The sequence below is a fragment of the Pygocentrus nattereri genome, chromosome 26, assembly GCF_015220715.1.
Source record: "Pygocentrus nattereri isolate fPygNat1 chromosome 26, fPygNat1.pri, whole genome shotgun sequence".
NCBI lineage: Eukaryota > Metazoa > Chordata > Actinopteri > Characiformes > Serrasalmidae > Pygocentrus > Pygocentrus nattereri.
In genome coordinates, this window is record NC_051236.1 from 7634372 (window position 1) to 7778550 (window position 144179).

General features: G+C 39.9%; 7 protein-coding genes across 11 annotated transcripts in view; 3 read left to right on the top strand and 4 right to left on the bottom strand.

Annotated features, from left to right (window-relative positions):
• rbm5 (RNA binding motif protein 5) overlaps positions 1–10324 on the bottom strand; it is an 11792-nt gene extending 1468 nt beyond the window's left edge. Inside the window, exons 1-22 of one of the 2 annotated variants that reach the window (XM_017708419.2) lie at positions 10179–10324; positions 7413–7452; positions 7125–7314; positions 6815–6970; positions 6646–6715; positions 5933–6006; positions 4952–5035; positions 4517–4577; positions 4161–4226; positions 3868–4028; positions 2671–2768; positions 2484–2571; positions 2321–2389; positions 2128–2200; positions 1734–1834; positions 1495–1636; positions 1315–1406; positions 971–1144; positions 653–793; positions 488–556; positions 205–378; positions 52–126 (exon numbers count right to left, since the gene is read on the bottom strand). In XM_017708419.2, the coding sequence (XP_017563908.1) occupies positions 52–126; positions 205–378; positions 488–556; positions 653–793; positions 971–1144; positions 1315–1406; positions 1495–1636; positions 1734–1834; positions 2128–2200; positions 2321–2389; positions 2484–2571; positions 2671–2768; positions 3868–4028; positions 4161–4226; positions 4517–4577; positions 4952–5035; positions 5933–6006; positions 6646–6715; positions 6815–6970; positions 7125–7314; positions 7413–7429 (2175 nt within the window). In that variant the 5' untranslated portion in view covers positions 7430–7452; positions 10179–10324. Of the gene's footprint in view, positions 1–51; positions 127–204; positions 379–487; positions 560–652; positions 794–970; positions 1145–1314; positions 1407–1494; positions 1637–1733; positions 1835–2127; positions 2201–2320; positions 2390–2483; positions 2572–2670; positions 2769–3867; positions 4029–4160; positions 4227–4516; positions 4578–4951; positions 5036–5932; positions 6007–6645; positions 6716–6814; positions 6971–7124; positions 7315–7412; positions 7453–10178 lie in introns of both variants that reach the window. The other variant, XM_017708418.2, reaches the window with a different exon arrangement.
• Positions 10325–34863: 24539 nt separating this feature from the next.
• Positions 34864–49048, top strand: cysltr3 (cysteinyl leukotriene receptor 3). Its single transcript, XM_017708384.2, has 2 exons — positions 34864–35071; positions 43968–49048. The coding sequence occupies exons 1-2, from the start codon at positions 35065–35067 to the stop codon at positions 45059–45061; spliced, it is 1101 nt and encodes a 366-aa protein (XP_017563873.1). The 5' UTR covers positions 34864–35064; the 3' UTR covers positions 45062–49048.
• A 9939-nt stretch (positions 49049–58987) lies between these two features.
• gnb1b (guanine nucleotide binding protein (G protein), beta polypeptide 1b) lies at positions 58988–84490 on the bottom strand. The gene is made up of 11 exons (XM_037535163.1): positions 84093–84490; positions 73424–73531; positions 68010–68048; positions 67780–67886; positions 66263–66326; positions 65969–66131; positions 64856–64922; positions 63903–64104; positions 63224–63440; positions 62706–62835; positions 58988–59222 (listed from the first exon to the last, which is right to left on the bottom strand). The coding sequence occupies exons 2-10, from the start codon at positions 73478–73480 to the stop codon at positions 62729–62731; spliced, it is 1023 nt and encodes a 340-aa protein (XP_037391060.1). The 5' UTR covers positions 73481–73531; positions 84093–84490; the 3' UTR covers positions 58988–59222; positions 62706–62728.
• LOC108433658 (calglandulin) lies at positions 84449–99174 on the top strand. The gene is made up of 5 exons (XM_037534750.1): positions 84449–84550; positions 91711–91885; positions 96103–96247; positions 96803–96903; positions 99105–99174. Exons 1-5 carry the CDS (start codon positions 84449–84451, stop codon positions 99146–99148), a joined length of 567 nt encoding a protein of 188 aa, XP_037390647.1. The 3' UTR covers positions 99149–99174.
• Positions 99175–99680: 506 nt separating this feature from the next.
• On the top strand, positions 99681–120495 carry si:ch211-161c3.5 (uncharacterized protein C3orf18). Of its 2 annotated transcripts, XM_017708417.2 has the most exons (6): positions 99681–100066; positions 112688–113129; positions 115616–115641; positions 116128–116254; positions 117805–117838; positions 118801–120495. In XM_017708417.2, the coding sequence occupies exons 2-5, from the start codon at positions 112833–112835 to the stop codon at positions 117808–117810; spliced, it is 456 nt and encodes a 151-aa protein (XP_017563906.1). In that variant the 5' UTR covers positions 99681–100066; positions 112688–112832; the 3' UTR covers positions 117811–117838; positions 118801–120495. The 2 variants fall into 2 exon arrangements, with proteins under 2 accessions (XP_017563906.1, XP_017563905.1); XM_017708416.2 differs by lacking the exon at positions 117805–117838 and having other exon boundaries at positions 99682–100066.
• A 7473-nt stretch (positions 120496–127968) lies between these two features.
• Positions 127969–135814, bottom strand: si:ch211-161c3.6 (high mobility group AT-hook 2b). Its single transcript, XM_017708383.1, has 6 exons — positions 135751–135814; positions 133539–133694; positions 131981–132061; positions 131829–131876; positions 131614–131646; positions 127969–128428 (listed from the first exon to the last, which is right to left on the bottom strand). The coding sequence occupies exons 2-6, from the start codon at positions 133644–133646 to the stop codon at positions 128345–128347; spliced, it is 354 nt and encodes a 117-aa protein (XP_017563872.1). The 5' UTR covers positions 133647–133694; positions 135751–135814; the 3' UTR covers positions 127969–128344.
• Positions 135815–139521: 3707 nt separating this feature from the next.
• mst1 (macrophage stimulating 1) overlaps positions 139522–144179 on the bottom strand; it is a 31144-nt gene continuing 26486 nt past the window's right edge. For all 3 annotated transcript variants that reach the window (XM_017708414.2, XM_017708413.2, XM_017708415.2), the window contains exons 16-18: positions 144149–144179; positions 143885–144024; positions 139522–140515 (exon numbers count right to left, since the gene is read on the bottom strand). The exon at positions 144149–144179 is cut by the window's right edge and continues 76 nt beyond it. In XM_017708414.2, the coding sequence (XP_017563903.1) occupies positions 140354–140515; positions 143885–144024; positions 144149–144179 (333 nt within the window). In that variant the 3' untranslated portion in view covers positions 139522–140353. The remainder of the gene's footprint in view (positions 140516–143884; positions 144025–144148) is intronic.

The following is a 144179-nucleotide window of genomic DNA, read 5'->3' on the forward strand; positions in this document are numbered from 1 at the left end:
GCATGCGTGACAGTGAGAAGAGTTATAGGCATATACAGTTAAACTGCAAACCTCAGTCTCCTTTCTCTCCAGCTCCTCTAGTTCTGCTTCAGTCAACTTGGATCTTCTGTGAACTTCCAGGTTTTGCTGAAAAACATGAGTCACATGAGCCACGTGTTCCTTGCTTGGGAGCTATAACCTGAAACCAAAATGAATAAACAGTACCTTGTGCAGGTCAGACAACTGCTGATGGCGGATCAGGGCTTCTTTGTTAGGGAACTGCCTCCTGCAGAGCAGGCAGGCCATCTTCTTCCAATCGGTTAGCTTGTCCTCTCTCTCCTCACCTTCAGGGCCTTCCTCAGGCTCACTATCGCCACTGTAGGCTGCCACCAGACCCACCTGCAAGAAAACAGAAGTAATTGACATGGGCTGGGGTTTAAAATGAAGCAGTTACATGTATACTGTTTTTATATGTAGATGTTAAACAAAAAAAGCTGCAGCAGCAAACCTTTGAGGACAAGCTTTCCTCTTCTGTTGCCTTTGCTGCCTCAGATACAAGTCTCTCCAAACCACTTGCCTGCTAAATAAATTAAAAAAAAATTAAATGCACATATGCAAACAAACAAGTAGCGTTGATTTCTCATCACATACTCACAACTAATCTGGAAGGTACCTTTTTCTCAAACAGAATGTAGCCAGCATCTGCTGCTGCAGCCTCTTTCCTCTCTTCCTGGCTGATGGGCTGGAAGCTGCTTTTGAAGTTCTCCTTCTGCTTGTTCAGGCTCTTTGCCCAGCGCTCCATGTCCTTGGCAATCTGACACAAAAATACGTCTTATTTAACGGGACCTTTACCTATACACATATACCCCCTACCCTGCATGTCCTTACTAAACAAAAACTATGTTTTTTTTTCTGGGCCAAAAAACTCTTGACATACCTCATCACACACCAATTCCACTCTAAATAAAACAGATAAAACACAAAGTCTAACCTGTTGGGCAGTTTTGCTCTTGGGCTTTTCCTTTTTTTCTTTGCCTTCTTTGGTTGGGGTGGAGGTAGAGCCTGACGCCATCTGTGCTCCGTTGCTGGAGTCAGCTGCAGGTACATATGCCTGCTTTTCACTGTCCCAATACAAGTACTGCTGTGTGTACGAGTTGTAGTAATACTGCAACACACAAAAACAAAGTTATTACTACAGCAAATCCACATCGACTGGGGTTTATTGGACATGCAGAAGCTCCATAATAAGTTATCTATATTTTTTTAATCATACTGCTTATCTAAATTTTTTTTTTTTAAACAGCTTTGAATAAGGCTGGCTCACTGGTGACCTACTTGTGTGTTGGGGTCGTAATAGAGACCAGTTTGAGGATCATAGTAGTAGCCAGAGGCCTCATCATACTGGTAGGTAGAGGTGTCTGGGACAGCTAGTGAGAAAAGAAAAAGACTGTCAAAAGAAGCCTTATATTGATTATTACACTCTTTGGCCTCAAGCACCGAGTATTTATCTCTTACCAGCTTTAGCGCCCTCAGAGGGAACTGCTGTGGAAGCTGCATCACTGGCTGTTTTTGGGGCTGCTGTGATGACTGCAGAGGTCGCTGGGGCGGAGATGGTGGCAGCTGCTGTGATGGTTGGAGTTGGTACTGTCTGCAAAGTCTTAAAAAGGATGCATGTTAAAAAAAACCAAGAGCACAAAAAAATAAATAAATAAATAAAATGAAAAAGGAGCCGGGTGATACTGAGGACCTCTCACCTGTGTGGCTGGCTGGCTGGCGATATGTGGCTGATAAACCTGAGCACCCTGAGAGATGACCACACCTGCAGCAGTGGGGAGCACCTTCATCCCTGGAGCAGCTATACACAAGCAGACAGAATTAGGCTCGACACTGGAATGGTGACTAGACACAATGCAAACTTGCACAAAGGAGAAAGGAGCAATACTTATTACTAGAATCCCCTGCCTAGCCTCAAAGTTTCTGGACGACCATTAATGATATTTGTGTGTTACCAAACTTACAACCTATAACAACTGGGCGAGACTTGGGCGAGTGTATGTTTAAGCATTGCAAATCATTAATGCCTCTTTAAAGAGGTCATTTAATTTTCACTCATTTTTATGACCACTGCAGATATAAACATTCTATTACCTCCAAGTATGCCGTTGGCCTGGGATGGATCAGCTGCTCCAGCCTGCAGCTGCTGATAATGGGTCTGATATTCCTACACCACAGGAGGGGGGGGGGGGGTGGGGGGGGGGGGGGGGGGTCAATTGGCTTTTGATCTCATTCTTGTCAATATAAATAATCTCTATCAGACAAAACTGAGGTGTGACCTGCTAACCTGCGAAAAAGGCACAAAGCCTTGCTGTACACAGCTGTATTCAGACGCAGGTTCCACACTTTGCAGCGGCTATCAAGACAGTGTTAACATGGGTATCAGGACATTAAGGTACAACAAAGTGAGCGAGTTGTGAAAAACATCATGTAACAAGTTGAATAGTAACCTGGCTAGAGGACCACTGAGCAGCAGCAATTGCAGTACTGGCCACTGAGAAAGCACTGATGCGGTTCCCATCTGGCAAAAGCAGGTCCCTGAGGAAAGTAGGAAAACATTATTCTGAAACCTCTTCAGTCAATATGAAATAACCGACCCTGTGAACTTCCATAATAGCTGTGTGAGAGAGCACGTACTTTCGAGCACTCTTGGCATAGTCAACTCCAATGGTCTTTCCATCCAGCTTGAGCGGAGGCTGAAGACCCTGGAGGATGGTCAGGAGCTGAGAAGCCTCCTACAAAATCAACAGCAAGTGTCATTGCATGCCTGGGGACATTAATCATTCCTTTATACAACATTTCCAAACGGTTATTTAGATCCACCAGGAATTTGGGATGTTCAGATCACAAGAACGCAAAAACCAATATTTGCCAGAGCTTACACTGCTTGTGTTATTCTGGCACTAAACACATGAATCTAAAGTGGGTTCAAAATGAAGTATGCAGCTTCTATACTGCAAACATGGAAATTGTTTCAGACGCTCCACCCACAACTAGAGAGCATCTGATATCTAAGCTATGCTGGCCTTAACTATTGTGACCTTATTAGCTACATTCTGTCTATCTGGATGTCGCCATGAATGTCTTCTGTCTTTTGCAAGCATCTACCTGCTCTCTGTGCTGTGACAGGCTTTCACAGAAATACAGATGGAAGGATGCTTTTACCATTTGTTAACAGATGAACAGCTGCTGGTTCATATTAGTTCAGAGAACACATTCAGCTGACAGAGCATCTATGTGAATTATCAGTTGTCAGTTCTTTATTATTGTAGCCAAATTTCATGACAATTTTGACGTAAAACTGACTAACAGTGTTCTCTTAATCTTTAGCATTTTCTTAGTGCTCTCAAGGACAGTTTCCTGCTTGTTTGGACAGAAAACTAACTTCATTAAAACCAATAAAATACCGGAATAAATGTTCACAAATTTCTGTCCCCACCTGCCCAGAAAAACAAATATGGCCATGAAATCCTGGTGCTCTTAGTACCTAAAACTAGCTTGTTGATTTATCAAGCACATAAATGAACCTTTGAGATGGTAACTGTAGAACTGTCAGTCTAAAGCGCGACCAAATTTGTGACACCAATTGTCATTTCACATTAAAAGAAAATACGAAAGTGGACAGTGTTCCTGATGATCTAACCATTTTTTGACAAACGTCCATCAATGAAAACTAAACATTAAAAGTCAATAGACACAGAAAATTAAACTGTTGCTTGTTTTGGGATAGAGTTCAAATGTATTGCTGTCTGCTAAATAATGCAGTGCTAAGGATCTCTGCAGACTACGGTAATCTGCTGCATGAAAGAGAGAGATAAAGTAATGATTATGTACCAGTGGAGAGGAGAGCTGAACGAAGGCAAAACCTCTGTTCTGGCCAGTCTGTTTGTCTTTGATGAGACGGATGTTTCCAGCCGACAGGTTAGCATAGGGTGCCAAGGCTATCATTATGCCCTCAACAGTGGAGAGGGGGGCAATGTTCCTCAGAATGATTGCTGTGACCAATATGCACATCAATTAACTGCTGAAGATTCTCACAGACACATTGTCATACAGCTGTATCCACAGTACACAATAACATCCCCATTTATGGTTTCAGCATTATATGAAGCATGACGAATCCTTACTGTCTCCGTAGTAATCTCCACTGGGCTGGATGTCTGTACCTCCAGTAATGCTGGTAGTTTCTGAATCTGTAGACAAACAGAGTGTCCCATCAGCCTCCTGAAGCACATCAATGGAAAAGATATATACAGTCCCTAGGACGAAGCTGAACTGACATAGTAGCTCTGGGAAACAGTCCAACCCCCACCACCTCCACACATCCTCCCAGATGACAAGACTAAACGACTGCTATTACACAGAACTACCACCAGTATTGTTTGGGACTAGATACAATGGTTTCCATCCCTGCATCTGATGAAAAAGTTGCCTGACTACAAACGGGTGCAGGCTGCAGCTTTCAGTTTGAGGAGCTACTTACCTGCTTTGGCTGCGCCACATCTGAAACACTTCAGCCTCCTCCGGAAATTGTACAGGCCGCACTGCAAGCAACCGGTCACAGCGTTTTTAATTTAAACCTCTACAGTAGGACATCAAGTGACAAGAACACTTGGTGCTTGGTGAAAAGACTACAAGCCAAACAGGACTTCAGTCAATTTTACATACTAAAGAACTACATAAACAGCCTTAATTTTTTTTCAGCCTACAAGTTCTTGTGCATCTTGAAATGAAAAGACTGCTAGAGCTGTGGCATCTTCCTTTCACACAGGTGGAAAAAAAAAAAAAAATACAATTTTAACTCCAAGAGTCACATCTTGACTGAACACTTCAGCACCTTTAAATGTTCACAGAAGTGATTTGTGATTTGAAAGTTCAAACATTTGACTTTTGAATGAGGGACTACTTTATAACATACCGAGTTGCAGAGCCAGTCTTCAAACTTGTGCCGGGTGTTGCTGTAGTGCATAGCAACACTCTTGCCCTGGATGACGAGCAGCTTCTGCAAAAGGAACACAAATCTCGGGTTATTTCAGCCTCTCCATATAATTAATGACCTCAGCCCATGAACAACCACTATAGCCACGACGGTTTGGGGGAGGATCGCCCAGGAGGACTCAAAATGTACGTGTGTCAGTGGGTGGGTGGGTGTGTTCGTGCTGTTTGGGACCCGAGCATCCGGATGGGGCCGGAGCAGAGTGTAAAAAGTAGAGAGCTTCAGGGCCTTGGGACGAGGTACAGACTCCACACAACGCATTGTAAATGCTCAAAGTCTTTCAGCATAAGGGAACTTAAAATTCCTCCTAATTCAATAATCAAAATGCTAAAACATTCCCTTTAGTCCAAGAATTGGTTTGGGTGTTAGGTAAAACTTTTGTTTATTCCTCTAGAAATACTGTATTACTGCCTGCTTTTTAATGTTTTTTGTAAACATCTACGACTACAATATTCCTAAATTTTTTAAAACTACGTTACACTGAAATCTATTTGTGCGAACTATTACTGTTTTAAATAAATGTAAAGTTCTGCTCTTTTGTTGCAAATCTATGCAAAGGTATCACTCCGCTTCAGCATTACAAAACATTTAACTTTACTACAGTCATTCATTTATGGACATTTTGAAGTATTTTACATATATACACTAACAGTTTCTACATTCAAGTACAGACAAAATTGTCAAACAATAACCCTATTTCCCAAACTTATCTTGTTTAAAAGTCCATAAAATGCCCCTCTTTTTTTTTTTTTTTTTTTAAAATCACACCATGCCTTCGAAAAATGGAGGGGAATGGTCCAATAATGTCCATTTTGTTTTCTGGGGTCGCAATTTTTGTTCTTTTTCTAGTCAAATTGCATAATTCCCCAGGGTAAACACTAGACTTGGTGATTAGGAAGCAACCTGATTGGTCTCCATCCATCGGGTAGCATCTTGCAAGTGATAAAACTCCACGAAGGCGAAACCTCGGCTTATACCTAGAGAGGCATTCAGATATACAGACGGGAGGCGTGTTAGTCTTTATGGTTCAGTGGTATAACATTCAAACTCTGTCACAAACTGCTTCGTGACCCCCCAGAAACCGAGAGCGGTCAAATGATTGGGAGGGTGCCAGAAAAATCTTTTGCCATAGCAAGAAAAATCTGAAAATCACATTTAAAGCTTTAAAATAGAATCCAGAACTGACTGCAACAATAATTTAAGCAAACACTGGCACAAACATCGGCATTAATTTAATTCTAGATCTTCTATGCATCTTAACACAAACAGGAATTAATCAAAACGTTTATTTAATCTGACTTGCTTCTTGCCAGCAGTGAGCCTACTTGTAACATATTTCTATCTTTAGCAACATGTTGGCAACTGGTGTTATGCAACTTATCGTGCCTGTACTTGGACCATGTAAATTCTGAGGCAACACCATGTACACAAACTTACCTCAGTACTTCCTTATGATGTGCAAAACAATCTGCTTAAATCAACTGAATGAAACTCACACAGGGCTCTGAGAAAGCCTGGTTAAAATATTGCTATGGCAAAAGTCATTTGAGCAGAAGCAGGTTGGCCCAGTGGTCACAGGTTTGGGAGAGGAAGGATCCATGGTACACCAGTCTCACCTGTTCTCTTTTTCATCAGCCGCACATCCATCGGCTGCGGCCCCTCCAACTGGTCGATCGCTGCTCGAATCTGAGAAGACCAGAAGGATCATAAGGTTTAAAACCTAATGATACACATAAGGTCAACCAAGATTTACTTCACAGGCACAGAGAATGTTATGGTACTCACATCTGCCTCTGTGGTGTTGACAGGAAGACCCCGAAGCATGATGGTTTTGCTCTCCTTCTCATCAGCTGGGTCACCTCTGTAGTCATGCTCAGAGTAATCACCATCCGAGTGGTGCCCTTCATCAGAGCCATCACTACTACGGCGTTTCCTTCCTCTCTGTTAAATATGAGTCGGGAACAATGGAATGAAACCCAATAAGCTTCTCAGAAAGCACTTTACGTAATGCTGAAGCTTGTAGACAGTTGTCATGAATGTAAATATTAATATTAAAAGTAAAGCAAACTTCACAAAAACATGTATACACACACACCTCAGGACTGTCGCGACTCCAGTACCGATCGCCACGATCCCCTCTGTCTCCATCATAGCGGTCGCTACGCCGGTCATCACTCCAGCGATGAGAGTCATATCCACGATCATCTCGATCTCGTCTGTCTCTACGGTCGTCATCACGAGACTGCTCCGAGCCATACCTGCCACTGCGCTCTGTACGGCTAACCCTGATAAAAATAAAACACAGATCAGTCACTAAAATCGTGACATTTAAGTTCAAGTGTGCTGTGTAAATGGCTGAGCAAGACACAAAGAACTCACTCACCGCTTATCGGCACCCATTTCTGCCTCGCCTACTAAGAAGCCTGGTGATAAAACAGAGGTGAGCAAATAAGTTACACACCAACTCTAAGGGGCCAGGCTCCTTTGGTTTTGTGCATACAACTGCAGCACACCTTACAGTACAGCACAACCTAGAGCACATTAATGCACTATTTTCTTTTCCTATCACAGCAATGAGGTACAGGTCACAATCTTATCCACAAAGAGATGCTGTGGCTGCAGGATTTTTGTTATTATTACGATCGGACAGAAGCACACCTGTTCCCATTAGTTTAATCTATTGGTCTCAGCACTCATACAACTTATTATTTATATGAAACTATTTACATAAAAACCCACTGCCACACCAAGACTTCGTGGGTAAGACTAGAGACTCATGGTCTCTACTGGCACTTACATCAGTTTATAATAATGAGTTTCTAAAGTTGCAACTAAACATTCAACATCAGATAATACGACAACTAGTACTTCAAATTTGAAACCAGTCTAGACTTCAAATCCTGTTACCTGTCCTAGATTTTATCATCAACTGTAGTTAAACGAACTGTTTATGCAACTCATTAGCCATCTAGAGTCGTATCTTCCAGTAACTAAAAAAAATCCAGGACCGGAAACTGGACTTGGCACATTTCTTTCTTGCCAAATCAACACGAAGCAAGAACATGTACTTCAGTGAAAGTATCCTAGGCAGCTCCATTATCCATCAGGCAGGTACTCCATTATCAGTGACCATCGAATCTGTTTAGAAGAAAGCTCTGAGCTTTACTGACTTTGACAAGTATTTTTAGTGACAGGAATGCATGCACACAGGTTTAAAGCCTTTCTGACTACAGAGACTGGCACCATAAAAACTGCAGCAAAACAAACAATACTACGCCCCTCTTGACACTGCAGCCAACAGGACATCCTGACAAAATGACATTCATCTTTTACCACTGGGGGAAAGGAACTAAGTGAATGAACTCACATCTCAGTTCAGTTTTACTCTGGTCCATTAATTCTGTGCTAAAGTCGCTCTTAACTCTAGCTGCACACTTGGCTTGGCCCCCCCATAACACACTAGATTTAAGATTTTTCTACCAAAATGAGGTTTTTGGTCAGTCATGTTCTGCCTACATGACCAGACTGTAGAATTGTCCGACACCTCTACTGCACCATCTTCTGTAAAATCGAGAAGTCTGAATTGGGGTTAATTACACATATGTAGAGTAAACTGCTGTGGGCACAACGCAACACCCTTTGCGAAGACAATCCTAATTTTCTTTGACTAACCAGGTTAAAGACAAATTCCACAGATTTCTCAAACAGGCACAGTTCAACTTTTGATATGCAAGACAAAGCCATTCAGCACGGTCTGGTGTAAAATGGTCCACTGAAGAGAAACTTCACAACTCCCAATTCTTTAAAGAGGTGGTGGATGAAACCAGCTGTTGTGATGTCGACGACACAAGTGTAGTCACTTCATTTATTATGCAAAACCATCAGTGAACTTACATAATAATAATAATAATAATAATAGTATATTTAACTTAAAAACATGTGTTTTGGGGCTTTCAGAGGCATCTGAGATGTCTAGTTCCTATTGCCACTATGAACAACTACAAACAAATAACATCTTAACCATTTAAATATGCAGAAATGTTAACAAACTGGTTGAGTTTATCATAGCTTATCAAAGCTATAAAACTTAACAGGTGGTGTAATACAGTTTCACCCATATCATCTCTACCTGCCTGCCAACTAGATGAGATTTAGAAGGGCAACACCACCAAATTTCTCCAAATTCATGCAAACGTAGAGTTACTCAGAGACTCAGACGCGTGTAGGTTCACTGGTGGTCTTGGATAGTAAATAAAACGGCTATATTCGCGTTGTCTTGCTGAAGGCCTGGTTTCTATCACCATCGATGTAAAAAACTGAGCCTCTACAGCGAACCATGTCACCTCAAACCACTCTGAATGATTTTATTTAACCCTTAATAATTGAAATCGGTGGATTTATCCTTTCACATCAGAGTCTATATGAATGCAGCCAATAGAGAGATAACTAACTAGGTTAACCGTTACAGCTAGTGAGCCAAATTAGGTGGCTAAGCAAATAAAAAGCGGCCAATTCGCTATCGTTAATGGCTTTTATGGTAACAGGACTGTGCAAGACTATTTGACTTTAATAGTTTGGAGACAGTCGACCTCGTATTCACAGTCTCTAGAGACTGGCGCCTATGCGTTAACCTAACCTAACTTAGTTAGCTAACCTAGCTACGTGATTCAGGTTAACTGCTGTCGTGGCGACGCTGTCACCGCTACGGTTTAATCGTTTTAATCTTCTGCTATGTTCATAACTCGGCACCACTTTAAAACAAGAGCTCGCCCTTAGCTTAAAGTAGTTTCAATGTCGTTAGAAGACTCGGGTGCAAAGCCAGCGAAGCTTAAATGAGCTTCTTAGTCGAATTTCCTGTTCCACCTTAAAACGGTGCAGCGGTTAACCTACATTCCGGCTCCTAAAGCCAACTTCAGCAGAAAGACAACAGAGATGGAAACTCGGTTTCTTCACGTTAGATAAACCACTTTCGGCAAGATTAGAACAGACAGCTAACGTTATCCGCGGTTTCCTTCGTGGTCGCAGGCGAACATATTGGCGGCATCAAAATGGGAGACGGCGCCGGGAGCCCGTTGTTTGAAGGTGACGCGAGAAAAATAAAGACGTACCAGCAAAAGCAAAACGCAGAAAGAAAACTAGATCAACTCACCAGCTGAAAAGTGCAACCTACTGCCGAATTCACCCTGAAGAACGAAAAGCGAGCAGCTAAATGAAACGCTGACTTTCCACGTCTTCCGTCGACAACATCAGGAGATAAAATGGCCTCCTGCAGCCTTCTCTTTCCCACAGTGCTTTGAGGAAACAATCCTGCGCGCAGGATTGTGGTTATTGGAGTCCATCAGCTCTGACAGTGAGGCGGCTAAATACAGCGGACATATTTGTAGTTATACTCTTAAAAGACTGTTCTTCGAGGGTTCTCAAATACTGAAGACTGACTGCCCTATAGAACTGCAGTGGAACTTCTGGCTACACCCAACATGTATCAGCATAGGAACTGAGGAGCGACTAGAGCTGCCCCAGTCAACTGTAACTGCTGTTATATTGTGAAAATGTCCGGGAGTAGAAACAGCAGCTCATTTGTAAGGCAGTGTTGTACTATCAACATTTGATAAGTACTATCAAAAATTGTCAAAGCAGTGTTTGTTATTCAACGTTTGGCATCCTGTGTTGCACTAAATTCAGTTTAACAGGACTGATTCTGATCTCTTTATAATGGGACACGCAGTTGTTGTATATGGTTTTATATGGAACCTTCTATTCTAATAAGCTTGACATCACAAACAATTGTAGAAGCCTTTCTGGTGCTATGAAGAACCACTTTTAAATGGTTCTACACAGCCATAAACAACACATTCTTAATCAATGTTAAGAACCATTTAAGCATGCAAAGGAAAACTTAAGCATCTAAATTCAGCACAACTCCAAGAAAGATAACATCAGAAAAGAAATAAGCATATCGACTTACCAAGTGGAGTAATATTGCAGGATTTTATCACAGGAGGTTGCAAACCTCCAAGGCTTGCCCTGCATGAACATATTCACTATGAATGGATTTCAGAATACATTTCTGGCCAAAAGCTTATCTCTCAGCTATGTGTAACCATTTCATGCAAGAACTTTTGAGGCAGGTTTTAGTGGTATTAAATAGTTTGGCCAAAAATCAGTTTAACATGATTTGTAGCTCAGCCCAGGTACAGTCGATCAGCCAACACATCGTGACGTGGGCTTCTTTAGTTTTCAGTGGGAGATGCTTGGCTAATGTTGTTAACCTGGACTGTCACCAAACTCATTTTTGTAAATACTGTACATGCCGAAATATGAAGTTATTTATTTCAAAAAGCAGTGTTTGTTAGCAACGTTAGCCTGGTATCTCCCCTTATAGACTAAAGTAGCACAGATATCAGACAGTTCCCTGAACTGTTCCTTTAAACCCTTTGGACAGCCTGTTCCTACAACCACAGCTGTGAACAATTCTAATTATTAGTTAGAATAAAAATTAAAAATTATTCTAATTATATTATTAATTCTAATCTTTTAAAAATGAAATATTAATCAAATTCTTGGTGTCAGTCGTCTTGTACATCAATAAATCCCTTACTAATTTTATTTTCCAGCAGTTCACACAGAGAACATTGCGATCTAGAATTAGCACAGGACTGCAAATGTCTTGTCAAATGCAATAATTAAATGAAATTGTCAGGACCAAAGGCTGTCCCCTTCGACCCCAGGCCTCCAACGTAACATTATGAATAAAAAAGAAATCTTTTAAAACCGGCTCAACACTTTCACTAATAACTGTTTAAGTCTAAGTTCTTAAAAGACGTCAAAAGGCGAAGAGTCTTCAGGCGCTGAGTTTGTGGAAGAGGGAAAAAGCATCAGGTGGCTCAGGGTCTCGAGAGACCCCGACTGCGTATATACAGTGTTCCAAACAACAGTTTATACACCATTTATCTAGGGTAGTTTGATATCCCCCCACCTCACTTCTCAAATTTTGATATTAGCTCATTCTCTAATGGGTGCATCTCTTCGTCCACCAAGTTGGCCATTGCATGATGGGCTCACTACTAAAAACTGGTTTCAAGCGGTTTTTACCAGTTGGCTTTACCTTTCAAGGTCAACTTGCCCCTCTCTTCACTGGGTCGGTAGGTACACACAGGCCTCTCTGTGAACCCAGGGGCCTTCCAGTGTCTAGAATCTCCTTTGCAGACAGACTAAAGCCCACCCTTTTTGTGAGATTTAATATTCTTTGTTAGCCAATATTACCGATGTGGTTATTGATTACAATATCGAATCTATTTGATTACTGCTTAAGGGAATATCTGTCAAAATTGACAAAAAAAACAAAACACAAAAATACATAAATAAAATAAAATTAAAATTGTACTCTACTTAAAGTCAGTGTGAATTGAAACATGGTATTATTGGTTAATATTATTTTTCCACAATTGCTGGTGCACAATGATGTCATCGAAAATCAGAACACAGTTTAGAGGTGGGCTAATGTCATTATACTTAGATGGAAGATTATGAGAAGGCAAGAATTTTGTCTTTTAAGTAATAATGTGGTAAAAAAATGTCCTTTTTGATTTCAGGTTAATCAAAGTTTCACAGTAATTTTCAATATCAAATTACTAACCACTGTTCACATCAGACTGGATGCCTAATCCCAATAGGCTCGACTGGCTACGTAACTAATGCAACAGTGACATTAATTTGTTAATAATCGCTTTGTTTACTAACGCAGATGAACAAAGATACGCACATTATAATAAATCTATGTCAAGTAAACAGAGATTCCGGACAAATTTACCAGGAATTAGACATCAGAGTAAACAGTGTGGGATTTCATGTTTAGGAATCAGTTTAGGAGCCAATCATTGTAGGAGCTCAACACCGAAGACGTTATGTAATACAACACTGTTTATCCTGGACACACAACTTTCCCACAGCTTCCTTTTCTGCTCGAGCTTTTTGATAAAGGTCAGTCTGTTCTTGCTAAGAATGAAGTACATCCCATGCCAGGAAACAACAGCTCAATCACCCTTACATGATATAGTGCAGGTGGTTTACAGCAAAATCACTGATTTCTTGTATAATTATTTCCCGAGTGATTTAATTATACTTAATGATTTTAGAATTTCCTTTACAGCTTCCCTGACTGGACAGCCTCCACCAAAGCCAACCCTCTATATACAAACCTGCAGATGATCAAAGTGACTTCAGGAGTTAGAACAGAACTGGGATGAGTGCCATCAGCTAGAAAGAAACTGATATTAGGATGAGGCTTGCTTAGAGAGTAAAGCAAACCTCTATTCAATACAATACGAAACCTCCTGGCTTTAAATAATGCTGTTTTTGATAAAGGTAACTTTCCCCCAGACTGTATTCAACCGTCATTGTTCTAAATAGGAGCCTTTTTGGCTGCATTTTGTATATTATTATATATAATGTGTAATATATAATGCATTTCTACACCTTTACTTTCTTTTTTTCATTCCCCTGACCAAAAAAAAAAAAAAGACAAAAACCACTCACCCTTGCAAAATGACCATTCCCCCCTTTCTGTCTCCTTTGGATCTATTAATTTGTCTATTATCGATATTTTCAGTGTAGCCATGTGTGTACATGGTTCAGGAGTTTCGCCTTTCACTGGTTATGCTGTGGAGCGTTTGGTACAGCACTTGCAGCCACTGCCAGGGTTGCCAGGGTTGCCAGGTTTGCATTTTTCCCACCAAATTTGGGATATTTGGGATAATACAGTTGTGCCGCAACGTTTTTGAGTTTCAGCTTCTGATGGACATTTTTAAGCAAATATTGAGCTGGAGGTGTTTGCTGGATCTGGCAACTCTGCCTACCATAGAGAACAATAGAAATAGAGTAAGATTTGTAGAGTATCTTTAAAAAAGAAAAACAGGTTTGATAACTGGTGCTAACAGAAGTGAAAATTAGAGCGTATAATCTTCAGGTATTATTTAATTAAATAAAAAGTAAACCTAACAAAAAAGACAAAACACACATAACATATAGAACATATACTTTGGTCTATATAAAGATATGGCTGGCTATTCACAACACAAAATGTCACACCTGAAAAGGCTCCCAGCAATTTCCACCGACCCCGTGAACCTACCACTTGAATTTTTGCAAATGGTAAACAGTATTGGTAAACAGCAAATGGTAAACAGCATCAACATGTAAACATAACCAAAAACAGTAAAGACAAAATGCTTAACAGAAAAAAGGAAATGTTTCCTTTGTTTGGTGGTGTGTGGTGTCGTGACTAATCAGACGTACCAGTCCTCACACAAAATGTAGTTATGTTATCACTGCAGTTTGGGGGGGTGGAACATACCTGAAACCCCTCCTTCTTCAAATCTTACGCCCTGAAAATTCACATCCTCACCTTCCGTTCCTCTGATGAAGTGTTCTCAATCCCCACCACCCCATCACCTCCCTGTTCCGCAGTCTTGCATCAGTCCTACTACAGTTATGAGGAGGTCTGGCCTTCTAGCTACAGGCAGAAGCTGCCCAGAACTCCAGCCCGGGTTCTTAGAATTCTCCCCCTTCTCCCACAATCAGTCCTCCCCCATACTACCACCACCATGTTGAAGGCATGGTGTCAACTCACAGAGATAAATCATTAGTTTCATTTTGCATTAATAAGAATTTGGTTGAATGTTTTAATGAAAATAATACATTTTAAATGTGCAGGAAACCTGATTACAAAGAAAAAGAGAGAAATCTGAGATCTGTAATGTGTACTTGAAAGGTCTAAATGAAAATGTAAGGAGGAAAAAGTATTTTATCTCTTCAGAACATAATTGAGTAAAAGAAAAACTATTCGGTTCTAGTAATGCTTCAGAAAATACAAATTGTCCTATCTTCCAAAATAATATTTAAGTATAGAACTGAAGTACAGTTTCTTTCAACTCCTGCCACCAGGGCCCTTAAAATCCAGACATTATTTACAAAGTTTTGTCACATACACTGTGGAAGATGTCAGCCCTGCTACTGTTATGCTATTATTTCAGTGCTATTTCAATTTACATTACATGGCAAAAAGTATGTTAACGCCTGCACTTCACATCAGTATGTGTTTGTTGAACACCGTTTTAAAAGCATGGGCATCAATATAGCGTTAATGTGCTTTACATATTCCAGCTGTGTTTGAAATCCAGTCCATACCGTTCCCACTGAACAGTTTTTTGTGCTGATGTTGCCTCCAGAAGCGGTTTATATGTCAGTACTGAGTTTTGCAACAGAGGACAGATTTTCACACTTGGTCGGCCCATTTTGTGAACTTGTGTCTCTTACAAATGAGCTGCTGTCTCTACTCCTGGACATTTTCACTATATAACAGCACTTACAGTTGACTGGGGCATCTCTAGGCGCTCCTCAGTTCCTATGCTGATACATGCGGGGTGTAGCCAGAAGTTCCACTGCAGTTCTACAGGGAAGTCATTCCTCAGTATTTGTGGTTTTAGGCAAGTCTAATTGCTTCTGGATTAGCCCTTATCTGATGTTATAGGAGTGCTATTAATATATTGTGAAAAGGAACAAGAAAAACAAGAAGTGTTCACATAACCCCAGAGTGATTCGTTGCAGCCACCAACTAGTGGACGCCCAGAATAATCTGTGAAACTGTTAATTGGCATGAATTCAAGAGGAACCTCATGCTATTTTGTGCGCTGATGCCTATAGATATGTGGACACCGATGTCTCACTCTCCATCTCAGCTTCTTATTGTCTGCAGAGTAGAAATGGTTTATCATAACCTAAAATAAGAGCTTGTGGGGAATATTTTCTTAGTGTCTCTAAGGGCTCCTGTAGAGGCCATCCCCATAAAACAGAACCTTTTCTGAAACTGATGGGAAACAACATTCTGTAGTCAAAAATAAATACAGTTTCTGCCTAATTCTGAGGTCTTTCAGTTGAATTGTGCATTTTTTATGATGTATTTCCTTGGAAGTGTGTAAGATCTACAAAACTGGAAATGGACCAGGTTGCTTAGGTATTTGTTTAAGTTTCGGCACAAAGTCTTTACTTAACACTAGTTCATTTCTATCCTTTTACTAAATTTGGTTTTGCCGCAAATCTGTAAGTCATCCCTTAACTAGTAACTATTAACTAATGCCTACGTTTCTTTAACATGATGATCACATTCAGAACGATAATGATAACATCAGTAAACCTGCTGCCATGGAAACACATAACTTTTCAATGGAAAATGTATCCAGCATAGAAGAGAATGATGTGTACAAGTTAAACTGAATAAAACCAATTATCTACAGCCACTGTCTGTTTATTCTTTAATATTTCCCTGTATAAAATTTGTTAACGCCAGTTGCTGGATAACCGACACAACAGCAGATCAGTTTAGCTGCTTGGGCTGCTGAGTCTCACTGAGCTGGAGCTGAGGGTGTTTAGCTTCACACGCAGAGTTTAAACCTCTTTAGAGCTGTAAGTAAAATCACAGTGTAGAGTGTTTAGAAATTTTAACTTAGTTAACCAAGTTTTTTGTGCTTTCAGCATGGTTTCTGGTGGTTTCCCCAACAAGTACACCTGCTCAGGGGGAGGTGTAAATGTTTAGTAACTACTAAGATCAACGTTAAAACTAGTTTGTCGTGCAGCTCATTCTGATTTAGTAATGCATAACCATGAACCATAAACACTTACATTACAACGAGTCTGCGTTTGAACTTAAGCACAGCTCGTGCAACCAGGCACTGGATATTTGGCTTTGTGGGTGAGCAAGTAAAGTGTTTTTAACAAACTAAAAAACTCATTAAACTCATAGCATAAACTCATAAACCAGAATGATTGACAAGAGACAAGAGAAAAAAAAAATAACCAAAAAAATAAGAAGAAAGGAGAAGGGCATGAATCAAACTTCTTAAGATATTCCCAGACAGAGGACCAGATTCGCCAGAACTTGGGTGTTTGTTGACGCAGGTCAAAGTCAGCTTCTCTAGAGGGAGCCAGGATGAAAGCTGAGAAAACCACATCCTCTTTGAAGGGGCCTGATGAGAGGACCAAAGCAGCAAAAAACACACCTCTTTGCCACTGAAACCAGCAAAATAAAAGCCCGTCTCTTCCAAATGTCTCCTCAAGCTGACCGTTCAACAGATACAACAAGGGAGACATAGTAAACTGAATATCAAAAATGTCCTCCATAACAGAAGTACTGCCCTCCAAAATGAATGAATTCGGTCACAGGTCCAAAAACAATGTATAAACGTGCCTTTTTGCGCCTGGCATTTGAAACACAGGTCCGACCTATCCGGAAATATCCTGTGCAGACGTACTGGTGCCAGGTAAATGCTATGAATGAACTTAAAATTAAGGTCATGCACACTAATTGAGGTACAATTAGGAAACAGACCTGAACAAACAGAAGCCCATAAATCTTGATCAAACTCCAGTTCCATGTCCCTCTCCCAAATACCCTTTAGGTTTATCAGGGAAGATATAGACTCGCTGGACAACATAGTGTAAATCTTTGAAATGAACCCTTTTGAGTCGTACTGTTTAGTGCATAGCAGTTCCATCTCTGTCAGACCCATCCAACTGCAGTCGGAAGTTGCAAACGGAGGCTAACGACTTGACAGTTGTTCGGCGCCTACCTCATCATTCTGACGCAGGGGCATCCCAGCTTGTCTGAAGCTCCATATACTGGGGAGATCATTGCACATTGTTTTGCTCAGACTGCTTCCACCCTAGACAGAGTTATTACAGAATATTCAGAACCTCTTTCGAGTGAATCTCCCTGTATTTTTTTTCTAGTGGATCTCTAGAAAGTGGCTACACTTTAAATGTCATCTGTTTTTACCTGGATGGGTCAGGAACACTGAGTCAGTTTGTCAAACAGGACAAACATAACTTCTTCTAAGTAAAGATCCTCATTAATACCCTTTTGCCAGATCTGTGCCACTTGACTAACAGCACTACATCAGGTCGTTCTTCGCACACAGAATCAAACGTGTGATAGCATTAGCATAGATCCATCTGCTTTAATTACAAATAAAGCAACAGGGCAACTCAGGATCTCATTCTCCCCACAATATGGTATCTTTTTCTGAAAAATCATCTTGCCTCCTGCCAACATTTTAGGTGAGCTTGACCACTGAGTGGCGCCAGAGGAGGTTCAGCATCCATGGTCTGCCAGCCACATTGTTTTCTATCCATGCACACCTGAACCAGGAAATCTGTGTGCAATAACCAGCTGAAATGTGATCACCCAGGATATTTGAACCAAAATGCATGGTGCATATTCAAACTGAAGCATTTAACCCGTAGCATGTGTTGGTAAAGGGGTCCATTTCACTTATTGAAGACTGAATAGGACAAAATTGCTGTTTCTGAAGTCTGAGAATGTGTGTTAGACAGTAACCTACAGGCCTTCTTATCTATGAAAATACCATTGCTTTTAGAACAAAACTGTCTATCTCAATTTTTATCATTTGAAAACACCAGCTTACATAACATCATCACATTACGTCAAAATGTCTTGATTAAACATGGTCCAAAATGACTTGGAATACATCCATCCATTTTCTAAGCCGCTTCTCCGTCAGGGTCGCGGGGGGATGCTGGAGCCTATCCCAGCAGTCTTCGGGCAGAAGGCAGGATCCACCCTGGACAGGTCGCCAGTCCATCGCAGGGCAGACAGACAGACACAGACAGTCACTCACACACTCACACCTAGGGGCAATGTAGCATGTCCAATTGGCCTGACTGTCTGTGCATGTCTTTGGACTGTGGGAGGAAACCGGAGAACCCGGAGGAAACCCACGCAGACACGGGGAGAACATGCAAACTCCACACAGAGAGGACCCTGGTCACCCGGCCGGGGAACCGAACCCAGGTCCCCCTTGCTGCGAGGCGACAGCGCTACCCACCACGCCACCGTGCTGCCCGACTTGGAATACAGTCTCACTATAATAACTGAGTAACGTTTAAGAATGTTTTTGCCCTCTCCGGTAAAGTTACCATTTCAGAGACACAAGCTTTTTTGTTTGGACAGCAAAGACGTATAAAATGGTCATAGTGCTCTTATTGCTGCTGCCTCACTTCCCGTCAGTGACAGCATGGGTGCAGTAAAAAGGAAAACCCTGGTGGTCTTTTTTAAAACATTGTAAGGTGTTTGATGCAGTCAGTCACTGTTTGCTATTATAGAGATTAAAGCCTTCTACAAAGAGTAAGAAAATGAAGCATCACATGAGTTCAGCAGATAACATTAAAAGGAAAATGAGCTCAAGTCCCTTGTGAAATGTGGTGGTGAATCAGTGATGCTTTTTTTGCTGCCAGGGGTCTCAAAACTATGCTGAATTTAAACAACTACTGGGACATTGTGGCCTAAAAACGGACTCTGCCAAGATTCTGGCACCTGACTGTAAAGCTTCAAGCAAAACTGCATTTTGCCCTATCAGATGACGTTTCAATGAACTAATAGACTCTTGTGAGAAGTTTATGTCATGTACTTGATGCTACAAGAGAAATGTAGCCTTTTGCTGCCTAAGTAAGCCCAGTTTAGGACTGGCACAGCCTCAGCAGTGGAGTGGTGCCACCTGGGGCAGTGAAGTGAAGTCAAACTTTGTTTATATGGTGCTTTTTACAACAAGTGCTGTCACAAAGCAGCTTCACAGTAAAATCTGGGTTTGAGCCCTAATGAGTGGCGCCAGTGGTGACAGTGGCAGAGAAAAACTCCCCAAGAGCAAGAGGGAGGAACCTTGAGAGGAACCCAGACTCAAAAGGGGAACCCATCCTCCTCTGGTCGACACCAGATAGCAAACAATAAGACAAGACCAACATAAGCAGAGAATTAGGTTTGACCGTTAGTATAGGATACAGAAAAGAGGAAAGGCACAATAAGCAGTGTCTTTGATTAAATAGTTCAAGTGCAGCAGTATCGTCAGGAGGGTCAGTTCATTCAGGTCAGGTTTGCACAGCATCACACAGCAGGAAGCTCCAATGGTCATCAGTGGGAGTGCCTTGCCTCGTTCAAGGTCACAACCCAATATGTGCAGTCAATCCAGGGATTTGAACCCACAACCTTCTGACTGTTTGCTCACCCAGCCTACTACTAGGACACTGGCCACCCCAAACTCAACATAGCCTCTATTCAATTTCCAGAACTGCCCCAAGGGTGCTGACTGTTGTAAAGAAATCCACAAGAACTCATCAATTTGAGCAATTGTGACTTTTTAAAAAGACAGAGAATTAATTTGGGATTGAAAGTTAACAGACTGTCTCACCACTGTGGAGCTGGATGGCAGCTTCAAATGGATTGTTGTAGAAAAAAAAGAAAGACGAAATAGTTCATTGCGTCTGGCTTGGCTTCCACAGACTGCCTCGACGTAATAGTGTTGAAACATGGAAGTCAGATATTACACTGTGTTGCTAATTATTTCTTTAAAAGTTCTTCATGTAGATAACAACACATTCAAAAACCAATGAAGGGACTGAAGCAGCTCATGTATTAATAACCCCATGTTAGCAATGTGTTTGTCCATCTAATGCAGTTCAAAGATTTCCAACTAGAAGCTGATGTATGTTCAAAAGGCCTTATCAATATCAACAAATAAATGCTGTTGAGAATTAGTGGACATGTACGAGGAGACCAAACTTCATTTATTTGATTAACATTCCTAATTTAAGACTAGGAATGTTGTGAAATTTCAAAAAACATCTTTAAAAGGTGAGGAAATTGTACTTGAATATAAAAAGATCATCCAGGAAAGGCCAAGTACTTTATATGCAACAGTGGATCGAGGCTCGCCACAGTTTAATGTTCCTCAACCAGAGACTGCAAGAATTTTAAACATTTCACCCTCTAAAGTGCATAATATCATCAGAAGAAATTCGCAGATATTTTTGTGCATAAAAGAAAAGGCAATGTGCATTGTGTTCATACAACATTTCAGATTACTTATTGAAACAATGAATGTCCTGTTCTCTGGGCCAGAGAAAAGAAGAGCCATTCCAACTGTTACCAGCATAAAGTTCAAAAGCTATAATCTGTCATAGCATGGGGGTATTACTGGCTGACCTGCACATCTGTGAAAGCATCAATAATGCTGACCACATTTTGGAGCAACATATACTGCCTTTTAATCACATTCTACATGGTTAAAACAGGGTGGCTGCATAATCAGTGAGTGTGGGAGCTAGACTGCCAGATCTCCCACTGAAAATGTGTGTTTTATTAAGTTCAGAATGTGACAACAAAGGACCTGTATGGATGAACAGCTGAAGACTTGCAAGACAGAAGAATGGCAAGAAATTACACCTTCACAACTGGTTAAGTTTGTTTCTTCAGTCCCCAAACTATTATTTAGTTTCTGTTTTCTTGTATGTGTTGCAGGCATCAAATTTGGAATGAGTGTATATTTACAAAAAAACAATGAGGTTCATAAGGTAAAACAAAGTATTGTTTTGTGCCAATTTTCAATTATATAAAGGAGTTTCCTAATCACTGCATACTGTTTTTATTAACATTTTACATACTGTCCCAACTTTTCTGGAATTGGGGTTGTACAAAGAAAATGGGATTCCCAACAGCTAAATAAACAGCTGTTTATAAACAGATAAACAGCACCTAAAGTTTTCATCTTTGAGGGAGAGGAGAAAATCAAGCTGCTTCAGATCTGAAAACATCTTCAGGTGTTTCTGTCCATCTTTCCACTGTGAGAGGATGACTCAATGCTGTGGATCTGAAAGGATGTGTAGGTGTTCAAGAAGAACCTCACTGAGAAAAGGAGACGGACACATCAAACAAAGAAGATGAACAATGACCACCCCAGAGCCCAGACCTAAACATTACCGAATGTCTTTGGGATTAATTGGATCACAAAACAAAATACAACCAATTTCTAAGACTGAACTTTGGAGGTGTGGCTGCAGATTTCTTTGAAAAGCTGAAAGTGAGTCTCCTGAAAAGAATGGAAGCTGGAATAAAGGCAAAACATTGCACACAGTGAATGCTGAAAAATCTGATATTGGTCCAATCCCATTTCACCTCTTGCCCCTACCACTTAGCCCTTAGCCCTCTGCTTTGCATGTTCATGTAAAGGGGTTAGGGTGTCCTGATTTTTGTTGAGATGGAGGGGTAAGGCAATGGAAATGTCTTGGATGGAGGGGTAGTGTTATCCAAATGGAGTGTTATCAGAAAAAAGAAAAAGCGGCAAGATGGCTGCGTGAGCGACCAAAGAAACCCACAAATGTGAGAATTTTCTCAGTTAAAAAATTACAACAGCTATCATATTATCTTAGTTTAATGTGGTTTCCATGTACTGTGGCCGTTTTCTTCATTACAATCATAAAAAATCGCTAATAGCATGCTAATGTTTCAGTAACTAGCTAGCTAACATTCCCATTCCACCTTAAATAGTCCAGGAGTATTGACACCTGAAGTGCCAGAATGTAACTGCTGCGCCATTTAAGGTGGAACGGGAAAATTCGAACAAGAAGCTGAAAATTCGAACATGAAACTGACCTTAGTTTCATATCACCAAAGAATTAGTGGTGGGTGTTAATAGATAATTGTCTTATATCCCCTCTTTGACAGCATATGATGCCCTAAATGAAACTAAAGCCCAGCAGTGAAGAGCTGAACTTTACCCTCCTTTGCTGTCACTGAAGAAGGGCACCGCTAGTAACCTGTTAATGAAGCAATGTTTTATTTTGAGGGTCCCATTTTGTAGGGCAAGATTTCAACCGTTACCCCTTGTAATTCAGTTCAAAGGGGTTTGGGTGACACTCAAAAACAAGGGGCAGGGGTAAAAAGAAGAAATGGGATTGGGCCATTATGTTTAGTTGTTGAGACTTCAACAACTGAGTAACTTGCATTTACTTGACAATATGAAATTAAGTAAAAAAAGTTGGTCTCTGACTTTTGCATGGTACTGTACATAATAACAGTATTAAGCTTTCCTTTAGTTTCTTTCTTACATTTAACCTAAATTAACTCTGAGCCTTTAAATCTTGCTGGAAAGACTCGTCTGTGTTAAATCAGACAACCTAGGTTTTCCAAAGAGGCTGCCATATCTGACGCAACCAAATTCTGGCTCCAGGTTGTACTACGTCAGTTCACTGGTGTATGAAGTTATAAATACGTATGTAAATAATCCACATTCAAATAAATTAAATAATACAAACACCTGTGATTTCCAAGGAAGCCGGTTTAGTCAGTAAGGCTGACATGTTTCTGGTTTAAGAGGCGAAAGTGTTTACATTTCATTATTTGTGCTCAGGCAGTTCTGTTAGATGAAATAAGCACAGCAGAGACAACAGACTTCTCTAATTCTATAATTCTCGACAATTTTTATTTGTACTTTCTTTTATTATTCACACATTTGGAGACGTTTAACTTTCCCCTACCTGTATAAGTTGTTTACATAAGAACTACAGCATGGAGTCAGAGACCACCATTCATTTAGTTTTAGATTTAGTTATTTAGTTTTTTCATTTAGTAAGATTTCCAGTTAAAACAGTCATCATGCATATGTTATTCATTTTTCAGCAACAGGAAAAAAACAAAAAAACACATTTATTTGTTACAGCTTTTTTTAAAATCTATATGTCAAAGGTTCGTAGAAGTGGGTTCATTTTCTGCTTCTCACAATCCAAATAATCCAAAGACATTTAGTGGTCAGTCCATCGTTCAGCTTCTTTGTTTGATGTGTCCGTCTCCTTTTCTCAGTGAGGTTCTTCTTGACAGCTACACATCCTTTCAGACCCTTAGCGCTGAGTGGTCTTACAGTGGAAGGATGGACAGAAACACCTGTGGATGTTTTCAGATCTGAAGCAGCTTGGTTTTCTCCTCTCTCTCAAAGATGAGAGCTTTAAGTGCTGTTTATCTGATGGGGGCAGTTTTGATGTCTGCCAGGTCTTGCATGGTTGTTAGGAGTCCCGTTTTCTGTATATTTTGATCATGTTTCAAGTCTAGTTTTGACAACTCTTGTTTTTTTCACTTACTTTCTCCACCCTTATACAAATTATCCCTTGAAAGTGAATAACTAAGGGCCGTTTTGACTGGAAATCGAATAAATGAAGGATGGGCTATAACTGTCTAACACCTTGCTGCTTTATTCAGCCTATAATTTGTACACACCTGATATCCGAGTGAGAATTTTAGAAGTAAAGATCCAAGTTTGCTGATAAATCCTTATATTAGACACAGTGAGATCAGTTTTACATGTATTCACAGACATCATGGTGTGTATGTATATTGTATATGATGTCAATGTCACAAAATGTTTACTAATTCTAAATTTGTCATATTTGAAAAAAATATGTATTGTAGGTTATTAACTATCACTTTTAATACTTGGTACTTTTTTTATACTTATTACTTTTAATACTTAATACTTAGTACTCAAGATCAAGGAATTTTGATGCTAGACTTCCACTATTTTACAACCCCAATTCCAATGAAGTTGGGACGTTGTGTAAAACATAAATGAAAACAGAATACGATGATTTGCAAATCCTTTTCAACCTATATTCAATTGAATACACTACAAAGACAAGATATTTAATGTTCAAATGGATAAACTTTATGGTTTTTTGCAAATATTCACTCATTTTGAATTTGATGCCTGCAACACGTTCCAAACAAGTTGGGACAGGGGCAAGACTGGGAAAGTTGAGGAATGCTCAAAAAACACCTGTTTGGAACATTCCACAGGTGAACAGGTTAATTGGAAACATTTGAGTGTCATGATTGGGTATAAAGGGAGCATCCCTGAAAGGCTCAGTCGTTCACAAGCATGGACGTGGCGAGGTTCACCACTTTGTGAACAACTGCGTGAGCAAATAGTCCAACAGTTTAAGAACAACATTTCTCAATGTGCAATTGCAAGGAATTTAGGGATTTCATCATCTACAGTCCATAATATCATCAAAAGATTCAGAGAATCTGGAGAAATCTCTGCAAGTAAGCAGCAAGGCAGAAAACCAACATTGAATGCCCGTGACCTTTGATCCCTCAGGCGGCACTGCATTAAAAACCGACATCATTCTGTAACGGATATTCCCACATGGGCTCAGGAACACTTCAGAAAACCACTGTCAGTGAACTCAGTTCGTCGCTCCATCTACAAGTGCAAGTTAAAACTCTGCCATGCAAAGCGAAGCCACATATCAACACCACCCAGAAACGCCGCCGGCTTCTCTGGGCCCGAGCTCATCTGAGATGGACTGACACAAAGTGGAAAAGTGTCCTGTGGTCTGACGAGTCCACATTTCAAATTGTTTATGGAAATCATGGACATCGTGTCCTCCAGGCCAAAGAGGAAAAGGACTGTCTGGATTGTTATCAGCGCAAAGTTCAAAAGCCAGCATCTCTGATGGTGTGGGGGGGGGTGTGTTAGTGCCCATGGCAGGGGTAAATTGCACATCTGTGAAGGCTCCATTAATGCTGAAAGGTACATGCAGGTTTTGGAGCAACATCTGCTGCCATCCAAGCAATGTCTTTTTCAGGGACGTCCTGCTTATTTCAGCAAGACAATGCCAAGCCACATTCCCATATGCCCCTGTCCCAACTTCTTTGGAACGTGTTGCAGGCATCAAATTCAAAATGAGTGAATATTTGCAAAAAACAATAAAGTTTATCCATTTAACATTAAATGTCTTTGTAGTGTATTCAGTTGAATATAGGTTGAAAAGGATTTGCAAATCATCGTATTCTGTTTTTATTTATGTTTTACACAACGTCCCAACTTCATTGGAATTGGGGTTGTACATGAAATTGCTTCTGTTTCCTGTTTATTGAACTTGATTGATTAGACAAAAGGAGGAAAAGAGGGAGTCCCCGGTTAAAAAGTTCACATCTTTCATGTTTTGGGTTCTTCCAGTGTTTTGTTTGAATGTTGACAAGATTATAATTACATTTAGTGTAAGATTTACAGTCCTCCTCGTTTTCTCATGATCATCCCTTTTTCCAGCCAATTTCAGCTCTGTTTTCTGTTTCTGCATCATTTCAGGAAGAAGTCTCCGTTGGGAGAGCAACTTGGCTGACCGCATCTGTGTTTTGTTGAGCGACCGGCTCCTTCACTTGGACAGTGGTCTTGAATTCAAGGTGCCAAAGTTGCCTGCACCAGCAAGAAATATGTTCTTTCATTTGAGGAGGGGAAGCATGCATGAACAGTTTAATTTAGGTGGTCGTCTTGATGCAATATGATGCAATAGAATATGTCACTGTATGCTTCGTCTCCAAATACGATGCCAGTAAATCTGACTGAGCCACTTTCAAAGGCTGTCATCTCTAAGTTATGGCAGTGATCCCATCATAATTTACATGTAGGAAAGTATGCATCTGACTGTATGAGATATTTTCCATCGTGTAACCTTTCTGTTATGCTGGTAGATCATTGTCAGCAGTTGGTAAAAGTTTGTTCCAGAACTTTGCAGGCAGAGTATAATGTGAGCATTTGATTATGAATATATACTATCATACCATAAATCTTACCACATATGATGTACTATATGTAATATACCTTAAATCTTACCATATATGATGTACCATATGTACCATACTGTAAATCTAACCACATATGATGTAACATATGTACTATAATGTAAATCTTACCACATATGATGTACTATATGTACCGTACCATAAATCTTACCACATATGACGTACCATATGTACCATACCGTAAATCTAACCATATGTGATGTACTGTATGTACCACACCATAAATCTTACGATATATGATGTACCACACCGTAAATCTTACGATATATGATGTACCACACCATAAATCTTATCATATATGATGTACCATACATACCATACTGTAAATCTTACCATATATGGCCCTGTTGTTTGTGTCCTCTGTGAACTGCACCATGGCTGGCATGTTCTGGAAGTTGCAATGGCAGTTATTTCACATTTCTTCTCTAGAACTCATTTTTCTTTAGTTCATTTCTTTCTCTTGGCTGCTGTTAGGTTCTCCAGTTGACCTATTTGCTGCAGACTGGCACACAAACCATGATGTGCTTTTAAGATACACTAGATTGTTGATTTTGTTCTGCTAAATGCTTACTGCGCGATGGTTATGATTTTTGGTGCTCAGTTTTCTTGCTTTTCTTTATGTTGGCGTACACATTCAGACTCTAAAACGCACTAAATTCATAAGAATGATGGTATTGTGTTTATCACTGTTTACTGCAGTAACTTTTATGCCACATATGCCACATTGCCACATGAACAAACACATCCACAGAGAAATGCAACCTCAAATTATGTATTTCTATCTCAGTGACAAACAGAAATCATACTTCATTTATTTAATTTGGAGTCAAAATGGCCATTTAGTACAATGTATTCATTTCCAGGAGATATTTCTGAGGATTTGGACCCAAAAGAAAAACATTTGCAAATCAAACGAAGCTGCTGATGTTCTCAGAACAATGGAATGACCACGCTCCAGTACAGACCTCAACATTGCTGAATGTGTGAGATTACTAGCCACGAAGTGCCAGATAGACCACACAAACTGTGGGGTTGCGAGTGCTAAGGCGCAGTGCCTATTCTCTGTTGAATCACTCAGTAAACAGTTCCAAACTGCCTCTGGAAGCAACATCAGCAAAAGAACTGCACATTAGAAGCCTTATGAAATGGGTTTCCATAGCCAAGCAGCTGCACACAAGCCTAAGATCAAAATCTCAATATACACAATACAAGCATCTGATGGAGTAATGTAAACACGCCACCACTGGACTCTGGAGCAGTGGAAAGACCAGTGGTAGACCACTCTGTCAGTCTGATGAGTTTAGGTTTGGCGAATGCCAGTAGGATGTTACCTGCCTGACTGCATTGTGCCAACTGTAAAGTTTGGTAGAGGAGGGATAATGATATGGGGTTGTTTTCAGGAGTTGGCCTAGATCCCTTAGTTCCAGTGAAGGGAAATCTTAATGCTTCAGCAGACCAAGACATTTTGGACTATTCTATGCTTCCAACTTTGTGGGAACAGTTTGGGGAAGAACCTTTTGTGTTCCAGCATGACTGAGCCCAAGTACACAAAGCAAGGTCCATAAAGGCCTGGCTGGGTGTGTTTGGTGTGGAAGAACCTGACTGGCCTGCACAGAGCCCTCCATGTTGACTAGAAACTAAATAAATGAAATGAATTGCACAGTACAGTATGTCTCTGTATATTTAAGCCTAACTGGCGATTTAACTTAAACTTACACTTGGATGATACTGTAAATTGTTTTTCACAGAGAAAACATTGTAATTATTGACATGAGATAAACTATATATTTATAAAAGTTGCAACTATTTATTTTCTGTTTATATATTATCTTTATATACACACTGGGTGCACACGTCTGTTTATGTTCCTCTACTTATGTCTGCATCTCTGCATACATATTGTAAATATCTATGCATGCATGATGTATGTTTTGTGTGCATCTGTATACACAGACTATGCCTATGTACACACATGCTGCACCATCTATTAATGTATGCATGCACTTATACTGTATGCAATCATTGGCATGCATATGCAGTCGTGGGCTGGAGGTTAGGGAACCAGCCTTGTAACCGGAAGGTCACTGGTTCGATCGCCTGAGCTGACAGGATGTAACTGAGGTGCCCTTGAGCAAGACACCTAACCCCCAACTGCTCCCCAGGTACTGCAGATAAGGCTGCTTTGGGCAAGTGTGCTCACTGCCCCCTAGTGTGTGTCTTAACTAGTGTGTATGTGGTGTTTCACTGCTTGGATGGGTTAGATTGCAGGGGTGAGGTTTAATGGTAAAATGTATCTCCTGTTTGGATCCATGTATATGTACTTTTGCTTATGCAATCAGCATCTATCATGTACATAAGCAAATTGCCTGCATCTACTGTAAATGTGCAAAAACGTCCTGTATGCATTTGTTTATCTGAGCATCTGTAACTGTATAAACACCCAACTAAAGGTGCCCTGTAATCAGGCTTATGAAAAAGGCCATTGAAGCCTGACATGCCATGTGCACCAGGATCATCAGTCAATTGTACATCAGTGGTGGCACAAGCAGTTAAAGATTACCAGACATCATTGAAAACATAAACACCTTTCAGTTACTCTCAGAGTTTGGATTCATAATGAGCAAGTGTGTAAATATTATATATTGTTTGTATATGTATAGTCAGAGGTGAGTAGTAACTATTTCCAACTTAGTCATTAACATTTAGAGACTAATTCCTTATTTATGTTGAATTTTATCATGTTATGTCAGACAGATGCTGGGTGTATTAAGACATTCCACTGCAGCTCCATAGAAAGCTACTTAAAGAGGAGCTCGACTGATTTTTCAAAAGTAAAAGTAACAGTCACTCAGAGAATAAACAAAGTGGATGTAAACAGTGTCATTCAGAGTGATTTAATGTCAAATGGTTCATTGTAGAAAAACGCACTTGCTCAGATTTATTTACAGTGGTGGTGATAGGACCCAGGAGTCACAATATCAACAATTTTCACATTTTATTTATTACCCAAAACCACCAGTGAATCTAAACATGGATGTAATATTGATGAAAGGAAAATAATGGGAAATCTTTTAAAAAATATAATTTTTGGGGACGAGTTTGCCTCACAATGCCCCCATCATCGTTAAACAATGTTTCAGATATCAGGCAGCATATGCAGAATGCGCTGCAAAAACGATCTCTTGGCAAGTAAAATGATCTCAAGTGTAGCTAATATACACTATATGGACAAAAGTATTGGGATACCTACACATCATACCTACAGGACCTTTATGTCATCTTATTATAAATCCATAGGCATTAATATGGAGTTGATCCCCTATTTGCAGCTATGACAGCTTCCCCTCTTCTGGGAAGCTTTCTACAAGATTTTGGAGAGTGTCTGTGGAATATTTGCCCATTCATCCAGAAGAGCATTTGTGAGGTCAGACACTGATGTTGGACGAGAAGGCCTGGCTCGCAGTCTCCACTCTAGTTCCTCCTAAAGGTGTTCAATGGCGTTGAGGTCAGGGCTCCATGAGGGCCAGTCAAGTTTTTCCACACCAAACTCATCCAGCCAGGCCTTTATGGACCTTGCTTTGTGTACTGGGACTCAGTCATGCTGGAACAGAAAAGGGTCTTCTCCAAATTTCCCACAACGTTGAATACATACAATTGTCCAAAATGTTGAATCAGGTCTGTTGAATCATTAACGTTAAGAGCTCCCTTCACTGAAACTAGGCCAGCCCCTGAAAACAACTCCATAGCATCATCCCTCCTCCACCAAACTTTATAGTGGCCACAGTCCAGTCAGGCAGGTAATGTCCTGGCATTTGCCAAACCCAGACTCGTCCATCAGACTGACAGATAAAGGCGTGATTCATCACTCCACAGAATACATTTACACTGCTCCAGAGTCCAGTGACAGCACTTTACACCACTCCATCTGATACTTGGCATTGTGCTTGTTGATGTAAGGCTTGCATGCAGCTGCTCGGCTATGGAAACCCTGCCATGAAGCTCCTGATGCTCAGTTTTTGTGCTGATGTTAATGCCAGAGGAGGCTTGAACTCAGTTATTGATCAGCGTTTGTGTCTTTTATGCTCTATGCTCCTCAGCATGCGTTGACCTGCTTTGTAACTTGTAACCTGGTCTGACACTTCATGGCTGAATTACTGTGGTTCCTAAACGCTTTGACTTTTCAATAATACCACTCACAGTTGATTGTGGAATATCCAGCGATGGCATCCTATTACAGCACCACACTCGATGTGGCAATGACACTGAATTAAACACCTGAATTCAATAATTAAGATGTGTGCCCCAATACTTTTGTCTATATATTGTATCTAATAATTGGATAGTTTTTCCTATTTCAAGCACATTTCCTACAACAAGCATAGTTATCTGCCAATAAAGTGGGATAGTTTTACTTAGAAGACATGAAAAATGTCTAGATATAGGGCAAATAATCTGCATGTAACGATCTCAAAATAACAAATATTGGAATTATTGACTAGGTTTAACATAATTTCACTTGCCAATATGCCATTTTTTGCAGTATGATCTGGACATCTGTCTATGACTATTACTGTGAATGATTCTGGTTAAGTAGGTTTCACAGGAACAAAGCATTTCACATCAAAGCACTGAATGACTTTCTTTGCATCTTAATAATTGGTTTATGCAGAAATATTGTGAAATCATTCCCTTTTAAGTAGTTCTTTGCCTTGCTACTTTCATACTTCTACTCAAGCTGTTACTTGCCCCAATAGAAAAGCCAGCATTAACCAGCATGTCTGCTCACCAGCAGCAGAAACGATGGAAGGTGTTATGCTGGTCAGCAAAACATGTTGTGTTTTGGAAGCTGGTAAGCTGGCCAACCAGATTGCAGGGGTGAGGTTTAATGGTAAAATGTATCTCCTGTTTGGATCCATGTATATGTACTTTTGCTTATGCAATCAGCATCTATCATGTACATAAGCAAATTGCCTGCATCTACTGTATATGTGCAAAAACGTCCTGTATGCATTTGTTTATCTGAGCATCTGTAGCTGTATAAACACCCAACTAAAGGTGCCCTGTAATCAGGCTTATGAAAAAGGCCATTGAAGCATGACATGCCATGTGCACCAGGATCATCAGTCAATTGTACATCAGTGGTGGCACAAGCAGTTAAAGATTACCAGACATCATTGAAAACATAAACACCTTTCAGTTACTCTCAGAGTTTGGATTCATAATGAGCAAGTGTGTAAATATTATATATTGTTTGTATATGTATAGTCAGAGGTGAGTAGTAACTATTTCCAACTTAGTCATTAACATTTAGAGACTAATTCCTTATTTATGTTGAATTTTATCATGTTATGTCAGACAGATGCTGGGTGTATTAAGACATTCCACTGCAGCTCCATAGAAAGCTACTTAAAGAGGAGCTCGACTGATTTTTCAAAAGTAAAAGTAACAGTCACTCAGAGAATAAACAAAGTGGATGTAAACAGTGTCATTCAGAGTGATTTAATGTCAAATGGTTCATTGTAGAAAAACGCACTTGCTCAGATTTATTTACAGTGGTGGTGATAGGACCCAGGAGTCACAATATCAACAATTTTCACATTTTATTTATTACCCAAAACCACCAGTGAATCTAAACATGGATGTAATATTGATGAAAGGAAAATAATGGGAAATCTTTTAAAAAATATAATTTTTGGGGACGAGTTTGCCTCACAATGCCCCCATCATCGTTAAACAATGTTTCAGATATCAGGCAGCATATGCAGAATGCGCTGCAAAAACGATCTCTTGGCAAGTAAAATGATCTGTTACTTGCCCCAATAGAAAAGCCAGCATTAACCAGCATGTCTGCTCACCAGCAGCAGAAACGATGGAAGGTGTTATGCTGGTCAGCAAAACATGTTGTGTTTTGGAAGCTGGTAAGCTGGCCAACCAGCATGACCACACTGGGTGACCAGCTAAACCAGCACCAAACCTGCCAACACTCTGCTAAAAAAAGTCATCAAAAACATTTAAAATATCCTGGTGCTGGTCAGTGCTCAGTAATGCTGTTTTGTGTTTTCCTAAAGGTGTTGATATCACAGTGTGACTCGGGGGACTCCAGATACATTTGATGGGTTTCTAATAAGATCTAAAGGTGTCAGGTAAGTAACTGTTCACTAAAGGTAAAGGGGAGAGCTTTCTCATACAAAGCCCCCCAGCTTTGGAATAATCTTCCTGTTAATATTTGGGACTCAGACACAGCCTCAGTCTTTAAGTCTAGGCTAAAAACTTACTTGTACAGTCAAGCCTTTGGTGATTAGTCTTCCCTGTCAGATCTAGACCTGCTGGAGTCTCTGCTGCTCTGTTATACTGTAATCTGTGGTCAGCCACTCTTTACAGAACTGACTCTGTGAATAGCTGAATAGCTGCCCATCTTGTGCGTCTGATGCTGTCAGCTGTCTGCATAATCATAAACTAATCAAATTAACCAGTGCCCACCTGTTTTTCCCGCTTTGTACTATAATACTTTATACTAACAATGTTTGCTGTCCGGTGTTGACCAGAGGAGGATGGGTTCCTCTTCTGAGTCTTGGTTCCTCTCAAAGTTTCATCCTGTTTTAGGGAGTTTTCCTTGCCACTGTCGCCAGTGGCTTGTTCATGGGGGCTCGGACCCGGATTTTTCTTTCTCCTTCTGTAATACTGATTGTTCTGTCAAGCTGCTTTGTGACATCACTTGTTGTAAACAGCACTATATAAATACATTTTGCTTGCTTGCATTAAGCCCATTCCCATTAGAGCAGCCCTAGACCAGCTGTGCTGTTTTTTCAGCAGGTTGGAAAGATACTTTTACTTTTTTCTTGCGTCTGTATTTCACTAAAGTAACAATACTTTCACTGGTGTATGAGTTTGGGCTAAAAATAATAAAATAAAGAGTAAAATGTGACTGAGTAAAAGGAACATTACCTTCCAAATTACAGTTGCAAGTATATTAAGTAACAGAATCATCACTGAAAATACTCAGAAATCAGACAAAACACTGTGCAGCCAGTACAAATGAGGTATTGGTGAGTTCATGTACATTATACCCCAACCAGGCAGTGGACCTACATGTCTTCTGAGTTTGTATATCACTGCTGTTGGAACAAAACCTCATGTCTCCATTTTTACCGTTTTTCAGTTTATGACATCATTTGAAAATGCCTGATGCTCTTTCCATTGTGTGTGAATTTCATAATGAATGGACCAAAAGAAATGGCCCAAAATTACTTGGACAAAAAGCCTGGTTCCATTGACTTACATTAAAAGTAAAGTATGTTTATTCCTTCTCGTGTAAAATGATCATTTTGGAGATACAAGGTTTTGCTCCTAATATGTATATATGGTGAAATAGTCTTAAAGCGGAAAGAAGTACGTTTTATTTGTTCTATTTTGCCTTAGAACGCCCTTCATGTATCCCTCCACCATGAACACGTTAAAATAAACGGATTAAAATATGTTTTAGGCCAGGTCATGAACTTAAATAACTTTCTGTGAGGAAGCTTTAGAGGTGGACGTCTGGTTCCCATCCCCACCACAGTGGTGAATGATTCAGACCCAGTGAATTTCTCAAGCCTGTTTACATCTCAAACATGCACTTATGCAGAAACTTTGAATAATCGGTGGCATTCCCCTTTAAAACTTTAAAAGGCTTGACCCTGTGGGCTGTTTGGGCTGCGGTGCTGAATGCAGTGCTTCATGCCTTTTCGCCAAAGAAAGGGGAGGAAAAGGGAGGAAAGGGAGGAAAGGGAAGGAAAGGAAAGGAAAGGAAAGGGGAGGAAAGGAAAGGAAAGGAAAGGGGGAAAGTGGAGGAAAGAAAAGGAAAGTGGAGGAAAGGAAAGGAAAGGAAAGGGGAGGAAAGGGGAGGAAACGAAAGGAAAGGAAAGGAAAGGAAAGGGAGGAAAGGGGAGGAAAGGGGAGGAAAGGAAAGGAAAGGGAGGAAAGGGGAGGAAAGGGGAGGAAAGGAAAGGAAAGGAAAGGAAAGGGGAGGAAAGGAAAGGAAAGGGAGGAAAGGGGAGGAAAGGAAAGGAAAGGGGAGGAAAGGAAAGGAAAGGAAAGGGGAGGGAAGGGGAGGAAAGGGGCGGGAAGGGGAGGAAAGGAAACGAAAGGAAAGATGAGGAAAGGGGAGGGAAGGGGAGGGAAGGGGAGGAAAGGGGCGGGAAGGGGAGGAAAGGAAACGAAAGGAAAGGGGAGGGAAGGGGAGGAAAGGGGCGGGAAGGGGAGGAAAGGAAACGAAAGGAAAGATGAGGAAAGGGGAGGGAAGGGGAGGGAAGGGGCGGGCCGCTGGTAAAATACCGCGCTTCCAGCGAAGAGTCTGAGAACCGGTCCGTCACTGTTCGTGACAGCTGCTCGCGCTGAGGAGCTTCCCCCTCACCGGTGATGGAGGAGCCGCACGCGCTCGCCTCTTTCGAGAAGGAAATGACCACTTGTGTTTTTGACGCCCTGGATATCCAGGGTCACTGACCGGTCACTGTCAGGCTGCGTAAGGTGCTTGCTTTCCGCGTGAACGTGCGTGCTGCTGTGAAGAGACCCGGAGAGGATGAGCGGTGAGTGAGACTCTCGTGATTATGTAGCACCTATAAATTCACTAGTGAAAGTCAGAAGTGGTGAAATTTCGCCTTCATTCTAGGAACGAGCACGTTTTGCGTGTTTTGAATGTCACAACTGGTCCTTATTTGCTTATTGGCAGCTATTTGAATGCATTTCGACCCCACTGTTTACAGAAGAGCAGCGCTGAAAACTCAGATTTCCATACGATTTGCATTCGAGGGCGAAGAGGAACACAAACACAGACTTTCAGCCTAATCTAACCGTCACTCTCACTGCAGAGCCGAGAATAGAGACTCTGTGCTCAGGTACTAAAGCCAAGCAGTGAAAAGGCAACTCCACCGAATTTCCAAAATTTCTGGACAGTGTAAACTTAAATGAGTCGACTACTGAAAAATAAGCATGCAAACTCTTTGCCTTGAAAAAAAAAAGATAACCAAGGCTGGTTCAAGCTTAAATAGTTTTAGATTTAAATTATAGTCAGAGGTGTAGCCAAGGGTTGGCCACCCTGGAATGAGGCATGGTCACCCTTCATCACCCTTCCATCATCAGTCACCTGCCATTAATGAAGCATCAGTTATGCTTTATGGTGAAAATCTACCAACAGTGTAGTTACCAGTCAGTTATAAGAGTCTGAAGTCGCTGCTTTTTGCATGTCTTGCTTGATGAAGGCTAACAGGTGAGTGAATGTGCTCTGGCTGCCCTCAGCAGTGCTGCTCTGTAAGCTACATTATGAAATAGGCTGTTTGCTGGCAAAATCCATAGATGACTTAATTAATCCCAGATTAAGATTAAGAGACCCTTATTAGTCATACAATGGGGAAACGTCTCCTCCACATTTAACCCATCCATGCAGTGACACACCACATACACTAGGGGCAGTGCGGAGCGGTGGGCAGCCCTATCCGCAGCACCCAGGGAGCATTTGAGGGTTAGGTGCTGTGCTCAGGGGCACGTACTGTCGACCTTCCAGTCACAGGGCTGGTTCCCTAACCTCCAGCCCATGACTGCCCCCAAAAGCCACGATCCCAACATGGAGCTCGAACCCACAACCCTGAGATTAAGCGTCTCATGCGCTACCGACTGAGCTTGGTGGTTGGTACAGCAGCACAAAGTTAAGAGCAAAACGAGCAAAAGTATTGCCGCGTGCTAGTATACAGTAGAAGTAAAGATATGTAATAAAGTATATTAAAACTACCATAAATAAATGCATTGACATGTGTTAAGTATCAAGAAATTGGTCAGTTCTAATAGTTTATCATGCTTATACATTTCTTTTTAGTTTAATTCAAGCGTGCGTTGTAGGTTCCCTTGTTCGTTGCTGTCTGGTGAACTCTCTCGTCATTAGACTCATGTAGAACTGTAGTGAATGCAGCCTGTATGAATGAGCCTCCGTGGCCTGTGTGTGTGTGAAGTGTTGTTTCTGTTAAAGTCAATGTTGTTGGCATTTATTTGGTTCGAATACTTCACCTCATCATGAATGACTAAAATATGTCACATCACCACAGTTTTGTCTGTTGGTTTACACACACATTACCTAAGCCGTTTCTCCTGCTGGGCTGGAAGGGTGGAGGGGGTTGGGGAAGCTGGAGCCTATCCCAGGCACTCATTGATGGGAAGGCAGGAAAAACACAGGACAGGCTGCCAGTCCAGCTCAGTGCAGACACACTGGCATATACATTTACCCACACATTCACACCTAGGGGCAAATTAGTACCTCCAATCAGCTTGACTGCATGTCTATGGAAGCCAGAGCACCCACACAGACACGGGGTGAACATGCAAACTCCACACAGAAAGAACCCTGGTTGCCCAGCCTTTCAGTTTACTTATGTTTTAATGTTTATTCATGTGGAAATGATTGACAGATTTACTTGTGTAGACAATATTTTATGTCATATTAATACAGCAGCACTTACTCTCACACACACACACACACACACACACACATTTTCTAAGCCGCTTCTCCCTCAGGGTCGCGGGGGGGTGCTGGAGCTTATTCCAGCGGTCATCGGGCGGAAGGCAGGATAAACCCTGGACAGGTCGCCAGTCCATCGCAGGGGACTGACTTACTGACTTACTTATTTTATTTTATTTATTTAGTTAGTTAGTTAGTTAGTTAGTTTGTTTATTTGTTTGTTTGTTCGTTCATTCATTCATTCATTCGGGGTGGCCGTTAGCCTAGCGCTAGGAGAAGCGAGCCGTCAACCAAAAGGATGCAGGTTTAAATCCCACGACTGACTTGGTATACCTGGTCGTGCCCCTGGGTGAGGCACCTAACCCACTGCCTCAGGCTCCGCTGCTCTGCTGGTGATGCTGTGCTGTTCCCAGATTGGGCATAGTAAGGCAGCAAAATGACACATTTTCCTTGTAGGACCAATAAAGTGCATAACATTTAATGTTTTCTTCAGTGTGTCGCCCCCAGTCCCCAATTAAATATCTAGGTCTTACCTGGCCAGCCCACTCTAAAAGTTCTTGCTACACCCCTTGGTGTAATTACTGTCTAATTTTTTTAGTGAGTCACACTTCTTCAGCAAGTAAGGCTGACTCAGACAGCCCAATGATTATAAATAGTTTGTCAAGCTGGCAGTGCTCTACTTTTTCAAGTCCTGCTTACCCTTGATTTAGTTAACCTGAATCAAATATCTTGTAATGTATTAGCATCAATTAAAACATTATTATTTATTGTTTATCTATTATGTTAAATGGACTGTTTATGACAGTAACTAGTAAATGGCTTAGAAAAGACTAGTCACCCTTTTCGGAAGACTCTAATAGCATATTTGCCACTCTGTTAGCTGTCATTGTGATGGGCTGAACTGATAAACCTGAACATAAACACCACCATGGTGAAAAGCTTGAGAGTTTGCTATGACACAAAAATAACATTTTGCAGGTAGAGTTGTATTTATAAATTGGAAAAAGTTAAGTAACCAACAAAACGCCTAAAAATGCTGGGAAGCTGGTTGGACGAAAGACTGTTCAGTCTATAGGACTTCACATTAACTGACCTTAACTAGATTAATCCCAGAACCTAAGACATCCATCCATCCATCCATTTTCTAAGCCGCTTCTCCGTCAGGGTCGCGGGGGGGAGCTGGAGCCTATCCCAGCAGTCTTCGGGCGGAAGGCAGGATACACCCTGGACAGGTCGCCAGTCCATCGCAGGGCAGACACACAGACACAGACAGTCACTCACACCTAGGCAATTTAGCACGTCCAGTTGGCCTGACTGCATGTCTTTGGACTGTGGGAGGAAACCAGAGAACCCGGAGGAAACCCACGCAGACACGGGGAGAACATGCAAACTCCACACAGAGAGGACCCTGGTCACCCGGCCGGGGAATCGAACCCAGGCCCTCCTTGCTGTGAGGCGACAGCGCTACCCACCACGCCACCGTGCCGCCCAACCTAAGACATTACAAAAGAAATAGTGTTACTAGACTTTGTATTAGTGGTTTTAGCAAATGAGGACCGCCAAAAAACGTTGGTGCATTCGTAATGTTTTACAGTGGAGAGTTCGTTTTTTAAGATGTAAATGTAGTCATTCAAAGTGGTTTGGTGTGAAATGCTCCGTTCTAGAGAAACTCACAGTCAGAGCTGCTCACAGTGGTGGTGATAGGAACCAGACATCTGTAGAGCTTAATGCCTCTAAAAGCTCCTGCACAGGAGGTTATTATACGAAATGGGTACACATATGCTGCCTGTTGTCTGAGACATTGTTTTACAATAGATATGGGATGAAGCCTTGGCCTAAAAATATTAGCCAGAAGTACCCAAAGAACGTTTTTTAGATTTACAGCTGTTGTACCATTCTCAACATTACATATCGCTGCTGTCAGAAGAAAACATTGTATCCTCATTTTTTTGTCGTTTTTCAGTTTTGTTTGTAATTTGAAAAGGCCCATTGTCCTTTACATTGCATGTAAATATCATGATGAATGGACCAAAAGAAACAGCCCAAAATTACTTGGAAAAACCACCTGGTTCCATTGACTTACACTAAAAGCAAAGAATGTTTTTTCCTTCTCCTGTAAAGTTCCCATTTTGCACGAGGTTTTGTTCTGACAGCAGCGATATAAAGCATCAGAAGACGTGTGTAGGTTCACTGATAGCTTAGCAAATGGAGTAGTGAATAAAATGCCTGTTTTTGTGATATTGAGAATAGACATGTGATATTGAGACCCCTGGTTCCAAAACCATTGGTACGGTTCTCTGCAAGTGAACCGTTTCACAGCAAACGGCTTGGTTCAATGATCTCAGTCTTCGAATCATGCAGAAATGTTGAAAAATCCTATTTAAAACTGTATTAAATCACCCATATCTTACATTTTCAGACTACATTTCTTTCCCCAACGTGGCTTTATGATTATTTTTAAAACGACCGTTTTCTAACCTCTAAAGAGGCTGTTTTTTTGTTACTGAGCCTTTGAAACTGATGTATGAGCTCTGTTCTGATTGGCTGCTATGTATAGGTGGAATAGATGGAGCTAACTGCTGTAGGCTGAATAGACAGATAAATGTAGGCTAAATGTGTGACATCACAAAAACAATGATTTTAAAAACATGCCAATTTTGTAGCATCCATACATGAACTGTGTGAACTAGGATGTGAAAAGTGTGCTGTGAAACTGTGTTTCCGTAATATATCCAGATCTCTTATTTCAAAAAAGCTTGTTTTTCCATGACACGGATCCTTTAACTGAATCGTGAAACAGTGTCAAGCCAAGCGGCATTCATTTTAAACAGACCGTTTCGAGACCTTTCGAAAAGCAGCTGGTGTGTTTCAGATCGTCATCATATGAGCAGCTTTTTTTGCATGCGTCTGCAGGTTTGCATCCAAATAGGCCTTTGTGTACGTCTAAACTCATGATCCAACACCAACACAAGCTCAGCTACTGCAGCATAAGAAAAACAGCTCTGACACATGTCATTTTATTAAACATTTTAAGACGTGACTGTTACGTCTCCTAGGGGTAAGACGCACAAAGAAGAAACAAGACTGTCCACCTGGACGCCAGACCGAAACAAAACTTAACAAAAAAAATACTAAGAACACATCAAATACAGGTTTGACAGTTTATTCGATGCTTTGCATTTTCCTTGTCATTGAACTTCTTCTCAACAAGCCTCTGAAACAAAAAACAAAACAAAGGAAACATAACTTCAGGGAGACCCAAGGCCCAAAACAACAAACAAAGAGCCTAATAAAAATAAAATAAAATACTAATTTACTTGAACGACTATAAAAATGATGTTTGGATTATGCTTAAATTTAAACATCCACTAAAAATAAATAAGTAATTATAGTTTGGTTCCTGCATGTATCAGAGAAAGAAGCATGTTCCTTTTACCTCAAATATGACCTACACTCTCAGAAAAACAGGTACAAAACAAAATCATGTGCAGGTGTACAGCTAGACACTATAGCCTGTATATGTGCTAGTCATCTTCAAGCCCTTCATCAGTGCCCAGTTGCTGACCACAGAGCCCTGATTAACTGGACTTTATTTTGGCGATGGACCACTCTCAAACTAGCAGTGTCACAGTGTCAACAGCCGTCTTGTGATCAGTAACTAAACGACGAATGGGGTGGGGGCTGATAAACTGTGCAGCAATAGATGAGTTACAGGCTGTAATTGTACACCAGTATAGTGGAGCTATAAGGTAGACAGAGCTCACAAAGGGGTCAGTGAGGGTAAGCGCAAGGTAGATGTTTGTAATAATACAAATGCTGACTCAGTCGAAGTATTACTGGTCCAACCACTGACACCCACAACACCAGTTTAGTAAGCTGGCTTGTCAAAGTGAACTTATTCTTGTTGTTTTTCTTTGGAATGTCTTAGAGCGCTGTTGTTGCAGAGTGTGAGTCAAAAGAACCAAATTCGTTCAAATTTAGTCTTGTTATGAAGATTCAACTACCAAGATTATTATATGCCAAGAAGTATCCAGACTTTGTCTGCTTTAATGAATTTAGCTACTTCATTTCCAAAGAAAAGCAATAGAAATAGCAATAGAATGGGACTCCATACACGTCCAATGCCAAGTGTTGTCTAGAGGGCTATAAAGCCCCCCAGCATTGGGCTGTGAAGCAGAGGAGCTGTGTTCTCAGGAGTGATGGAACTCCATCCAATAACTTTGGGATGAGTTGGTGTTCCAGAAATGATGATCCAACTTCAGAACCCAACCTCACTAATTCACTATGGCTGAATGCAATCAAATCCATTCACTCCAACATCTACTGTAAAGCCTTCCCAAAAGAGTAGAGGCTGTTACAGCAGCAAAACTCCCTATTAATATGATGGATGAGCAGGTGTCCACAAACTTTTGGACATATAGTGTATGTTCATCCCTTGAATTGCTCAGCTTCTCTCAAGCCTTAGGCGTCAGCCTGCCCACTGCCCACTGAAAGCGTTGGGGCTTCACTGACTAAACGCTCTGAATATCGTAGGCGTACCTAGTGAAGGGCCCGTTCAGGTCATGCTTAAGCTATTTTTATAAATGTAACATAGACTGTGTTTATAAATGTTTAGCTCTAAGATAAAACCTTTCAGCTAACACGTCAAAACCAGGTCACTCATGAAAGAGGTCATTTAAGGCAAACGGGGGGCAGCACTGTAGTACAGTCACCATGAAACCAAAGCCTGGATTGCTTCTTACAACTGTTTGTCAGTAAAACACAGCATAGGTGTAACTGACAAAGTGGCTCCAAATACATGTGCAGTCATAGTCAAGAGTTTGGCGCCTCTAGTCAAATTGTTTTTGGAAATGTGTTTTGTTGATTTACCCTCTGATAGACAGTCAAATCCTCACAGCAATAGTTCCAATATTCCCAGAAGAGTTACTGCAGCAAAGAACTCCTCATTAATATGAACGGGTGTCCACAAACTTTTGGACAAATAGTGTATATTTTCCCTGTGAATTGTTCGTTCTCTCAACCTGTAAATGTCGTGTATAATTTATGGCGCTTAATACTCACAGCTCTGGTCCTTCACCTGTTATTTTCATATCTCTGTCATCTTGGAGAGATCCAGTGATAAACACATGGCATTTTTTCCATGCTGAATAAATTATTTAAAAAAAAGAATCATGTCTCAAAGCTGTTCCTGTGATATGACTGCTCATACACAAATGATGGCAAACATACATATACATACACATTGCTGTTGTCGGAAGAAAACCCTGTATCTGTATTTTTGACGTTTTTCAGCTTTTAATGCACTTTACATTGTGTGTAAATTTCATGAAGAATGGACCAAAAGAAAGGAAAGACGTCTGGTTCCATTGACTTACATTAAAAGTACAGTAGGTTTTTTCCTTCTTCTGTAAAATTGCCATTTTGGAGATAAAACGTTTTGCTCCGACAACAGTGACACATACATTAGCTAAGCCACTTATTCTCCTGGGTTGCGGTAACCAATCCCAGTGCTCATTGGGCTGAAGGCCAGTTACACCCTGGACAGGACGCCAGTCCATTACAGGGCAGATATACAGAATTACACATTCACACACATTCACACCTGGGGCATTGATGGCGAGCATGTGAATTGAAATATATATTTTTTGTACTGTACACCCTTTATTTATTTATTTTACGCCCCAGTCAGTACTTTAAGAACAAGTTATTAATTTGTTAGTGTCATACTTTTAACAGACAATTACACAAAAGCTTCAGTGACTAAGCAGAATCTAAACTTTTTCAGTATTTAGTGTGTCACTCTTTATCTTTATTACAGCTTCCATTCTTTTCAGGAGACTCACTTTCAGTTTTTCAGTTCAGCGCTGAGTTGTCTTCTCACAGGGGAAGTCCCATTTTCAATATATTGTTTAATCATTTTTGCACTCCAGTTTTTTCACTTATGATCCTTCGGCTTTTCCCTTTTTATGCAAATAGACTATCAACTAATTTAGGCAAATAGACTATCTTATATCTTATATCTTTGATAAAATGAATAACTTGTACTTACTGGTCGTTTGAATAGAAATGAAATGAGTGATTTTAACAGTGCAGTGTGTGTGTTTGTAGGGACTGGCTAACCTACTCCATTCGTATTATGTGTTACTGCCATAATGATTCATGAACATGAGATCATTGGACCTTGCAATAATGGTCTCTGATGAGACTTAGTGGTGGCTTACTTCCTCGTTCACACACACACACACACACACACACACACACACACACACACACACACACACACACACACATGTTATCTAAGCTGCTTATGCTCCTGGGTCATGGGGTGTGAAGGAGCCTATCCCAGCCTTCACTGGGCGGAAAGCAGGGACGAGTGCCAGCCCATCACAGGACAAACAGACAGACATATCGCTGCTGTCGGAACAAAACCTCTCAAAAATGGTAACTTTACAGGAGAGGGAAAAAAACTACTTTACTTTTGATGTTTCCAAGTCATTTTGGGCCGTTATTTTTGGTTTATTTATTATGAAATTTACACACAATGTAAAGGTCAACAGGCTTTTTCAAATTATGTCAAAAACGGAAAACCAAAAATTGGAAAAAGGATGAAAACGGAGATTCAAGGTTTTGTTCCAACAGCAATGATATACATTCACCCACACACACTCACTCACACCTAGGGGTAATTTAGCATCTACAGTCCACCTGACTGCATGTCTTTGGATTGTGGGAGGAAACCCATGTAGACACAGGGAGACCATGCACCCTCCACACTGGTCGCCAGGCTAGGAAATCAAACCCAGACCCTTCTTACTGTGTGATTTAATAACTATGTTTTATGTCTTGTGGTATAGAGGTCCTTTTGAAGTCCCAGGGTGCCCAAAGAAGTTTGTTGCTGTGACCTAAAATAAGCTTTTTAATATCTAATAAAGCGTTAAATAATATAGGGTTTTAATTCTGTTTGCTTTTCCTTTCAGCTCCTGCTTCAGTGACTCCATGGCCAAATGCCTCGGACTTCACAACATCCCAGCTCAACAAGTCATGTGATAACTGCAGTCATTTCAAATTCATGGCGTACACTGTCACGTACAGTATAGTGTTTCCCGTCGGGCTGCTCAGCAATCTGGTTGCTCTGTATGTGTTCCTGCGACACACCCCCAAGAAGACCGCCAACACCGTATTCATGACTAACCTCGCCATAAGTGATGTTTGTTTCACCTTAACGTTGCCCTTTCGCCTCATCTACTACTTCAGGGAATGCCACTGGGACTTTCTAGATTGGTTGTGTCGCTGGTGTGTCTACTCCTTCTACGTGAACCTCTACACCAGCGTGCTTTTCCTTACGGGTCTAAGTGTGCTGCGCTATATCGCCGTGGTGCACCCCATCCGCAACAAGTCCCTTGTGACGGTGCGGCGGGCCAGTGTGGCATGCTTTGGAATCTGGGTGTTCGTAGCAGTCATGTCCGTCCCTTTCCTCTTGTCAGGGACTCTGAAAGATGGCGAAAAGACACGCTGCTTTGACCCTGGACACAAAAAAAACTGGATGCGGATACTCTACCTCAACTATTTGGCACTCATCTTGGGCTTCCTGATTCCTTTTGTCACCATTCTGGTCTGTTACGGATGCATAATCTGCAAACTGTTTGCAGGTCAGAAAATTCAGAATCACAAGCGGACACACCGGCTGCGCTCTGTGTACCTGATTGCCGTAATCCTGACTACCTTCCTGCTGTGCTTCTTACCGTACCACATTGTCCGCACGGTTCACCTGCATGCCATTGTCTCGAGGAATAACTGTAGGCTGGAGGAGCATCTCCTGAGGGTTCCTGTTCTGACACTTTGTGTTGCAGCTTCCAACAGCTGCCTGAACCCCCTCATGTACTACTTTGCTGGGGAGAGTTTCCGTACATCCTTCCGCAGAGCCTCACGCCGAGGAACGTTTAGCTCCGAGAACAGTTTCCACTTGTCATTCCAGTGGAGGAACAGATCGAGCAGGCAATCGCGACGACAGATGCCAAGCAGTCTACTGGCCCCAGAAAAAAAGCAAAACATTAAGTGTAACAAACAGTGAATGCCACACTGTTCTTCTGAACCCCAACAAAAAGCTGTGATGGACCACATCTCAATGTGAGGACTTGTGTTAAAGATAACAGGCAAGGGTTCAGTGAGTGAATGGACTGATTTACTCTGGATCTTCTTTCCTGAATAAGACTGTAGGGCAGGGGTTTCAAACTACTGGGCCATTTTCCACATCCAGCTCATCACATACTTAGAATTGATCCTAAAATGTTACCTGCACATCTTTTTTTGTAGTTTCTGCAGATAAATATTTACAACTGACGTGTAGGTATGCCTCACCCACCAGACACTGTGACTGGTTAAACAACATAAGCTATATAAAAGTGAAAAACAGAGCGCTGCTCACAGGAGGAACCATTCAAACAAAAACCTGACGCAGTGTGAACGCTGCATACGGAGCAGTCATGGTTAACTAATACAGCTATTACTCTAATTCAGACCAAAAGTTAGTTCAATCTGCCTCTGTGGATTCATACATGAAAAGTGGTAGACAGAGCAAGTAAGAATAAAGAAATGAGAGGAATTATGTAATGAATCCACTGAGAAGTGCTGATTTAACAACAGCACTTCACTCGCATTCAGCATGAAAGATATCAGAGTAAGAGTCCAACATAATGCATAGTTTACTTAATTGACCAACAAAATATTCATTAATATGAATGCTGTCTAACTACTAGAACACCTGTAGAGGTCATTTTGACCATTTGAATTGTACATGTTTATTAATATCACATCAGAGAATAATTGAAAAGTGTATCATTGCAGAAATAATAATAATAATAAATGTGTTTATATGCACTTGAGTAATCAGATAATGTAAAACTCCAGGTCTACATGAGTCAGGCAGTAATCAGATCAGCTTTGCAACTGGCCAATAAACTCACAGAAGAAGACGTGATGTAAACATAATGTAAAACTCAAACTTCATGCCGCAGCTTTTTCATTAAACATTGCACTACTTTCCCTTTATGCTCCAAAAGTGTTTTGTCTCGCGGCAACACTGCATTGCTTATTTCCGGCACCGCCGTCTGTTTTTGCACGTGCACAGACTGAGAAATCGGAAAGAAATCAGAGTAAGAGTCACATGCTCTGAGAAATCTGATCACTGAGCTAAAATCCAGCCTTTTTATCGAATTTCCAGACCTCATTCTGATCTAAGAAATCGGAGGATGCTGTTTACATGACCGATTATGATCAGATTATTAACTGCATGTAAACACACTCAATGACAGTGTTTTCTGTAAGAGAAGCATCGAATTTCAAATGAATTACTTTCACACGGGAACAACAAACATAAAAGCTCCCATCTTCAGCACTGCACTGTATCATAGGCGCTGGTTAAATGTTCTCATCTCATCTTTTTCCAGATCTAGCATCACGTTTAGCATATATTTACAGTCAATCAAAACTAATTTTGATTAACATATTTATTGGGTTCTATACTATAGCGTGTATTGTCTGACCTGTCCTATCTTATTGTTATTGTTTCATTCTGTTCTGGATTGTACCGGGCAAACTGTTTTCTAATTCTTTCCAGATATTTCAAGAAGTAAATGAGAAGCGGCGAGTAGGCTACTGAATAACTGCTAAAGACCTGCTGGAATACTGAAAAAACCAGCCGGCTCACAGGGATTAAAAACAATATATTTTATATGGTCAAAATGATCGTTAATGGCCTTACGAGGTAGAAACACTCTGAACTTTTTGTGCTTTTTAATATTGATCTCATAACAATGTCGGAAAGAATATGCACTAATTTAGGAAAGGTATGGGAGCAGTAGATATGGGGCTGTTATTTGGTAAAGACAATCCCATCTTAAACATTTGAAATGGTCAAAATGACCATCTAGGCCAGGGGTGTCAAATCTATCCACTAAATGGACCATATCTCAATAAATCTGAGGGGCAGCAGTGTTTCATTTATTTGTACATAACATTTTGCTATGACCCTAACTGACCATTGTTTATTTAAAATATGCCAAAACTACAATGGCAAAAAAATAGGCACTGAATACTTAAACTATTCCAAAATCATTTTAATTAAAAAGAAATTGTTTAATATACAATAATAGGCCACATTAGCTGCAGATCACTGTTACACAGTAGGGTTTTTAAATCTGTCTCTTTGCTTGAAACAGACACCTGGCATCTCTTTATTGCCGCTGTCCCATAGATCGTTGTTGAGGAGGGGGTGGGAGCACACATTACGTTGCAGTGCATGCTGTGAAACGGGCTAATATTAATAGAAAATGTAAATAATCTTACAGGCTGAATAGGATTGTGCCACGGGCCTGACTTGGCCCGCAGGCCTTGAGTTTAACACGTGGGATCTAGACATATATGTAAATTTAAATAATAATTTACATGTAATCATTTACAAAGTTGGGTAGAATAAATAGGTAAACTTTATATACTTAAATTCAAACACGGGACACATTTTCCTCCCTTCTCTTTTTCAACTGCCTCCCCCCTTGAAAAAGACCTGGCTTGTGTCAAATGTGAGTTTGAGACCCCTGCTGTAGGGTAACGTATTGCTTTGTGTTGAGCACCTTTTATATTTAAAACAAACAGAAAAGAAAAGGAAAAAAAAGAGCAGTGAAAGTTTGATTTCACCAGATGTCATTTGACTGAAGGTGAAACTTAATATTAATCCTACATGAGATGCAAGTAATTCCAACTCTCCCACATTCTGCTGTAAACCATCGGTGACACATCAATAACATCCGTCTCCATAGCAGTGGCACAGAACAGTTTTCTACTTGCTTGAAGAACCGATGTCAGTTGTAAAATATGATCGTTATATAATCGCTGATGGAAGAAGGCGTAGCCTGCTTCCAGTTTAACAGCCACTTAGCAAAGCGGCTTCCAAATAAGAATGAGGTAAGATATTGATAGGAGGTTGTGCTGAGGACTGTATTGGGCAGTTTCTGACTGACCATCTCCCACCACAGCAATACGGTCATTTACTTTCTTACTGAGAAGTACATCATTTCCATTTCTGTACACATTTTATAGAACATAAGGTCACATTCATGTGTCACCTGGCAGTTTTAGTTAAACCTGTTTGCGTACTGTTTTGGCCCTGAGTCAGATCCCAGTGTGCTTTCCAGTGAAAATGACTCAATACAAAGGCATATTTTGGTGTGTATTTATTTTTTCTACCATTGTCTGGCCATGTTATTATCTAACCCACCTTTTTAGTATGTTTTCTACCAGACCTGGGTGCCTAAAACCTAATACCATAACCATGAGAACACAGTCGAGAACGTCCTGCATAGCCGTCAGTCTCTTTAGGGTCTAAAAACATAAAAAATAGATCAGCTGGCATTAAACTGCCTGGAGCAGATTGTGTGGAATCCATCACCACTCATTATACCAAGGATATGGAACTAGCAGTTATTAGTTATGAGGAACTCCATGCGACACGCTTTCTTGGAGCGCTTCCCAGTAATCATGTTTCCCAGTAATCCTAAGCAGTTGCTTTTTTTTTCATTCACTCCCAATGAGGGAGGATGTGTGGGGCCAAATTCCCAGCTCTAAATAAAGATTAAAAGCTTTCATAGGAAATGTGAGCACAATGAGTATCAATTCAAATTGGAGAACAGAAAACTGTTTGGACTTAATACCTTTACAGGGAAACACATTACGTGACGAATGAGGCTCGTGTTTTGAAGTCATCCGTGTAAGTTTAGAGCAGGGCCAGGTAATCTCTCGTGTTAATCTGCTCTGAAAATGCTTCAGCATGTTGTTTTGTTTTTTCTTCTGTCCATTTGAACTTTTAACACGGGTAGCATCTGTAGCTCATACTAATTTTTGGAGTACATGTGGAATGAATATTAACACCTGTACAGCCATAAGTAAATTCATTCACTCCTGGTCAAAGTGCTTATTTTATTGACTCTCTATATGAAAATAAGTCAACACACAACACACCTAATTAAGTAAGTAAGTGATACTTTTTTAATCCCACAAACGGGGAAATTCCACCTCTGCATTTAACCCATCCGTGAAGTGAAACACCACATACACACTAGTGAACACACACACACTAGGGGGCAGTGAGCACACTTGCCCGGAGCGGTGGGCAGCCCTATCCACGGCGCCCGGGGAGCAGTTGGGGGTTAGGTGTCTTGCTCAAGGACACCTCAGTCATGGACTGTCGACACTGGGGATTGAACCGGCAACCTTCTGGTCACAGGGCCAGATCCCTAACCTCCAGCCCACGACTGCCCCCTAAATGACATTTATGAGTTTTTAACATATTAGGAAAAGAAAACAAGTTGTATAAATGTGGTATATAATTATAAAACGGGCTATATAAACATAAAATATAATACATTCAGTAAATATCAGTCAGTATGCATTAAAATGTGCAGAAGAGAATGTGTTCACTTATTTTCACTTAGAAAATCTGCATGTAATTTTAACCAGGGGTGCCGTTTTCATTCAACCATACACCACCATTCAAAAGTTTGCACTCACTTGCTATATTCATATCTTGGGTATTTTATATGCAAGAATAACATATACAATGGGAATATTAATAATATAAACTATGTGCCAAAGGTTTTTTATTTTTTAACGTCTTATTCCATGTTTCAAGAATTCTGTGAACAAAAAGTGAATAAAATGTTAATTCAGTTCATTCTGTGTTGCAATTGTATTTTTATTTTTTTTTATCTATTTGCATTTAGGAAATCAACAAAATAAGTTATATGACTAGTGGCACCCATATCATTGCCCAGGTCATTGTATTATAACTCACTTTCGTTGGGAGTGACAAGGATGGACAAGATTAGAAATGAGCAGATCAGAGGGACAGTGAAGGTGGAGCAGTTTGGAGATAAAGCCAGAGAGGCCAGGTTGAGATGGTTTGGACATGTGTTGAGGAGGAATAGAGGATATATTGGTCAAAGAATGTTGGAGATGGAGCTGCCAGGTAGAAGGAGAAGAGGTAGACCTCAGAGAAGGTTTATGGATGTAGTGAAGGTGGACATGGAGATGGTTGGTGTGAAAGTAGAGGAGGCTGTGGATAGGGCAAGATGGAGGCAGATGATCCGCTGTGGCGACCCCTAAAGGGGGTCCTAAAAGTATTATAACTCACTTCTCAATGTTGTCAATCTTGTACGGTTCCATTAATTATTTTGGATACACCTTAACACTCATAATACTGCGTCCTAGTATCATACTAATTATTGAAAGGGCTCATATCGTTAAACACGTTTTTTATGTTTGTTTGTAGAAAGTTAGATGTGGTATGTAAACATTATTAAAGTTTCAAATGCCATTCACAGCCCAGTCCATATATGGACACTACACTGCCCTCCACAAATATTGGCACTCCTGCTAAACATGAGCAAAACAGGCTGTAAAACATATGGAAATTAGGTCAACAACTGGGATGGCCATGGCAAAACCTTCTGTGGTCAGTAACCATTTTTGTGTTGGTTTTGACCACAGCCCAGTTTAAGCATCCTGCCTGAGGTAGATATGCTTTGATTAAATATCTGCTGGTACTTGATGGAGTCAATGATGTCATGTATCCAAAGAAATTGTCCAGGACTTTTGGAACATACATCCACCACCATACTTCACAGTGGGGATGAGGTACTTTTTTCAGCATGGCTATCTTTTTGTTTATGCCAAACTCACCACTGTTCTTTGTTACCAGAAAGCGCTGTTTTGGTCTCATATTTCCCCTTCAGGTAAGGGGAGAGGATCTGCCTCAGTTAGAGGAGTTTAAGTATCTCAGGGTCTTGTTTATAAGTGATAGGACGAGGGATTGTGAGATCAGGCTGGGACAGGCGGCAGCAGTAATGTGGTCACTGTTCCAGACTGGTGGCGGTGAGCCATAAGGTAAAGCTCTCTGTTTATCGGTCGGTCGACATCCCCATCCTTACCTGTGGTCATGTGCTGTGGGCAATGACTGAAAGAATGAGATCACAAATACAAGCGGCAGAAATGAGCTTTCTCCGCAGGGTGGTGAGCTGCACTCTACTGACAGGGTGAGGAACTCGGTCATCCAGGAGGAGCTCACACTACAGCCACTACTGAGCCACTATTGAGGTGATTTGGGCATCTGATCAGGATGCCCCCCTGGATGCCTCTCGGTGAGGGTTACCAGGCATGGCCTACTGGGATGAGACCAAGGTATCTCCAAATTGGCCTGGGAGCAGCTTGGGGTCCCCGGGAGTGAGCTGGAGGAAGTTGTCTGGGATTCTCTGCTCTGCAATTTTAACATGTTGGAAAAATGTGTGATAACTTTTGCACAACATGATTTTTTTTAGCAAATAAAAGTAATTGTGCATTAAAATGTGCATAAGTATGTCCCCTGTCTAAACTTCATATTACTTAAATATGTTAAATCAGCAAAACCTGTACTACTGTACTACAGTGCTGCCCCCTGATAGCCTTAAATGACCTCTTTCATGAGTGACCTGGTTTTGACGTGTTAGCTGAAAGGTTTTATCTTAGAGCTAAACATTTATAAACACAGTCTATGTTACATTTATAAAAATAGCTTAAGCATGACCTGAACGGGCCCTTCACTAGGTACGCCTACGATATTCAGAGCGTTTAGTCAGTGAAGCCCCAGCGATTTCTGAGTGGGCAGGCTGACGCCTAAGGCTTGAGAGAAGCTGAGCAGTTTAAGGGATGAACATACACTATATGTCCAAAAGTTTGTGGACACTTGCTTATCCATCGCATTAATAGGGAGTTTGTCCCTCTTTGCTGCAGTAACAGCCTCTACTCTTCTGGGAAGGCTTTACACTAGATGTTGGAACATTGTTATGAAGATATGATTGCTTTCAGCCACAAGAGGTTTTGGAGCTCCAACTTATCCCAAAGTTATTGGATGGGGCTTCATCATTTCAGAGAACGCAGCTCCTCTGCGCCACAGCCTTTATACCCCTGTAGCTGATGCTTGGCATTGGGCATGGTGACCTCAGTTGTGGCTGCTCCAGAGACCCATTCTATTGATTCTATTGGTCAATGCTTTTCTATGGAATTCATACAAGCTAAAAACCTGTATCAACAATAGGTACTTTTTTGGAGCTATATATTTTCTTTAATTATGCACGACCATTAGTTAACTTTTAAATACAAAGGTGGCACCAAAAATGTACAGACATAACCCATTTTTAGAACAGACTGTAAAAGGTATGCTAGCTGTTGAGCAGGTGTAGTGAGAGGGTGTTACTCAGTGTACTGAATAAAAAAAACAAAGCTGCAATGATGCAAACTGCATAGCGTCCAGACTCATTTTAGTTTTTTTTTTGTTGCGTAATTCAGTCGCTGAGATGTAAACAAGTCATTCAAAGTCACATGACGTGAAATGTTTATTCTTCACAGTGGTGGTGATGGGAACCAAGGGCCGCCCTGTCTACAGTGCAAATATAGCCATTTTATTTACCATCAAAAAAAACACCAACTCAGGTCGTCTGAGTCTTTATATGTGACTTTTTCTGATGATGAAGCAGTTTACTTTGGGCACTCTTTTGGCTTACAACACCCTGCATGTACAGTTGCATGCAAAAGTTTAAGCGGCCCAATCAAATAACATTTTTTAAGTGAAGGTAAGCGACACATTCTCTTCAGAGAACACACTTCTGCACATTTTAACACACACCCGCTCTGCATTTGCTGAATTTAACATGTTGGAGAGAAAAATCTAACACAAAATGTGGCCTGTGCATAAGTTACGGCACCTTTGCACCTTTTATATTGCGTTTTCTCTTTCTTCCCTCAATAAATTAAACAAACACATATTGAAAAAAATGTTTTTCAAGGTTTTGTTAGTAAAGAACGTACTACTATATAGAAGCATGAGCCCTCAAAGCACGCTTTGCACGATTAAATGGTTCTATGCATGGAAGAAAGAACGTGCTGTATATGGTTATATATAGAACCTTTAAAAAAATAGTTCTATAGCACCACAAAGGTTATTTTATCATGTCAAGCTGGTAACTTTTAAGTTTAAAACTTTTCAAAGTATATTTTTCATATACAGCACACTCTCCATCAACCTGAAGAACCATTTCATGATGCAAAGAATCATGCAAAGGGTTGTTTGAGTGTTCATGGTTCCACATAGAACCGTTTTATTTACAAAAGAACCATCCTTTTTAAGAGTGTAAGACCTGTGCCATAAAACTGGCCCTGTTTAAGTGCGCTCCTTATTTTTTCCACTGAGAACATGTAACATGTTAACTAGGAGTGTACAAGATAACAAGCTTTTTCCTACAAATATATACCAAGAAAGCAAAATGAAACATTTTAAGCCAAAACCTTACAGTAAAACTCTCCTAAAACAACGGATTAGATCTCAGATCATGCATTTGTTACAATTCCATGTAAGGTTATCTAGAACAGAGCATTTAACATCAATGACTGAATGACTGATTGACCGTTTCCATCTTAATGACTTGTGCGGAAATCTTTAAACAGTGGTGGAACTCTTCTATAAGAGAACCAATAATTATACTAATTGTAGAACCGAAAAAAGGTTTTACTTTGTGTTCCTGCCTTTCACAAAGGACCACACCTGTACTTGGTTCAATGGCATTCCTGAACAGCAAGGAAGGAAGGTAGCTGAGCAAGTCCTGCACTGTGGTTTTGATAATCTTACCATTTGGTTTAAATGAAATCCTTGGCCGTTCCATGCGCATGACATTAACTCTGATGCCAGATAAGAAGTCCTTTATTTTTCTGAGTGCCTGTTTGAGCTTGAACCCCATTACCCTTAATACTAGCTGAACATCCTGGGACGCATGAATGCCTAAACTGCCTGAGCATTGTGAATATTAATGAGACTCTTGCTGTTATTATGAGGATAGCCGGAAGTGCACTGCTAATTTTGCGCTCGGGGGGATTAGAAGGAAACTGCAGGTCTGGTTTAAAACTTTTTCGCTGCGAGATCAGCAATCGTCCTTGTATTTGCAGTGAACCACCTGTTTCCTTGATCCTTTCTGAACGTGAATAACCTTGAATTAGTCACTCTTTTTTGAGAGTTCCACGGCAGAAGGAAGTCTACTCTGCCTCACCGGCCTTGTGCGATGGCAAACATTCTAAGCAGTAAATCTCAGCACTTTTATTTGCTTTCCTCAGTTACTTCCAGTAATTAAAGTCCCTCCAAAGCCATGAAACAAAGACAAATAAAATACATTGTTAAATATTTTTAGGTATTATTGTTTCTAAAATAGAAAAAAAGGGGAAAAATGAGGCATTTGTCTATCCCTAAACCTTTGCACGAAGAATGAGAAGATTTTATAAATATGCATGATTGATTATGCATGCCGACTCTGTTTGAGGCAGACAAGAATCAAAAATAACCCCCCCAGTGACTTTAATCAGAAAGAGCCAGTCACTTGGGCCCAAACCCATTTCTTATTGTACCCCTCCTTGTTTTCGAGTGTCACTTTGCCTCTTGGAACTGAGTTACAGGGCAGTGGTGGAAATCTTCCTCTATGAAACGAGACCCTCAAATAAAAAGAGCAACATTTCTTTAACAGCTACTAGAGCTGCTCTGTAGGCGACCCCGCCCGTCTGCAGTGACAGCGGAGGAGGAGAAAGTTCAGCTCCTCACTGCTGGACTTTAGTTACATTTAGGGCATCATATGCCTTCAAAAAGCTGCTATAAGACCATTATTTATTAACGCCCACCCCTAATTCTTCAGTGATATGAAGCTGAAATCAGCTGTTCACCAGCTTCTTCTTCAAAGCGTCCCCATTCCACCTTAAATGATGCAGTAGTTCTGTGCCAGAATGTATCTGCTGCACCATTTAAGGTGAAAGGGGAATTGTAGCTAGCTAGCTACAGAGAAATCAGCATAGTACCAGAGCCGGTTTATGAGGAGCCTGGCCACTTCCTATTTCCCCCTTTATATCAAAAACATGACTGTAAAACAGCAGAGGGCGCCCTCGAGCAAGTCTGCAATGAGTGGGAGGAAATGGAGCTCAACAGTTAAACTGAAAAGCTAATATAGCTTCTAATCATTTGCCCAGAACTATCCTTTAATTTTAGAAAATAGAAGTTTGCATTTCACTAAAAAAGCAAAGACAACTTGAATATATTTCTGCTATTTTCTACAGCAAACGGGTTTCGGGCTGCAGGACGCTGACATTACTGCTACTGAGTGCCGATTCGCACTCACAGATGGCTAAGAACGTACGTGAGACGCCAGTTTAAAGTCCTTTAACTCGTGTTTAAAATCCGCCACGTTTAAAAGCATAACCACAGTGTTAAGATGTTTTGCGCTATTCTGTGTTCAGGAAATAAACGCGTTCTTTTACATTAAAATTGTTTGAGCATTTAAACATCTGATTTTGCTCAAATGCTCCATCTTAACCCATTCATTTTGGACTCACTCGGGAGCGCCCTCTAGCGTTGGAGAAACCTGAAAGACATTAGAGTGGTAAATTATCCTCTCTACAAGTTCTCTGATACTCCTGTAGTGATTTCTTATGGTTGCGATGAAGAAGAGGACCATACTACATTGAAACAACATTAAACTAAGATAATGCAGTGGTTGTTTTCAAATGGAGAAAATTCTCACATTTGTGGGTTTCGTTGGTCTCTTGTTCAGCCATTCTGCCCGTTTTTCTTTTTCTCTGATAACCGTTTGGAGTATGACTCTGAAAATCCTCCGTTTGGAGGGTCATGTAGCCCTGACACTGCACCCTACCCCTCTATCTCAACAAGAATCAGGACACCCTACCCGCCCAGGCAAGAGATGAAATGGGACTGGGTCTTGATTTCACTCCCTTAGATTTGAGTCTCTCCCCTAAACAACTACAGTGGTTGTGCGTAAGCTGTTTATTAGGCCGTCTCACTAAGCAAAAGAAGCTTAAACGAATAGCTCCACATACCAAAAACACATTTCCTCGTCAGTCTTTATTCCATCAACGTGCCTCAGCTGGAAAGAACCTGCATGGCTGTGTCTAGAGCTATGTAGGCCTTCTCGCTTGGCTAAAGCTAACTGCTCCACACACAAATCCACAGGATTTCCTGCTCAGTCTCTTTCTCTCTAAACTTGCATCAGTGAGCTGGAATGAATGTGTTGTCTTTTCAAAGTTATCTTGTGCCAACAAGGATATTACAGCAAAAGTAGCTTAAGCCAACAGCTCTACACAGAAGACGTTTACCTTCTCAGATTTGAGCCTTTATTCTCTACACGCTCAGAAATAACGTTAGTAAACGGTCACTGTGGTGGGGCCCTCGGGGGTACATCTCAGTACCGTTAGTCAGGGAACATAACTGAACCAGAAACCACTGGAATGATATTTTCTAAGCTGTACTGACTCCACACACCCCGTCTCGTCTCCAGCCTTTTTGTTTTATTGTTCTGTTTGTAAAGGTTTGATGACGAAAAGGTCCAAATGTGTATTTTTCACCCAGAAAAACTTTTAAGGTTCACAATCGGACCTTAAGGGCAAAGTCCAAACATCTCAAACTGGCCACGCCAGCGCAGGCATTTCCAGTAGCCAGAACTCAGGTGCCACTTTTGACACAAATATCAGTCTATATAAGCATAAACAAACAATCCAAGATGACTGAACCATTTCAAAACCTCGTTTTCGAGTGGAGATGGTCTTTAACTTGAGTATTGGGGGAGGGGAGGGGTTCTACCAAAACATCAAAACAGAGAGACATCTCAAACTTCTTTTTATTACATCTTAAATAACAGTACATTTTAATATAGTATCTATCTTGCATCCAGCTTTCTGTGGTACACCGACAGACTGAAATTAAATACAAAAAAGGTGAGGAGGAGTGCCGAGCTCTAGTTATTAATGATGAGAAAATAAGGGGGGAAATCCATTTTAATTGAACTGCAATTAATCTTTACTGGTGGCAGCACACACAAATACATCACAATTATTGTACATTATCGCAGAGAGGAAGAAAAAAAAAAAAAAAAAAAAAAAAAGAATGTCACAACTATTGAAGAAAGTGCATCTGTTTACAGTGGGGGGATTAAAAAAACAAACAAACAAAAAAAAAACCCAACAATCTGCCATTTCAGATGCCATTTACTAAACATTGTAATTCAAGGAAGCCAGAACAGAGTTTGTTTGGACAAATACCTCTGTTCCACTTGAAATTAGACAAAAAAGGAAAAAGTATGAACCTGCTGTCTGGTAATAATTTGTCTTTTCATTTGGAATTGATTACAGGAGCTCAGGATGAGGAGGGGCAGTAAATATGTAGTCCTTTCTCATTCAGCCTCTCACTTGGGTGCATAGCTTTGCCAGTAAAAGTAAACGATGTATACACAGCATGGCAAAAAAAATGACTGGAATTAAGCTCCATCCATCAGAGTTTTTATATATATATATATATATATATATATATATATATATATATATATATATATATATATATATATATATATATATATATATATATATAAACCAATTTCACCTTCGTAGCAGAGACCAACGGGTCTTACAAAAAATAAAAACAGGAAAAATAAACCAAAACGAACAGAAAGAGAAAAAAAGAGCACCTGCTTAAGCATTTCTACAGCATGCGACTACGTTACTTCATGGCAGATGAAATAAAAAGGTAACGTTCAAAGTTTTAAGAATCATTATTTTCAGACATTGATTTGTACAACATTTCATTCACAGATTATTAACTGTATTTCCAAGCACAAACAGGAATATCTGTTGTCTGAAACTGGGTGTTTAAAAAAAAAACCAAAAAAAAAAAAAAAACAAAACACAAAACAAAATATTGTAATATCCTTCTGCCCCACATACCAGTTTAGTCCAACCTCATAATAAACAGTCACTGGACTGAATAGTCATAAAAGCCAATACAAAAAAAGTAAAACCAGAAGAAAAGCTTTGAGGTTAGTTTGGGGAGGAAAAAAAAAGGAAAAAAAAAATGGGGGGGGGGGGGCTGGTTTGTAAAATGTGTGTATTCATTAAAATTAGCATTCGATGTGATTAACGGCATGTGCTTGGTTAGTTAACGTGTAAAACATTAGTCAAGTTTCTTATTGTGCAAACAAAGCTGTGACAAGACTGGAAAGAAAAATTAGCTAGGATATAATGCTGCATTCGCGTGCAAGTCGGATACTCATATTTACAAGCAGCCATTTTCAGATAAATGACGCGAGTACCTCAGACTCAGAAATGGTAAAATATTTCAAAGATATGGCATTTTTATGGTATTTTCTCTTTAATGACAAAGGACTGGTGTTCACATCAAAGGTTAACTAATGCACAGATGATTACACTTTTAGAAAACTAAGGCTGTTCTTATTACCCAGTAACTGCTGACCGCTCAGCGCCGGTTTAACAAGGTGAACAGTTTTAGAGTTGAAAGCTGCTTGGGGCGCTCGATCTGCTGCCCAACAACATGAATCATGAGTTCACAAGTGAGCGTGTTTCTTCCTCCACATGGCATCTACAGTCACGCTCATGAAGACTAGTTACACATTCACACACGCACTCATTCTAGAGCAATCTAGTGCACCATTTACAAAAGAAAAAAAAACCCAAATAACAAAATAATAAAAACAAACAAAAGAAAAAAAATAAAACGCATGATTGGCATCTTCAGAAAAAGCTGCTCTTCCTTCCTGCTTTAATTTCAGCCTTTTGCACATTGTCTCAAACATTCTTGCACAATTTTACAGGAATAAGGTTTAAACTGGAACAGATCTAAAAAGAAAAAAAGAAAATGAAGAAAAAAAAAAAAAAGATCCAAGAATAACCATCAGTTTGATAAAAGGACTCTAAAAGAAACCAAAAAAAAAAAAAAAGTTAAATAATTTGTACAATTACACTCCAACATTTGCTTTCTAGACACATGATACATAAGCATGGGATGATAGTGTTTGTTTTCTTACAGGGTGACACAGAATGGTCCGAAAGGGAATGCACAAAGTTATTCGTTTGATACCACAGGAATTCTTCTCTCTCGCTCTTTTTTTTCCTTTTTTTTTTTCTTTTTTAAGGTGGGTGATAAAACAAATTGTGCTCTTCTTTGTGTAGGAAAGGCATTGTTTTCCCTTAGAAGTTTTTTCTTTTTGTGGTGGTGTCTGAGTCAGTTTTATAAGGTGTTTTGTTGACGATGCTGTGAAATTTAACATTCTAAAGTTGGAATGGTCTTCCAGTCAACTTTGGAGTTCAAACGACATCTAAAGAAATGCAGAAGGAGAGACCACAAGAAGAGTTAATCAACTTACCAACTTCTCATTAACATCCATCAAGACAGGTCAATTCAAGCACAACAAATAGTATGGTTACAGGGAGGCAATAAAAAAAAAAACTTCAGCATTTCACAAATAGACATGTCCTTATTATTACATTTACATTTTACGGCATTTGGCTGACGCTCTTATCCAGAGTGACTTACAGTTTGATCATTTTACACAGGTAGGCCAAGGTGGTGTTAGGAGTCTTGCCCAAGGACCCTTATTGGTATAGTGTAGTGTGTTTGCCCTGGTAGGGGATTGAACCCCAGTCTACAGTGTAGAAGGCAAAGGTGTTAACCTCTACACTAACCAACCACCACCACTATTATTATTATTATTATTATTATTATTATTATTATTATTATTATTATTAAGGTCTGGAAGCAGAAATGCAGGTCATATCAGTAACAACGTGACCTTACGATACTTCAGCATGTTCATGACACACTATGCATCACCAATTAGTTTTTCTCAAGTCTGATTAGTTTAAAGAGAGAAAAGAACCAGTAGTTGGGCCTGTCACAATCATGAACGTCTAGCTATTGATTACCATATAAAACAATTGCAATTGTTTTTTTTTGGTTGAAACTATTAAAGTTCAAGCCTTATGTGGCCAAAACACAGAACTCGCATAAGCAAACATTTCTCGTTGACGGCCTCTAAAAGGTGTTACATCACCACTCAAGAGTTTAGAGATAATGGTTCTTTTCATAAGAGCGCCGACATGTCTGAATAAACTCATTTTCTGCTTACTTTTATTTAGAGTCACGAAAATAACTCACCATCAGGTGATTATGTAACAATTGTGACAGGCCTATTTATAGTGTTACGTTTCAAAAATGCTATCAAAACTAAAAATACGAAGACTTTTAGCCCTAATTTTACATGCAAAACTGCACTACATCAAGGTAAACGGGACTACATGCTTTTTAAAATGAAATACGCAATGGTTGTCCACAGTATGCTAAGAAAAGCACTCTGACGTTACATAATGTAATTTCTCACAATAAACAAATCAGCTTATTTGCAGCCCCCAATTATCAATGGTCGCGTACCTGCATCCGGTTCTCATCAAACGTTATCTGTGACCAGGGCACAATTACATTTTTAGAATTTTTCTTCATTAGTTTCTCACTGATTTCTGTTTAGATTCTGTGAGCTTTAAAAGGAGCAATAAAAGCTTGTTTTTTTTTTTTTAAACAGCAGTTCATGTTATATAGTTTCATTTTTATTTTCACTTTTGAGTATTATGATGCAAGACATAGTAGGTTTTTGATAAGGAGAAAATGAAATTAATACAACAGTAGACAGCTCAGCTTAAGCTTTGCTAAAGACAGCACAACACAGAAATTCTGATTGTAACTCATTAACACACTGGAAAAAAAAAAAAAAAAACAAAGTTCAGCAATTCTACCTGTAGTTTGTTTTGCATTCAACATTAGGGTTTTGATTTAGTTTACAGCAGTATTAACAGCAAACACAAACAGTAGCAGCAACAAGAGAGGAGCTTTGAGTTTTAATTTAACTTGATTTTTTTAGTTCAGTTGGCAATGGAAATGATAAAATGTGTAATCATGGATTTTTTTTACCATAAAATTTTTTTTTACCTCCATCTCCAACATTCTTTGACCAATATATCCACTATTCCTCCTCAACACATGTCCAAACCATCTCAACCTGGCCTCTCTGGCTTTATCTCCAAACTGCTCCACCTTCACTCTCCCTCTGATCTGCTCATTTCTAATCTTGTCCATCCTTGTCACTCCCAACGAAAATCTCAGCATCTTCATCTCCGCCACCTCCATCTCAGCCTCCTGTCTTTTAGACAGAGCCACAGTCTCCAAACCATACATCATAGCAGGACGCACTACTGTCTTGTAAACCTTCCCTTTCACTCTTGCTGCTATCCTTCTGTCACACATCAGCCCTGACACCCGTCTCCACCCACTCCATCCTGCCTGCACCCTCTTCTTCACCTCTTTTCTACACTGTCCATTGCTCTGGATGGTTGACCCAAGATATTTGAAGTCATCCACCTTTACGACCTCTACTCCTTGCATCTTCACGTTTCCACCTGCCTCCCTCTCATTCACACACATGTATTCCATCTTATCTCTACTGACCTTCATTCCTTTCCTCTCCAGTGCAAACCTCCACCTCTCCAGATTCTCTCAGATTACAATGTCATCTGCAAACATCATGGTCCATGGAGCCTCCTGCCTGACCTCATCTGTCAACCTGTCCATCACCATTGCAAACAAGAAGGGGCTCAAAGCTGATCCCTGATGTAACCCTACCTTTACCTTGAAACCATTTGTCACTCCAACTGCACACCTCACCACTGTCTCACTATCCTCATAAATGTCCTGCACCACCCCAACATACTTTTCAGCTACCCCTGACTTCCTCATACAGTACCACAGTTCCTGTCTTGGCACCCGATCATATGCCTTCTCTAGATTCACAAAGACACAATGTAGCTCCTTCTGACCTTCTCTGCCAACACTCAATGCAAAAATTGCATCTGTGGTGCTCTTTCTGGGCATGAAACCAAACTGCTGCTCACTGATCTGAACCTCTCGCCTTAGCCTTGCTTCAACAACTGTTTCCCATACCTTCATGGTGTGGCTCATCAACTTTATACCTCTGTAGTTACTGCAGCTCTGCACATCACCCTTGTTCTTAAAAATGGGGACCAGTACGCTGCTTCTCCACTCATCAGGCATCCTCTCACTCTCCAGGATTTTGTTAAACAACCTGGTTAAAAAGTCCACTGCCTTCTCTCCTAAACATCTCCATACCTCCACAGGTATGTCATCTGGACCAACTGCCTTTCCATTCTTCATGCTTTTTAAAGCTGCCCTCACTTCCACCTTACTAATTCTCTGCATTTCCTGATCCACTATCTCTCCCCCCGTTGTCCTCCTCTCTCTCTCGTTTTCCTCATTCATTAGTTCTTCAAAGTACTCCTTCCATCTACTCAACACTCTGTTCACTCACTAGTACATTTCCCTCTCTATCCTTTATCAGCCTAACCTGCTGTACATCCTTTCCCTCTCTGTTTAGCCAAACGATACAATTCCTTTACTCCTTCTTTACTGTTCAGCCTCTCATACAGCTCATCACAGGCCTGAGCCTTTGCCTTTGCCACCATTCTTTTCGCTATGCGACTAGCCTCACAGTACTCCTGCCTACTTCCTTCATCTCTCTGGTTATCCCACTTTTTCTTAGCTGCCTTCTTCTTCTGAATACTCTCCTGGACTTCCTCAATCCACCACCAACTTTCCTTGTCTTCTTTCCTCTGACCAGACGAAACACCAAACACATTTTTGCCTACATGACTAAATTGTAAAAACATTGTACCAATTTGCTTACAATAAAAATATGAATAAAATACATAATAAACTAAGACAAAAGCTGTCTTACTGTGTCAGACATGTGTTCAGAGTTCAGTTCCAGATCTTGAGGAAGCTGTCCCAGGACCCTGTAGCCACAGCCATGCCATCATCAGTCACACCCAGACAGCTCACGCGGTTGTCATGGCCAGCCAACACACCTACCAGACAGCAACATTAATACACCAATAAAAACAAATGTTATCTTCAATAGAGTTTATAGGTTTACAAGGCTGGTCTAAACCGTTTCTGTGACCAAGATGAAGAGAATGCATGCAATGCGTGTTTCTGCCTGTCTATGTACATGTACTTCAACAATAAATGCTATGTGGAAAAACCTGTTAGATTTGAATGATCATTTCCCCAAGGTACACAATAACATGACTAACAGCAGGATCATGTTACTGAAAAAAAAAATAACATGCAAACCACCATGCAGAATTATTTAAGTTTTCTCCCCGCATGTACACAGTAACAGTACAACATCTGTTTCTACAATACTCATGTTCTCTGAGATCCATTTACACTGTGAGTGTGTGCATGTCTCACCTGCACGGTCAGCCTTCAGGCTGTCCCACACATTGCAGTTAAAGTCATCGTAACCAGCCAGCAGAAGGCGGCCGCTCTTGGAGAAGGCCACGGAGGTGATGCCACAGATGATGTTGTCGTGGGAGTACACCATTAGCTCCTGGTCAGCACGCAGGTCAAACAGGCGGCAAGTGGCATCATCCGAGCCAGTGGCAAATGCATTGCCATTGGGGAAGAACTGAGGAAAAACAACCAGGATGGATAAGCTGAGAGATATAACAGCAAAACACTCAAACATTTGGTTATAGAGCCTTCAAATAGAGAACGAAACCTAGGATTAGTAAAATATGCCCCAGCCAACAACTCTCATGAGCTTCTACACAGGTTTGATAGCACTTGAATATAATGAACCCTGCTCGATACACAGAATACAGAAAATTAAAAGCAGGAAGGAAGTTTCCAGTGAACACACTGGCAGCATTTCTAGCATCAATTTTTGCTGGAAAAACTCAAACAACTGCCAAAGTGCTCAATATAATTTAAAAAAACTGGAACTGATGGCTTAGACGACCAACTGTTCTCCGTCACTGAGACATATACTGAAGCTTACATAGTATGTTTTTTTTGTTGTAGTTGCAGCACAGCATAGTACTGTAACAGTAGCATAATACAATTCAGTTAACAGAGTAGTGTTACTTACACAGATGGCATTGATGTCAGATTCATGGCCAGTAAAAGTCTGTCTGCACATCCCCTCACGCACATCCCACAGCTTAGCAGAGGCATCGCAGGCCCCTGACACAAAGGTCCTGGAGTCAGGACTCAGCGACAGGCTCATCACATCTCCAGTGTGGCCTGCAAAAGTGGTTGTCTGCTGACCAGTCTCTATGTCCCAGAGAGCACTGTAATAAAAACATTATACATTTTTTTAAATGCAAGAAAATACCAGATAATACTAAAGAGGGTACTCTACTTTTTTTTTTGACTTGGCAGGCAAAAATATACTTTTCATTAGCTTCCAATCAGCAGAACACCCTATTCAGACAGGATGTAGAGATATGGGAAATGTGGGCTGATGCCAGTATTCTACATTTTTCAAGTACATATCTGATGATGATGATACATAAATATTTTAAAAAGTTAAAACGAATGACATCGTCCTGGATTACAGAAAAAAAAATTGCAGACATATTTCGTGCTGCAGGCCAGTATTGTTCGAATGTATTCCATCAACAAAAACATCAAAACATTGGTTTGAAATACTGGTCAAAACTAAACATCCGATGCAGATTTTTAAAAAAAGTAATTATCCGCCAACACTTAATTTTGATATCCTGCCTCCCTACTAGTGTTTGTTGCTTATGCAAAACCCATCACCACTATAATTTTGGCAAAAATTATAAAGACTGAAAATACAGCAAAATAAAGCCAGATAACTGATCTTACCTACAAGGTCTAGATTTTAAGAAATATCATGAACTTATACTCAGTGAGTATAAGTCTATCCTAGTATTATCTATCCTAATCATTTATTTTTCTTTTCTAAATGAAGTTTACTTGTTACATTGAGGTAACACTGCAATATGTATGTGCTGCCTCCTTATTTCCACTCTCTTGATTTTCATTGAAGGGGCTGCAGTTTCTCTCTCTCACCAGGTGGTGTCGCCAGAACTCGTGACAATCTGGTTGTCATCAAGGAAGCGGCAGCAGGACAGGTACCCTGCAGACACAAGGAAATAAAAGTCTCAAACGTACGGTTTTACTCAAGTCAGAATGCTGAAGACATATCACTTTCACTGGAGCTGGATGAGTCATTTCAAAAACATGGTAATGATTGTAGTCATAGCAGAAAGTTCTCATTCCAGCAGTTAAACAGGTACACTCACATTAACAACGTGACAAACTTTCACTTCAACTTATGTAAGGTCGAAAGAGTACATGACCAGTATGGAGCACCACATCTGCATAAAACAAACCCAGACAAATAGCAAAGTATTCCACAAATAAAATGCTTTATGTCCTTTTATAAAAGCACAATTGTAAACTGCTTCTAAAGCACAGCTAACACAAAAATAGATGGACTAGAGATTCTGAGCTGCCAGGGTATAGACTCCTCAACTGCACTTAAACCGATACCACCAGAGCTGCTTATAAAGGAAGAGAGGAGGGATTAAACCATTATAAATGTAGTTTATTGCACCATCACAATTAGGCCACCGTGCTAAAGTGGGGCAAAAAATTTTTCCAAAAAATGTAAGAAAAACAGTGTGTTTGGTTGATAATGGTTAAACTATGTGAGTTAGTTCCATGACAAAACAAAGGCTTAAAAACTACAAGCTACTGACTTTGTTGATTGCTGTTTAAACTATGCATATGAACGTCAAGCCTGTCCCGGCTAGGAGGTGTATGTTTGTTAACTGAGGCAAAAATGTGGTAAACTTAAGCAGGCAGCCTACTTCTTACCATTATGGTCATATTTCATTTAATAAAGATTAACTGTTTACATAAAACGCAGTGCCATTTGATGTTTTCAGGGATAGCGTTTGTAATTTTAGGTTTGTCGGTTTACGATTTATTCACTGGCTAAAAAGGGTTAACAGGCAAAAGACTCCATTTGTATACCTATTTGGGTTATGTACTCAAGTATAAATCTGTCTTAATCTGTCCTCAAGCTTTTAAACTAAAGGGCTCTGGGGGAAATATTCTCCCGACTGACTGAAACATTCAGCAGAAGACTTACAGACTTAGAGGCACTATGAAATATACCTGTGTGTCCAGCCAGTTCACGGCTGACGCGCACATTGCCCTCACGAGTCTTCAGACTGTAGATGGAACAGATGTTATCCAGGCCTCCACAGGCCACATAGTTCCCTGAGGGAGCGTAGGCACAGGTCATCACCCAGGACGAGCGAAGAGGAATGGCATGGACCTGAACCACACACAATAAATGGACAGTGTTTAGTGTTTGGTAAACCAAAGTACTTTGGTTAGAAACTTGGTACTTGATGCTAAGCAACAAAGTAAGATGCCTTCATATCAGTGCATCTCCTCTTGACCTACCTTATTTGTGGTATAGCTGTCCCAAATAATGAGTTTACCATCCTGGGATGCACTGACCAACAGCCTACACAAAAAAGCAACAGTGAGGTCAATGCAAGCAGCAGATAACCTAAAGAACGCACATTATAATCTATGGGCTTATAAAGAAACGATCATCAATAACATGTTAAGTATTGTGGACTATTAAAAGAACAATTCTGCAGCATTGTTCATGCTGCTTGGGCCTCAATTTAAACCATGACCGTAATAGCAACAACATATGCTTAGTCATAACACCTACACACAGCCATCATTTCACCACCTACACGCATGAACAGAAAGTGATTCACCACTCTGTGTATATCCACCAGCTAGTGTAAAATACACCTACACACTCCCACACAGAGAAGGGAAGCCCCTGAAGATGGCTAATTGTAATGGATGATTGATCTCCATGTGTTTTAACTTTGAAGCAAGATTATTACTGTCAACAAAAAAAAAAAATTACTTGTTAATGGAATAAAAATAAGAATTTTCATTAACACAAAAACCAAAATCAATACTATAAGTGTCGACTGCAAAACAAACTCAAACAGTATTACAGAGAAAAATCATTCAGTTCTCGTGTTAAATACCTGGGAGCTAATTATGCCTTGGACTAAAGCAACTTAGGCAAACACAGTCTACCGCGCCCAGTGAGTTTTACCATTTTAGTCTATTATTGAAATGGATAAACTCACTGGAAGGCAACAAGACGACAAACTTTGACTTCCTTTACATTCTTGCTGTTGACAAAATATTTACAAAATCAAAACTACATTAAAATATTTATAAATCAAACTATGCAAAAGCTACAGTAAAGCACATCATTTTCAGGAAAGAACAAAAACTGTTAACTGTGAAACTTAACCAAAATTCATTCACAAAAAACACTACAATAATCCTGCTTATTGAGAAGTAACACTGCAGAGTCACCATGTTAATAACAACTAAAACAGCAAATCATTTTGAGTGCAACTCCCTAGAAAAGTACTTGTGACACACGAGTTATGAGGTTTGAGATTCAATTTTCACAGAAAAAAGTAAAGAAAAAAAAAGTACAAATCTTCTTTGTAGTTCAACTATGGAACTATGTAAATTAGACAAGGCAGTTTGAGTGTAAAGCCTCAGTTTCTATGAATAAGCAGCCTTTCAGGAAACAAAGCTGAAAAACTCATTTAATATTTGCATTCCAACATGAGGAAGTAGGCACTCTCTTTCAAGCTTTCCCCCCTCAGCCTTTTTACATTTACGGCATTTGGCAGACGTTCTTATCCAGAGCGACTTACGATTTTATCTTTTTTTGTTTTACATGGGTAGGTGAAGGCAGTGTTAGGAGTCTTGCCCAAGTACTCTTATTGGTCTAGTGTAGGGTGCCTGCCCAGGCAGGGGATTGAATCCCAGTCTCCAGTGTCAAAGGCAAAGGGGTTACCCACTACAAATTCCTCCCAAGAACACACTAACTAGCTAAATCAAGCTAAAACACTAAAACAAAGTACCTGGAGTCAGAGCCCCAGTGCATGGCATAGATTTTAGCCAGATGTCCCCTCAGCGTTCGCCTTGTGCGCATCTGGATTCGGCCAACAGGGTCGATGTTGGCTGTGATCTGGAAGACAAATTACATTTGAGATGACCGCAAAATCACACAAAATAGTTTGAGTTGGATCAAATAAAAACAGGTGCTCTTAGTTTGCTTGATTTGTTCCCCCATGTGATGATGATGCTTTACCTGTGATAGTGTGGCATCTGCACAGGCTTTCCTCGCATCCTGAAAAACATAGCAGACATGCAGAATACTGAGTCATGCTGGACCTTTTTTTTTCTTCTTTCAGATGGAAGAATCTGAATAGATTCACAGCCTCCAAATTTAGCTTTAATGTAAAGACAGTGTTGATGTGCAAATAGATGCCATAACACAAAATAACAAACGTGTTTTTTTCCCCCTCCATGAAAGTGTAAGACAGCCTCCTGAGGCATTTTATTCTGATAAACTTGTTATATTCTGGTCACGTTCATCTTTTAACACAAAGTTTAAATGAACTAGCTAGTCTATTTGGTAACAGTCATTGATGACAATGGTAGTTGGTATCATAACCGTAGTCGGGTTCATGTGTTACGAAACCTAAGAAATGGAGATTTAGAAGATGGGTAATGTGAGTCACTGACAAACACAAACTCATTATTGTAAACTTTTAAAAATATTCATTTTGTAGGAGTGACTGCATCCACATAATTTAGCATCAAAACATTACAAACGCAGTGATGAGCCATGAGTCACATCAGGAAGCGCCTCTCAGTAACTCAATGCAGGCATCCCAACTTTATTTGGTAAGCTATGCAAATTACTGGTTGCCATATGAAAATGTCTCAGTTATGTAGTCTATTCTCACAAGCAAAAAGTACACACCTTCAGCTGAAAAGGTTAAGCAGATGAGTCTTATCGCAGTCATTACCCTTAATTCCTGAGACGACTAGAAGTAAATAGCTCTGAATTTTTTTTTTTTTACTTATTGAAGAGCACAGTAGTGTTGTCAGAATTTAATCCAGAGGATCGAGATTGTGGCTGATCTAGGTATACATTAATGGATTACGTATCGATTAAAATAAGCCCAATTCACGTCTGATCTATTATTTCTTTTCTACATTCTTTCTCCATCACTCATGAAGTAAACGAACATTATTGGCAACCTGTGGCACCGAGGCCTGTTTTCAGAAGTTACCCAAGTGGTTTACGTGTGTACAGAGTGGAACTACTTTAAAGCAGAAAATCAAAACGTGTAATTTCGGCATTCCTGCTTTTCCAACAGGTTTTGAACTAGACACCTTTTGGGCCCATAAAACGCAAGCAAGTGCTTCCAGTCAAAGTGTCACCAAAACCTCGCAGAAAACACACTTTCACTTATGAATCACGACTGATTAAAACATATCTAACATATGACAACTTAGTATTTTATTGAAGTTGTACGGGTAAGTCAGAATGTTCAAAATTTCTAAGTAAATTTAAATAAAAAAAATCTAAAAGGACATTTTCAGCATGCAAATGAGCTTGTCCTTAACATTATACATTGTCATACAAGAACCCTGAGATGTCCGAAAATTTTTTTATCTTTAGTTTTTTTATTTACTCCAGAGAAGGAAGCAAGCTGGCTGACCAGGGAGGCACACTGGCCTCTGATTCCAGGTAGCAGATAGTACAGAGCACATCTATAGCACATACACTATACAGACCAAAGATTTGGGACACATCTAATTATTGAGTTCTGGTGTTTCAGCCACACCGATTGCTAACAGGTGGCTAAAAATAAGCACCTAGCCTTACAGTCTCAATAGACAAAAACTGGCACTAGAATGACTCGTACTGATGAGCTCAGTGACGTTAACATGGCACTGTCGTAGGATTCCACCTCTGCCTCAGATCAGTTTGCGAAATTTCTGTCCTGCTAGATCTGCTCCTGTCAATCATAAGTGCCATTATTGTGAAATGGAAGTACTTAGGAGCAACAGCAGCTTAACCACGAAGCGGTATACCACACAAAGTCACAAAGTGGGGCTGGTGAGTGCTGAAGCGTAGTGTCTATCCTTTGTTGACTCACTAAAGAGTTCCAAACTGCTTCTGGAAGTAACATCAGCAACAGAACTGTGCATCAGGAGCTTCATTAAATGGGTTTCCATGGCCGAGCTAATACACACAAACTTGAGATAAAGTGCAAAATGCCAAAAGGTGGGCGGGGGCGGCAGTGGTGTAAAGCACGCCACTGGACTCTGGAGCAGTGGAAACATTCTATGGAGTGATGAATCACTCCTCTCCATCTGGCAGTCTGATAGACGAGTCTGGGTTTGGTGAATGCCAGTAGAACGTCACCTGCCTGACTGCATGATGCCAACGTTAAAGTCTGGTGGAGGAGGGATAATGCTATGGGGTTGTTTTTCAGGGGTTGGCCTATGCCACTTAGCTCCAGTGAAGGGAAATCAAAGTTTCAGCAGACCAAGACATTTTGGGCAATTCTATGCTTCCAACTATGTGGGAACAGCTTGGGGAAGAACCTTTTCTCTTCCAGCATGACCGAGCCCCAGTACACAAAGCAAGGTCCATTAAGGCCTGTCTGGGTGAGTCTGGTGTAGAAGAACTTGACTGGCCCTCACAGAGCCCTAATCTCAACCCCATCGAATACCTTTGGAGACTGAGAGCCATGTCCTCTCGTCCAACAGCAGTACCTCACAAATGATTGCCACACACTCCAAAATCTTAGAAAGATCAGAGTGGAAAGCTTGCCAGAAGCATGGAAGCTGTTACAGCTCCAAAGGGGAACCAACTCTATTATTGCCTATGGATTTAGAATGGGATCTCAGAAAATCTCCTGTATGTTTAATGTGTAGGTGTCCCAATACGTCCATATAGTATAGTAAGTGATGCTAAAAAGTGCCAATTAACAAACTCAAGCTAACTTTACGCTTTACCTGTATAGATTTAACAGAATAAAACAATTTAGTGAATCTACCAGGTTTGGTATCAGCTAGCTAACACTTTATAAAGGTGAAAACAGACGATCAGAATGCGTCTGCTTATCTTAAAGACTTGCCATTGACATCCGTCTCTGTGTACATCACATGATACGGGTTTATGGTCTGGGTAAACTGCTAAATGGCATCATTGTCTCCTGAGGTGTCCAGAGTGCAGTAGCCTGAGTTGGTGGGAGGATATTATTCTAATTGTGCAGAAAATTCAAGTTTGAAATGCATAGCCCAATATACTATATACAAACACCATATACTCACACAGATAAAAAAATTAAATGATTTCACTGTGGGGCTGTATTATCTATGAAAACACAAAAGAATATTGAGTTTTGGACAATCTGATAAGTGTGCTCAAAAGATTGGTGGACAAAACTGGATCTGGAAAACTGGAAGTCCACAGAGCTCAGCACATGCATAGGGCAGGCTGTAAATAACTGCACAGTGATTATCCGAGCCAAGGCTCTGTACTTCACAACACTGGAACTGAAATGAACTAAAACTATGACTATAAGTAAAAATGTTTCAACTTGAGGGCAGTTATATCTATAATGGTTGAACCCCTAAAGAAAAACCTTGAGACACGGCATCACATTTCAGTGGCTCCTGAACTAAATGAAAATTGCTCAAAGTAATTGTTTCGATAAAATAAAATGACTTCTTGTTTGTTTGCAATTGATACATTTCTAAAGTTTGTAACCCACAGACATCACCAGACACCTGGTTCCTTCCCTGGTGACAAGCTGCTAGGCCTATAATGCATTTATTGCCAGGTCCTGCTTGCTTTGGGTGGGGGGAGGTTCAATCTTGTCTTTAGTCAGTATGAATTGCAATAATCAGATCAGGTGACAGACTTGACCAATCAGGAACATTTTACTCTGGAGACTGCAAGAAGATGCAACGTTAAATGGTGTTTAGTGCATTTAGTAGGATCTGAACAATTTAAATGCTTCTGTTCACTTCAGAAGAACACTACTTTAGCAGCAATCAAACGCTTTGAATTGTGAGAAGGTGGTTTTATTTTTTCCTTTTTGGTTTTCCTCATTCCATCACTCTTGGTTCAGGTTAATCTTAATCTCATCAGTCCACAATACTTTGTCCCAGAACTCTAGGTGCATTTTATGTTCTTTTCCAGTACAATTTTTTTGCCAGGCTTCTTCGAGTAAATGCTCACGTCTTTGTTTTTTCACACAGCTAACCCGTAAAAAGTGATTGTTTAAAAGTGATTGTCCACTTCAGTGCTCTTCTTTGGCCTACCAGGGCATCTCAATGCAAGATTTCTTGCTTAACCAGTTAAACTAACTTTAATCTTAGTTCGATCTAAGCCCCAGATTTGTCCCACGATGGCAGGTTTAACTAGGCAACATCACTTTATAAACTTAAATTGCAAATGTCTAGTCTCTAGCCACCGTGCCCCCATCTGCTTTTGTAAGAGGAGCTATAAACCATTTGGCTGTCATGTTTTCAGATAACGTCCTAAGTGTTGGCCCTAGCCTGATAGGATGACTGACCGGTTGTGAATCTGCGAAAATTAAAATACAATCTGATCCAAGGCATTTTCAAAGATATTGCAAAGTGGAGAGGCGACATTTCGCATTTATGTTTGAATTTTAACATTTTTCTAGCTTTGTTTTCTTACAAAACACGATTCCACAAACATTATTAGAGTGTGCAAAATAATTTAACATTTTAATCACATTTTAAAATTACATTTTAATTATAATTTTGATACCAACATTGTATAATCATATATGGCATGAATATGCAGTTCTGGAAATACATTTTAATTTAAATAAAGCTTCTCATGAAGCATCTAAATCTTTGTGTAAATGAAAACCTAATTCTAGTAAACCAAATAGCAAATGTAAAGGGAATTAATGAATTAGAATTGTCATTTTGAGCCCAAACTTACATGTATGAGTGGAAATTTTACATTTAAGCTTACATTCCCATTTTGCATTACATTTTAATTTTAATACTGATATGCTTCCATACACGACGTCCTCCTTTACCGGCAATGATACTTTTTTGGTCCTCAAATTGCAAGATAACAGAACAAATGGCTATATAACTATTCGAATGCAGCTACAGAATATGGTTTAAAAAATGTCTGTACACTTCAAAGAATCTTTATAAGTCATTGAAGAGTGTCGTTTTAGTGGTCATGTAGTCATTTTATACCACTTTGTTTAATGCAGGTGTGTTTGCAACTGCGCATTAGTTAAATGGTCCCTTCCTGTCAAAGTAGGAGGATCTTGGCTATGCTAAGCAAAGAAACCCATCAGATTCTCAAAACATTTGGTATAGTCTACCCTGCCGTGCCACAGACTTAACTGTGCTTGTGGGATTCAGGTTAGATATATCAGAACCCCACTTCCCATTTAGTGTCAGGCAAAACAACCAATTTGTGAATTTTACTTGTCACTTGGATATTTGCAAACTGATACCTCCTTCAGTCACTTGTGCCCATACCTAATGTTAATACCCTCAAATTAACACTGATATTCTGAGCTGGTAGCATTATAGTCTGTTTCATTACTGGAGTATAAAACAAAAACAGTGATGTGAAAACAGCCAGATGTCATTTAAATGCCTGTGAAGTCAATGCGGGAGCATAGGGGTACTCACTCTGATCTGGTTTTTGAGCTGCTCAGCCTCCTGGCGTAACTGGTCCAGTTCACTCATTTTCTTCTTCTAAAGCTCTTCCTCACTCCTGCTGCCGGGACACGCTCTGATCTATGCCAGAGACATAAGATATGCATACAGATTGAAATGCAAGACAAAGTCTGAGAGATAACATTTACATACCAAAGCATGCTCTCTGTTCATAGTATTTCAAGTATTTAAAGCTGTTTTCTGGTTTAGTTGGAGTTTTTGTGACACTCTTTTTAATTTGGCAATGCAGGAAGTTAAATTACGTATGTGGGAGTTCACTGGCTGGTCTGAAATTGTGGCTGGGATACAAGCAGCATTTTATTTTCATATTAGACCCCAAACAATGGCCAACTTTCACTCACCCATCACTGTATAAAATTCAGATTTATACCTCACATGTATTCTTGATGTAAACGTATTATCCTACCCTACGTTGTTTTCAAAGAGAGACGCTTAAAATACATGAACCACAATCAAAGCAATAAAATAAACCATTAAAATTGTGTCTCTGACTGAATGGTTTGTCAATGTGAATTTAACCTGATGTCTAGCCACAAACATGTTCCTCACTCCATGTGCCAAAATCAACTGTATTACATTGCAATTAATTTACTGTTATTAGAGACAAATGTCAAATCTTGACAGATAGATTATGCAGACAGTACAGTGCTACTGTGCTGCTAAAAGAAGCAAACTGCATATCCTGATGTTGAAACACCTCAATTGGTACGGACCACTGCACAATAAAAACAATTCTTCCTTTTAACTAGAAACATGTATGTAAACCTGGTAGCCTTGCTGTTTGAACTTAACAACCTCAAATCTTTAAAGTTAACAAATGTAAAACAATACCAGAGGTCTGAACAACTCAACCAGGCTTCCTTTTTTTAGTTAAAGTTGCATCTTCTGCAGTGTAATACTGCATTCCACCATCAGTAAATTGAGCCAGGGTTCTGTGAACCTTTGCTCGTGTGTCTAGAGCACATCCCATCGCGGGTGGAGTGCTCACACCTGTCAAAACAGGCTGCACTAAAGAAAAACTGACTTGTACGTACCAAACAAGGTAGACACGAGAGCTCCCTCAGAAAACCTCCTTGACTTTTTGTACATTTGTTCAAGGACTTGAAACCAGAAAAAAAACAAAAAAACAAAAAAAAAAAAACCCATACATCTAATCTATTGGTCAATTTAACTGTTCCTTGTCAAATGTTACAAATTCCTATGAGGAATACTTACATTGCTAGATTAGCTTACACTCCTTTCACACTACCAAGCTGAATTGGCACAAAATGATAAAACAGTATTTTTTAAAAACAAGATAGTCATCTTTGTCTTCATTGCTAGTTAGAAAATGCATAAAACAAACACCAGCTAATTTTAAAATCTACGTAGAAGTTATTTGGTAATTGAGCGACTGACAATCCGAATAATCGAATCTCTGTTTTAATAATCAGCAGATGAATCGACTATCAAAACAGTTGTTTGTTGCAGCACTGATTTTGGTTCAATACTCTCTGATGCAGTAAAAATTTGCACCTGACGGTGTTCCTTGCATTAATAAAATGGTTTCCATTTTAGTTTATTACACATTTCAATATAACAAACGTACAATATTTGAGATTTGAAAGAATGGCACCGTGGAGCTTTGCTTTAACAATTCAGACTGGATTCCTAATAAACACTAAACTAAAGATGTGCTTTACAGTGCTCCAATTTAACAAAGTTAACGTGTTAGCCACAAGTGAACATAGACATGACAACGTTAGAGCACAATACTTTGCTTTGTTACACTCTAATAAGCTATTTGAACTAAATCTGCTTTAGCTACAACTAAGAATCCTGCCAGTTGCTCACTTTCCTACCGTTACCAACTTTGGTATCAGCTAGATGTATCTATTAGATTAACCCTCTAAATCAACTAAAAACATTTTTACAATACAATCATCAATCAAAAACTGAAAAGGTTATTTTCAGAACCTGGCCTCAAAATGTTTTGGGAATGTTAAGGCCACAAAATTGGAAATCTGATCTCAATTCACTCAAACACAATGCAAGGAAAAACAGCAAAAAAAGCACACCAACAGTTTCCAATGCCTACAGTCTAATTGTAGAGACAACACTCCTAAAAACCCACAAAGGTAACAGCTAACTGCTGATACGGTTTGAGAGTGGCAGCCACAGCAACAGTACTAGACATGACCTTGTCTTCTATGTGAATGTAATCCATAGCATCTTGTGTGCTACTGAAGTACCCTCTCGTCCTTTCAACAAGCACCTGATGAGAGTCAGCTGACTAAAGGACAAAAAAGAGCTGTAGCAAATGGCCTAGAGGCGTGGCACACTGCCTCCTCTCAGGTCACTTTGTGTCAAACTCTGTGGCAAAGCTTAACTTTGGTTGCTGGGAGAAAAAATACTGAGTGAAGCTCAGGTAGGTCTATTAGAATCAGCACATGATCAGTAACTTTTCTCTTGTTTGATAACTGAAGACGCAGAATCACCCGTATCAGCAGCCTAGCTCATCTTAGTCCATCATGCAATAACCACATACACTCTGACATCAACTTAGCATCCATTATGTACCGCAGTACCAACAATTTTGCTCTAATGAGGAACACATCAATAGAGGCATTCTACAGACCTATTTCTACTGCTGAACTGCTACTACAGAACCAATACAATACCAATACCAGCTTTCCTTTATTTCTGAACACAAGCCTCACATTTTTGTCCATCTAATATTACTGGAACATGAAACCTGTGAGTAAATACCCCATTTCATATTATATATATATATAAAAAATACACACACACTCATGGGGAAAAATGGTCTATAGTTCATTCACTGCTATGCCAAATACTTTACTGCCAATATCAGGACCAAAGCAAATTCTAATATCAGTGTTTGTATATCTACAGCATTTATTTATTAAACATTGATGTGGTAAAATAATTAGATATTTCCTTTAAATTCTTCAATATCCACATGGTTAAGATGTAAACAAAGTCATTAAGAGTGACTTAAATGTGAAACGCACCACTCTAGAGAAACACAAGTTAGAATATTTCATGGTGGTGGTGACGGGAACCAGGCGCCTGAAGAGATTAATTTCTCTTAAACTGATATCACAGAAAGAGTTATTACACAAAAAGGGCTCAGGGTTCCATCTGATGATAGAGACATTGTTTTATTATAGTTTTGCGAAGCTTTTGGTGCAACAGAGACTTTTTTCCTGCAATCCAGAACTGTATGTCAACGCTGCACGGCAAAAATAATACCCCAGGAAAACTCCTTCAATTTTAATGATCAAATTATATGGAAATATGCGCTGCTCTTTTTAGTCATATAGACTACATGTCCTTTTAGCGATGTACTACATTTTATGCAAATCTTGTGTCTTTGTACACAGTCATGCATGGCCCAACACGTCAGCAAAGGCACACTAGTTAGTTAGGAATCTCTGGGAAATACCCAGAATAAGCGGGGCCAATGGTCTGTCTGCCGTTATTCAGCCAAGACATGAGCGCTGTTCTTCTGATCAAGTGATTACTTCATGTTAATAACCAAGCAGAATCAAATATACTCATAGTTTCATAAAGTGTTTTTCAGGGCTTCAACTTCATACACTCCCAAAACAAAACTGAATGAAAACATGCATCCATGAGATCCCACTAGTACATCTTCATGTCGGGTTTCCTCTCCATCAGTGATGCACACAAAAAAACGACTTGAGTGCTAACTAGACATGGGCCAATCAGTGTTTTTTTCGTGTCAACACTGATTGCAGATCACTCTTTAGCATACCGATTTCAACCATTTGCTGTTGAACTTTGAGCTGTGAGCCTGTGAATTCTCATGCATACAGAACTGTACTGTGTAGCACAAAGTTGGGATTAATTCATTGAGGTGCTAAACTTAACACGGACATGAGACTGACATGCAAACTGCATGCATCACTTTTAAAGCTCGGTCACACAACAGTCTTCAGAAGTTGGTTTAGGAGTGTAAACAGCATGATAGCTATGGAGAGGCAACATCTGAGAAGTATTTCCTACTAGGAATAGCACAGTATGGCTCCAGGTGAGATGCTAAGAAACAGTATCCCACATCTTAAATAATAAAAAAAAAAAAGGACTGGTTATCTAATCCTACGCCTACTAAAAATTTAATTACGCTCAACTCTTGTTTATGAATTCAGTAGAATTTTATGGTAAACACTGAGCGTCTAATACAAGCAAGCTACTTCATATGTGCCTAAAAATCCAACTATTGGCTGCTATTCCAAAGGCCATCGTTACGCCAAGAGGCCAGCTGTTGCTTCCGTATGTGTCTCTATGTTCACTCCCTCAATAACAACCTGGACCAACATTAACTCAGACTGATACTGACTACACAGCAGGAGATGTCTGACTCAGCCATTCAGGGAAAGTGGTACTGTTGGCATGTTTGGCCTTTCATGTATGTTATATTATCTGCACTTATTTGTAGCTAAAACATTTTAGTGTGCATATAAAACACTGAATTCAACTACTTTGCAACCACTGCTGACACAGGCATTCAAGTGCACAAATACAGCTTGTACAACCTTCATATACTACAATCAATAGAATGGGGATAGTCCGGAGCAACCATGCCATTAGTGTAACATCACCATGCACAATGCCAAGTGTCCACTAGAGAGGTATAAAGCCCTCACGCTTTGGACAGGGGAGCAGTGGAACTGCATGGTCTGGAATGATTAAGCTCCATCCAATACCTTTGGGATGAAACACCCCTAGCACTATTTATGCTGTATGTCTGGGATACGGAGTCATCTTTTAACGATATGCTTGTATGTGGGATGCACGATGATATAGGTATCATCACAAAATTTGCTTTAAAAATAATTATTGGCATTGTTGTACTCCTGAAGAACAGCACATTTAAAGGATGTTAAATAAAATGCAGATTTTTTTGCATAGTAGATAATTTTACTGAATTTGTGACACTGTAGAAACAAAATGCTACATTTCTGCGTGGATGTGTACACGAAAAATATGGGACTAGGGATCCTGGTGCATCCCTGACTATCCCTAGTCTCATGATGCCTACTGTAGTGTGACATCGCTGTCGATACCTCATCCTATACATAAAGTCACTGACCGACTTCCAGAAAACCAAGGTAACAGGGAAGACATGTAAACACAAATCACGACGGTTCAAAAGTTCAATTCTAATACTTTTGCTAAATTTATTACAATTTGTACAAACCTCATCACAGATAAAGCATGCTACCAGGAAAGCATCAAATGAAGAGAAAATATGGCCAAAGCCGGATCATCCGGGGGGGCAGAGGAGATCATCAGCACTATCATTAACCAAGCCAGTAATCCTAAAAGCTAAAACCCACAGACACTAAGTCTATAATCTCATTCAGTGCCATTAAACAGTTGTCAGACATCGGCATTAAGGTCAGAAATCTGTTAATGCAACTGCAGTTGCTTTTCTATTGCCTGGATTATGTGAATTAATATTGAATAATTTGCAGTTATATTGCTGAGATACTAAAACGGTAAGAGACTTGAAAAACCATTCTGACCACATCTGTTGATTTGATTTGGACTGATTGCTTAATGGAAATTGCACTTCTGACTGCACATTCACCTCATTTTAGAGTGCTTTTATTTCAGTTTTGCAACTGTATCAAGCAATACAATGCACTACAATTAATATACTGAATATATTATATAGAATATACTATAATGTATTTCATGTGCATTTAGAGGATCTTCCAATACATCTAATGGTATCTATTCCTTCTTTAAGAAATAGGGTGGTGTATGCATATAACCACTTTTTTATTTAAATACAAGCAACATATATGCTACAAACAAAAATTTAAACTTTGTTTCGAGAACTTACTGTTTGAGAATAAATCAGCCAAAAGTAATACAAATGTGGGCAATGAGAATAAGTAGTAACAAGCACAGCTTGGTAAACTGATGGCAAACAATTTTATTCAACGCAGTACTTTGTGATTTGAACCTTATGAGCTTTTTCCAGTCTAAATATATAAAAAAGCTCTTCAATACTGATCCATGATTAGTGAAAATAAGCCAGACTAACAAATTTGTTTTTGTCCACAACATAGAACTACGATCATCAGCATAATAAAACAAATAGATTTTAAATACGAATCTGTGACAAAAACATTTAACTATTCTGAACTGATATAGCAGAGGGACAGAATTCTCACTTGATCTCAAATGTTTTAACACCACATTAAAACTAACCCCACAGCACAGAGGCTGTAGTTTAGTTTTACTAGTTCTCACTGTGACTGGTTAGATGCTTCAGAATGGTTATACATTTCAAGCAGAAAGAGAGCGATTAAAAATAATGTAGGTGTGACTTCAGTAACCCAGAAATGCTTAAAATTAGGGTCACCTCAAAAAGCATTTTTACAGGCTTTGCTAACGCATTGGCATTTCTGAATAAGTATCCAAATACTTAATCACTCTCCTAAATAATACTGGATTCATTTAATTGTCCATGTTATGGAACAGATATGTTTACATTTTAGGCAACACTAGACATGCCTCAGAAGCCCTTCCAGTCTGTCATGTGTTTTACAAGTAAAGCCCAATTTCTTTTACTCCAGGGCAATGCAGCCAAATCATAATCCCATTTTTTTTTTACTTTTTGATTTTGGCTGATCTGTGTGGTAATTTATGATGTAAATGACCTGAGCCAGCTAAATGCACTTGTGCTGTATTTGAATGCTGTTACTACACCTGTTCCATGTCACAACATAATTACAAATTATTTATTTTGCCTGACAACCAGTTTTCTCTTACTTTAAAACGCAGCACTTTAGTTGACGTCTTTTTTTAAAATAGGTAATTGATCTTTTTTAGTTCAGTTTGTCATCATGAAGCGCAAATAATGCCATTTGTACTGCAACAGTGACTAAGCTAACAATTTCCCCACTATTAACTAATCAGAATCGGTCATGAGAAACTACAGCACATTTTCACACTTTAAAACGAAATTTGTCCTTAAATTCAGTTTCACAGAACACTATTGCATGACAAGCATTGTCTGCATTGCAATATTTGCCCTCAAAAGCAGAATAGCACAAAAATGATCAAAAGACGAATGAAAAAAATAATCATATGCATATTCATTCATACACCGACCAAATACTTTTAGGGCCAGCATGATGCTGAATGCCTTGTATCCATTACCTTCTGCCTAGTGCTGTACAACATTGTCAATGTTCAATATTACAATATTTCCTGAATATAATCACAGTATCATGAGATTTTTAAACTCAACCTGGTACCAGAATGCATCTTATTTACCCTGACAGCTCATGTGCCAGGCCACTTTAAAAGACAAAATTATTGCCAATTGAAAAGTTGACAATAACCAACCTCTAAAACATCTTACAACTTTAGATCCTGTCACTGTGCACTACTGGGACAAGAAAAATAAAATTAACCAATATTATGTTTCCCCTCCTTCTCCCACCGTGTACACCCATCAAGAGTAAATGCTAAGGGAAATAGATGTTTGCTTATTTTTGTGGATTTTAAACTTCATTCAAAATCTCAAGCAAACAGTAAATGATATGCATTGCACAAAATAAAGAAAAAAAAACACTACAAACAAGCTGCTTGGCAACAGGGACACTGCTAGTTTATGGGCATGATTTATAATGTGATGCTCAACATCCATCAAGAATACTGCTAGAAATACCACTAAAACTGGAAATCAACACCACAGTATGTTAGTATTATGGACTGTAGATAGTCTCAAAGCCTTTAATATCTGCAGATTCAACACAGATCCAATACTTTTTCTTAGAATGTAGTTTTCCCCCCCCTCATCTGAGATGAGCATCTAAAAATAGGCTCTACTGGCCCAAAGGAAGAAAAACACCCAACAACATCACATCACATCACAAAGTGCCAGCAAGTGCTATTTCAGGACAGATTTGTTACAGGACTGGAATGGATTCATCCTTCTCCCTATAATATCCCACTCAGCATTTTGTGCCTATATCAGCCTGATACCAATATCCATCCATACTAATAGGCCATGTCTAACAGGTACAGACCATGTATTGCTCAGCACTGCTGAAAGCCAAATGTAGTTAGAGCCAAATGCCATTTTGGTACTAGAGGTGGGTGATACGGCAAAAATATTCAATTGCAATATTTCAAGAAATTTTTACGATACACTATGTTTCATAATATTTACTGTTTCAGAAATCTGATCAGTTGCAATGGATAAATAAGAACCAGCAGGGCTACATTTTGAAAAATCACCATCAAAACTGTGACCTTAATTATTTTTATTCAACATTTTGCATTTTGTGTTGCACCAAATCGAGTAAAATGGGACAAATTTTGCTCTCCTTACTACGAAACAGGTAGCTGGTCAGTGACAACTACAGACAATCTCCAAAAAAATGTTCAGAAAAACACTCGGTATCGTACAGTGACAATTATTAATGATAACGATACATACTGTCATCCTGCCCAGCCCTATGTGGTTCCATCAGCTCACAGGGAGCATTAATTTCAGGTTTGCTGCCTACAGTAGCCCTGACAATGGGCCCACTTTGAGTGGTCCATGTCTAAGGACACAGCTGTTTCAATCCATCAGAAGACTTCATCTCCAAGTGAACACGTTACACGATATTAAACGCTCTTCTCGTAGCTGACCACATTCAAACGGGTCTCTGGACTGCAAAGAAACTGCAAACGAGTGACAATATTTAGCAACAGGAAGGCAAAAACGAGCTATGAAAGGACAGAAGGAGCAAGACTCTCTCCCCGGCCCTTCCTGTGGGCTAAATCAATGGCATGCTAATATCTTGCAGAGAGGGAAGCCGACGAGAAAGAGCTCCAAACGCCATCTTGTTCGCAGCCGCTTCTTGGGCCCTACAGTGAAGGATCCATTGATCGGTTTCATTTATTCACCAGTGCTGGTTACCGAGTCCAAGAAAGGAGGAAACACATGCGCGGCAAACCTCCTAACGACACGATTAAACGCCACATTTTACTGATATGTCGTCGTTTATGAGAGGAGCGAGGGCTGCTTAAAATATACCGGCAACTACGGCCCTTCAAATCGGTCTGCTGAGGCCAACGTTAGCGTTACTCTCAGCGCACCCAGTCGGAAGGCTCTCGGCACGAAAGCCGCAGCCCAGCGTTACTATCGTTATCAAGAACGGTGACAATTTCGAGGTCGAAATATCGAAAATGACACCACCACCCGCGCTGTAGCCAACACTAACTGTTAGCTGCACTCGGGAAAGGGCCCGTTAGACGTTTCTGCCAGCAAATGAGCTCCGAATGAGGTGAAGTTTCTCGAGGAAAATCCAATTAGGTTACCTCGTTAAACTGCAGTTAAAAGCAGAGGTGCTTGCTTAATTCGATAAGGATAACGCCGCTTAGGCTAATAAAGCTAACGGGGTTAACTTTACTGCAGATATACGTTAACACTGGGTTAACTAACAGCCCGGCTCGACTCAAAATAGTATGAATCCGCAGATTTACCGTCAGCGATAGGTTACCTGTCAAAGTGGAAGGCATATCTGTGAAATCTGTTAGAGACGGGGCCGACCCACCCCGCCGGATTTTGACCGCTAGCCAGCTATCTTAACGTTAACCAGCCAGCGCTAGCTGAAATTAATAGCTATATTGTTGAAGAGAGCGAGATTAAAACATCTGAAACACAAGACGGGTCCGAACAACAGATGTGATCTGACAGATTGCCGTGTATGGTTTTAAAAGTGTACCTCAAATCACAAACTCTGCCTAGTTTTGGGTGCAAAAACAGCCAATAACGTTACGCCAATGGACTTAAGCTAGCCAAGTTAGCTGCCTCCTAAAGTAGCTAATTAGCTAGTTAGTAGACTTCCAAGCCACGGAGGAGTCCTCACATCTCACAGTAAACGCGAAATAATTATAAATGAGGGAGTGAAATAATCTGATTTTAAACTACGCTTGCCCACGATAAGCTCATTTTTAATCTGCCGTATCTTAATCCACAACCGAGCATGAAAAAACAACTGCAGCGAGAAGCGGAGGCCTGGAAACCCACCGCTAGCTAGCAACGTTACAGGGCTGAAGTTGGCTCTTGGTCGGATTTTCCGTTCCACCTTAAACAGTTCAGCAGTTGCATTCAGACGTCTTGTAGGTGGTTGAATGTGACGGCTGAAGCATTTATGGTGGAACGAAAAACTGGCAGAAGAAGCTGTCGAGGAAAAAGCCTAACGCTACTTCAGCCTCGCTGAAAAAGAATATTCACTTTTAAGAAGCTGCTGCCAGCCAGCTACTCCTCGGAGCAGCTAGCGCCCAGCTTTCTACACAAACCACGGATGAAGCTTACTAGTGTTGAGGGCGGACAGCTAGTAACGTAATTTGTTTGAATGTGCGGTTAGGCGAACGGCTGTGGATCATTTCCCTATCCTTTTTGTCTGTATGTAAATGGGTCCGCTAACCTACCTCCAGCTAAGCTAACGTTACCCCACCTCCCCCTCCCCCCGTTCATCACACAACAACCCAGTCATTACTACCGACAAAACGCCGCTGTCCAGCGACAAATACTTCACCTCCTTCCCCAACACGACACACGTATCATCCGACATACCTGTACTCAGTCGTAGCTGGCCTTGTTTTATATGGCATTGACCGAAAAAACACGACTGTGCAGCTGTCAAATCCACGCATCAACGGACAAGACGAGCTAGCTCGCTAACTAGCCTCAGCCAGTCTTCACAAAACGAGTCCAGCTTTCAGAAAATAACTCGCTCCGGAGGCTGAAATTAACGCGATTCTGGAAGAGTCTGAAGCAGAAGAGTTAAAGTGCGATGCAGAACGCCAGTCATTGAGGTCCGCGGGCAAGATTTGGGCACCGTATAAATCCGTCGGTCGCCACTTCCCGTTGCCTTCCTTGAAGGAGCGCTCTCCTCCAGCTCGCTTCTCATCCGGCCATCAGACAACGAGATGGGCGCGGTGACCCTGCAGTGCGCCTCGGGAAACCCCACGCCGCAGCAGCAGCGCGCTTACGCACCAGCAGCGCCACAGGCCACCAGTCTCACACTCTCGGTGGAGCTGGGTTCTTCAAGGGTTCTTCAATGAAAGGGTTGATTGTTTTCAGAACCATGAGTTCTATTTACGCTCTTTAAAAATGGTTCTTCAAGGACTTCTTTAGTAAACGCAGTTGTTTTATCTGGAACCGTGAGTTCTGCATACACTCTTTAACACGTTGTTTCTTCAGGGGTTCTATATTAAAGGGAACAGTTCTTTTTAGAACCGTGAGTTTTATGTACACTCATATAAAGCTGGTTCTTCAAGGGCTGTATAAAAAGGGAATGGTTCTTTCTAGAACCAGGAGTGCCATGTACACTCTATAAAATGGTTCGTCAAGGCTTCTTTATTAAATTGTGCTTCTATTTGGAACCGAGAGTTCTATATACACTCTTAAAAGAGGGTTCTTTAGTAAAGGGAATGTTCTATTCGGAAACACGAGATCTATTTAGAACCATTTCATGCTTAAATGGTTCTTTGCCTGTTGAAATGGTTCTTCAGATCGATGGAGACACTGTTGTATATGGTTCTATATAGCACCAAAATGTCAAGCTTGTAACAACAGAAGAACCTTTTTGCTGCTATATAAAGCCATTTTAAAAAATGTTCTGTATAGAACCATATATAACAAATTCTCCATCAATCTGAAGAACCATTGCACCAAGCAAAGAACCTTTAAAACATGAAATGGATTGAAACTCTTTAAAAAAGACGGTTCTTAAGGGTTCTTTAGTAAAGACAGTGGTCGTATCTTGAACCATGAGCACTCAAAGAACCATTTGCATGCTTACAGGACCCTTAAGGAACTATCCTTTTTAAGTGTATGTAGAACTCATGGTTATAAATAGAACCGTTCCTTTTACAAAGAACCCTTGAAAAGCCTTTTTCAGGAGCGCACCTGAACACTGGAAGAAAAAATGAATAAATTAATGCATAATGATTCAAACAGTTTAGATTATCCAAAACGTATGTTCCTGAGCGTTTCTGCATCTCAGTTCGATCATTCAGGAGACCGTTTATGTCTCTGTCTAATGGTGATATTATAAACCTTATCTGAGTCGAGCGAGCCGTCATGTTCCTTTGATGTTTGTCTTGGTTCTTCTCTTCCTCACTTCCTGGATGAGCCGTAGCTGTGCTCTCTGAGGAATTTTGGTAGGCCAGCCGCTTCCGGAAACATTAACCATTGTTCCAAGTTTTCTCCATTTGGAGATAATGGCTCTCGCTGTGGTTCGCTGGAGCCTCAGAGTGCTAGAAATGGCTTCGTAACCCTTTCAAGACTGATTTTCATATTTCATCTCTTCTTGAACTTCCTTTGATCACAGTGTGCTGCTTGTTGGGACCTTTTAGCCTATTTCACATTGCTGGAAAGGTTATATTTAAATCACGTTTAGGTTCAGCAGGGCTAACAGCAATCAAGCCGGGATCCACCGATTCCAATTATGAACTAAATACATTTGGTTAACGGGTTGACGGAGTAACTCCTCTGCTGTGCTCCCTTCACTGTCTTCCTGTAGCTGCACGCATCAGATTTAAAACCCTGATGCCTACAAAGCCAAAATGGACCAGTCCCTTCCTTCCTAATGGCAGTGGTCAAAACTCAAACTCCAACATAACTCGAAACCCTTTGAGCTTCAAGTACAGCTCGGCCCGCCCTGCCATCCCTCAAGAGTCATGGACAAGTTTCAAGGCTCTTCTATGTGCTGGCACCCAGGTGGTAGAACAAACTCCCACTGCCTGTCCAAACAGCACACTCTCTGGCGGTCTTCAAACGCAGACTGAGGACGTCTCTTTATACAGCACTTATTTGAGCACTGAGTTAAGAACCTATTGAAATATGTTGTATTGCACTATGTTTAATTCTTGTCTTTCTTTTTCTCTGCGTATCAACATCGACAACAGAACACTTTTGTAAGTTGCTGTGGTTAAGAGCGTCTGCTAAATGCTGTAAATGTGAATATAAAGGTAAAGGGCCCATTACTTTTTCATACAGGGCCGGTTGGTGTTGGATAACTTTTTCTTCAAATAAATGAATTGATATCTTGATATTTTAAAAACTATGCTGTTCTTTGTGGTTACTCAGGTTGTGTTTGTGTCATTTAAAGTTAAGTTTGAAGATGTTTTGAAGATGTTGAAGAAATTTCCTTCGGGATCAATAAAGTATCTGTCTGTCTGTCTGTCTATCTATCTAATTCAGTGTGACAAATGATGCAAAAATAAAATAAATCAGGAGGGGGCAAAAACATTTTCACAGCACTGTACATGCAGGGCAAGGTATAGCAGAATAGTCAGCAGAAAACTTTTTTTCCCCAGATTTACCACTAGTTTACCATCATTAACATCGCCTATAGAAACTCAGAGGATATGTGAAGGTTCGCTGGTCATTTGGATGGTAATAAAACGTCATTGTATGGATGACCCCAGTTTCTTATCACCACTGTGAAGAAAATCTGAGTTTGTAAGATTCTCTATAATGGGCATTTCACATCAAACCATCCCTGTATGAACTATGCTGAAATTTTGAAAAATGTGGCATTGTCCTTCAAACGAACAAGCTACGCAATTAAAGTCAAGCACAGACTGAAAAATGTATGTCATCAATCAAATCAAACGTCAGCATAATGTGCAGGACCGTTAAAGACTAAAGCGTGCTGAGACGTGCTCAGATACTCCTGGTTCAACCAAGCAGTTCACACTTTTCCCAGAAGTATCCAGACAGCCATTCTAATGAGTGAATTCAGCCACTTGAAGGTGCAGCCATTGCTGATGCATGAGTCAATTAAACACACATCTTCTAACCTCCATAGATAAGCACTCATCAATGGAATCAGTAGAATGGGACGCTCTGGAGTAGCTGCACATGGGCCTAAGATCACTATGCTCAATGCCAAGTGTCAGCCCGAGGGGTATAAAGCCCCTCAGCATTGGGCTGTGGAGCAGTGGAGCTGTGTTCTCTGGAGTGATGGAGCTCCAGCCAACACCTTTGGGATAAGCTGGAATGGAGTTTGTGATCCAGAACTGATCATCCAACACCAGTATCTGACCTCGTTAATCCTCTTGTCCTTGAATGCAATCAAATCCTCACAGCAATGTTCTAACACCTAGTGTCTTCCCAGAAATGTAGAGGCTGTTACTGCAGCAAAAGGGGACAAACTCCCTATTAATACCCTTGGTTTCAGAAGAAATGCTGGATGAGCATCCCAGTCCCATTTCACCCCAACCACTTAGCCCTCTCTTCACGCCTAGGGTTAGGGTGTCCCAATATTTGTTGAGATAGAGGCGCAGGGTGAAGTGTTAGGGCTACATGGCCCTCCTAATGGAGGCCTTTCAGAGCCACACTCCAAACGGTGATCAGAAGAAAAGAAAAAACAGCAAAATGGCTGAACAAGAGACCAAAATTAAGTATTTTCTCCATTAAAAATTGCGATAATCATTGTATTACCTTAATGTCGTTTGAATGTATTATGGTCCTTTTCTTCATAACAATCACAAACATCGCTAATAGCACGCTAATGTCTCGGTAGCTAGCTAGGTTAGCTAACATTCAAACAAGAAGCCGGTGAATATCTGACTTCAGCTTCGCATCACCAAAGAATTAGCGGAGGGCGATAACAAATAACTGTCTTCTTCCCCCTATTTGAAAGCATATGATGCCCTAAATGTGACTAAAGCCAAAATCCACTAAATCCCTTCTCTGCTGTCACTGAAGTCGGACCGGGTCGCCTACAGAGCAGCACTAGTAGCTGTTAATGAAGCAGTTTGTTTTTGAGGGCCATATTTCATAGGGCAAGATTTCAACCACTACCCCTTGTAATTCAGTTCCAAGGGGTTAGGATGACACTCGAAAACAAGGGGTAGGGGTAGTAAGAAGAAATGTGATTGGGCCATAGCGTGTCTGTCAACCGAGAAATGTAGTAAGTTTTCTTAAGTGATTTTGCAGGGAATTCATTTAACTTAGCAGGCCTCCAGGATCAGGGGTCAAACAGTCCTGTCCTGAAGTGTCTCATGTCTAGCTATCCACCAAAGAGACCAAACGTGAGACACTTGGCTGCATGCAACACTTACAATTATTGTAGTGGAATAATCCAGAATCCCTAATGACAGCCACAGTTGTTGTGAACTGAAAATAGAAGCCTAATGGTGCACATCCCTTTATTTGGTCTGCTGATGTTCACATGGGACCAAGTAGCCTGAAGCACCTGCTGAAAGTGCCATAGCTGAAAAGTTACTGAATCCCAAAGAGGAATGAAGACGTACGCGAGCTTTTTCAGACACAGTATTTCAGCTGATCACACTATAGTGTTCTCATATGCGCTTTCTTTATTAGAGCCCACCTTAGTCTTCATTTTCTGCCATTAATAAAGACTGAAATCCAATACACTCAGAGAGGAGCAGGGCAGATGGTCCCTCAAGTGGAGAAAATCTTTAGGATACCATAAATGGTGCGTGTAAAAGTGTGCAAAAGTCTCGAGGGAGAATTTAACATAACATCATCTACCATTTTCTGGATAGAGTCTCCACAGCACTTGACCAGTGGATGCAGAAGCTTCCAGTTCAGAGTCCTGACAAAATGGTGAGTTTTTTCCTGAAGCTTTCATTACCTGCGCTCTTAAAAAAGATGGTTCTCAAAGGGTTCTTTAGTAAAGGAAATGGTTCTATATAAAACCATGAACCCTCAAAGAACCCTTTGCATGACTAAAGAGTTATTTGCATTGAGAAAGGGTTCTTCATAATGATGGAGAAAGTCATGTGTATGGTTCTACATAGAACCTTATTGAAAAGGGTTTTGTAGAACACCAAAAAGAGTTCTGATATTGCTACAACATGAGCTTGTAACATTAGAAAAACTCTGTTTAGTGCTATATAGAGCAATTTCGAAAAAGATCCTAGAACCATCTAAAGCACTTTCTCATGCAAATTATGCAAAGGGTTCTTTGAGTGTTATGGTTCTATATAGAACCATTTTCTTTACTTAAGAACCCTTGAAGAACCATCTTTTTTAAGAGCATAAGGTTGTATATTTTACCATAATCCATTTAAATGATGTTTTCTAAGCTGTACTGATGCCACACTCCGCCTCTTCTCCAGGCTTTTTATTTTACTGTTCCGTTTTAAAATATTTGGTTATGAAAAAGTACAAATATGAACTTTTCACCTGGAAAAACTTATTTAAGGTTCATAATCTGACCTGAAAACCACTGCTGTACCTTTGAGGGAACATTTACATTGTTTGCACCTTGGTGGACAAAAAATGTACCTTCAATTTTAACAGTGTAGAATTATATAACACATATATATTTTATATATTTTCTAAAATTACAGTCTGTTATTGTATTTTGCTATGAATTCTGGGAGCTCATGTCCATTCTTACGTCAAATCAGAAGCACAGTACTTTAAGGTATTTTCATGTTATGTGATATATGATCTGCATTATGATATTTAGTATTTCTTTGTAGGGTTTGATTAAGAAAGACACCCCAACAGGGTCACATAAAAAAAAATACAATTAAAATTGATCAATACAGTAATTTTATTCAGGGTTTCACATAATGTGCCGAGCTAATTTTAACCTCTTATTCTCCAGGGTATATTTTGGTTCGTTCACCTGAATTTACACGACCAAACCGTAAGGCAAAATTATTCGGTAACTGCATAAAATAAATGGAAATTTTTGTTTTAAATGAATTAATGTAAATGTCCCCCTCAAATGAACAGAAAATGATCACACATACTGCTCTATGCTTACAATTTACTGCTGAAAGCCAAAAATCTCAGATGTTCTTGTGTTATTTTCTAAAAGTGATGTTTCCAGAGCAGATCACTGAAGAGACGCCGTCTGTTTATAGTTTAGAGCCCAGATTTGGGGAAAAACGGCTCGACTTTCAGTAGAAAAACAAAGTTCAGCTTCTTTTATTATAAGGGTTTAAAATGACATCACCGTCTATTAGACTGGAGAGAAGAGCTAAAGCCTCATACGACGCCCAGCTTCTGAATGGAGCTTATGAAATATGAACGTTATGAAGAACATGACCAAGTGCATTTGGAACCACCGGTGGTCTCAAGGAGTTAAAAAGGTTAATTAAATAAGACAAATGATGTCCTCTCTGTAAGGAAACATGCAACTGATCAGTGTTCATGAAATCCATAACATGTTCACAAGCATGTGTGATGTATTTTGTAATGATAAATTTGGTCTAGCCCACCACTCTGTACAAACTACTGCTAACTGAACTGACCTTCACAACCATTACCATCATGCAGTGTAATTCCAATTATATGCATATGCATATCTTCAGTTTTATACCTTCTGCTCTCTTTAAATTACAGGAACATACTGTGTTTTTACAGTCACTGTGATTTTAATGCTTTACAGTTCTAAAATTTCCTCTGGTAAACTTAAATATGTGGTGGAAAAATAGATTTATGGATCATAGTGAGCAAATTTTTATTTTTCCTCTGATATTTTCTTCATGCAGATGCCTTTACTGTGTAAAATTCCTCAGCATGCAGTGGCATGGCAAGTTTAACCATATAGGAACATCAAGCAAATTAGACCTTCAGGAGATGGGCTGCACTCACTATATGTAATAATTACATCCCATGTCTTATGTGCGATATTTAAAGGGGAATTCCACCAATTTTTCAAAAATTCTGCATAATTCAATTGTTTTCAAACTGGATGCTATTCCAGTGGTGACGATAGGAACCAGTGGTCACGATGTCAACAACGCAAATATAGCCATGTTTACTACCCAATCTGTGAACATATGTAATGTTGATGGTAATAAAACAGTGGTAAATCTGGAAAAATCTGGTTTCTTTGGGTCCTATTTTACTTTACACCACCCTGCTTGTATATAAAATTAGGCCAAAAAATGATTTAAAACAATATGAGTTCATAACCATTTCCGTGAAGGAGCTTTCATAGGCATTAAACTCTTCAGTCATCTGGTTCCTATCACGCCCATTGTGAACAGTTCTGACTCTGAAGGTTTCCCTAGAACAAACCATTTCACATCAAACCGCACTGAATGACTTCGTTTACATCTCACAAACTGAATTATGCAGAAAAATCAGTGCAATCGTTCAATGCAGTGATTGAGAAACCGGTGGAATTCCCCTTTATATTAAGATGATCTGGCAGATACGCCATTTACAGTAAGTGTTGTCCCCTTTCGAGGCAAGCAAGCTGACCCCGGAGCAGATCACTGAGTATAAGGGCGTGTTTGAAATGTTTGATGAAGAGGGGAACGGAGACGTGAAGACGCAGGAGCTGGAGAGGCTGATGAGTTTGATGGGAATCAACCCAACAAAGAGAGAGCTGAGCAAGATGGCCAAAGACGTCGACAAAGATGGTGAGTTTAAAGTGGGACTGTTGGTTCACATCCTTGGTCATATTAAACTCATCATATCAAACCATTTAAAAGGAATAAACCCTTATTTTCTGTTATCTTCCGTCACAATCCAATGACTTTTCCTGCCTCTGAATCATCTGATTTTGAAAAGGTCCGTATCCTATACTTTTCCATTTTATTTCCCCTCAGAAATCCACTTATAATACAGTCATAATGATTTTCTCATGAGCATTTTCCAGCCACTCTTTATCACTAAGGGTTAAACACCGCTTTTGTTACTGTGCCTTTAAGACTGATGTATGTTAATCAGCTCTGTCCTGTATTGCTGCATTCAAAATGCAGTCCAGGCCCACAGGCTCTGTATAAGTTCAGTGTGAGCGGGTGGGGCTAAACCGCTGTTGTCTGAAGGTGGAAGTATATGAAACTGTTGGTTTTTGTGACATCACAAAATCAGTGTATTCAAAATGGGCTGTTTTTGCAGCTTAGTTTCCAAATTGAATGATATGTTTTAAAACTAACAATCTTTACAAACTACATTAAACTCATTTCTTTTAAAAAAGCATGGGAAATGGGCACACACACACGCGCACACACACACACACACACACACGCACACACACACACAGGCACAAACACACACACACACACACTCACACACGCACAGACGTTCTTCCAAGTCATTTTAGGCTGTTTTTTTGTCCATTCATCACATAATTTACACACAATATAAAGGATAACAGCCATTTCCAAATTATGAAAATTCAAAATGTTCAAAAACTGAAAAATGACAAATGTGGCAAATATATATAAAATATTTGTTTTTCTCCCAAAAACAGTGATATATATATATAAAACATCTTGTATCTCCATTTATTGGCCTGTGACCCTATACATTGTCTATAAATTTCACAATGAATGGACCAAAGGAAACGTCTGGTTTCACTGATTTACATTAAAAGTAAAGAGATACGACGTTTTGTCCTGACAACAGCAATATGGAAGTACATAAATATACATATAAACTAAATAAACCAGCAGGTATGTAAGAGTTTTAGCTTTTTTTGTGTTAGACATTAATTGAATTAATGCTTTGAAAATCTCAAAATAGTTGACTTTAATCTTAAATAATGTAATGTAATACAAAGTATTTCTAACATAATATCAGTGTAAACGCCTGGGTGGAGTAATAACACTAATAATGGACAAAGAAACAACATTATTACAGCAGCATTATAAATAATCGCATCGGTTCATCTGTGCATCTGTGCATCTGACACGGCTGTGATACAGTGCAGGGCTAAATCCGCTTTACTCGGCCGCTGAATAAACCACAAGCCCAAAGCAGAGTAATTTACTTTTCCTTTTTTTAATGTCACTATATCTGCGGCTTACGCTCTCCACTCTTGCCCCCAGCACTTTAGATGTCAGCCAGTTAATTTGAGCACCCTTCACATGGAGTTTGGTAAACAGGGACCCATAAGAGGATTAAACGGGATGAGAGCTGTGAGTGAGGCTGCGACCGCATGAGGGCGCCAGTCAACACAGAGTGGCTGCAGCTCTCCCTTTATAAAGCAGTCAACGCCCTCTGCTGGCTGTGTGGAGAAACAGCTGGATCACCTCTACTGACAACATGGTGGCTTGCAAAAGTTTGGGCACCCAGGTCAAGTAGGTTGATTTTCTGAGTGAGAGTGATTTAACAGGTCCTCTACGCTGAGCGCACTTCTGCTCACTGTGATGCACAATCACTGTTTATTTGCTGAATTTATCATATTGGAAAGCCTTCAACGTAAAATGTGGCCTGTGCAAGATTTTACGCTTTGTGCTTTATGTCTTTTTAAGCTCAATAAAACAGGCGATATGACTTCAGAACAATCATAAGATGGCATTGTTGATGTCCGTACTTTTATTTTCATTTATTTGATCTTAATTAGGTCTAAATGGTTAATAATGGGTTGCATTTACTTTCAGTTTACATTCTGTCTGCAGGCCATTCTGCTGAATCAAATCCGAAATTCAAAACTGAATTCACACTGCAGCCCTACAGTAAACAAACAAACAAACAAACAAATAACATAAAGAAAAAAATCCCCCAAAAGCAAAGACGTAATCCGGCTTAAGGTGTTTACAAGGATTACATTTTGATCGATTTAAACCCAAAGCATTAATAAAAGTAGTGATGAGCTAAATACACACAACATCATCATTGACAGGGCACATACTGTGGGACGTGTCTCGAACTCTAACCCCTGAATTTACACGTGATTTTTTTTCTTTGTATTTTGTTTTTTAAAAGATTTGCTGGTTTCTTTTCAAGTGAGGTTGTAAGGTTTATTTATCTTTCAGCTTCACTTGAAAAGAAACCAGCAAATCTTAAAAAAAAAGTCTGAAAAGGTGTGTAGCATTAAGCATGAATGTAATTAGTAATTATCAAAACACATTTTAAATATGAATATTTTTATGTTTTAATGACTAATATGATTTTCTGAGTGTACAGTTGTGGGTGGGGCTCCCAAACATTCAGAAGCAGCTCTGCACATGGGCAAATTATTACTGTTGTTTTCCAGTTCTATTCAAATGTAATTACATAATGATTTAGGCCTGAATCGTTAGTAATGGTTACGTTTATACTGAGTTCACATTCTGGATCTTTGTGTCTGATTGTCGTAAAAGACAAAAACATGGCAGAAATATAAAGAAATGCCCTTTTCTTTCTAGAAAACACTGCATACACAAGAAAAACTTTTCATTAAGATTAAGAGACCCTTATTAGTCCCACAGCGGGGAAATTTCACCTCTGCATTTAACCCATCTGTACATCTTGCCCAGACAGTGAGCAGCCCTGTACTCAGTACCCGGGGAGCAGTTAGGGGGTTAGGCGCCTTGCTCAGGGGCAACTCAGTCATGTATTGTCGGCTCACAACTTCCCACAACTGCCCCCTAACTGCCCCATTAACTTCAAATCACAACCAAGTACCTTCTCTAATATACTAACATTAAAAGTTAGGCTGGTTCTCTAACCTCCAGCCCACGACTGCCCCCTAACTGCCCCTTAACTTCAAATCACAATCAAGTACCTTCTCTAATATACTAACATTAAAAGTTAGGCTGGTTCTCTAACCTCCAGCCCACAACTGCCCCCTAACTGCCCCATTAACTTCAAATCACAATCAAGTACCTTCTCTAATATACTAACATTAAAAGTTAGGCTGGTTCTCTAACCTCCAGCCCACGACTGCCCCCTAACTGCCCCTTAACTTCAAATCACAACCAAGTACCTTCTCTAATATACTAACATTAAAAGTTAGGCTGGTTCTCTAACCTCCAGCCCACGACTGCCCCCTAACTGCCCCTTAACTTCAAATCACAACCAAGTACCTTCTCTAATATACTAACATTAAAAGTGTAGAATCTGCACTTTGGGCAACGTTCCAGTGCTTGTCTCACTGAGCTGTAAGTGAGAAATGATTTGGATAAAAATATTCAACTCTAGGCCTTTACTCCTTAAAGGGGAATTCCACCAACCTTTCAAAAATTCTGTGTAATGTCATTGTTCAGAGCAGTTTGATGTGAAATGGTTCACTGAGAAGCTTCTTTACAGTGGTGGTGATAGGAACCAGATGTCACCATGACTACAACACAAATAGAGCTGTTTTATTTACAATCCAGAACCACAGGTGAACCTACCCGTGTGAGTTTGTGTATGTAATGCTGATGATGATAATATGGTGAAATTCTGAAATGAATAGATTGTGTTAATCAACAGATTAATTATCTTAGTAAAAATGTAAAAGTAAAAATACAGACTATTTAAGCGGCGTGTACCCCTCCGCCACTAATGTATTCTGAAAGATACATTTTAGGCCAAAATCTTATTGCATAACTACCATAAATCAACGTCTCGCAGCTATTTTGTATAAATGTTATCGGTGACATTGCGTTTAGAGGCATTAACTGTTCAGACGTCTGGTTCCTATCACCACCTCTTAGAACAGAGAATTCACAGCAAACCACTCCGGCTATACGCCCTGTTGTTTATACATCTTAACGGTTTAATCCTGCAGAAAATTTGAAATATCGTAAATATTGTAAATATTGTAAATATTGTTGGGTCTTTTCATCTCACAAACTTTGTAGGCCTGTTTATTAGGAGAGCTGAGTTTCCGCATGAGATGTTACTGCATGTTTTATCTGTTTATATTCTGTTTTCACTTTTACAGGCAAAGGCGCCTTCAACTGTGACAGCTTCCTGGGCCTCATGGCGCTTTACCATGAAAGAACTAAAAACCAAGACACAGAGCTACGAGCCGCCTTTAAAGTGTTCGATAAGGAGGCCAAGGGCTACATCGAGTGGAATACACTGAAGTAAATGAGTCTAACTTAAGCTCCTATCACTCAGTGTCACAGCAGTCTTTTCACAATAGGTCTGTGGAAACTGCAAGTGAAAGAAAAGTGCTACTCCAGGTTTCTGCTTTATACTTTGCAGGCGCAGTAAGCATGACCCAGACTCAGATAAGCGGTTGAGGATGGATGGATGGTCTACTTATAATATTTGTGTCATTTTATGTGCCAAAAAGAGTCATAATTCTTTAATTACATGACCGTTTTTCAACCTCTCTTCATCCCTTAGAATTAAACTGGCTGATTTTGTTACTGTGCCTTTAAGACTGATGTGAGATAAACGACCTCTCTGATTGGCTACCCTGTATTGCGCCTCAGTCAGAAAGCACTCTGAAACACTCCTTACAGCTTCATATGAATGGGCGGAGCTAAACAGCTGTAGGCTATATAAGCACATCTAATATGTAGATATATGGAGATATATGTAAATGTGTTTTTTGTGACATCACAGAAACAATGAATTCAATGCTGTTATTTAAAAAAACACAAACTCTATAGAAACATGTTTTACTTTTGCAGGTATGTGTTGATGAATGCTGGTGAGCCTCTGAATGAGGAAGAGGCAGAGCAGATGATGAAGGAGGCAGACAAAGATGGAGATGGAACCATCGATTACGAAGGTACGACAGCAGATCTGAGTGAAATGAAAAAGAGCAGCGCTTATTTACTCGTAAAGGAAGTTCATGCTTGTCATGTTTTGTTTAGAACTTAAGAAACGGAATCAGCAGCATGATTTTCTGCTATGAAACTCAATGCCATAAAAATGCCAGTAGGCCTCGGATGCATGTAGTCACAAATGTGTATACGTGTGTATCCAAATAAGGAAATAAGGAACGTTTTTCTCAGTGGGAAAAATGAATGTTTTTGCTATTAGAAACCAAAAATGTTCCAAACCTGGTGTTTTTTTTTCTCCAATGAATGCCCCGGATCTTCTGAATTATATGACTGAGGTGGGTGGAGCTCCCAAACATTCAGAAGCAGCAAATTACTATTGTTGTTTTCCAATCCTATTCAGATGTAATTACATAATGATTTAGGCCTAAATAGTTAGTAATGGTTACGTTTACACTCACTGGCCACTTTATTAGGTACACTATATATTAGGTAGGCTATATATAGACTGTATGGACTGGGAAGTTGAATGACACAATTTGAACGGGAAACTTACACTCACTGGCCACTTTATTAGGTACAGTTCAGTTCAGTTGCTTGTTAACACAAAAGGCTAATCAGCCAATCACATGGCTGCAACTCAATGCATTTAGGCATGTAGAGGTGGTCAAGACAACGTTCTGAAGTGTAGACCGAGCATCAGAACGGGGAAGAAAGGTAATTTAGGTGACTTTGAACGTGGCGTGGTTGTTGGTGCCAGGTGGGCTGGTCTGAGTATTTCAGAAACTGCTGATCTGCTGGGATTTTCACACACAACCATCTCTAGGGTTTACAGAGAACGGTCCGAAAAAGAGGAAATATCCAGTGAGCGGTCAGTTGTGTGGACGAAAATGCCTTGTTGATGTGAGAGGTCAGAGGAGAACGGGCAGACTGGTTCCAGATGATAGAAAGGCAACAGGAACTCAAATAACCAACCAAAACCTCTGAGGAACGTTTCCAACACCTTGTTGAAAGTCTGCCATGAAGAATTAAGGCAGTTCTGAAGGCAAAAGGGGGTCCAACCTTTTACTAGCAAGGTGTACCTAATAAAGTGGCCAGTGATTGTATACTGAGTTCACATTCTGTATGTTTGTGTCTGTTTATCAAGAAAAGACAAAAACATGCCAGAAATGTAAATAAATGTTTTTTCTTTCTGCAAAGCAAGACTGCATGCACAGCAATAACTTTTCATTAACTTCACATCATAATCGAATATCCTCCCTAATATACTAAAACAAAATGTTGATTAAAAGAATAGAATCTGCACTTTTGATAACATTTCACTGCTTGCTTCAATGAGCTATGTGTGAGAAAGGATTCATATAAAGATATAAAACTCTAGGCCTATTAGTCTCAACACTATCTGTCAATAACTCTTTAAAGGGGAATTCCACCAATCTCTCAAAAGTTCTGTGTAATGTCATTGTTCAGAGTGGTTTGATGTGAAATGGTTCATTGAGAAGCTTACAAACTCAGGTTTCTTTACAGTGGTGGTGATAGGAACCAGGGGTTGCCACGGCTACACACGAATAGAGCCGTTTTATTTACTATCCATAACCACCACTGGGTTTTTTCATATGTAATGTTGGTCATGAAAAAAATAGTGATATTTTGAAATAAATTTCAATTTCTTAAAGTAAATAGGCCAGATTTAGCTAGATGGCTCATTTTCATCAGCAGTCTTTATTCAGGTTGATTGAATTTGGGCATGACGCTCACTACAGAAACTCACATGACCTTAGAGACCTATAACTTCTGTTTGCGAAGTGCTTTATGCAAAAGCCTTATTCTGAAAAATGATCATATATATTTATGGTTTATATTTACAGCATTTTGGCAGACACTCTTATCCAGAGCGACTTACAATTTGATCATTTTACACAGGTAGGCGAAGGCGGTGTTAGGAGTCTTGCCCAAGGACTCTTAATGGTATAGTGTAAGGTGCTTGCCCTGGTGGGGGATTGAACCCCAGTCTACAGCGTACACTGTGAATGTCCCAGGTGTGGAACTAATAAAGGATTATCTTATCTTAATAACTAAACCTAACATCAAAATGTTCAGTGTCACTCCTTGCCTTTATAAGGTGGGGATTGAACTCCAATCTACAGTGTAGAAGGCAGAGGTTTTACCCACTACACTATACCAACCACAGATGTTGCTCTCTTCCCAGAATTTGTTGCCATGATGACCGGAGACTCATTCAAGATGAGTTAAGATGGAAATCAAACCTTAGGATGGCCAATGAAACACGACACCGAGCGTAAACCGCTGGAAATCAATGTACGCACTCTCACTACTCTGCAGCAGCTGAAGCAACTTCACCTGAAGTGACAATATATCTTGTCTTACAATTAGATATATTGATATAAATACTGTGGGTTGGTAATGACATATTAATTACAAGGTTATAACAAAAACCTTGGTTTATAGGTGCAATAATGCGTTTTTTTAATTGATATGATAACATCCATGAAGTGTCCTATGTTATTTAATGGCTATGCAAAGTAAATAAAACATCTAAAAGTAATAAAAAACTGTGTAAAATCAATTAATGGGAAAGTGTAGCATTGTATATGAAAGGAGGGCAGTAAAGGGTTAATATCCCTGCTCCTGCTACCCGGATGCAATCATGGCATCTGCCGTGCTCAGCCATTAAATCCTGTCCTCATCCTGTTAAGAATAATGGACTTGTGCTTCAGCCAATCGGAGCCTCCCATCATCCTGGGACCAGCCAATAGCAGCGCTCGGAGGGAGGTGGAACTAGGAGCTCTAGGTCTGTAGCATCCATGTAGCTCTGTCTGCCTGTTGAAGAATAGGGCAGGAGGAAAAAGGGAATGGAAGGAAGAGCGGAGGACTACAAAGGGAGGACAGATGCGTGAGTCGATACTGGGGGCTACTGGAGGGTATACTGGGGGGACAAAGCGAGGGCCAGACGACTGGCTCCTCTGGGGGAAAGGCTGTTGTTAGCTGTTCATATTTATAGCAGCTGAGCTCCCTTCTCTCCTGCTGAGGAGAAGAGGAGGAGGAGGAGGAGGAGGAGGAGGAGGAGAACCCCCTCTCTTTTTTTTCTTTTTTCCATCCCCTGCTTGGACAGTGCCCATCTTCAGCTCCAGCTGCCATCCACTGTGAAAGGTGAGTGTCCCTATCTGTAGTTCATAACAACAGCTAGAGAAGGGCTGTCCAGTTATATTTTGTATATGAAACATATTGATTTATCGTTGCTGTACTGACTGGCCGACGCGCATGCCATTACTGATAAGGGTAGGTATGAGTGCTGTTGGCTGCCTCTGCTGGTCTGGCTATCTTTGGCCTGAGCTGATCTCTGATTGGCTGAGGAGAGAGGCTTAAGCAGAGCCAGCAGCCGTGACTGGCTGGCAGCTTCACATGTTCTTCATTAAGCGTGTAGACCACTCATGTAACACACATACACAACAAAGAGAGGCCGAGCAGCGGAGTGATCTCTGACTTGGCCTTCTCTTAAGGAATGTCACTGTTCTTGATTATGTAAGCAGATAACAGCGCTCAGCAAGGATTACTCACATAAACTCACATTTTATTTTTGTTTCATGGGTTTGTAAGCGGTGTTATTATCAGGATAAATGACATCACTAGAGGTTTTTCTGAACATTGCCAGAAGTCAATGGGCCCATAATCCTCAATTTTTCTTGTATTTTGTTTTTGTGTTTACTTAAGGGAAAACATAACTTATGTAACTGGTCAGAGTGGTCAGAATTAACCTGACCATTTTCTAACCTCTCTTTATCCGTCAGAATTAAAGGCTGTTTTATTACTGTGCCTTTAAGACTGATATATGTAAATGAGTGTGGTTCTAATAGGCTCTACTGAAACACTTCTTAGCGCTTTAATATGAATGGGTGGAGCTGAGCTTTATGCTAAAGATGTATGCAAATGAGTTTGTCCTTGTGACATCACAGTAACAATGAATTTAAAATGGGCTGCTTTTGCAGTAAACGTTCAGTGAGCAGTGAATGGCATGTATCAAAACTTTAACAATGTTTACAAGAACAAGGACCAACAGCATGTTTCAGTACAAAAAGAGCATAATGAACACGGTTTAATTGGGTTTAGTGCAGCATAGTGTGCAAAATGTTGAATAACAACAATTATACTCACAGCATTTGATCTTTTAATGAATTGTAGCTTTTTTTTGTCTGTTCTGGCTTTGAAAAAAGGAAATATTGTATAATCAAGTTATAATTTTGTCACATCACCCACCCCAAACTCGTATGTGATACTTTCAACAACTGCAAGCCATGCAGTAAATGTGGTACTCATTAAAAGAGCGTACAAAATTTTGGCCTGGTGAACCCAAACGTGGTCGCTGTGATGAGCCAAGGGCTGAAGACTAAGGCCAAGTCCCATTTCTTATTTTTCAAGGATGAAGGTTTTATTTGTCACATACATAGTCATCATACACGGTACAACTAGCAGTGAAGTGCTTGGATAACGGCCCACTTACCTGAAGCAATAAGGTGATTGGGGGGGGGTTTGGCATGAAGTGAAATCTAGGGATCCGAAAATAAAAGAACAATAGTGTACAGAAAAATATATAACAAAATATCCATCTATGAAATATACACATCTATGAAATATACCCCTATTGCTTGTTTTCGAGTGTGTATGGAACTGAGTTACAGGGGGCAGTGGTTGAAATCTTCCCCTATGAAATGTCCCCTATGACATTACTTCATTAACAGCTACTAGTGGTGCTCTGTAGGTGAGCCTGCCAGTCTACAGTGACGGTAGAGGTGGGTAAAGTTCAGCTCCTCACTGCTGGGCTTTAGTTATATTTACTGAATCATACTCCTTTAAAGAGAAATTTAAGGTGGAACAAGGAAATTCAAAGAATCTGGCTAGCTAGCTACTGAGACGTCAGCATACTACTGCTGACTTTTTATGCTTGTTATGAAGAAAAGGACCATAATACACCGAAATGACACTAAACTAAAATAATACAGTGGTTATTGTATTTTTTTAACATAAAATACTCACGTTTGTGGGTTTCATTGGTCACTTGTACAGCCATCTTCCCAGTTTTCTTTTTTTTTCTCATAACACTGTTTGGGGTGAGTCTCTGAAAAACCTGTTTGGAGAGCCATGTGGCCCTAATACTTCATCCTATCCCTCCATCTCAACAAAAATCAGGACACCCTACGCCCTAGGTGTGAACATGCAAAACGCAGGGGTAAAGGCTAAATGGAAGGGCAAGGGGTCCAATAGAATTGGGCCTATATCCGTATGAATGCACTTTTTTCTTATTTATGCAATTTACTCATTGAAAAACGAAATATGTTTCTGTTAGAGAGACAAGAAGGAAATGTGAAGTATGCATTATCAGGGCATCTGCAGGTACCAACGCCAACATCATGCTAATTTTCACTTGTGCTTTAATGGCCATTTCAATGTGATATTAGCCCCAAGGTAGCGTGCTGTGTATTCACTTTCCATGCTGGGTTTTAACAAAACTTACAGCAATTCTAAAACATGTCCTTTTGAAGCGCTTAAGCTTTTAATAGACATTCAAGTTTCCTGTTGTTTACTTTGAATCCATCATCCATCCATCCATCCATCCATTTTCTAAGCCGCTTCTCCCTCGGGGTTGCGGGGATGGTGCTGGAGCGGTCATTGGGCAGAAGGCAGGATACACCCTGAATCCATCAGTAAAGCTTAAATGGATATAACTGGAGGAGACTGTTAGCCTGTTAGCTGTCTGCCAAGCTGCTCAGCCTAGTCCTAGTTAAACAAAACCTTTACTTCATATACTTTAAATTCATATGCATGAAATAAATTTGTAACTACAAACATACATCGATCAGGCGTAACATTACAACCACCTCCTTGTTTCTATGCTCACTGTGCACTTTATCAGCTCCACTTACCATATAGGTGCACTTTGTAGTCCTACAATTACAGACTGTAGTCCATCTGTTTCTCTGATACTTTGTTGGCTCCTTTTACCCTGTTCTTCAGTGGTCAGGACCCTTATGGACCCTCACAGAGCAGGTACTATCTGGGTGGTGGATCATTCTCAGCACTGCAGTATCACCGATCAGTGTATGTGTCTTAGTGAGATCCTACTGGTGTGGGTTTCCTCTCTTTCAGTGATGCTCACAAAAGTAAGATGAGTGCTTACAGCATCCCTTGTGGACAACCTGCTAAATAAGCCTTTATAATGGCCTACTCTGTTTGTCATTTAAATTGTGAACTAATCACTAAGCTGATTAATCAAGAATACACATTTCACACACAATCGGTGTTTTTACTGACTAATCGATAGATTCTGTTCTGTTGGTTCAGCTCATGAACTCCTTTGCTGTTGTTCACACATCTCACTTCAGCAAAAGGAGCAAAAGTTCTAATAAACTTCAGTTCCTATACTGATCATTCTGTAAGTTACTCAGTAAATGAATCGTTTTTTGACCTGCTACTTGTCCATCTACTTAAGTTGGTTACTTTTACTTAATACTGGGTCATTATTTCAGTGTAATAACTACACTTTTACTGGAGCATGAGGCTACCCTACACACCTCCAATACTCATAAATCAAGTATTACTGCTGAAACAGATGGAATCAGGAAGGTTCAGTAAGAATCTAAGCACTTGACTTGGCAGCATTGAAGTGTGAAACTCCTTTAACAACAGTGATGGATGGAGCTTGGAGTGCTGCCTGTGTCCCCCTCAGTGAGGTCACTTCAGCTACTGCCTGTCCAGCTGAACTATTTTCACCCAGTGAACTGGCTGGGGTTAAGTCCTGATGTTAAAGGGGAATTCCACCATTTTTTCAAAATGCCTGCCTAATTGGGGCAGTCGTGGGCTGGAAGTTAGAGATCTGGCCCTGTGACCAGAAGGTTGCCTGTTCTATCCCCAGGGCCGACAGTCCATGACTGAGGTGTCCTTGAGCAAGACACCTAACCCCCAGCTGCTCCCCGGGCGCCATGGATAGGGCTGCCCACCGCTCCGGGCAAGTGTGCTCACTGCCCCCTAGTGTGTGTGTTCACTAGTGTGTATGTGGTGTTTCACTTGACAGATGGGTTAAATGCGGAGGTGGAATTTCCCCGTTTGTGGGATCAAAAAAGTATCACTTAACTTAATTCACTAATATGTAAACAAAGTCTTTCAGAGTGGTTTGATATAAAATGGTTTAAAACCTACTCAGAAGTCTTTATAGTGGTGGTGACGGGAACCAGGCTTCAGGGATCTACAATGCAAATGTAACCATTTTATTTACTATCTAGAATGAGCAGAGAAGCTACATTTTGCCTCACAACACCCTGCTTGTGCTTATAATTGACATAAAAAATAAATTTTTAATGTCTAAAATCTAAAACCTATCATTAAACAATATCTCATACTCCAGTGTATTCATAACCATTTTAATTTACAACTTTCTGCGAGGGAGGTTTTAGAGGCGTTCAACTCTTCAGACGTCTGGTTCCTATCACCACCATTGTGAACAATTCTGACTCGTGAATTTCTCTAGCACGGAGAATGAGCAGTCGTGGGCTGGAGGTTAGGGAACCAGCCCCGTGACTGGAAGGTTACTGGTTCGATCCCCTTGGTTGACAGTCCATGACTGAAGTGCCCTTGAGCAAGACACCTAACACCCAATTGGTCCCCGGGCGCTGTAGATAGGGCTGCTCACTGCCCCCTAGTGTGCGTGGTCACTAGCGTGCATGTACGTGGGTGTTTCACTGCATGGATGGATTAAATGCAGAGGTCTAATTTTGCAGTGTGCAAACACAGTGACAAATGGCTGTAAATTCTATTCTTCACTTCAAATAACTCTGTATAATTTAATACTGCAGAATCTTTGAAAAATCTGTGGAATTTCCCTGCAATTGCATGTAAAGATGATTCAGATTCCTTTATTGATCCCAGGGGGAAATTGCAGTTGTTACAGTTGCAGCCATTTATGTAAAAATAAACACTTTACTAATAATTTAAGACAATATAGAGAATTTACAGTATGTACACCAGATTTAAGTACTCAAGAATATAGTAAGGTGGCAGTGATTTTGATAGTAATATGAAACATCAGGTATAGAGCAATTACAATTATTTAAATTAAGTAATTTAAATAATTGTAATTGCTCTATACCTGATGTTTCATATTACTATCAAAATCACCGCCACCTTACTATATTCTTACTATACACTATATTGATGAGCCGCCCCTGGTGCCCACATACAGGCCCCAAGAGTTTAAGGGGTTAATTATGTATAACATTCATTTAATTTTATTGTGTACAGCATAGCATGCTGGGTGCTGACAGTTACCATCCACACAACACTGTTTAACCGAAGAGAGAGAGACTGAGAGCGAGAGAGCGAAAGAGAGAGAGAGAGAGATAAGAGCAAAGGAAAAATGTGTATCTGAGAAAGAGGCATAAAGGCTAGGTGTGTGCAGCTCTGTGTTGTCTTGCGAAACGCTCCTTCCCTTCGTGGGCTTGTTTCTCCGTACTGTTGTTCCTGGGTACAGTATCGCGCTGCGCTGCCACTTTCTCTCTCTCGCCCCACCACACACTCACATACCCACATCCTGCCACAACACCCACTGCTGCCCAGCTGCCTCAGGGAGGGGACAAAATTAAATTAACGGCACAGAGAGACGCGCATACATACAATGGTGAAGCGTGACTATTAGAGCTAGGCCTTCAAATTCAGCCATACATGTTAAAACCCAGTTACAAACAACCCACCTTGGGTCAAAAAATGCTAACTGCACATCTATGAGATTTCTCATAGTGTGTTAGCACTAAGCTAATGCTGATATACATTAACATGTTGTTGCTGTTCTAGATGGACATTTGAAGCTTAAAAGACATACTATATGGTTTAAGGCTTATGACAGACAGACATTTACCTTGCAGCTGTTTTACAGGCACTCTTTCAGTGGAGTCCTGCCACAGTGCTGCCACAACTGTTTTCCAGTTCTAACAACGGACTAAAACCTGGTTAGACTACAGCTCGTATTCACAGTCAGTGAGATATCTAGAACTTCCAGAAGGCCTAGAGTGACATTTTTTGTCTAGACAATTTGTCAAAACATGCAAAACACGTGTAAATAAACATGTGATTTGTTGATTACTCTGTTAGTTCCTAATCATGATGGTAGTTAACGTAATGTGCAAGGCCATCAGTCCAGCTCCTGAAGTCCTAACCAATCAGAGAGCTTGCTTGAGTGTATCTACCTAGATGCCATGAGGGAAAAACCCTGATTAGGTACATTTTCTGTCTGCATTTTAAGATTTTAACTGTTTTTCCTAGAAATTCCCAGAAATCACAAAGCCATCTCGACTACATACATACACAGAAAGGCCAGTTCACCAAATAACACATTTCCACATTTGTGTCCATCATGAATTCAAAATCCATGATCCACTCACCGGCCACTTTATGAGCTCCGCCTACCTAAGTCCTGAATATAGGGGTTCATCCTGGACCTCAACCACACTTTGTCAATTTTTCCGTTCAGACACTTTGATTAATCAATTAATTATCAGATTTAATCATCATGTGAGAGCAGAGAAATCTGTGCTGGACTCCAGAAGTAGCGTTGATGACCCCTCACATACACTCTCAGGAAATAAGGTACTGAACTTTCACTAGGGCAGTACCCCTCTTGTCACTGGAGTGGGACCCTCAAGGGTACATCTCAGTACCTTTAATCAGGGAACATAACTGAACCATAATCCACTGAAATTACATTCTCTAAGTTGTACTGACTCCACACACCCCGTCTCGTCTCAGGGCTTTTTATTTTATTGTTCTGTTTTAAAACATTCAGTTATGAAAATGTACAAATACATGTACATAACTTTTTACCTGGAAAAACTTATTAAAGGTTCTGGACCTTAAATCCACTGCTGTACCTTTGAGGGCACATTTACATTGTTTGTACCTTGATGAGTGAAAAATGCACAGAACCTTTATTTCTAACAGTGCACACTACTGTTGAAAAGTTTTGAATCACGTGTCATATTAATACTTTTTTCATTATTTTATATGCAATGGCAACATTTAATCTATACACCAAAAGGTAATTTTACATGTTTATTCAATATTACATCGCATTTATTTAATATTTCACTTAATATTAATGATCAATGAGAAGAGAAAGAAATAAGCAATGATGTACTGTTATTATCTATTTACACTCATTTTTGTCAAGTTATCTGCTTTGTGATTTTATCCCTACTTGAATATGACGAAATATGATAAAAGAAATAATTTCATTCTAACTTATTTTTTTATAAGTCATTTTAGAATCTTCTACAGATCATCCTGGACACATCTACCATTTCTTCTTTTTCATCTACGGCCTCCTAGTGTCCTACTAATGATTAGAATTCATCACTTTTCAGTTTCTGACCAGGGTCCGACCTGACATGAAGAATGGATCCAAAATTACTGATATCCAATATATCTTACAATGAAAATGAATCAAATTTTTAAACAAGTCACAATTCACCTACAAAAGAATGAAGCAAAAGGTAAAACGTGTAGGTTCACTGGTGGTTTCGGTTAGTGAAGAAAACGGCTCTATTTGTGCTGAAGACATTGGGACCCCTGGTTCCTATCACCACCACTGTTAGGAAATCAGAGATGTTAAATTTCTCCACACTGAACCACTTCACATCACACCACTCAGAATGATTTTCAGAGTCATATCAGTGTTTGAATTATGCAGAATTTTTGGAATACTGGTGAAATTCCCCTTTAAATCTGTACACTTTCTTAAGTTTCTAAACTTAAACTTGCATAACCTCAAACTGATCGGTTGCCTCAAGTCAATTGTAACTTTTATTCTAGCAAGAATTCTTAATGTAAATGTAGCCAGAATACAGATACTGAGCCTACACTATGATAAAGGCACAATATTTTGTATTATGAATTCATTATACAGGTGCACCATTGCTGAAACAGATGTTCAACTGCACTGACATCTTGTAAAATCTCCTTAGAAAATCATTACTAATGAGCAGCCCCACACAAGGTCACCATGCCCAATGCCAAGCATCAGCTAGAGGGGTATAAAGGGTATAAAGGGATATAAAGCCTCTCAGCACTGTGGAGCAGTTGAACTGTGTTCTCTGGAGTGATGGAACTCCATCCAATACCTTTGGGATGAGCTGAAGCGATCCAGAACTAATCGTCCAGCATCAGTACCTGACCTCACAAAATGGTCTTGCGGCTGAATGCAATCAGTTCCTCACAGCAATGTTCCAATATCTAGTGTAAAGCCTTCCCAGAAGAGTAGAGGCTGTCACTGCAGTAAAGGGGACAAACTCCCTATGAATACTTTCCATTTCAGAAGAAACGCTGGATAAGCAGGTGTCTGCAAACTTTTGGACATATAGTGTCTGTTTATAAACAGTAAAACTGTGCTGTCTTCATTCCTAGTAACCCTTTACAACACATCAAAACATTTTCAAGCTTTAGCCAAGATTCATGCTTTTGCTGTAAACAGGCTACACATCGCAGTGTGGAAAATAAAACCAAGCTGCTTTGAAGAGAGAGAGCGCAGGGTGGAATTCAGCAGAAGATGTGAATGAAAAGCAGGAGACAGCCTGCGGTTAGAGAGATTCTGACTCTCATTCACACCAAACCAAGGCTTCTGTCTCCAGCATCTTCACTTCTCTATTTTAAGCCTCAAACCTCTTTCCTGCCCCAGCATCCAGCCCCCGCGCTCACGCACACATCCTAACGGCTGTGATGTGGAAGGAAGCTCAGGTCCTATCTGCACTATCGCACTGAACATCCATGTCCACAGAATGCCTTTAGTAATGTCCACACACACACACACACACACATGTCTATGTGCCTATATGTGGATATGCAGACTGAGATTTACATCACATTCATATTTACAGTAGAGTGTACAAGTCTAGTCTAAATCCAACATTAAGCACAAGCTTCTCGTTTTTCAGTGTCAGAAAAAAAGCAGAAAATGATTCAGAAGCCAAATGTAAATATATATATATATATATATATATATATATATATATTTTTTTTTTTTATTTGTTATTAGGTTGGCTTGAAAAAGTAATCTATTATTCTACACTCAAAATATAGAACACATCTCGTCCCCCAGTTTTCGAGCTAGAACCATGAAACAGGAGGTCCTGTACCCACGGGGTGTGATTGTGCTTTTCTAAGCGATCCGACGTACGGTGTTAGGAAAATTATCATTCAGAGATGGCTGTTTTTCCCATAGGAAATGAGTGGGTGCAATGTTCGGGACATTTAAACTAACTGCCGCTAAGTGATGTCACGGTGGACATCTCTCACACACACACTCATACACAGTACACACACTTACATGTACGGCATTTGGCTGACGCTCTTTTCCAGAGCGACTTACAGTTTGATCATTTTACACAGGTAGGCCAAGGTGGTGTTAGGAGTCTTGCCCATGGACCCTTATTGGTTCAGTGTAGGGTGCTTGCCCTGGTGGGGGATTGAACTCCAGTCTACAGCGTACACTGTGAATGTCCCAGGTGTGGAACTAATAAAGGATTATCTTATCTTAATAACTAAACCTAACATCAAAATGTTCAGTGTCACTCCCTGCCTTTATAACAGCTCTCAATCTTTTCAGTTTACTTTCAGTTTCTTAAAGAAATCTTAAATAATCAGAAACACATTCAGTGATGCTGAGGTCTGGACTCTGGGGTGGAAAGTCCATTGTTCTGAGAACACCAGCAGCTTCTTTGTTTGATTTCTTCTTTTTTTGTCCGTTCTCTTTTCTTAGTAAGGGCCTAGCGCTGAGTCGTCTTCTCACAGTTGAAGGACCGACAGAAACACCTGTGGATGTTTTCAGATCTGAAGCAGCTTGATTTGCCCCTCTCTCACAAAGATGAAAGCTGTTAGTGCTGTTTATCTGATGGAGAGAGTTTTGGTGGTGTTGCAGGTGGTTGTTATGAGTCTTGTTTTTTTCTCTGTAGCTTTTAATTCTTTTTTGAACTGCAGTTTTGGAAACTCCTGTTTTTTTTATATTTATCCTTTGACTTTCTTCTTCTTTATGCAAGTTAATTATATCTATATATCTCACCAGAAACATCTCCTGAAAAATGAAGAACTTAATGGCTGGTTTGACTGGAAATGAAAGCAAGTAGCATTTTATAAAGGAAGGACAACAGGAATGTTTAAAAAGATTACATAAAGCAGTGATCTTCAGTCCTGCCTCTTGAGATCTAACTTCCTGCAGAATCGAGCTTCAACCCTCAGGCTATCGACACAATGAGTGATTTTATTGATTTTCTGGACGTGGTGTAAGCTGTTAGAAATAAAGGTACAGGAGTGGTTTTAAGGCCCAATTGGGAACCATAAATAAGTTTTCCCAGGTGAAAAGTTCGCATTTGTACCTTTTCATAACCAAATGTTTTAAAACAGATCAATAAAATAAAAAGTCTGGGGATGAGACGGGGTGTGTGGAGTCAGTACAGCTTAGAACAGATCATTTCAGGGCATTATGGTTCAGTTATGTTCCCTGGCTAAAGGTACTGAGATGCACCCTTGAGGGACCCACCCCAGTAATAAGAGGGGCACTGCCCCAGTGACAGTTTAATACCTTTTTTTCTGAGAGTGTATGAGGTTTGGGATGAAGGTCAAGCCTACAGGAAAGTAGCTAGAGTGCATAATCTAACGAAAGGTGAAATGTAGCACATATTTCTTTAATGGACAGATAAAAAAGATAACAAAAACAGGCTTTCAGGCTTTAGAACATGCTGTTAGTCATCTGCTTGTATTACCATAGCAACGTGATTGAATTCACACAGTAATTGGACCACTATGTACCATTACAAGATTACATTACCGTTTATACCAGTTCATGTTTCCAGTGGTTTTGATCACTGATCTCTGTTTATAAGTCACAGATTTCGCACCTTTATTATTTTAATCACTCTCTTGGCGCGAGTAATGCAACACTATTTTAAAAAGCTTGTGCCCTACAGTTTTCTTGTATGTTACTGTTTGAGATCCACTTATGACGCTTGTGTGGTTTGTTGTGACAAAAATGTCATACTTTTTTATAAAACTTCCCTTAGAATGAAAGAAGCTGTTTTTGTTATTGTGATCTTAATACAAAAGAGCTGTTTTGTTGCTCTGTATTGTGCATCTTTCACAAACAGAGGTTGAAACACTCTGTAGTACTTCAGCACGAGTGGATGAGGATTAACTACTGCTTGCAGACTAGACAGATAAAAGAAATTATGAAAACATGAAAATCATGCCTTTTTGCAGGCTTTACATTCTATATATAGCCTGTATGGGCAGGGAAATTTAACACAATTTGAATGGGAAACTTACACTCACTGGCCACTTTATTAGGTACATACTGTTCAGTTGCTTGTTAACACAAATAGCTAATCAGCCAATCACATGGCTGCAGCTCAATGCATTTAGGCATGTAGAGGCAGTGAAGACAACTTGCTGAAGTGCAGACCGAGCATCAGAACGGGGAAGAAAGGTGATTTAAGTGACTTTGAACGTGGCGTGGTTGTTGGTGCCAGATGGGCTGGTCTGAGTATTTCAGAAACTGCTGATCTGCTGGGATTTTCATCCACAACCATCTCTAGGGTTTACAGAGCACGGTCCAAAAAAGAGACAATATCCAGTGAGCAGTCAGTTGTGTGGATGAAAATGCCTTGTTGATGTGAGAGGTCAGAGGAGAATGGGCAGACTGGTTCCAGATGATAGAAAGGCAACAGGAACTCAAATAACCAACCAAAACCTCTGAGGAACGTTTCCAACACCTTGTTGAAAGAATTAAGACAGTTCTGAAGGCAAAAGGGGGTCCAACCTTTTACTAGCAAGGTGTACCTAATAAAGTGACAGGTGAGTGTATATGTTTATGTACAGTTTTTAACTCTTTTACTTTACAAGCAACTCACCAGCTGGGACAACTAGCTAGGCTAAAGTACAGCCTAAACATGGTAGGGTTAGATTTTCCACAATGTTACAACAGAGACCCACAAAGTAAACTGTGAGACTAGTCGGTTCCTGTTTGTTACCTTTTTAGTCATGAATGCGTGTTTTTTTCAGATATCATGTTGTCAAAATATGTTTCAATTATATCTGATATTTGAAGTACTACAAATACATTATCATTGTTTGACCTGGGCGGCACGGTGGCGTGGTGGGTAGCGCTGTCGCCTCACAGCAAGTAGGGTGACCAGGGTCCGTTCTGTGTGGAGTTAGGTTCTCCCCGTGTATGCGTGGGTTTCCTCCAGGTTCTCCGGTTTCCCCCCACAGTCCAAAGACATGCAGTCAGGCCAATTGGACATGGTAAATTGCCCCTAGGTGTGAGTGTGTGAGTGAATGCGTCTGTCTGTCTGCCCTGCAATGGACTGGAGACCTGTCCAGGGTGTATTCTGCCGACTGCTGAGATAGGCTCCAGCATCCACTGTGACTCAGAAGGAGAAGCGGCTTAGAAGATCTGTGTGTGTGTGTTGACAGTTTAATTTGCTTGTATAAGAAGTTATAATCTTGTTAAAATACTTCAATCAAATCAAAATGTGCCTTGTGCTCCTGTTTTAGATTTCACTATCCAGCACCTTGTTGTAGGATAGAGACATGCTGCATGTTAGCTGCTGTTCTGTATGACAGGCAGTGTTTAGTCATATTTGCATTAAAATTGTCCAGCACACTACAGACCTCCTTGGTTTGAGATGCAGAGCAGATTGTGAGCGAAGATGTAACCTGGCGGACTCGTATGATCTTTTGCAGGATTTGATGAAAGACACAATCAACAAGCCTGGCATCTCTGAAAAAGCCCATGGCAGGGGAGTGACCCAAAGAGGGCCGACATACACTGTGTTCAGTGACTAAACAAGCCCATCGACCAACACCACCACCACTCCAATCCACAGCCATGTCTTTGACTACCCTCAAACCTGATTTCTTCACTCCTGCCTCGGTCTCGTTCCCCAGCCGCCTGCCCACTCTACCAGCCAGCACCTCCAGGCCATTCATTATCAGCACTGTGGAGAGCAGGACAGAACAGGACAATGTCACATCCAGAGGCACCTTCCATCCCACCACAGTGACAGCCAACGAGACCGGCTTCAACTCCACACAGCTCCCCATAGTGCCGGTGGAAGGCGCAGGGATGAGTATGGTCCTGCTGCCTTTTGGCATCATCACTGTCATTGGGCTGGCTGTTGTTGTGGTGAGCATGCTGTCCTTACAGATAGATAGAAGTTAGAAGTTAGAGACTTGGCACCATAAAGGTGAATTCCAAAAATGTATTTTAAAAAATGTAAAAGATGTAAAGAAAGTCATTCAGAGTGGTTTGATGTGAAATGGAGCATTGTAAATAAACTTAGATTACTTTACAGTGGTGGTCATAGGAACCAGAGGTCACAGTGTTTACAACACAACATTTTATTCACTATCCAAAACCAGCAGTGAACCAGCATGTGCCTTCAGTGTTTTTGTATGTAACGTTGATGTGTAGATTGTGGTCAATCTGAAAAGGTATGTTTTCTTTAGTAGTATTTGGGAACGCCCTGCTGCTCCACCACAATAGATTTTTAGGCCAAAACCTCATCAAACCTTTCGTAAAATTATTTTTCAGGCATCAGGTATTATATTCCTCATCCTTTCATGGTTTACCCAGTGGTGGACAGTAATAAATAAATGTAATTCGTTACTGTACTTAAGTAGTTTTTTGTGTATCTGTACTTTACTGAAGTTTTTCCATTTTGGGTGACTTTTTACTTTCACTCCACTACATTTCAAAGTTCACTACACTTTGAGAAATCTGTCATTCCTTTTGGTTTTTGTGGGTATAAAAACATGTCAAAACAAAAGAAGTGCAAAGCAAGGGCACCAATCAGGGCACAGTGGTCACTTTGTTCTAAACTTGTTTTGACCTGTTGGTCATACCAACCCAGTGCAAGCACACGGTTCAATGTCAGCGCAGCAGCGTAAAAATGTGGGAGCACATACGTCCCTAAATGATGAACTAACCTAACTTTGTGTTTATAGACCACAATATAGAAATATGTCCACATATGCAGTCGTGACTGACGTGTTTCTTTTTTTCTGAATTCATACAAACACTTTCATTTTATAGTAAATTAGTTTGGGTTAGTTTGTTTATGAACAGAGGCCTACAGATCAACACAGTAAAGGAAAACTTATTTGTGATTCTGAGTTTAAAGCCAGTTTTTATTCAACTTGTAACTAATTTACAAAGTAATCTTAAACTGAAACTTTGCTTGTGTGTAAAAAGTGATTTCAGAGCCACTCGGTTCTCCCTGATGGAAACCGTTTACCTTCAGTGTTTTGTGCTTCTGATCATTTTAATAGACGTCAGCGTCACTAATTAATGACGTTCTATTAAAAGACTGGTTTTCCAAGAGAGACGCTGGAGGACTTTCACCTGAAATGAGTTCATGAAGCCAGTCTGGTTATAAAAATGATAACAGGACATCAGAGCCAGAATTACACTTTTAGTACTTTTACTTTATACTTAAGTACATTTGAAGGTAAATACTTTAGTACTTTTACTCAAGTTGAGGTCTAGAGTAAGGACTGTTACTTTTACTGGAGTAATATTTTACCTTGGGTGTCTCTACTTTAACTCAAGTTCATGATTTGTGTACTTCGTCCACCTCTGGTTTTACCTCTCTATCAGGGCAATTTGGAGCAGGGAAGCTCAAACATGGGAGGCCAAAGTACAGTGTTTGTGGTGGGCTGAGGTCCAAAAAACCAAAACAGAACCATGTATAAATAAAAAGGGCAGGTAGGTTCCAAAGTGAAGTTTTGAAAAACATTACATTGTATTTTGTTACAAATACACTTTTGAATACAATGTTTTAATGGGAAATAAGAATTGACTAAGTTATGTAGTAAATACAGCGTTTGTTCTATGATTGGGTGAGGGCGTAGGGTTAGGGTAACTTCAGGGGTCAACTTTGGCCCAAGGGCCACACTTCGGGCAGCCCTGTTGTAGAGGAATTTAAATCCTAGAATGAAACGGTTCACATTAAACCACTCTGAATGAAGCTGTTTACGTCTTAACTGTTTATTTATGCAGAAATGTTGAAAAATCTGCACAACTCCCCTTTAACATCCTTGTCAGGCATCTTCTCAAGTACATTTCACGCTGTGCCAAGAGACACGATCAATCAATCAATCAATCAACCAATAGTTCGATTAACAATACTTAAAGTCTACTTTCCTCATGCTTTCTCAGTCAGCTATGCTTTTAAGACATCTGATGTCTTATTGAGCTTTAAAGTGATATTTTGGCAAGAAAAATCTATATAATCAGTTTTCCCACTTAAACCAAATTAGTGTTTGAAGTTTGTTTCTTTAGTTTTGCGCTGAAGCTGCAAGGATAATGTAGCTAACAACTAGCAGGAGCATATCCTTATTGATTAGTACTGTGCAAAACTGTGTGTAAGTAATCTTAAATAGACTAGCTTAGATGATTTCTGGCATTTTATCACACACTGTTTCCTATTAAAATGGACAAAATAGATGTTGCCTTGCGAAAAACAGGTGAATGCTGAAGCCGTAATTTTGTCTGTCCTTTTGTCATCTTTAAACATTTGAGATAAACAGAAAAATGTGCAAATTTGATTAGAATGATATTGATATACTGAGTATATGGTGCATCCTTCTCACCACTCTCTCTGCTCACAGCTGCTGTACATAAGGAAAAAGAAAAGGTGAGAAAGCACGACTTCATCTGGCTCTATCAGTCTTTCTGCTTCTTTAATAATAATAATAATAATAATAATAAGTTCAGTTTATATAGCGCCTGTCACAAACCCAAGGATGCTTTACATCATAATATATATAATTAAGACTACAGAGAGGATTTGAAGGAAGACAGAGAAGAGCAATTACAAAGAGTAGAAGGTAGAGAATTCCAGAGTTTGGGGGCAGCAGCACTGAAAGATCTGCCACCCATAGTAGAAAGTCTAGTTGAGGGAACTGTGAGAAGTTCATCATCAGAAGAGCGGAGAGCACAAGAGGGACAGTATAAAGAAATGAGATCAGAAAGGAATGTCGGAGCTGGACCATGTAAAGCCTTGAAGGTAAAGAAGAAGAATTTTGTACTTAATCCTAGTAGGATTAATAGGAAGCCAATCTAACAGTCTTTGCATTATAAGACAGGGATGTAATAATGAAGCTGAGTTTTCTCTATGCAGGCTGGAGAAGCTCAGACACCAGCTCATGCCCATGTATAACTTTGACCCGGCCGAGGAGCAGGACGACCTGGAGCAGGAGCTTCTAGACCACGGCCGAGACGGCAGCCCAGCAGGGCCGAACTCCAAAGTAAGCAGAGCAGGATCACGATAGCAGCTTTTTCAAAGCATTGGAACTCACACAGACATGATACCAATCAAAGTTTAACACTGAGGTGAATTATTACGGTTTTGCAGGTCGTCACTGAGTGTGTTTGCATGCACTCAGCAATCTGATCATAATCGGATTCCTGCAGTTATCTGATTATTTAAATGGCCAGGTGAACAGCATAATCCGATTTCTTAGATCTGGGTAATGTCAAAAAATCAGATCAAGAAATCTGATAAAGAGGCTTTTGATTTCTCAGTCCAAGCATGAGCGAAAACAGACTGCGGTACTGGAAATAAACAAGCAGCGTTGCTGTGAGACGCAGCAGAACACTTTTAGAGCGATGCTGAAACCAAATACTTGCTTGATGAAATGAAATATTTACATTTTCTTCATCTTCTGGATGATGTATGTTCATATTTTCGGGTAAAGTGGCACAATGATTTAAAAAAAAGCCAAGGTGTGGCTCCTGAGTGGCGCAACTGTCTAAGCATTGGGCGTGTCATCAGGAGATCGTGAGTTTGATCCCTGGTGATGTTACAGCCGTCCATAGCCGGGAGTCCAAGAGAGCACAACTGGCCTCACTCTCTCTGGGCGGGTAGGACGGCCCCCCTTCTCCCCCCATCACTCAACGTGATGCTAATCAGTGCAGGCGTCTGTTTGCTGATCTGGCGGTTGGCACTTTCCTCCGAGCGCGTTCGGATGTCCCGTGACGTTGCGTGAGCGGCAGGTCAAAAAGAAGCGGTGACTGATTTCACAGGTCTCAGAGGAAGCTCATTACTGATTAAGTGCATGTAAACACGCATAGTGTTGGAACAAAACCTCGTATCTTTAGAATGGTAACTTTTCAGGAGGCAGAAAAATTTAAGGTCCAGTTAAGATAAGCATGTATCCATTGTAGGTGCTTACGATGGTGGACGGGTCAGCATGGGCACTCTGACTGGTCTGCGGTTACAGAGCCCTGTGTACACTGTGTGTTCTGACACATTCCTTTCGTAACCATCATTAAACATTTCTGTGACTTGTATCACAGTAGCGCACTGGCCCTTCGGACCAGATGGTATAGCCTTTCTTGTTCTTGCACACTGATGAGCTTTGGCCAGCCAACACCCTGTTGGTGTTTCATAAATTGTCGCTCAGTGGTCCACTGTTAATGGATACTCACCACTGCTGACCCACAAGCCTTATGTTCTGCTTTGACAATTTGGCCCATATTAAAGTCGCTCAGGTCTTGCCCATTTCTCCTTCATCCCATATGTCGACTACAAGAACCGACTGTACGCTTATCATCTAATATATCCCAGACTTTGACATGCGTTGTTGTTATAAATTAATCAAGTTATTCTCTTCATCTGGGGGAGGTCATAATGTTATGGCTCATCGGCGTATTTACATATAAAATATCTTTGCATATATATGATACAAATATATTTGTTTATATTTGGACTTTTGTTTATTGTCTTTTTTACATTTCAAAAAATGTGAAAAAAAGAAACATTTTTTAAACTTTGTCCATTTTTGTTTCTTTTAAGTTTTGACACAAGGCCATATGGTTTGTTGCTTGTGGTAAAGTATCTGTCATTATTTTTGTGTATTCACTGTCCTTATTCCTTATCTATACACCAATAGATCCTGTATTCCTGCATTTATATCTAACACATCTGAAACAAACATTATACAACATAATAACAAGCAACCGCCACTTCAAACCACCATTTTCCCTTTTCTCTTTTAATCCCATATGGAAAAATATTTGGACATATATTTAAATACATTTTAAATACATTGCAGTCCATGACGAAATGCATTCCAAACACTAAAATATATTTCAGAATATATTACCATTCTAACCAATGACCATTTAAAATGCATTTATTAAATGTATGGAGAAATATTATACGTGTAAATGTATTTGAAAATGTATGAAAATAGCCAAAACACTTGTCCAATGCACTTTATTGCTTGAATATCTTTTGAAATTAATTTATATCATAATATCTTAATTTTAAATATTAGCAAATGAACCTTTGGCATGGCAAAAGCAAGAGTTGCACTGATTTTACTGTTTTACTGATGAAAATGCAGTTATGATTTGATATCTTGTTTATTTGAAATAAATTTGATGTAAATGCTGTTTTACCATATACATATAATGGTTATGGAAAGTACAATGCAAAGCACAGAAGTCAGTACCATTCATTTAGTTCATAAATATATATATATATATATATATATATCCATAGCTTTTGTTAAAACAAAAATTGCTTACAATTTAAGAAATATATAATAACAAATACAAATAAAAATATTTAAATATATTATTAATGAATATATTTTCATGCACTGCAAATATATATTTGATAAATACATTTGGAATATATATTTTCTCCATATGGGACACTGCATATTACTTACTGGGCATCTCATTCTCCATCTCACTCCAAAGCTGATCAACCCCTTTTATACTGTAGATCATTTTATTTCTGCTCCTGTGCTCCACAGTTTACGCTCCTCTCTCTCTTTCTCAGACTCTGACGACGAGTCAAGGCACCACGCAAAGGCCGAGTCGACTGGTCTTCACGGATGTCGCTGATGCCATTAATGCATGACAGCAGCCCTGCAGCACAAAGGAGGACTCGGGAAACATATCCAGGAGACTGGACACTGCCGGCGTCAAGAAGGCTCACGTTTCAGTAAAAGCTGAGACACACCACTGATATGCTAATTACTGGGATATTTGTTAAGCCTATAGGCACAAAAATAAGGACAGAGGTTTCTTGTCTTCTTGGGACGGTTAGGCCGCGTTTACTTTAGAAAAGGGAACGTCTATAAGTTATCAGAAAGCCTGTTTAATGTGGATTTCATTTCAACATGTTCATGCTGCTTTAGTCACTATATGCACACTGACATGGACAAAGACTTAAAAAGTCATCAGTTTCTTATATATATGCATATATATATGAATGAACTTCACTGGTTGTCATGTATCATTTTCATTCCTGGTTTCCTAACTGCATGCATCTTTGTGAGAAGTGGTTGGTTTGTGTTGGAAGGCTAGACAGAAGCTCCGTTCAGAGCCTTTTCATGATTCTTCACCTCGTTTCTTCTTCTTTTGGTGTTACGTAGATCCCTTTCATAGATGTTCTGTGAACATTCATTGAGGAACGCTTCTACTGGACACTTTTTCTGATCATTAAGTTGTCTTTTCAGCACACCTAGGGACGTATGCCTTTTTCAAAGGGGGCAAGAATGCCATAAGATTTGCTGTGGAACTGAGCGCTACAGCTGCTAGAATACGTTCAATATTATTGCTAGCAGTGCTGGCAAAGTCAGTAAGGTAATGCTTTTAATTTTAGCTGCGTTTTGAACCAATCAAAGTCAAGAACCCTTTAAGAGTTTTCTTTTGAAAGAATGCATTCATTTGGACAGATATTTTGGAACATTTTTATTTATGACATTTATAGTACATCAGAGGATGAGCTTCTTTCATACGAAAGACCAGAGAAGAGACAAAAGACAACGAGAGCCAATGCAGCCAAGCCTTCCTAAATCAAAGACCTCAGTGAGATCTGAAGGGTTCTGTGGAACTCAGCTTCCTCAAAAAGCTTCTGCGCTCACTGAGGAACTGCGTCAGACCTACTGGAGCAAGAGCTAGCAAGAATTTCACAGTGACTTCAAAAGCAGGTTCACGTCCATGCTCTGGCGGGCGGACGCTGAGGCGCAGTCAAAGAGCTGGCGCTGTGTGGGAAGACTGGACTTCCATCATAGTTTATCAAACAAGGCCAAAGCGACAGAACACCATTACGACTCATTTGGAGTGGGATTCTGGCCAAAGGAAACGTTTCAGGAAGGCTTTGGGCCAAAGGTCAAGGGGGAATTACTGTCCAAAGGCCTTGGAGGACTGTGGGACATGGAAATGGAGACTGCTGAAAGGGAAATTTGAAGCATTCTCTATCTGCTTGTGATATATCCTTCTCCACTGTGTGCTTCCAGCCGGTGTACGTTCAGAGGCAACCCATCACTGTTTAGGCACTTGAACTGAGAATCATGGATCAAAATGGATCCGTAACTGGGAATTTGCAATGAGGGAATAGTAGAAAATGAGTTTACTTCATCTTTGTGAATGTTTTATCCCCCTCCAAACCGGCAACAGAGAGATTAGACAGTGTTTTTTTAATTGTATGACCACGAGAAATAATAAAAGCAAAAATATGTGGACTGTTCGCGGACTTTTGTTGAGTTTATTAGTGAAAATTTTGTCACACTTATAATTATCCACAGTTAAGCTTTAATTGTTGACAGACAGTGGGGAACCCTCAAGCCCTTCTAGACCTTCAGAGAAGTCAAGTGAGCTCTCCCATTGGCTAGGACTTCAGGAGCTGAACTGAAGGCCTAACATGTCATAGTGACCACTAATACAATTATAAATTGACAGTGGAAAAATGCTACTCCAGGCCCTCTGAAAGTTCTAGATACTGTCAGATTTATTGATGAAATATATCCTTGAGTAATTATTAATAAATGGATTACAGCAATGATTAATTTAGAGTATAGGGTCATTTTTAACTGAGCCAGATAGGCTCAGTCAGCCTTAGGTAGGAAAGTTAGGCCTAATGCTTCTAGGCAAGACATGTCTGTGCCAGGCACTGTTAGAAGGCCTTGAGAGATAAGCGAACATCTCCAGGTAAAGAAATACGGCCTGTTCACTAAAAGCAAACCAGCTTTTAGTGAGGAGATAGATGAGCAGTGAGCAGGAACAGGTCATAACTCTTAAATAATTACAAACGCCCAATATGGAGAGTCATAAAAACGGTCCCTGTCAGACAAAACATAGGTGTCAAAAGGTAAATTTAACATAGTGAATATAATGAAAGCCAATGGGAACCCTAAGATGGTCAGAGAGGAGGAGTGAAGAGAGTGCCCCGGGGAGGGGCACTGACCATATTCGAAAAACACTATAAAAACTGATGTAATGTGTTGAATCTTTGCATTTTGGCGATCCGGGAGCCGACTTGTCACCCGAAACTTAATAAATGAAGAGGGCCTTCTCCATCCCTTCTCCACAGAACCATTGGCTGAAGCTTGGTTTTTCATTTTTCTTTGACCTTTTGCAGAATGCTCTTTAATCTTTTTGGCTGTATTATCTTTTTTGCATTTTTTTCAAGAATCCTTGATTTTAATTTGCCTTTTTGCATTAGAGGACAGAATAAATTTAGTAGTAAAACTTAACTCAGAATTAACTTACTTAATTAAAAAACTTAACTTAGGTAACAACACGCATTTCACCCGCATCGATCGGGACTCAGGGTAGGAGGGCGAGGCGCTCTGAGTCCCAACAATACCTCACTGTCTGTGAATTTGAGCCATAGTCTAACCAGGTTTCAGTCAGATGCTAGAAATGGAGCTCTTTACTGAAAGACTTTTCACTGTAAAACTGCAACAAATAAAATATAAGAGGCGAGGCAAGGCTAATTTATTTATATAGCACATTTCGTACACTACTGTCAAGATTGGAATGAGCAGGGAAGCTGGATATAAGTGCAAGCTGACTTTAATAACAAAAACAAAGCACTAAGGCTTAAACAAAGAAGCACAAACAAATCACAAGGCCTGAAAAGAACCACTACATCAGACAAAGTGACAAGCACTGACTGAAACAAAGGGCTAGATAAAGGCTACAGCAAATGGGGAACACCTGGGAGAGGGAGGAGATAGAGACTACAGACAGGTGAAGATACTAATGGGGAAGGCGGGGAAAGGGCGGAGCACAAGAACCAAAATAAAAACACAAGCACATGGCAGAAAGCACACGGCTACAACACAGGGCAAGAAACAGACATTGGAACGAGGGGAGACTTTGACAACTACAGTCTCAAAGTGGAAAGGATAATTCAGATTAAAATCTAAAAAGATCCTAGAAATTAATTAAAATATGATCATGCAGTACAGTAGAGCTAACAGTGCTTAAACTGGGCCAAAAGTGGCTCAAAAAGGTGTGTTCTCAGATTTAGAAGTGTTCAGCGTTGGGGCTCTACTAATGCTACCTGTCAACTGGTTCCATTTAAGAGCAGCATAGTAGCTAAACACTGGAAGGAATACTTTTTATTAGCTTCGAATGAATGTCCATGTTTAATCTAGAACAGCCCAAAAACTGTTGTGTGAGCCACTGTTAGCTTACTGCTAACATGCTACTAGAATCCCATAGGGGTGTTAGCGGTAATTGCCATTATTGTAGATTTGTTATTTCCTTCATTTTGACTCTATGTTCCGAACTGAAAGCATAGCTCTAACAGACATAATCTGGCTGATTATCAATGGCGTTTAGGATTAGTTTTAGGTTTGGAGTTAAACTTAAGGCTGCGGGTTAGGTTTAGATAGATTTCCTAGAATCTATTCGTTCATCTCAAAGTTCACTTCACATAAAGGGGAATTCCACAAATGTTTCAAATTACTGCATAAATAAGATGTAAACAGCAAACAGGGGTTTGATGAGAAAATTGATGAGCTCCACACACGGAAAGTTATTAAATGAAATTGTTATAAATATGCTGACTAGTGCCTGAGACGTTGTTTTTCGGTAGAAGGATTTGGCGGAAAAGGCATCAAATCACATGACCTGTTTAAAAACACATCAATGTCAGAGAGATCCATACGTGTTTTATGGAAAAATGAATAAACTCAGGAGACACGTGTAGGTTCACTGGTGGTTTTGGATAGTAAATAAAAAGGCTCTATTTGTGTTGTAGATATCGTGACGCCTGGTTCCTATCACCACCACTGTAAAGAAACCAGAGCCAACAAGTTTCTCTACAATAAACTGCTCCGAAAGACTCTGTTAACATGTCAATGCTTGAATTTTGCAAAACTTTAGAGAAATGGATGAAATCCTCATTTATTATAGATTGAGTTGAAGACAAGTAGATAATCTACAGTGGACTCTGATTTACTGATTTACTGAACAGGCCTCAGAAAAGCTGCCCTGGGTCCCTTTTCTGGGTTCCAACCATAAAAACCAAGAAATGATAAATGCAACACACAGACTTTTTATAGTGCCTTTATTCACTACTTTGTTGAAACCATATGAGAGAAAGCACAAAATTGAGGTAAAGAAAAATAAATCGCTCGATCGCAACAGTTACGAATGGGATAAAACCTCCTGCTGCATCTTTACCCGAACTGTGTTCTTGAGGCATAACGTTCTAGAGCCGTTCGTACAGTGTAAAACGTCAATGTCAATGTCAAAGTCTTCATAATATATTCAACAATGTAGAAATGTGTTGTGTTGTCTACAGTTCACGCAGCAGTCAACTGCTGTAGTATCAAAAGGTGGAGGATGACATGCACAGAGATTTATTGACAGACCATATAAAGAATATCTTCAGCACAATGTTTGACATTTTGTGAGAACAATCTTCCTCATTAGAAAAGCAGAGCAATGCTAAAACTGTAAAAAAAGCAAAGCAACACTACAGAACCTGTTAGAAAAGACATTACAGTGATATTCCAGAGGTATATGCATTTAAGCATTTGGTCATAAAAAAATGACCCGTTCTTCACTACTTCACCATCAGCCTGCACCAATTTGATCAATGACAAACGACAAAGACAGTACTTCAGTGGTAAACATAAAACTAATCCTTTTTATCTGCGTTAAACCTTTTTTGGTTTTGTTAGCATAATATCTAATACAGTATGTGTCAAGTTATACAGGTATCAGCAGAAAACGCACGAAGCAACTATGTTTTATAACATAACGCATCCTTTTCATTGTCACTGTCATCACACAGGGAGATTCACTCGAAAGAGGCCCTGTAATAACTTCTGATTAGGGTGAAGCAATCTGAACAAAACAATGTGCAATGAGCTCCTCAGCATACGGAGCTTCAAACAAGCCGGGATGCCCCTGCATCCGAGTGATGAGGTAAGTGCCGGACAGCCACTTTGACGTTTAACCTCTGTTTGCTCCTCCTGGGTGCATACCCCCGTACCCCTTCACGTGTCTGGCAGAAAACACATCATTTCCAGCATCACGTCATGCAATCGATTACACATTAAGGTATGTAGTGGATTTTTTTGGTTCAGATTGCTTCATCCTAACGGGAGGTACAACAGAATATTCAGGGCCTCTTTCAAGAGAATCTCCTTGTATATAAAAATTCACTGTAATTACATCAGTTTAAATATTCAATTACTCACTCAGTTGTAAACAGTGATACAAAAAAAAGCAAACAGTCACAGTAATATAGTCATAGTGATTAGAAGACAAACTGGTAGCACTTTATTTAAAGAGCGTCTACATAACCCATTCATAACATCTTACATAAACACTTCATGAACATTTAAATCAACATATATGAATGGCAGGTGATATTAATAAGGACTACTAGGTCTTTTTTTTCCAAAATAAAAGTTCTCATCTTTTACTTTGAGAAGTATTTTTTTTTTCCGTTAGATGCCTCATTTCTTGACAGCCAAAATAAAAGTGACCTCGCTTTACCTATTTGGTCATTAATGCTTTGACACTTAGGTACACTGCCACACTAAGTTTCAGTGGAATGACTGTTCCTAAGCAAGTTCAGGAGTAACTGACTGTCCACGTAGTAAAGTGACATGCAAAGCAACCAGCGCTTAAGAAAAAACAGATAATTTAAAAAAAAAAAAAAAAATCACGAGTATGGATGAAACGTGCCTGAACGTCAAAGCGCTTAATGGCCAAAGGGATAAAGTGAGGTCGTTTTAATTTTACCTGTCCAGAAGTGTTTTTTCTGAAAATAATGTACTTTTTCCAAATAAAAAAAAAATTGAGGATTTTTATTTTTAAAAATATATCTCAATAAAATGACATAGTAGTCCATATTCATATCATGTAAACACTCATTAACATGTTATGAAGTCTTTCTGTAATATTTATGAATGTGTTATGTAGACACCCTTCATGTAAAGTGACAAATTCACCCTGAAGAAACTGTAAACAAGTCATTTTCAAGCTTTGGTTTATGATCGCTGACAGCTCAGCCTGAGCAAAGCCTTTAAACTGGATTAAAAAAGGACCTGTTAACAGAAATAATCATTGTAAGAATAATAATAAAAATAATTACACCTGCAAAAAGACGGGACTGAGCACAATCTGACAAGTAACAGTGCGTAAAATCCAACCCAATCAGCGCTAAAACCCTAAATTACAACCACTGGAACCCAAAGGCTAAAGGACAAAATGAGTACAGTACAGTCTGGATTAGTGAATTAGTTCCACTAATAATAAAAAACTCCTATAAAGACACATGAGTGGCGACAGTGGTGAAGCATTCCGCATCATATTTGTACTATGCAGTCATATGCAAAAGTTTGGGTGCCCCAGACAAATTCTATGTTTTATTGTTTTTTAAAGTGAAAATAAGTGAACGCATCCTCCGCAGAGAACACACCTCTGCACATTTTATACTTCATGTTAAAATATCACAGGCAAATGCCATATTTAACCCTGTACAGGTCTGTGGGACCCATTTTCAGTGTTTACCAAAAAAAAATAATTTTTTTTGCGATTTATTATTATTTCAGCCTCAGATTCTTGGCCTTTGGTTATTTTCTGTGAAGAACATATAAAATAACACATTTTCAGTGACTCCACACTGTTCACCCCCACATATTTATACTATACACTGCTGTGTCCTTCACTCTGTTCTCCTCCTACATGGCCTGCTGTTAGAGTGTGTGTGTCTGCGTGTGTATGTGTTTGTATATGTGTGTGTGTGTGAGGGTGGACAACATGGACAGGCTGCTGACTGGTTACAGCTGCTAAATTAGAACCCCACGCTGGCCACTTGTGATATTTTAAACATCTGGTATTTTTACATAAATGGTTTTGGCTGTATTGATTTAAAAAACAATGCGGTGGGTCCACCAGACCACTGAGTAACAAACACATCAACACTATAGAGAAGTGTGTTCTCTATAGAGGATGTGTTAGCTTATATACCTCAGAAAATCTTCTGACCAGGGGTGTTTAAGCTCTGGCATCACTGGGATTCAATCTCACAAGGAAATCTTAAATGGTTACGTCACTGAGAAAAAAACGAGACACGCTTGCTTAACCACATAAGAGCAAATACAGGCTGTACTGGTGAATTTGAACATCATCATGTAGCATATAATTAGAGGTTTAAACCTAAATATACAATTATAACTACCAATATTACTGGTTATCAGAATTCTGATACTGATCAGTATCAGCCACAAAATGTTTCATATCAGTCAAGTGCTAATCTCACATCACGGCTGTGTGGGGACTAGCTGACATGCTTGTAGATGTGGTTCAGCTAAAAACTGAAACGAATTGGTTTAGGTGTTTTCTTGTTTACTGTTAAGCCTTCAAAAGACAAACCAGACGAGTCAGACATGAGAAAACTGACGAGCCTGTCTGGGTCCACCTTTAGAAATCCCCTAATCCTCCAAATCCTCTAAATCCAATCCGCTTATCTCATTTACTAGATCACTAGTCCAGATACTAGTCCAGAATGCTGTGTAGTCCAGGACTAGGCCGCCTGGGAAACCAGCCCTTAAACTAAGAAGATTTTAATGTGACAAGATTTGATCTGTTTGTTATGAAGTGTTCACACGATGTAAAAAGCAGTTGCCTTTTCTAATCAAGTAAAACAATTTTAAAATGACAAAATCAAAGGTTTTTTCCACAGATAGTGACAATACATGTGTGTCGGGATAGAAATGTGGTTGAAATGAACCTGGAAAGATCCATGTTTGGCATTACTTCAAAATGAACATCAGAAACAGTTGTACGCAAAAGTTTGGGCTGTCTACAGAGAACAAAGTTCTACACATTTTAATGCATGATCACTGCTGATGAAACAAAAATTTGCAGAAAAAAATTATTCATTTAAGTGAGACTTTATTTTGAGTGGACTTTTTTTAGATGAAACTAACAGACTCAGTAACACGTCAAAAACATATGAGGGTTAGGAATAGATTTTATGTTGCGGTTGAGGTTAAGGTTAGGATTAGGGCCAGGGTTAGGGTTAAGTTTTAGGTCTTGTGTTGCGTTTGAGGTTAGGGTTAGGACTAGGGCCAGGGTTAGGATTAGGTCTTGTGTTGTGGTTAAGGTTAGGGTTAGGATTAGGGCCAGGGTGAGGGTTAAGATTAGGTCTTGTGTTGTGGTTAAGGTTAGGGTTAGGATTAGGGCCAGGGTTAGAGTTAGGATTAGGTCTTGTGTTGTGGTTAAGGTTAGGGTTAGGGCCAGGGTAAGGGTTAGGATTAGGTCTTGTGTTGCAGTTGAGGTTAAGGTTAGGATTAGGGCCAGGGTGAGGGTTAGGATTAAGTCTTGTGTTGCGGTTGCGGTTAAGGTTAGGATTAAGGCCAGGGTTAGAGTTAGGATTAGGTCTTGTGTTGTGGTTAAGGTTAGGGTTAGGGCCAGGGTAAGGGTTAGGATTAGGTCTTGTGTTGCAGTTGAGGTTAAGGTTAGGATTAGGGCCAGGATGAGGGTTAGGATTAGGGCCAGGGTGAGGATTTTTAGTATTAGGGCCTGGGTGAGGGTTAGCTGTTGGGTAAGGTTGGGTAAGGTTAGGTTTTGTGTAATGAAAGTAACACATTAATAAAACGTCTTCTTAATGTAAGTAATGTATCAACTGAACATCTACAAGATATTTACTGCAGTGTATTCAGATGCTTCACTACTGCTACTTTACTGATACGTTGTTGATGTGTTACTGATAATCTGTTAAGAGCTTATTAATCATCTACAAAGGCCCACTCCTAAAAGATTGTGTTGCCCTGTCCTCTTGTAGAGGGGGTATTCAAGCTTTTGCATATAACTGTACATCTGGACTCTACTGTAATCATCGTCTAATATTCCATGCAGATCACACAACTTGAATTCAGTAATTTGGAGTAATTTACTTTTCCCTGATTGGTTGAAGTTACTGATGCCATTGCTGCATTAGGAACTCTGTCTAATTCTGATATTGTTTTTGTAAACAAAGAAAAGGTCAAGTACATGAAATACACGGGGGGAAAGTTGCCTGTAGCGCACACCGGAGACTCAGATGAGCCAGTGGGGTTGTTTTAGACGCGCTCCTCGTGTGGTGATGATGGGTGCGGAGTCTGAGTAGCCTCCTTTTGTTCTGGCTCCTCCTCTCTTTCCTCAGGCTAAATGCAGGAGAAAGGAGAGATATGGAGATGAGCATGATTGTACTTGCGTGAGAACGAACCTTGCGTGTCTGCGACACTGAAAAAAGAGTGACGGTTGGGGACAGGAAACCAAGAAAGGAGGATAACGGCCAGGTTCAGTTTCCCTTAAAGCTACTGACTCATTCGGCTTCTGTCCCAGTCTGCTATCTGTATGTCTATGAGTAAAAGGGGAGTTTTTGAACAGCTTCAACTCATAGCCGGCTTTCACTGCAGAGAGTCCTGCGGCATGTGAGAGACAATTTAACTGAACAGTCCTCTTGAAAGGGAATGAAGAGGGTTAAACCAGCTGAAATGCAGCGTGAGCAGTATGCTAGTGTTTGTTTTCACTGGAGTCACGACATGGAAATGCCCTTTTCGCACCAAAGCGGTGCCTCAATCATGATCAGTCGTGCCAAACTCTTAATGGACATTTTAATTAGACTGCTGTCATCTACCATTTCTACATTTATTTACATTTATATTTATGGCATTTGGCAGACGCTCTTATCCAGAGCGACTTACAGTTTGATCATTTTTCATAGGTAGGCGAAGGTGGTGTTAGGAGTCTTGCCCAAGGACTCTTATTGGTTTAGTGTAGGGTGTTTACCCAGGTGGGGATTGAACCCCATTCTACAGCGTAGAAGGTAAAGGTGTTACCACCAACCACTAAACAACCAACCTACGCTTTTTCCTAGTGCATGCACATCTGCACTGCATCTCTTTTGCTATTGTTGGTGCCATTTTTAAAGATTGTGGGCTTGAAATCAGAGGGAAAAGAGAATGAATCCCATCCAATCCTATAACTCTCACAGCGCTCTCTCAATGTGTATGATGTGATGTTAGCTGTGTATTTCTTATTGTGGGGTAGTAGAGTGTTTGGGTAGTTTCAACATGATAGTCTATTTTTAGTAGTTCACCTTAAAGGGAAATTCCACAGATTTTTCAATATTTCTGCACTGTTTTTGAACTAATTCAGAGTGGTCTGATGTGAAATGGCTAACTGCAGAGAGAATTCTTCACAGTGCTGATGACAGGAATGTCTACAACACAAATACAGCCATTTTATTTATTTTCCAAAAACATTTAATCAGCCTACATGTGTCTTCGGAGCTTGTATACGTAATGTTATTGATGGAAAATTTGTGGAAAAAACCAGAGAAGTTGTATTTGGGGATTATTTTGCCTTACATGCCCTGCATGTTTCTCAAAGCTATGAATGAATAAAAATAATTAAAAAAAAAATGCAAGTAATTTCTTAGCGTGTTCATAATCATTACATGCAGTGGCATTCTGTGAGGGAGCTTCTACAGGCATTAAACTCCTCAGACGTCTGGTTCCTGCGTCCACCACTGAGAATACTTCTGACTCTGTAAGTTTCTCTAGAACAGAGCATTTCACACAAATCCACTCTGAATGATATTGTTTGTTTAACTGTATCTATTTATTGTCGACAAATTTGTTTTCTGTTCAGTCTCGGCAGATAAACTGTCCTATGATACCTGAAATGTTATGAAAAGCTACATTGGAAACCTTTTTCCTGGAAAGCGAACACAGTTATGTATGACCTTTGTGTCACGTGAGAGACGTCTCTCACAAACAAACAAAAACAGCATGGCAGAGCGGTACAGCTGGACTGAGGAGGAGACGAGAGAGTTTAAAAGACACTCTGCCTCTTTTCAGCTCTTACCGAGACAGAAAAGACTTCAGCCTTTCTAAATAAAAAGTGCTCAGACAGCTCGTTATGGAAATCACTTGCATTTGGTGACAAAACGTTTCAAAAACGTACTTATTTGACTCGTGTATGAAAACTACATTACATCTGTTACAGTTTACATCTGTTTCTGTTTACTGAGCCTGCAGCAGTTTAGCTTCTGTTTAGCTATAGCATCAAGCTGAAGTTGTAAGGAGTGTTTCAGCTTGGACTGCTTTTTGAATGAAACACAATACACAGGGGAGCCAATCAGAATGCGGATATTTACATATCGCTGCTGTCGGACAAAAACCTTGTATGTCCATTTTTGCCATTTTTTTTATTTTTGACATAATTTGAAAATACCTGATGTCCTTAAAATTGTGTGTAAAATTCTTTGTGAATGCACCAAAAGAAACAGCCCAAAATGACTTGGTTTGATGTCTGGTTCCATTGACTTACATTAAAAATAAAGTAGGTTTTTTCCTTCTCCTGTAAAGTTACCATTTTGGAGATACGAGGTTTTAATCTGACAGCAGTGATATACCAGTCTTAACCTCCTATTCTCCAGGGTATATTTTGGTTTGTCCATCTGAAGTCACGTGACCAAATCGTAAGGCAAATTATTCAGTAACTGCATGAAATAAATGTCCATTTTTATTTATTTATTTATTTTTTGTAAAAGCTCCCCTCAGTTTAACAGAACATTTGTTTTATGATCACACATATTGCTATAGGTCTACAATTTACTGCTGAAAGCCTGTATTATTAACATTTTTACAGAGCAGATCACTGAAGAGACGCCGTCTGTTTATAGTTTAGAGCCCAGATTTGGGGAAAAACGGGTCGACTTTCAGTAGAAAACAAACTGAGTTCAGCTTCTTTTATTATAAGGGTTTAAAATGACATCACCATCTATTAGACTGGAGAGAATCGCTACAGCCTCACATGACGCCCAGCTTCTGAATGGAGCTTATGGAATATGAACGTTATGAAGAACATGACGAAGTGTGTTTTGGAACCACCGGTGGTTCCAAGGAGTTTAAGAGGCTACAGTAATAAAAACAGCCTGTTTAATACTAGGAGATAAAGAGAGGCTGGAAAGTGGTCAAATATATGCAAATATTATAAAAATTATGACGGCTTTTGTTACACAACACAAATGTCACAAGTGGAAGATTATAAAACACAAGAAAAATTAAATGAAGGACTTTCCCTTTATGGTATGTATGCATATATGTATGTATGCATGTATCTCTCCATCTATCTGGATAATGAATAAACACACACAGTGTTGTGCACAATGAGAGCACAGCTCACTACAAACACTTTAACTGTTCATTCATATGCAAACATCTTATGCTTAAGACAGCTGCAGCTTAAAGCATCTTCTGCGGACTTTGCCACCTGATCTTGTACAATACTTCACATTCTATATTGATTTCGATTGGCTAATAACAGGAGTTTATCTCACCTGCAGTTCTTCTTGCTGAACTGATTTCTGAGGCTGTAAATTAGAGAGAGAGAGTGAGAGTGTGTGAGATTGAGTGAGAGTGAGTGAGTGAGTGAGTGAGTGTGTGTGTGTGTGTGTGGGGGGGGGGGGGGGGGGGGGGGGGTTATGTAAAAGTGTACTATGAGTGTACTATGACATTTCTTGAGAAGTGAGCTTGTTGTTTGTGAGACACTGACCCATTTTCTTGGTCGGCCTCGAGGTCTCCTTTCCCTCGGTGGCTCAACCTTTTATCACACAGAGAAAGAAAGATGAAAAGGTAAATGATGAAAGAAAGACTTATGAAAACCGAAAACAGAGATTCAAATTAAGATTCATGGGTTTTCCTTACTTTGGTAGCACGATGGGCCTTATTCTTACTCCCTCTGGGTCTTCCCCTCGGCCTTCTGGGAGCAGCAGGATCAACAGGCTCCTGAAAGATCATAGGTGTTACACTTCAGTGTTCAGTTCAGGGTAAAAGTTGTTTGGGAGGCACAAAGATTTCCTTCTTATAGAAATGAGTATGTTTTTCTTAAAATTAAATAGAAAAACTATTTAGACATTTCTTTTTGTGATGACTCATGAGTCTTCAAAGGGCAATCCCACTGATTTTTAAAAATTTCCGTATAATTCTATCATTAAGATGTAAACAGTGTAATCAGTGTCATTCAGGATGGTTTGATGTGAAATGCTCCATTCTAGAAAAGTGAACAATTTTAGAGAGTCAGAGTTGTTTACAGTGGTGGTGATAGGAACCAGACGTCTGGAGAGTTTTATCCCTCTAAAAATCTACAGAGGAACCAGAGGAAGTGTGTTATCACAGAATAACATCACGGCTGTGATTTGGTCGCCGTAGATCATCACAGCTGTGATGTTATTCACGATAACATACAACCTCGAGTGTTCTATTGCTTTTATGCAACAGTCAAATAAAGAAAGATAGAAATAAATAAAATAAGAAATGAATAAACTGGCTGTGAACGCGGCGTCAAATTATAGTTCCTTAACAAGTAGCTTGTTGCTATGTCAGAGTAATGAGCTCCGCCCACTCTGTGTCAGTCTGCTGTAAGCCTCGCCTTTTGAAATTTGGACTGAGCCATAAAACTGCCGCAATATCAGGTTTAGCTCAGTTTTGTCTTATTTTGCCAGATCAATATTAATGTTGTTTTCTTTCCAGCCAGTCTGTAAATCATCTTACAGCCCATTTAGTTTGGCAAATGATATTTGGTTCATTTCTGGCTGATTCCAGGTTGTTTAGCTGTTCTTCTGTCACAGCTGACGACTGAAAAGCCGCTCAGTGGTGATGACAGTTTGGGCATCTCATCATCTCATCTTCAGAGCTTGTGTGGCCAGAATTAACTGTTGTATAATGCAGGTTATTATAGGAAATGGTAATAATTCTCTATCTGACACCTGAGATATTGTTTCACAATAGTTTTGAGATCATTTGAAATGCTTTTTTTAGATTTACCTCTACCATTTAAAAAATGATAAATATAAAAACCACCACATTAACAAAATCTGAGTCAGTAAGTTTCTCTTCAGTGAACTACTAAGCATCAAACCACTCTGAATCACTTTGTTTACACCGATTTGACTTACACAGAAATTCTGAAAAATCAGTGGAATTCCCCTTTGAACGACCTTCAGACCTAAAGAGTTTCAAAACGTGCTTTTAACAGCGGCTTGGAAAAAAACGGTCAAATCTTTATTTAGTCAAACGTTGCTCTTCATACCAAAGAAGACACTTTGATGACCACGACTGCTGAAGTGCTAGCTGCTCTTTTAAAGGTAGGTTTTTTTTTTTTTTTTTACATCAACGAGAAAACGCAGCGAGAGATTTCAAAAAGAAAACAGGGTGTCCCCAAACTTTTGACTGGCTACAAGTACGAGCTGAGGTGCTGTGAAACCTGCGGCTGTTTGCGGGGTCGGCCCCTTCCTCGTTTCGGCGCTGCTGGACCTTCAGCTGGTGCAGTGGCCACTTCCTCTCCTCCTGCTCCCCTCATCTCCTCTTCCATCCTTCCCACCCTTCACCTCACACAGGCATGGACTCCGCAAGCACGGTCCTGATGGGGATGTGAGGAAGTGGAGGTCTTAGTGGGACAGTAGATTGGATGAAGGAATGGAAAATAGAGCCTAGGTGCAGAAATCGTCTATGCTTTTGAACCACAAGGCCATGTGTGAAATGCTTTTGAAGCATGGAATTGGATCTGAAATCACGTCTGAATTGGTTTGAGGTGGACGGAGCTCCACAGCCTCGCTCTAACACTGACCCACTCAGGCTTAACCCCCATCCATGACCACCAGTCTGAGAAAAAGATATTAGTGTTGTCTTTTCAAACTCCAGCATATCGTTCAGTGTGTCTGTCAAACTGCTCCCATGTTTGAGGTGGTGACCAGTTACATACTTACAGCCCTGACATTGATGCTGTTAGATCACAAGGGTTTATAAATCACTAACTGTGTTAATGAGTCTTCTGGACATTGTGGAATTTGAAGGCACTGCCCATTCTTAACAAATCAATACAGAGTGATAGGAAAGACTAAATAAACAGGCCTGTTTCCAACAATCCAGCAAGACTTTAAAGGAACAGTTCACCAAAAATCAAATTTACAGTTTTCCCCTTAACCCAAATGTAGTTCATCAGCCAGGACCTGTTTGGTGTCTAAGGCTTGCTTCTTTAGTTCTGCACTGCAGCTAAGAGGCTGATGGAGCTAACAAGTAATGGAAGTCTATGTCACCCAAAATCTTTTTTGGTGTCATAGATAAGTATGGACCTCTGTACATTGCATTCTTTTGAGTGTCAAACTGAAGTTCTGGAGAACAGATAATCCTGCTCCAACACACAAATCCAATTGGAAATAAGGCAGAATGCTGAATGCTGGAGCCTGGCTGGATTGTCACCCGTTTGGTTAAAGCTCTATTTTCAATGTAGCGCAGTTCACATTCTTACTGTGCAGCTGCAACACTTTGCTAAGCAATGTGAGCATGTATTACATTAAGCATGGAAACACTTGATGCTGATCAAACTCAGTATCCCAGTATTTCTCAAATATATCACACCATAAGAGCGTCAGATGAGTTTGCATTAATACAATGAACAATCCACGCTACTCAACACTAAAGAGTGTCGTGCAAAGCCTGTCTTAGAACTACAATGAAGTGAACTTTACACAGCATTGTGAACGCTAACCAGACATTGTGCAGCTGTCCTGATAAGAAACACACCATATTTCATCTTGATGGAGGTCCTTGATATCACGAAGGGTGCACAACAGAATTATAAAGCTACAGTGATGCGGGCGTTATAGCACTGATAACACTAATCATATCATTGATATAATGCTCATGCTCATTACAGATCAAATATATAGCTAAAATATTTTAAAATAGCTAAATCAATTAAAAAAAACAATAGCTATAACGAAAATATCGCTAAAACTGAAAAGTAGCATCAGCGTATCAGGATCATGGTTTATTGGTATAGATGATGTATCGTCCAACACTGAAAACACCGGCAGCATGCAGGAGCAATAATGCATCACAGAAGACCTGAAGTCAACAGCTTTAGAGATATAGTTGAAAACACATCTGCACTAGCTCACTATTCCACATGCTGCTTCTGGAAAATGATATAAAACAATCATTTTGAGAAGTAAATGCTGAAATAAAGCTCAGACAAGCGACTAAAAGTGCCTTTTTAGATGAAAATTGAAGTCTTGTTCTTCGAATTCTCCGTTCCACCTTAAATGGTGCAGCTCACACCTGAACCTCGGGCGCTAAACCGTAACTGCCACACCATTTAAGGTGGAACGGAATGTTCGAAGAATATTTCAACTTCGTCTTTAGGTTTTCAGTGATGATGCTTGTCATTTTACATCAGCCTTGCCCCAAAATCATAACCATAACATTATAAAGCCTTAACCTAACAAATACAAACCAAAAAAGCCAAAGCAGCCAGCACTAGTCTGCCACTGTGCCTTTATACCACTTTACCTTTAATTGAATACTGTTACCAAGTACCCAGATACTACTGTTTACTTCAGCTGCCCTGTGAGAGGAACAACCAGCCTCATAGCCTGTTCTGCTCAGCTGTAAGCATATGAGATGTCTTTATTTACCACTAGACGTTTTGTCCACTGAATGAAGACTATCGTTCGTCGTTATTCTCCATGAGGTCTGAATAATTGCTTGTGGCATCTCTGTGATCTGCTCGGAGTCCTTATGACCTGCAGTGAGGGAATGTAACGCCCTGTGCTGTACAAACTCCACCCACTTATGCTTCAATACAACGCTAGTGTGTGAAGCTGTGTCCAAAATTGAGTACTTCTGCTCTCAGTAGTGCACTGAAAAAGTATAGAAAGGTTAGTATCCAGCATCCAGAATAAAACTCCAAATAGATAACTAAATAAGACTAATGGACACTACTCGATCCCATAATGCTAGAGGTTCCAGGTGGGGGTTTAACTTTAAGGAGATATTTGGAATAACCGAACAAGTGATTATTTATTCTACGTGTTGTTTATAGACCAAAATACACTATATGGACACACTATACTGGGAAACCCACACTTTATACCCACAGGAGTTTTTATGGCATAACATTCGAAATCCATAGACATTAATATGGAGTTGGTCCCCCTTTGCAGCTATAACAGTCTCCACGCTTTTACAAGATTTTGGAGAGTGTCTGTCTAAATTTTTGCTCATTCATCCAGAAGAGCATTTGCGAGGTCAGACACTGATGTTGGACGAGAGGGCCTGACTCGCAATCTCCACTCTACTAGTTCATCCCAAAGGTGTTTGATGGGGCTGCGGTCAGGGCTCTGTGAGGGCCAGTGAAGTTCTTCCACACCAAACTCACCCAGCCAGTCCTGTATGGAGCTTACTTTGTGTACTAGGACTCTGTCATGCTGGAACAGAAAAGGTTCTTTCCCAAACTGTTCCCACAAAGTTGGAAGTGTACATTGTCCAAAATGTCTTGGTCTGCTGAAACATTAAGATTTCTCTTAACTGGAACCAAGGGTTCTAAGCCAACCCCTGAAAAACAACCCAATATCATTATCCCTCCTCTTCCAAACTTTACAGTTTGCATAATGCAGTCAGACAGGTAATGTTCTCCTGGCATTTGGCAAACCCAGACTCGTCCATTAAACTGGCAGGTAAAGAAGCATGATTTGTCACTCCACAGAGTATGTTTCCACTGCACCAGTCCAGTGTGGTACACATTTTACAGACTGACTTGTGGAAGAGATGGCATCCTATGACAGTGCCATGTTTAAAGTCATGCCATTGTTTGTCTATAGAGACTGCAAGGCTAAGTGCTTAATTTTATCCACCTGTTACCAATGGGTGTAACAGAAGCATTTAAACTCAATAATTAGGAGGTGTGTCCCAATCCTTTCTTTTATATAGTGTATGTTAATTTGAGAATTTGGGATGAGGAAGGAAGCCCCAGGGAACCTAAAAGTGGGTTTTCGTGCTACTTAGGTTTATTTTTGCTCTTTGACAAGCCTATATCATGCAAATTCAAATTTTTCTCACTTTTGTTTAGAGTTTTACGTAGTATGGAAACAGTATTGACGTCTTAAAACATACTGTTCACTCCCAAGTTAATACAACCCATGCATAGAAACAAAGCTGCAAAAACAGTCCTTTATGAATTCAGTGTTTTTGTGACTTCACTTAGAAGCGGCCTTTTATTCAGCCTACAGCAATTTAGCCCCATCCATTGACACTGAAGCTATGAAGGGTGTTTCAGCCAAACTTCTTTCGGAATGAGGTACAACATGGGGTGGCCGCTGAGCTCTTGCAAGCATCCGGCTGGTTCATTTGTCTGTTTGTTGGTTTGTCCAGCCCTCGTCATTTCACTCATTTGTCCAACCGGTCATACAAGCAATGTGTCTGTTCATTTGTTTGTTTGTTCGTTCAGCTGGTTATGGTATGTGTTTGTTTGTCAATTCATTTGTTCCTCCAACCAGTCATGCCACCATTCTGTCCATTCAGTTGTGAGTTTATTCATTCATCTGTTCGTCCAATCAGTTATGCCAGCATTCAGTTCGTTCATTCATCAGTCTGTTTGTCCAACCGGTCTGTCCATATGTTGGTCAGTTCCTTTGTTTGCTTTTCATCCTGCTGGTCATGCCAGCATTTTGTCCATTTGTTGGTCAGATCATTCATTTCTTCATTCATCCAATAGGTCATGTCAACATTTTCTATGTCCATTCAATTCATTTCATTATTAAGATATTCAGAAAAAAAATGAATTCCCCTTTTGTGTCCTTAGCTTTTAGATTTTAAAGAATTTTTAAGAATGACATTTTTAAGAATGACATGCTATTTAGTGTGACACGGTAAAACACAAGATGTCCAGTAGGTATAAGCTTTGAAGCTGCAGGCTATATGAAATGTTCACACTGTTTAATGGTTTCTTGCTGACCATATTGTTTGGATGTAAAACATCATTGCATCAGGACCTGTGAAGTGCATTACATTGAGTTTAAAGAGATTTAGCCAGTAATCAGGTTACTCTGTGACAGTGCACTGAAGTCAGTGGAAATCTACCAGATAAGCCAAGTGAAATGCACCAGGGTAGATTTCTTTGCATCATGTTTTCATGAGGGTTTTGGTAACCAAGTCAGGCAATGACTAAACAGGTACTTCACTGCCATTCTTGACCGTTTCATGCTTTGACAAAGCAAGACCGTAACTAATGAGTCACTTGCATTAGACGGAGATGTGAGTTACAGCAGGCTACCCGTAACACGCCCACGCTCTACAATCAACACGTGTTACAAGTTTCGTGGTGGAAATGGGAGTCAGTAGTTCTAGTTCAGGAGTGTACACATGAAACCAAAACAAGATCAGATCCATTCACTGAAACCTTGTGGGGAGGGGGATTTTGGGGTCTCACTGCACTTTAGCTTTGTGTTTGTACAGTACACAAGTACTGTAGTGTGTGTAAGTTTCCAGTGGATGTGTTTAAACCCAAATTCCACCAGGCTCATCTGCCAGGTTTCACAGAATTCCTCCTATTGAATCAGCAGGAATGCGGTGAGCTCACACTTCTGCTTGCTGCACAAAGGAGCCAGAAGCCATCAGAGGCTTGGAAGCCATAGAAGGAAGGACTGTGGGGAGTGATGAGAACACTAAGAGGGAGGGCAATCTGGCTATTCTGCACCTCTTCTAGAAGCACTTAATAAATACATAATTAAAATCGAAGTTACAGATTTTGTGATGTTCCCGAATTACAAGCAGGGTTCGAGTTGTAGTGGAGGTCCTAGGGGGTCCCCTGGTGGAAAGTCTGACAATGAGGTGACGTATGTATTGATGAATAATATTTTCATATTATATTTTTGTGGGGTTTATCCCTACAGGTATTACTAGGCAGGAGTCATTTAACTTCATATCTGTATAAATATAAATGATTTTTCCAACAAAAACACATTGCTGGCTCTCAGCAGTTTGGGATGTGCTTGAGATTCAAGCGTCTCCCGTCTTAAACCCCTGTGTGGTGTTGGGGTTTAGGGGGCCATTTTCAATTGTTTACCAAAAGAAAAAAGGTGCAATTCATTATTATTTCAACCTCAGATTCTTGGCCTTTGCTCATTTTCATTTACATTTAAAATAACAAATTTTCAGTGACTTCGCTCTGTTAACCCCCCCATGGTCACATGGTCTGCTGTGTGTGTATGTCTGTATATGTGTATGTGGTGTATATATTTTTGTATGTATGTGTGATGACGTTTCAGATTTGAGTAAAAGTCATTTCAACTTTTCAATGTTCGTGCATTATCATCCTGTAATATACTGTGAATAATTTAAATTAAAATCCAACCCTACAAACCACATTAGCACTGCTGTGGGAGGCAAGCAGACAGAGGTAGCAGTGGTTAAATGTTCCATTTTGGCCAGATGGCTCCTTTAATATGACCGGGCACATGAACTAACAAGGTAAAAATGCTTGGTTTTAACTTCAGGTTGACTTGAAAGGACTGTTCTAATTGCACATCAAAGTCAAAAGGATTTCAAACAGTAGTCATGGAAACTGTTATCATTTACTCAGGATCGGAATAGTGAATTCACACTAGACGGTATCAGAATATATGTACAAAAGTGATTTACTTAAGCAGTCTATTCAAGGTCTTTTACCTTTAAGCTTACATTTTCTCTAATAACTAATACTTTTATGATTCCTATAAAACACTTGACTTCTATGAAGTTATTATATAATGAAAACTGACTGTATGAATAGATATATCAACATGTACTAACACTATATTGCCAGCTGTTGCATTTGAAGCGAATATATCTTTTATTAAACTTTCGCAGCTGCAGCTCAAGTAGCAGATGGTGCCAAACTATGATGGTACTGTGACAATCAGTGAAAATAAGGTCGCGTAGGAGCTGCATAATGAAATAGGTTCCCTGGAACACCTTAATAAAGGATAAATAGTATTTAGAAAGTCACAACCAACATTACACATTTCCTTTTGCTTACATTTATAAGTGTAATTGCTAAAGTTAGACATTGAATCTCCCTCTAGTAATCTCCTTTCTATAGAACTGACTGTGCTTACTTTCACTAAAAATTCATATGTTAATGGTTTCTTTTCTGTGACTCAGGCTGAGTTCCGGTACTTTTTGTGGTACTGCTGCTGCTCTCTGCAGATGCTTTTATCAGATGAATGGTGGACTAAAAAGCATGGTAAAGGTCTATGTCAGCTATGCCATCTCCATGACCTTCTTGATCCAATCCACGTAGAGTGATACACGGATGAAGATATTGGGCTGGCCAGGGTGTCCACAACGTCGCATGGGGATGATGACCCCCTCTAGGACCCAGCAGTCGCTGTTCTGACAGGCTAGGGGGCCTCCGTAGTCTCTCTGTTGGGAGAGACAGAGAGACAGATTTTGAGATGCAGACGACTGTTGCACACTTGCACCAAACGCATCACTTACTCATTTCACAATCCTCAGATTCAGGCTTTAAAAATGCAGAACTGCAAAAAACAAAAAATCTACCTTGTCACACAGATTTAGAGGAAACACATGTTACAAGTTCATACAAACTAAGCAAATTCTGATTTGCCTAAGAGCGCATAACAGTCTTTATTATACAGCTGGAACACCTCATACTGCCATATTAAAGCATCAATTTCCAGAAACTGACATGCGACCCTTAAGAGTGAAGACTAAATCGCCATTTTTCCATCCAAAGATTTTTTATTTTTACAAAAAACATTGTTTATAAAAACCTTTGTCAGTGTAGGATACACAAACGGAAATTGTCAGTAATATTTTAAGCATGTTAACAAAAACATTTCTATTTAAAAGCAATTTGTGCAGTCGCTGGGCTTTTTATTTAGTTATCACTCAGCACCTTCTTTCTCTAATGGAGCTCATCTAAGACTGGGTTTCTCAAACTGTGGGTCACGGACCATCACTGGGCTGTGAGGCACCCTCTTATGGTCTGCGTGCCTCAACTAGGCTCATTTAACATCATCAGTTTGAGACGGCGCAGCTGCAGGCGTAGACAGTTAGCCAGAGAAGGAGAGTTTTCTCAGGGTGCTTTCTCTTACCTATCAAATTTTTTTCGTTAGTTTGCTCTGTTTTGACGTCTGTGAATTCCACTTGTATTTGTATGTACTGCTGAACTGGTCTGACAAAACCTGGTCCGCTTCCACCCGAACCCTGTTCAGTTCACTGCTGGTGCATATGCATTTTATGATGAATTGAGGGATTTCATCAACAGAGCCTACTTTCGTCTTCTTCTTCCAGCACGTCAGCGCTGTACTGTCAGTTTAATCTGCCTGTTTTACCATCTGACTCTTTACACAGTCATTGTTGTGATATGCTGCTGCAGGAGCTTCAATTGATCAATACGACAGACGGGCTGTACAATATTAGTGAAGAGATGTGCTCGGCCTGAGTGGTTAAACACATATTGCTAAATTAATAACAAATAAGCAGACCTCAAGTAAGGTTTATTACTTATTATTGTTGATGTGTCAACAGGAATCCAATAGCCCAATAAAGTAGAATGTGGTTTATTTCAAACGAGACACTAAACCCCTCAAAACTAAAGAGACATTTCCACACCAAACAGTGACTCCTGCGGGAGCCACAGAAGTATTTTCAATAAAAAAAAACGATGGACTGCAGCTCCAAACCAACATTTTTCAACCATCTTATGCTTTTTTAACATAACTGCAAGTTTTGGTTTCTGTGATGGAAATGAAATGGACATTCTGGTCATCATTCACAGGTTTTTAGTGTCAGCAATTAAGAAAAAAATTTTTTTAAGTGATTTTAGTTTTTGGGCTACTATAATTTACAGTTTTAAACTGGTGGTCTTTGGAATGGAAAAGGCTGAGAACTGCGAGCATTTTCCCTAAACATAGAAAACAAGAAAATCCAGTGACTCAAAATATTTACAGTAGAGGTCAATATGAATATAACACAACTGTTTGAACCACCTGACTATATAACACAACTGTTTGAGCTACCTGACTATATAACACAACTGTTTGAACCACCTGACTATATAACACAACTGTTTGAACCACCTGACTATATAACACAACTGTTTGAAATACTTGACTATATAACACAACTGTTTGAAATACCTGACTATATAACACAACTGTTTGAACCACCTGACTATATGACACAACTGTTTGAAATACCTGACTATATAACACAACTGTCTGAAATACCTGACTATATAACACAACCGTTTGAACCACCTGACTATATAACACAACTGTCTGAAATACCTGACTATATAACACAACTGTCTGAACCACCTGACTATATAACACAACTGTTTGAACCACCTGACTATATAACACAACTGTCTGAAATACCTGAATATATAAGCCAGTGAGCTGGAATTCACTACAGGAAACACTAAAACTCTGCTCACTGGTGTCACTTAGTCATGTTTAACTTTTAATATCGAACCACCTTCAGAAAGCCTGTACCTGTTTTATTTAATCGTATTTATTTTTTAACTTTTATTTCTTGTTTTACTTCTTCTCTTAGTTCTTTATTACTCTTTAACTTATTTTAATTACTTAATTATTATTCTTATTATTATTATTTATATATTTTTTATTGTATTAATCTCTTCTCCTCTTCTGATCTTAATCTCTTATCAATTAAACCTTAAGGTTAATTTTTTATCCATTTTTATCTTTTTTTTCACTGTTATTTTAAACTTTCTTTTAATTTAAAATGATTAAATATAGATTTTTTTTTGTCATGTCAATCCCTGTTTTTGTAAATGCTCGGCTACATTGAAAACGAGGGTTGCCCTCAATGTACTTCTGAGTCAAAATAAAGGTTGATTGATTGATTGATTGATTGATTGATTGATATAACACAACTGTTTGAAATATCTGACTATATAACACAACTGTTGCTATCACCATGCAGGTCCGAGGGCGAGACAGCCATGCTTTCCATAAGGTCCTCTAATATCAGTGTGTGAAAACTCCACCCTCACCGCTGCATCACCAAAACATAGGCTGTGCATAAATGAATCAGATGCAGCGACTGCCCAGTGGTTTCTATTATGAGTGTGTTTCAAGTTAGTGGTTTTATGTTCTTTTCTATATTACAGAACCACATTAAAAGTATTGTCTGTGTTAAAGACTGAACACTCTCAGAAATACAAAACTGCCACTGGGGCAGTACCTACTCTTGTCACAGGGGTGGTACCCTCAAGGGTACATCTCAGTACTTAGTCAGGGAACATAATTGAACCATAATCCACTGAAATTATACCCCGTAAGTTATTGTTCTGTTTTAAAACATTAGGTTATGAAAAGGTACAAATATGTTCTTTTCACCTGGGGAAAAAACTTGCTTGGACCTTAAAACCACTGTTGCACCTCTGAGGGAACATTTACGTTGTTTGTACCTTGAAGAACGAAAAATGTACCTGCACAGAACCTTTATTACTTACAGTGAAAGTTACCGATACAGTGGATAGAGATTGGTTAGAAAAACACTGGTGTATTCCTTTAATCACACCACAACAAACGGCAGGCAGTTAGCTATGTTGATATTAAGTAATCATGTCTAAAAGATATATATTCAATATTCTTAAGCCTATTTCTCTTTCCAGTGGCAAGAAAATTATCCACAATTTCACTGCAGAACTCAACAGACTGGCTCTAGTCACACTGGCTCTCCCTTCACCAGATGCTACTCCACTGTCTGCCTATTGAGATGCTGAGGTTAGCTTACCTCACAGGCCCCCACTCCACCAAAGAAAGGAGTCGTGCACATTTCATTCTCCCTCACACGACCTTTGAAGTATTTGTTACACTCGCTGTTGCTCTGCACTTGCATCTGAGCCACATTCAGCACTGTGTCATCCCCCGTTCCTGAACAACAGAGAGAGAGAGAGAGGTAGTCAAGAAAACAGAGGAAGTGAGAGAACAGAAAACAGAACAAGAGTGAGGCAGGTAGGACTGTAGACAGGACTTTAAATGCTGTGTAGGGTCACACCTTTGGTTTCCCCCCAACCGGCGATCTCGCA

Excerpts from the sequence above, each read along its gene's own strand:
- gnb1b (XM_037535163.1), bottom strand. The coding sequence starts at position 73,480 with ATGAGTGAACTGGACCAGTTACGCCAGGAGGCTGAGCAGCTCAAAAAC. Across the intron at positions 64,105-64,855 it reads AGTTCTGGCGACACCACCTG|TGCTCTCTGGGACATAGAGA; the intron begins GTGAGAGAGAGA and ends TTTTTATTACAG. Across the intron at positions 62,836-63,223 it reads CCTGAAGGCTGACCGTGCAG|GTGTGTTGGCTGGCCATGAC; the intron begins GTGAGACATGCA and ends GCTGTCTGGTAG.
- LOC108433658 (XM_037534750.1), top strand. The coding sequence starts at position 84,449 with ATGGGCGCGGTGACCCTGCAGTGCGCCTCGGGAAACCCCACGCCGCAG. Across the intron at positions 96,248-96,802 it reads ATCGAGTGGAATACACTGAA|GTATGTGTTGATGAATGCTG; the intron begins GTAAATGAGTCT and ends TTACTTTTGCAG. Across the intron at positions 96,904-99,104 it reads TGGAACCATCGATTACGAAG|AATTTGTTGCCATGATGACC; the intron begins GTACGACAGCAG and ends CTCTCTTCCCAG.
- si:ch211-161c3.5 (XM_017708416.2), top strand. The coding sequence starts at position 112,833 with ATGTCTTTGACTACCCTCAAACCTGATTTCTTCACTCCTGCCTCGGTC. Across the intron at positions 113,130-115,615 it reads TTGGGCTGGCTGTTGTTGTG|CTGCTGTACATAAGGAAAAA; the intron begins GTGAGCATGCTG and ends CTCTGCTCACAG. Across the intron at positions 116,255-118,800 it reads CAGCAGGGCCGAACTCCAAA|ACTCTGACGACGAGTCAAGG; the intron begins GTAAGCAGAGCA and ends TCTCTTTCTCAG.
- si:ch211-161c3.6 (XM_017708383.1), bottom strand. The coding sequence starts at position 133,646 with ATGGAAGAGGAGATGAGGGGAGCAGGAGGAGAGGAAGTGGCCACTGCA. Across the intron at positions 131,877-131,980 it reads AGGCCCATCGTGCTACCAAA|GTTGAGCCACCGAGGGAAAG; the intron begins GTAAGGAAAACC and ends GTGTGATAAAAG. Across the intron at positions 128,429-131,613 it reads TTCAGCAAGAAGAACTGCAG|CCTGAGGAAAGAGAGGAGGA; the intron begins GTGAGATAAACT and ends TCCTGCATTTAG.